Source organism: Vigna umbellata, chromosome 1 (genome assembly GCF_029865625.1).
Source record: "Vigna umbellata cultivar VRB3 chromosome 1, Vumbellata_1.0, whole genome shotgun sequence".
In the NCBI taxonomy this organism is placed as follows: domain Eukaryota; kingdom Viridiplantae; phylum Streptophyta; class Magnoliopsida; order Fabales; family Fabaceae; genus Vigna; species Vigna umbellata.
Window position 1 is genome coordinate 105,647,809 of NC_142165.1, and position 107,895 is coordinate 105,755,703.

Consider the following 107,895-nt stretch of genomic DNA (forward strand, 5'->3'; position numbering starts at 1 on the left):
AACTTTTTTTTTAACTTCCTCTCTACTCTTTTTTTTAGATTTCTAACCTCAATCTTTATTTTTGAAAATTTGCATGTGCCTCTTGCTCAAAATGAATCTATGTTATTCTTGATAATGGTGATATATTTAGATTTCTAATTGAGATATTAATTGTTTAATTAGGTTATCCTATGAGAGATAGAGCTCGAATGAACATTTGTGAAAAAATTGTACAATCTCAATATTAGGGATGACAAAAAAATCCGCACGGATAAAACCCGCGACGAATAGTTAATACCCGCGGGTTGTGGGTAGCAGGTATTTTAATACTCGCTTATAAAGGGGTCGGATGCGGGTATTATACTATTTCTACCGTGGATATCTATTACCCGCAAAAAATAAAAAAAATTATATTTTATTAAGTTAAATTTAATTAAAATTATTACTTAGTATTTTATAAGGTTAAATTTAATTAAAATTAAATTAAATTTAGATTATATTTTATATATTTTTTATAATTGTATTTAAATTTTATTTTATTAATTTATAAAAATAATTTTTTTTTAAATATTTGCAAGTATCCGCGAGTATCCACGGATATTCGCGGGTTTTTAAATATTCACATGTATATTTTAAGTGGATATCTGTGCGGGTAGCGGATCGGGTAGTGGGTGAATTTTTTTGTCGGGTCGGGTTGCGGGTAGGTAGGCACCGTGACTGACCCGACCTGTTGTCATCCCTAAGTTTAACCAATATAAGAAACATTAATATTATTTTTTGTATATTGGATTTATGTTGTTTAATTTAAAGTGTGTGGTAATCTCAGTATAATCATATGTAATTGTTGATTGAATTGATTCGTATAATTTGAATGAATTGTGATATGTGAATGTATGGTTAAATTGATAAATGAGTTATGAAATTGAGGTTGAACTTGTGGAGTGGTATCTTTTGCTTTTAATGAGTCATTTTGATCAAATTGGTACTAATGATTTGTATAGAGGAGAAAAACTCTCATTAAAGCTAAGGGTACCAATTGTTATACAAAATTTTAGTTATTGTTTATTTAGACTCTTTGGACGATCCAAATGAACGAGTGTTAAATTTAAGTTTGGCAAATAATTAGGGGAGGTTAGCTCATAGGACAAGCTAACTCTCTTTGAACAAAAGCCAAACTCAAGCTTAGAAGAAAGTCAAGGAATGATGGATCATTGGACGAGTTTACTCTCCTTAAATGAATTTATTTATAATTTTTTTAGCGCTCAACTTGATCAGCGAGCCATTTAATTGTTGAGGAGGTGTCTTTTTATAAATAACTTATTAAGTGAATAATTAAGTTCATTGAGTGAGTCTATCAATTATTATATTTGAATTTATCAATTATTTATTTGAATTATAGTTTGCCTCGTGAATAATATATTGAAAAATAATTATGTTACGGAAGTGTGATGGTTTTCTAGATAAGTAAATGAATTAACTCTGAAATGATTTGTTTAGTGATCTGTATGTGTTGTATAAAATTAGTACTTCTAAAAAAGAAATACAATGTTATTTAATATAATGTTATATATTGATTAGAAATCTTTATTGTGAAGTTATCTTAATTATATTGTACTCACATATTTCTAAGAAAGAAATGCAATGTTATCTAAAATATAAACTTGTGTCATACAATTAAAACTATACCTAATTAGATATAATAATACAACCTGAAATGCTTGTATTAACTAACTTTATGTATGAACATGAAAAATGAAAACATTATACTAATGAAAAGATGTTCTGCTGTGTTAAGGTAGATGCAAATTAAGGAGCAATATGACCTAAAGAAAGCATGTGAAGGTGATGCATGCATGATGGTACTTGGAAAAGCTTGTACATTGTTTTGTAATAGCATTATGAGTTTGAAAGATTGCATGGGACATTATTGTGTTGCACGGTTTTCACAGTACGATAGAGAAATGTGATGCAAACATGTGTTTGCATAGCTCCCACTTCGGTAGCACCGACGCTGCAAAGAATCTGAAAAAGGGTACTTAGCTGATTGCGACTACTGCATCTTGTTTTATGCAAGGACGACCCACATTCATAAGGCTACCCTGTTCAATTTTTTCAATACTATCATAATGCAACAAAGTCTTTTTCTCTTTAATCTTTCTTTATTTTTTATTTTCAGTAACAGATATTTTATCCTACCTTCCGTTATGTGATTGTTGTCTCCATTTAGGTATAGTTCATTTGTCAGATATATATATTCATGTGATAATAAGAATTACTTCAATTCAATTTCTTAATATTTATAATATTTTTTTTATTGTGTTCAACATAGGAAATTCATTCTGAGATAGACTTTCATTCCGTTAACAATTTTTAATGTATAATGAGTTTATTTTTTATTATCATTTAATATAGAAGAACACATCTCATCTTATTGTATGGATGTCAAAATATGAATCAACTCAGTTCATAAAGTTTATTTATTACAAGTTGAATTAAAAATAAATTAGTTTAATTTGATTAGTTTTTTACAAGATTAAAATAAACTATTTTTTTTTCTAATTCAATCCGATTATAGTCTATAATGATTTATATTGTCTCAATTTATAACTTAATATTTTTACTCATTGTATTAAAAATACATTATATATATAGGTGTTTTCTAATTTGTGTACTTTTTTTTTCAGTTGAATTTTCATTTTATAATTTTTGTTTTATCTAATTTTATCTAATTTTCACAAGCATAGTGACATCCTAAGGAATTGGTAATTGACCTGGAGGGTATTTTTAGACATGATATTCAACATTGATGAAAGGTTAGTGAAGATAATGAAATTGAAGAGATCTTGAATGAATCTTTGTCTGAAGACAAATATGTCAATGACTCAACTCTTTACACATGCAAATTGTTTAAGAGTGAGTGTTTCTGAAAGAGAAAGGGTTGAGAGGAATGAAGGAGGTGAGCAAGGGTTTGAGGGTTTCTTGTTTTCTTTTAGTTTTAAAAATGAAAATTATTTAAACACCCTTGACTTAAAATATATGAGAATATTTTTGTCACACATTATTAAAATGTACCAACTAACAAAAGAGCATACTATATATATATATATATAAAAGTAGAATTTACAAGCAAGATGACAACCTCATGTAAAGATTTTTAGTATGTAAAACTTTTTTCTTTTTTCACTTATATTTTCCTTTTGAATCTAAAATTATGACATATTTTATTTTAATTTTAAAAAACAACTTTTGAATGGTGTGATTTTAAAGTCATTTTTTATCAAAAAAAAATATTTCTTTTTTATTTCTGTATTCCACAATCTAAAAACTTTTTAAACTATATACAATCAAGACTACTTTCTTCTTTGAATCCAATGTATAAACAATAGTAACGAGACAAGAGCGCAACAGTAGCGCGAAAGGGTATAAAAAGACTTCAAGTGGGTGCACATAGGAATTATGGTGGTGCAGAAAGAAGTGACGAAAAATTGTATTGAAGATTCGGTCAATTCCTAAAATGGCTATCACTTCCTGCACCTAATCAATTTTCTTCCTGCATTCCATCAATCTTGCAAAATGTCAGTTATGTCCTTTTAACCTATTTCTACTTCAACCCTAATTTTTTTCATTGTAACTTCATTTACCTTGTGTAACTTGAGGGACATTGATTCGGAAGAGGACGTGGTGAGCGATGGTTTGTGCAACTGAAAAGTCTAATAGGCGACGAGTTCTTGCATCTTCATTGTATCTCTTTCTTCAAAGAGCAAGAACGCTCATTCAGCAGCTATAAAGTGTTAAAATGTACCCACCGATGGACAACCTTCTCCAACGACATTCCTATGTTGTTTCCTTTGCAGACACACATTTCAAATGAAAGTTTGAAAGACAAAACTGAAATTAATTAAAATGATGGGTGCAGGAAGAAAATGATAGGGTGCAGTGCAGGTTATTCCCCCTAAAATTTCATGGGCTTAAGTTTTAGAAAATAGACTTCTTAATTTGAGTACAGGTTCCGGAAATCCCTACTCCAAACAATATCTTATATTCTTTTTAAAATATAGTTTTTTAAAACAAATATGTATTGATAGCTTTTAATTTAATAGACATGTTTTTCGTTACATAGTGATATATTTTAAAAGATAGTTTTTCAAAATTTGAAGTACATATTATATAATGTCTAACTTTAAGTTTCATACTTTTTAATTTCGCAGTGTCCATACATAACACCAAGAATACCATTGCAAGGGATGCTGATATGATCTTGTTCCTAAACTTACCATATTTTGATGATTCGTTTTCGATTTAAAAAAATGATGCTAACAATTTTTTGGAATATTATAGAGACATAGGTATTCTTTTTTCAGAACTACTTCATCTTTACTCTAACCAATATCAACTTACCATTAATCAGTACAAGTTACTATATTATAATAGTAACTTATGTCTCTTATATAAGTGGTCCAAGGTTTGAATTTATGTGATATCCCTTTAAATATAAAATAAATATGTTGAAGGGGGTGTTTCACTTAAAGTTAACCTCCATTAGCCAAATCCATAAAAGTCATCAACAATAGCTTCATCAGCTTAATAAATTAACTTAATTAAAGTTAAGCTCCATTAAGGTTACTGTATGTTTCACTTTTTATTTTTAGAATTTTAAATAAAATTGATTAAAAATCACGTTTTGAATATGATATAAATTAATAACGAGAGATATGTGCACTGTTTATTCTTCTTGTAATGATTTCTGGGTTGGGTAGTTCATAAAATAGAGGAGCCTTCACATAGGGCCTAAGGGGTCTACTGAGTCTGAGAGTGTTATCAGAAGCACGTTAGAGAGAATCAGAATCTACCACTGTGTGATGTTTTGAAGTGAAAGAAAAAATGATAAGTAAAATAAGAAAGAAAAGAAAAAATAAAAGTTTTATTAGTTTCTTTTTCTTGCCAAAGCAAGTTCCATGTTATCATTGTTAAGCCTTTTCCAAAGCCCATTACAGTGAATGTTGAAATAAAATAAAAATATTGAAAAGAAAAGTAATGGGCAGAAATAAAAGTATTGAAAACATAGGAATTATTTGTGCGTAATATTTTATTAAAGAATCTGGAATTATAGAAAAGGTTATGAGGAAGAAGGAGAGAATGATTCCAAAACATTCTGTGGTTAGATGCGACAGGCAAAGTGGTATATAAAAATATGTAAATTGGATTCGTATCCAAAGAAAGAAGTATAATGGAGTATGGCTATAATCACATGATAAGACCGTTGTTTTTAAAATTCATTCCAATGCATATTAATTAATATGTGATAAGTCTTATTGATATATATAATTCAAAATAATCAATTATCATTACAAACTAACAATCATAAAAAGGTTTACAGGTTTTTCAAAAGATATATTTTTAAAAGTATATTCAATCTCTAAAAGTGTAGAAACACTTTTAATTAACTAGTACGTTTTAATTTTCAAGATCCTTATCTTATCAACACCTATTACGGCTCACATATTATAATACAATCATTACAGGTAAAAAACAAAAACAACTTCCCATCACAAACACCGAGTTGAGCTAATGTATTTAAAAGAGAAGTAAAGAAAAAAAAATAGTAAAATAAAAGGGATAGGTGAAGAATTTAAAATGTCAAAAGACGTATTTAAAGAAATAACTTATAAATAATCGATTTGAAATAGATCATACTATAAATATTTATAATAGATGTATTAACACAATCTTCTGAAATACTAATGTATTAAATAAATTCATGAAAAACGATCTGACCAATGTCTCCCAGTAAGCTAATAGGATTTAATTTAGTTTAAATGTTATAAAAAATTAAAATTGAAGCAAACTAAAATTATATTTGATTTTAAGTTTAATTCAAATTGAAGTAAACTAAATTTTAGTTTATGTGAGTTTTATTTATACGTGTATATTATCACATTCAATTTTAGTCTACTTTTCCTTTTTCTGACTATACTCTTCAAATCTCTCATCTTCCAACGATATAAATCATATCCACTATTTATTTTTTAGTTTTTTTATTATAATTTATTTATTTTTAAATACAAAGAGACACAAAATATGTCTTTTAGGATATTTTTACAATATATTTAAATAATACATCAAACGGATAAAATATTGAATAAATTTAAATATTAAAATATATTTATTTTAGATTGTTTGGTATTTTCACATATTAAAAACATATTAGACGATGTTTTAATTTTTTTTATCGATAAAAATAATACATTTAATATACGAACACTTGAGTGTTGAAAACCCAATACAACTATACATATTCATGCTATATGAAGTAAAAAATATTACATCTTTCCTCAATTCTAACCATTTGTAATGTTAGTGTTTCCAGCAATATACCTCCAGAAAAATCCCATCCCCACATCTCATTATACATGTATTCCAGAAAAGAAAAAGAAAATGACAGCAATTCAAATTAATATTGCTCACGTACTCCTCATATCACAACAATCAATTTATAGTTGAACATTTAGTTAAACTACTTCATCGGTGTTTTTGTTCTTCTCATGACTAAAATATCTTATCCATATTCTCCTCACGCCTTTAATCATTAAAGTGCTTACATAAAGTCACATATTTGCATTAAGATTCATTAGGTAAAAGTCTTTAAAGTTTTAAAGAAAATATTTTTAATTATAAAGAAATTGATTTATTATTTTTTGTTGTTGCTTGCTTTATCAGTGTGCTAATTTATGAAATACACGTCAGGTGTTTATCCAGAGCATGTTTTTCAACTTCAGTGAATGATTACGTTACGTATGTATGGTTGGTAACACGTGGCGTCAACGTGGATCTCCAACCATTTCTATTTATTATTTTCCTTTGTCTGAGGAGTCACGGTCCCTCACGAGGTTAATATGAACATTTTATGCACATTGTTTATTATTTATTTGGAATTTAGATAAGACCATGCTAATTTAGAATAAAAAAACAAACAGAAGATGACAACGTAGGAAAAGAGTAGGATCCACTTCCCATTCTTAAAATGTAGTATGTGCCTAACTCTGCAAAGCGTAGGACACCTCCATGTGTCGCAATTCAACCTTTTAAATGTCACGAGATTTGTTGTAACTTACAATATTGTTTTGCTGACATTACCTCAACCAAAGAACGAACTTGACAACTTGGTACGTGTTTGTTTTCGGTTCAAGTTCTCATAATAGTTCAAAAACACCTTCAACTCAATCCACCTTTCACATTGATTTGGCAAATACCAACACAGACATCCTGTCAGAAATCAAATCACTTCTCTTATTGTTGTTTGTTCCTCATCTTTTCTTCTATTTAACTCAGTTTCAATCATAATCCATTGCAAAAACGTGTTCAACTGCTGATATTGGGGTACGCTTTATTTATTTAGTTATTTATGAATATGATAAGGAAATTGATTGAAGCATGCGTTGCTTTTGAGTTATGTTGTGAATGGATGAAGAGTTGGGACCTTTGGGTGTGTTGAAACAGGTAAAAGGATCATGCTTGGGAACGGGGTTGTTGGGATATTGGCAGAATCTGTGAATAAATGGGAAAGAAGGGCACCTTTGACACCATCACACTGTGCTCGATTACTTCATGGCGGAACAGGTGTTTCTAGAATCATTGTGCAGCCTTCCACTAAGAGAATTCACCATGATGCTCTCTATGAAGAAGTTGGAGCTGAAATATCACAAGACCTGTCACAATGTGGTCTCATCCTTGGCATTAAGCAACCAAAGGTTCACATTTCTTTCATTTTTAAATTATTATTTTCCTGCTAGAGTCTGTTCAGTTGATACGAGACTTGTAATGATGTACGTGACTCTGTTGCAGCTGGAAATGATATTGCCAGATAGAGCTTATGCTTTCTTCTCCCATACCCATAAAGCACAGAAAGAGAACATGCCTTTGCTCGATAAGGTGGTTCAACTATTCAGTTTTTCTCTGTTGTTTTCTTCATTAAGTTTTACTCTTCTACATGCAACACAGATGAATTTCTGGCAGTGTAAAACTGCTACAACCGTAGGAACCAAGAGTGTAATTCAACCTATAGAATTTATCATGTTTGAAGCTTGGCTTCAATTTTTGTTGCGGTTTCTTGGCACTTCTAACTTGTTTTTGTTATTTTCCTCCACAACCTTAGATTCTAGCCGAGAGGGCATCGTTATTTGACTATGAGTTAATTGTTGGGGACAACGGGAAAAGGTTACTTGCATTTGGAAAATTTGCTGGTAGAGTTGGAATGATTGACTTCTTGCGTGGATTAGGACAGCGTAAGTTTCTAATTGTACCTGTTTTAGTTTATGGTGTCCATGTTGAATGGCATTGTCTAGAGTTTGATTTCAAACTGTACATCTTATCTGTTTTATTGTTGCAGGCTTTCTAAGTCTTGGATACTCAACACCTTTCTTGTCACTGGGATCATCTTACATGTACCCTTCCCTGGCTGCTGCTAAGGCTGCTGTGATTTCTGTTGGTGAAGAAATTGCTACACAGGGATTGCCATTGGGGATTTGTCCCCTGGTTTTTGTATTTACTGGTTCAGGAAATGGTATGGTGTTAGCAAAAATGATACATTATTTTTAATGTCCAATCCTTTCTGATATCCCATTTACGTTAGCATAATGAGTGTGGAAAAGTAAGGCTTATGCTAACTTTTGATTTCTTCATTTCTTGTAGTTTGTTCTGGTGCAAAAGAGATATTTAGGCTCCTTCCTCATACATTCGTAGATCCATCAAGACTAAGTGACCTCCACAGAACGGTAATTTTCTGTTCAATTCTTGTTGCATTACGATGCTAAGAGTGTTTTTAGCTTCAGCTTGTGTTAGTTGTACTACACTTGTGCTTGTCCTAGATTATCAACATAAAGAAGCCATTAGTATGTCTGTTTCATATCATAGCATAATGATGATTCAGAGTCTTATCACTCAATTATAGAACCCTTTTTTCCTGTAACTTTGACAGTTTTCATTACGGTACAAGATTAAGGTTCATCAAAATTTTAGATCATAAATAAGGTAAGTGCTTTGCTAAGTTGAGACAACATGGTTACAGGGTAACACATTAAGTTTCTCATAATCAGGATGCATAATGTGACACCTGGAGAAAATGTATTTTCAAGTTTCTATTATTTCTTTAGTCTTCAGTCACTATTGTGAAATTTCAAAAAAGTCAGGGTAGTGTAAAGAGATAAAGAATGCAAAACTTTGCTAGAAATTCATCACAGTAATGATAGTATAAAAATAAAACAAGTGTATACAAAACATCTATTACAGTTATAAATAAGTGAAATTACAATGAATTCAAGTTCTAATTTGATTAAAAAATGAATTGATAGAATCTTGAAATGTCAATAGCTGTTATTGTTGCTTTTGAGATGTCTAGCAAACGTCTTATACTTTGCTCTGAATATAATTTGTTTAACAGGACACAAATCAACCAAGGCACGCTTCAAAAAGAGCTTTCCAAGTTTATGGTTGTGTGGTGACTGCCCAAGACATGGTTGAACCCAAAGATCCCACGAAAGTGTTTGATAAAGTTAGTTGATCTTGATCTTGATTTTTCGGATCTCATAATCTATTTTCCTGCTAAAATAGGTCTTTCATAAGTAGCAAAATAATTGACATGTTATTTGAAATCTGAAACCTGTTCTGACTCACATTATTCATATGAAGGGTTATTTCAACATAAGCAATAAAATAAAATATGAAGGGTTACTTTGGCATGGTTTTTCAGATATGGAGAAGATGAATACTTCAAATCCATGATAACCTTCTTTAAATGATCTTAAAAACAACCATTTCCCATTTTATAGCATGGTAGCATGTGTGATTTGTAAGCCATTTCAGAAGGAATGTAAAAATTCAAAACCATCATGCTATTGCAGTGGGAAAGTAATTTTAAAAATTCCTCACTATTCTATAAAGCAATTGACCTTTGTTCAAGTTCAATGTACAATTGCTTTAGGTAAATCTGGTTTCATTGTAAATATATATTATTAATAAGGGAAGTTAAGGCCCATGTATTCATTTATTAGATTAATATATACGAAATGGTCCATAGTATGCATTAACATATGATGTTCAGCATATGCTATTCTTCTTTCTCTCTTTCTATTATTTTAATGTAACAATTTTTTTTATTATCTATAACTAATACACTAACATGATATGATAATTTCAGGCAGACTACTATGCACATCCTGAGCATTACAATCCCACTTTCCATGAAAAAGTAGCACCATATGCATCTGTTATTGGTAGGTCCCTTCGTACTTGTTTCCGAGTACTGATATTGGAGCAAATTATATGCTACAATTTAAATAAAATGATTTGAAGTCCTTAAGATTTCTAGTTCCTGGTATTTGAAATTTTCTTTCTCATATATCGGAAAGAAATGCTAAACAAAACCTCCTCTTAAAATGCTTTTCATTGTTGAGGATGTATGTAGATAAAGTGGATTTTCAACAAGTCTTGACTAAGCTCACCACTCACCACATATTTACAACTCCTTTTTCGATACCCTGGCTGAAATGTTTCTTGATACAATTAAATTTTACCTGGTATTTTGTGTTCTTCCATGAAGATATATCTAATTCACATGTTACGATATCATGAAGAATTTTAGTAGTTTTCAAGTTTCACCATATATTAGTAATTCTGATCTCATCAAATGTTTCTTTATAAACTGAATTTTTTTATTAATACTCACATTTACTTGTCTTAGTCAATTGCATGTATTGGGAGAAAAGATTTCCTCAATTGTTGAGCTATAAGCAGATGCAAGACTTAATGAGTCAGGGGTGCCCCCTTGTGGGAATAGCAGACATAACATGCGATATAGGAGGCTCACTTGAGTTTGTTAACCACACTACCTCAATTGATTCACCCTTTTTCAGGTATAAAATGTAACTAGTTTGGGAAATTAATTTACTTTTAGTCTCATTTACACCACTCTAACACGGAATTTATCCTAGAAAGAGAGTTATACTTTTGTTTCAGAGTTCATAATATTGGATTATTTCAAGCACTTTGCATTGATAACACATGTTAAGAAATGTATATGGCCCAAGTTGATATTATGAATAGCATAATCTACTCTTCATGGTCATATATTCTGCTTAAAACAAGCTAGGAATATATAAAAAAAAAAGACACACAAATATAAGATTATTTGTCAAAGTACCCTTTTCTGCTTCTGGTAATGCTTTGCTTGGAAGTTCAGACAAATGTGCATGCTGCTGTTCTTCTACCTCTGTTAATCATAAAAGCTTGGATTTTATTCACCATGAGGCCTTAGCAAAATGCTTCATTATGCACAACACAGTATATCCCTACTTATGTCACAAAAAAAGCATAAAATCTGTCTTTCTAGCTCCATATAAGAGAAAAAGGATAATCTCAATGAAGGATGAAATACCATATAGTATTTGATTGTGTGTTTTAGAAGCCATAAAAATTGTAGTAGATGCTATGCTAAAATATTATCTTGGCTTACATTATCATATAACTTTCAGTTCAACTGCATATATTTACATTACATAACAGTGTTTTTTTCCAAGTATGATGTAATAATCTGTAAAACATTTTTGTTAGGTATGATCCGATAACAAATTCCTACCATGATGATATGGACGGCGATGGCGTGATATGTTTAGCTGTTGACATTCTTCCAACAGAATTTGCAAAGGAGGTAGGTTCCTTTTTATTTGTTAATTACTATGCTTCTATTTTATAAGAGAATAGTATTTTGGAATGGAGAATGTATCAAATATGCAATTTTATTATGGCTAGGCCTCTCAACATTTTGGAAACATACTTTCCCAATTTGTCGTGAATTTGGCTCTGGCTACAGACATTACAAAGTTGCCTGCTCACTTAAAAAGAGCTTGCATTGCCCATAAAGGAGTTCTAACCTCCTTGTATGATTATATCCCACGCATGCGGCATTCTGATTCAGAGTACGTGTCTCCTCTATATTTCATTCTTTGTAATATCATTTTAGTCATTCACTTTGTTGAGTCACGTTCCAATTTTATAGTTTCTTGTTATTTTCCGACATTATAACAGGGACATTCTGTCCTTTTGGTTTGCAGGGAAGCATCAGAAAACTCAGAAAATTCCCTATCTAACAAAAGAAAGTACAATATTTCGGTGCGTTCTTCAGTTTCAAATATTTTATCCATTTTTTGAACCCTACATACTCAGCTTAGCTTGTGTACAACCGTGCATGTTTTTGCATTATCCTATTAGTTGTTAGTTAATCTTCTGATTGAAATTACTGAACATTGGCAGGTATCTCTGAGTGGTCACTTATTTGATCAGTTTCTGATAAACGAGGCCTTAGATATTATTGAAGCTGCAGGAGGCTCCTTCCACTTAGTCAACTGCCATGTGGGTCAGAGTGCTAAGGCTGTATCGTTCTCTGAACTTGAAGTAAGTAGTCCTGTATTTTGAACTGAAATGTTATGTCCCTTTGAAAATGTTGTTTCTCTTCATTTTGATGTATAATAGTATAAAACTAAATAATTCAATTTCTTTTCTCTAAGACTTGTTAAATATGGTTACAAACACTTTATTTGTAATGATGGAATGTCTTTCATTGTTCAAGTTAAGGTAATGATGATTTTCTCAACAGGAAGGGTATCGGATCCTAAGTAATTCACTATAAGAGAGGATAGTTTTCCCACTCATCATTCCTTGTTTCCCATTCTGGAGAACATTGTAGCTTGTCTTCTGTTAGATGTTTCAACCCCATTTTGAGAGGTGTCAATTCTTTTTAATGTCAAGTCTAGCTGTATGTCCTTGTGTGCAATGTTTTCTATCATTTTTTTTTTGTTGAAATTACATTTTAAACTATGAATTTTGTGCCAACCTAGTGAATTTACAACAATCAATGAAGTATTGACATTTTGGGTTCTGAACAGGTTGGTGCAGATGATAGGGCTGTTCTGGATCAAATCATTGATTCTTTAACTGCAATTGCTAAACGAACTGAAAATGATAGATTTTCAAATCAAGATTCCAGTAAAATTTCCCTTACGCTTGGTAAAGTAGAAGAGAATGGCACAGTGAAGGAGTTGGGTTCCAAAAGGAAGGCTGAGGTTTTAATTCTTGGTGCTGGTCGGGTTTGTCAACCAGCTGCTGTAATGCTATCCTCATTTGGAAGGCCATCATCGAGTGAATGGTATAAAACATTGTTGGAAGATGATTTTGAATGCCAAACTGAGGTAGAAGTCATTGTGGGATCTCTGTACCTGAAGGATGCAGAGCAGGTATTTTGATTGATATTTTGCTTTGACATAACTATTTCTTGATTTCTCCTAGATTTGACATTAGAATATCAATGCAGATAGTTGAGGGCATTCCAAATGTAACCGGAATCCAGCTTGATGTGATGGATCATGAGGGTTTGTGTAAATACATATCACAGGTGCGTTTGTCTCTTGCCAACTAAATTTTGCATATATCTTAATTAACCAATAAATTTAATTAAAATTTTGAATTTTCCACCTTGAAACATCATGCAACATGTGATCTGTATTCTGTGTACTTATGGCCTTGATAGCTTTAGCAGCCTTATCTTTAACATTTTGTTTTATTTTCTTTTTCTTCAGGTTGACGTTGTTATAAGTCTGCTGCCTCCTAGTTGTCACATTATCGTAGCAAATGCTTGCATTGAGGTGCTTCACATTATTTTATGTTGTCTTTAATATTGTATTGAAAGGATATGTATTCAGAAAAAATAAAATAAAATGACAAGATTTTGGACAAAGCATATCTAGGATAAATCATAGGTCAAGACTGCAACAATGTTGAAAGTAATAAATTTGTGATGAGGGTTGTAGTCAATTCTTGAATTAATACACAAATCAAGTTAAAGATCGGTCAACTGTGGGTAAAAGTAAAAGGGGTCATGAAAGTAATCTAGGAAATTACTGATCCTTTGTAAACAATGCTTTCTTTAATTCCTGATTCTCAAAAATAACCTCTATACAGATTTGTTTTTTGGTAAGAATTGTAGGTCAGTATTGGTTCTTAACTATTCTTTCTTTGTTCTGGATTTAATAAAGAATTTGTTCCTTAATGCAGCTGAGAAAACATCTTGTCACGGCTAGCTATGTTGATAGCTCCTTGTCAATGCTAGATGATAAGGCTAAAGAGGCTGGTATAACAATTCTTGGAGAGATGGGTTTGGACCCAGGGATTGGTAAGACTTATTCTGATAAATATTGATTGGTTCTGGGACTTTTGCAACATAACATACTTCATTATAATAGTGCATCTGGTTTTTCGTACTTGGTATAAAATCAGTTTTTGAGTTTAATAGACATCCACTATAAGTGTAAAAGTTTTACATTGTTGACTAATCAAAATATTATCAACATGACTCTCAAATCATTTTGAAAATCAACAAGATTATTATAGGACAGTTTGTGATTAGGGGAAACCCTTCAGACACACTTCTTTACTTCTTTTCATCGCAAAACATTGCTGAAACCAGCGTATGAAAATTCTAGAAGCTTCACCTATTTCCGACTAAAATGGGTATTTGTTTGATGACCCAGATCATATGATGGCAATGAAGATGATCAACCAAGCTCATGCACGGAAGGGTAAAGTAAAGTCTTTCACTTCTTATTGCGGTGGACTTCCATCACCTGAAGCTGCTAACAATCCATTAGCATATAAATTCAGGTACTTCTAGGAATGTCTTTTGTCAAACTCAAGAGTAAGCAGGCTGAATAGTGTATTTGTTATTGGAAATGGTATGGTTTGGGCCAAAATTACAGTACAAGACATAGGCAGCAGAGAGTTTCCCTCTAGTAGGAGTCTTCTCCTTTTTGCATCCAGCATTAGTAAAACTACCCAGTGAATGATCCCAAGAGATCACACAACAAAATATTTTGACATGGAATCAATGTTTGTATGAACTATCACATGAACGTTTTTTGGGATAAATGTCCGTATGGATGTTAGTATAAGTTTCCAAAGCTCTGCTTTTAAACTATGTTTGTAGTATTTCATCTTGCTACCCTTTAACTGTGGTAGGTCATGTCATTTTCATTATTCAGTAATATTTTTTATGACTGTATTTAGAAGAACTCATTGGTAATCCATTATTTCAGTTGGAATCCTGCAGGGGCCATCCGAGCTGGGCGCAATCCTGCCACCTACAAATGGGGTGGTGAAACTGTACATATTGATGGTAAGCTTTTAATCATTTGGATTATGTACGCATGCATGCATGCATGATTTTGAAGGTGACTTCATTTTTTCCACTCTTGGTTTCTGAACAGGGAACGATCTTTATGATTCAGCAACAAGACTATGGCTCCCAGAACTTCCTGCGTTTTCTTTGGAATGTCTCCCAAATCGTAATTCACTGCTTTATGGGGATTTATATGGAATAGCTTCTGAAGCATCAACCATTTTCCGTGGAACCCTCCGCTATGAAGGCACGATCTACAACTGTTTCTCTTACTTTTCAGGCTAATATTTCGCAGCAATCAATACCGTTGTGTGTTTGTGCATTTATGGTTTGTTAGATCTTTCTGAAACTTACTGGTAGTAACTTGGTATGCAGGATTTAGTCAGATCATGGGGACACTGTCTAGGATTGGATTATTTAACGATGAAGCTCATTCGTTGCTAACGGATGAACAGAGACCCACTTTCAGAGAATTCTTATTTGAACTTCTGAAAGTTGTTAGTTCAGATCTAGATGGACCATTAATAGGAGAGAATGACATCATAGAACGAATATTGACAAAAGGGCACTGCAAAGATTCAAGAACTGCAAAGAAGACAGCAAAGACAATCATGTATATACCCTTTACCCTCCTCTTGTACTTTCATTTGGAAAATTGTTGTCTTACCTCACTGTCTTTTTTCATAAAGATTCTTGGGACTTCTTGAGCAAACAGAAATCCCTGCTTTCTGCAAAAGTGCTTTTGATGTTGCTCGTTTCCGCATGGAGGAGAGGTTATCATACACTAGCTCAGAAAAGGTATGTTTCTGTTATAAACAAATGCTAGCAACACAATTTTTCTTTAATACACTTTTCTCTATTGATTGAAATTTATTAAAAATCACAAATGCTGGAACAACAAAAAAATGACTGCTTAATGTAATTTCTTCCAAAATCCAGCAAAACGTGGTATTCCATCCGCATATCACATTAAATACTGCTAAAGTAACTTATTTACGTAATAAAGCATACATTTAGTATCAGTACCTTAAACTTTTACTTGGTTTGTAAGCAGGACATGGTGCTTTTGCACCATGAAGTGGAAATAGAATACCCAGATAGCCAAAAGACAGAGAAACACAGAGCTACTTTACTTGAATTTGGGAAGACTGTTAATGGAAACGCCACAACTGCCATGGCTCTTACTGTTGGTATTCCAGCTGCTGTTGGAGCTCTGGTACTTTCCATCCCTTTCTATTCTTGTGCTGTATTCCAAGCAAAAGCTGTTAGTGAATTATATTTTCTTTTTTGCAGCTCTTATTGACAAACAAAATTCAGACAAGAGGAGTTTTGAGGCCAATAGAACCTGAAGTATACACTCCAGGTGAAACCTGATACCTTGGTTTTGTTGTTCATTTGTTGAATCTAGTTTTTCTGGCTTGCATAATCAGCATATTTGGCAGTCACATGGTCAAAGAATTGCAGAAACTTGCGTAATTTGAATTTTTAGGAAAGTTTCTTTGCATCAGATGAATATTCTGTCATTTATTATTGCGAAAATGATGCATATGTTGAAGAAGTTGTATACTGTGGACTTTGCAGCACTGGATATTATCGAAGCTTATGGCATAAAGTTGATTGAAGAGACGGAGTAATTTGCATCTCTAAAGAGGTATACATCAGTGTCTACCGTGCAATGTTGGATGCGAATAAGATATATATCAGTGTCAGAAATGCAGCAGATCGTAGCATCTCAGCTAAAAGCACTTCTACAGAAGCTGATACCAATTTCAATTGCAGCACTCGTTCTACCACTCCTCAAGTATGATTCCAGAATAAATATTAGTTGGTGTCAACCGAACTATATTATTAATATATAATTTAATTATGTTTTTAATTTCCAGAACTATATTATTATAAATATCTTTTAATCTTTTAATTTTTTTTTCTTTAACAAATTGTTGACATAAATGACGGGTGTCATGTGAGTAATTATTACGTGGAATTTAGCCACACAATTGTATTGTTAAAATATCATTTTATTCTATCAGTATCTAAATATAAAATTCAATTTTTTGGTTCCTAATATTTAAAATTATTTTTAGGCTCCAAATTTAAAACAATATAGTCTCCTCATTTTGAAAGTAGTTTATTCTAGTTGTCACAATGGATTTAAAAGCCTATTAACATATGTAACAGTGTATTTTCTGATAATCTTAAATTTCTAAAATTTAGATTAACGAGTAATGTTCTAAAATATATTTTGTAGTAGTTTTAAATCCACCAAATATAATGAAACAAAAAAGCTCTTGCAATTGATTTTTCTTTCATTATTTTAGTATATTTAAAAATCCAAATTGCTTAAATATTAAGATTAAGGTTATTTATATATACATTTTCTCTTATTTCATCAAGTAATGATGGCAGTGATTTTGAAGTTGCAACATCCACTTTCATCTTATTTCTCTATCTTTTGTTGTATTACATAATCATTTTTATCTTAATTTTTCAATTGAGTGTCGTTTTCTTCTATTTTCTTATTCTTAATCACACAAGTTAGGTAAGATTTATGTCGTGTTTTCTAGGGTTTAAGTCAAGTTATGGCTGAAGTGCATACACGATGTTTGATTTTGTTTGAACTTTTATGGTTCAAAGTTAACACAACTTATTTTAAAATATTATTCACTAATCTAAATTTTGAGATTTTAAGAATGACAAATTTATTTATAAAACTACTTAACACATTATTAGTATATTAACAAACTTTTAAATAAGATAAACTACGGAAAATTATAATATAAATTACTTATAAATTTCAGAGACCTTTAAAAAAAACAAGGTAAGGAATTAAAAATTCAGTTTTAAATTTAAAAGAATATTTATTTTCAAATTTAGGATATGTTTAAATATGTTTTAGCCAGAGTCTACATATACGTATTTGAAGATTATACAAAGGATATGTTTAAAGTTCAATCCGTGATTCTTATCCACAAGATAGATGTTTATAAAAAATTTTAAACCCTAAGTCCTAAATACATTTTGAACTTCTTAATTAAAATAACCCATAATATAATTTTATATCTTAAAATGTATCTAAAATACATTCTAGACTGAATAAAAAAAAATGTAATTCAGGATATATTTGAAGATTCTGAAATGTTTTCTTGAGTGTACTATCCAAAACCGAATTCTAAAACAAGAACGTTCTAGATTTTTTTCAAGACATAGAGCTCAATGAAAAAACAATTCGGGTGAAGGAATTTGACAAAGATGGAAGAGTTTCTATATTAATCTTTTATACGTTTAATCCACGAATAAACAGAGATAAAAGAGCAGTAAAACAAGTTCAAAAGGATCCAATGATTGAAACCCCTGAGGTTTTTCACTTGTATTTCATGTATAATCATTGTTCAACACCAGAGATCATACAATTTGATAGTTAAGATTAAATGTAGGATCGCATAACAAAAATTATCTAGATTTCCCTCCGACATTCAGAGGGTCTAAACAAATCTTAGCCAGGTTATACGTATGGTAAGTTCCACCAAAATGAACAACTTCCTATTCCAACATTCCTTCAAGTTGCTCAAAATGGAAAAATCCTATTACTACCTCTAGGTGGTCTTCTTGCAGCCACGTCTTCAAGAATATCTATTATATATATAACATGTTTCTAACAAATAGTCCGGAACTTAATGTAGAAAGGGTGATTTTGCAGAAATTCTTGTGACAGGATTTAAAGTCTAAGAGGCTATCAATGACATTAATTGTTGTTCGACTTCGTCCCAGTTCTTTACTTTGGTCACCAGAGGGTGTTCTTCCGTTGACTCGCTCTTGCACCAAGGATATGAATTTTCATAATCAAAAAGCAGGACTCTAATTCCAACATTAGCACACTCTATGGCATATCGAGGGTTATCATCGATAAGAACCTTGGCATTTAAGGACCTGTCAATGGCAATCTATATCACTAAACAGACATTTGAAATCACATATTTTTGCTTTAAGTGAGGAAAAGAGTTCGAATTCTCTTCAGTTTTTGCAGTTCTATCGTTTGGACATGAACTAGATTTAATGCTGAGAAAGAAAGTAGAAAAAAATCTAACAGAATTAAGGGACTTACCTACAAATTTCTGACTTTGGTCTTGACACACCATCAAGAGCAAAGTGATTACCAAAGTGAATCTCATGGAACAGTCCAGGAAAATTTTTCTCTATCCACTCGATTGTGTGATCCTTAATTGCATTCTGCCGTGAACTGATCATATGACAATAGCTGTAGTTAGTCAATGCTGCCAAGATTCCTTTACAGTTTGAAAAAATATTCAATATAAAAGCATACGTTACAACTGATAGGCTACAAAATCTTGATAACTTCTGAAGAGCCGTATGAGCACCTGGAAGAGGGTGGATCCCTGACTTGAAATATGGTGTCTTAAAAAATTCATGTACACGGATGTCAGCTGCAGAACAAAAAATTGTTTTCAACCACTCCATTAGTCATCGGGAAGGTTAAAAGAGGAGTTAAAAGAACTCCATTACATCAGAAACATGATACAAAATATTGAACAGCTTGCTTTAGCTTAGTTGTCAAAATATCTGAAATACTTTTTACTTCCAAAAAAAGTTGCAAGGTTGGTTGGTTGCCCTTAGCATGGTACCCCATGAAAATACATGGCGAAAACATTTGGCCTCACCATTAAAAACCAGTTTAAGTTGTTCAATGACTACACATTAGGATTTACAGGGAATGCAAACTCAAGAAAGATCACCTGGATTTCAAAACAAGAGATACTTCAATCATAATGTTTGATGAAAATCAAATGAGAATAAAATGGTTTACGTTCAAAATATTTTCAAAATAAATGGAATAGCAAAACCATTCACATAATGAGACGTGAAAATATGACAAATACACGGTTAGTTACCTTCATCACGAGAACAATTCCATATCTGCAACAGAAATGAAGGGTGCATATCAGACTCCACAAACAAACACAAATTTCCAGCATTTCAATGGGCTAAAGAGATTGCAAGAAGTGTATATAATTATTATCAATGATGCTCCATCTCATTATGAAAAGGGAGCCCCCTACCCATAATAAATTGACAAAATAAAGAAGAAACTAAAACAAATTGTGATTTTTTAAAGCCCCAAGCTTACAGACCTATCATTTTGATGTATCTGACATTACATTCCAAAGTATTAACAGCAAACAAAACCAATGCAACACAAATAAGCAAAATCTAAAAAATTGGCAGTCACTTCTAATGCTACATAATCATATAAAAGACTGATGAATGGGGGTATAAAGGAGCCTCTGAAAGAACACTCAAGTTGCTGTAACTTAATATTATTGATATTTAATTGTCCAAGAAAAAAAATGGTAAATTTCAATTACTTATCATCAAAATACATAATTACTGAAGCAGCCACTATTACCTTACAAAACTCGTACACATGATATTCAGAAACTGAATAATTTGATGAATATCGATCTGCAATGAACTTGTTGAGAGCTGACACGAAGTTTCCTAATACTGTTTATGAGGGGGGAAACATCAGAACACAAGTGGATAATCCAAGAATCAAAATACATATTAGTCAATCTACAGTGGATTCTATTTAAAAGAGAATATGTATAATTTTAGGCAAGCCATCGCACTGCAAACTGTTGCATATTAAAAGAGATCATCACACAGCCTAAAAAAGGGGGTCAATTTATCAATCAATGACAAAAGAATCTTCCTTCCTTATCTCCTATCATAGAATCTCTGGTCACTGCACAATTCAAATAATTTCAAACAAGTTAATGAGTTCTATTTAACAAATTGAGACAATAATTTCCTTATATTTTATTTTATCTCTATCGCATGCCGGAAAAGAATGCTCCAACCCGCATATTGACCATGTTAGATTCAAGCAAATACACATGTGATATGGGTGAAGCTTAGAACAATTCAAGATATAATCTGACCAGTTCATTCACCTGGAAAGAGGACTTTGACTTTTATTTCTTCAATTATATGTTAATGTTTGAAACAAATTAAAAAAAAAACACAGAGGAAATGACATCTAGTAAAGCAATACTCCTTGCATTTTTAAAGGATTGGAACATAGTCAAGATTCTGCACTAAGTCTACTTAATTCATAAGAATAAGTTAAATGACACAACATATAAAACTCTAAGTAGGAAACAGCATAATATAATAAAAAGAGTGCCACAAGCATGCGCACTCATATACATACCCTCATCAACATCAACGGCAACAACAAGTTTCTGGGACAATCGGTGATCATTGAAACAAGGAGGTTTAGCAGGACTTCCATTTATAGATCTATCATCAATCTTAACCAAAGTAGCATCAGATTCATCACTCTTAACAGAATTCCTTTTCTCCAAATCAGCCAACATCGGCTGGCGACGATTCGATGCAAAGCCACGGGACCTTGCCTTAGCCTTCACAAAGATCCTATCACCATTACCACTACAACTACCACTAGTATCAAAGCCACAACCTCTACGACCAAAACCAATGCTTCTTCTAACCCCAAAAACATTTGCATAAACAAGTTTATGGAGAAGTGGGAAAGACAAATAGCAACCACGATCAGAAGAAGAGAAAGAAGGGTACTGCGAAAAGGCCCTGCTCAAGTGGGAGCAAGGATCGAAACCTACTAAATAAGCCATGAGATTGTTATGGTGAGGGTGATGCCGAGCTTGCTGATACAAGAACCGCACAGGGCCTTCACAGTTCTTTAATCTAAACATAATAACACCAGAATCTTGCTATGATATTTTAGCATCACCATGAAAAGAAAAATAGAGAAAATATTAAACGGATAAATCTCAAAGGTAAAAAGAAAATATTCCCTCCAAAAAAGAATCGATCCCAGTACTTATTGAATTGAACACTGCGATCACCAAGAACCGATCTTTTCGCGGTCAGACTGCTTTGGAGTCAAAAGAGTATCCTCCAAACACAACCGACATAAACCCTAGAAACGGAAGTGTGAAACCTTAGGCAATCATTCCCAACTACCCAGAAAATGGCAATGTTCGATAACCATTTGATGCTTGAAAAGATCTAATCTTACAATGCCCCGGATCCAATAAACGAACACCCAGATGAAGAAACTTCGATGGGGCTAAATATGCACGAACGAAATGAAGAACCTTTGCATATGGGTGATTTTATTACTTCTGACCTCTCGGTGTTGTTTAAGAATCATTCAGGTTCAAAATTGTGGTTTTGTACGTTAGAATGAAGCATTGGACATGCAGAGACAGATAAAACATGCACGGAATCTAAGACTCTGCAATAGATTGATCTTTGGATGATAGAAAGGAAAATTTAAAGGGAAAGAGTTGAATAATGAAGGAAAGTTAATTGTGGTTAACACGGAAATTTGGGCATCATTTCCGATTCTTCTCTCGTCTCCTTCTTTTCGTACAACAAAATCGGGGTGCAGTAGCCATCATCACTCTTTATTTTCTACCAACTTTTTATTTAGATTTATTTATTTTTTTTAAAAAGTTTGTTTTGTTCACATTTTCTATGTTTTGTATTATTTGGTTGGGCTCTCTTTATTGTGGTGCAAGTTGTTTGGGCCACCCAAGTCGGTGGGGTCCACGATGCACCTACCAAATTACATTATTGTGTTCTGATGCCACTATGTTTTATTTCCTTAAATATTTTTTTCTCACTCACATATCTGTTTATTTTGTTTATGGCTATAAGAATTCTTCGTCTTCTTTCTTTTACTAAAAAAGAAAACTCCATTTTATTACACTTCTATTTCATTTGTATATTATAATTTCATCCTCTTTATAATTGTCGTGGATCTTCAAATATTTACAGGAAAAAATTAAAAAATTATTGAGAACAAAAATTAAAATATAAAAATATTTTTAAAATAAAAAAGAAAATGATACAATTAAACTTTAGAAACAAAAACATTCTTTTACCCAGAACTAAAACAGTAACTTTTATTTTTATCGAGAACGATAAAAAAAAATTCTAAATTGATAAGTGGAGTTATTTAAATCGCTTTTTTATTCAAATAATAAGTGAAAAATAGACACCATCTTTTGTGTGGATTTTGTTAAAGAGTATTTTTTCGGATTTCAAGTTATATCTGTTTCTTTCGTTTTAAATGTGGAGAAAATATGCTATCTATTTTGTACAAATATTTTCTAATCACAAATCAATATTTAATTATAGTAAATTTATTCAATTTATAATTTCTTAGTATTGTTAAAATAATTTAATTAAATTTTTTCTTTTAAAACTCGATCTATAACTTTTCTTATCTTAATATCTCAAAGTAAAGTATTTCCAATCAACATATATTTTACTTTTATTCAATTACTATTTGATATTCTGATTTAAAATTTATGTCAATATAACTTATTTTTAAAATATTAAATATTAAATAAATAAATTTATTTTAATAGTAAATATTTTATAATATTATATTTTTTATTATTAGTTTTTATAAAATTTAGTTAGTTGATATTGAAATAGTAAAAAAATAGTATTAAGTGAGAATGAGAAAAATTCTCTACAAATCAAATATAGGATGAAAACGAATATTTACTTCATAAATATGGAAATGGAAACTCATTGATACTCTATTAAATTGAGTATACACACACACAAAAAGTTAATTGAGAATAATTAATTTTAAAATTGGAACAGTTTAAAACTGAAATGGGAAGTTTGACCATCGTAACTGAGTGTTATGAATAAAACCAAAGGTTAAATAAAATTTTGATAGGTAAATTTGGTTCAGTTAACATGTTATTGTTGACTATATGCACTCAGTAACATGCATGCAAATATCACACAATTATATGCTCTACATATTTATTAAACATTAGATATTAAAACTAATGACAACAATTAGAAAAATGAAACAACTTTGGAGATTTCGAAATCTTAAGTATCGCAAAAAGCTATTATATAACACTGAATTCTGAACTTGTTTTACAGATTAAGTAAGTTGCAGAGTGGAAATATCCAGACTGAAAAAACTGCGATAGTAAGAGGTTGTTCGGGGAATAAAAATTGGTTCAACTTGAAGAACGAGATCAATTTTATTCATTCATTGATCATGTACGAGACTGAAAATCTACTCGAAAGTGATATAATACAGACACAGAAAGGAAAATAATTAAATGAATAAAGAAAAAAATTGGTGGCGTGAAGTGGTGAATCTCTGCAGAAGAGCAATAAAAAAACCTATACACGAAGCAGCAAGAACATGGTGAAAATGAAGCTTGACAGGAGCATGAGCATTGAGTTGAGTTTAATTTTTGGTGCATCGGAAGGAGTAGTGGACTTCTTTTCATGCTTCCCCAGATCGATCATGATCTTGAACTGACAAGAACTTTGAGGGGGTGAAGGGTTGATGTTAGTGATGACAGAGAGACCATTGAAATTGCATGAACCTTTGCGTTGATCCATGGTCTGATAGTACATGTTGAAAGCATACGAAGCATTGCCTCTTATGTCTAATCCACTGCAAGATCCTCCGGGAGAGAGAGGTGTGCAATCAGCATATGTGCATGCTTTGCTCATGCTTTCAGAAAAAGCAGTAGGGTCTTGAACATTTGCTTGAGTTGACATCACGCACCATTGTTTCGGCAAATACCTGACCCCTCTTGCAGCAACTAGCTGTTTTCCGCCACCAAGATTTAAGGGGTATTTGATGGAACCATCAAAGTTGAAGACACCCCAGTGCCTTTCAAAAGGGCCAGGCTCAATGCTCTTGGCATCCTCATCGATGAATCCAAACAAGTAGATATCAGGTGGGGTTGGTCTTTTGGGACTTCCTTGCCTTTTCACAATGCGATCGATTAGGCCTTGGTTGAACCTTTGAGCATTCTTTATGTTGGCATTGGCTGTTCCATCTGTTGGCCACCCAACCTCTCCAATTATGACAGGCATTTGGCCAAAACCATTCTTCTCAAGTGCTGTGATGAGTGTGTCATAGTTTGCATCAAACACATTGGTGTAAGTTATGGAGCCATCAACCACAGGGGCAGCTGAGCCATCAAAGAACGCAAACTCTTTTGGGAAGTGAGGATCAGCATCAAGGCTGAGGAATGGGTAGATGTTGAAGGTTAGAGGGCCACCATTTTGGCTCAGGAACTTTATTATGGAGATCATTTGGTCATGAATATCTGGCCTGAAGTTTCCCCCTGATGGAAGACCACTGTCACTTTGATACACATCTGCGTTTAAAGGGGTTGTCACCTTCACTTGCCTGCCTAATCCTGCTTTTATAAGGGCTGCTTGAATGTTCTGGATTGCTGGAAAAGTTGAATTCACAAACCGACCATTGTATGTTTTCAGAAATGCTTCATTTCCCACAGCAACGTACCTGGGAATAATTTTTCAAACACTTGTTAAACATGCAATTCATTTGCACCTTCTGCACAAACACAGTTTTCAAATAGGTAAAATGGGTTTCAGATACTTCAATTTTCACTCCGTTCGTTTTACTTTTTGCATTTTACTTCTAAATAATGAATTTGATCTTCATATTTTATGACTTTTGAAAACATAGCATTAACCTTAAAAAGTTTTTACCTGTGAAAAGTATAAGAGAAGAGAAAAAAGCATTGAAAGAAAGAGGTGGTGTAGTTGAATAACCTTATATCAACCCCATTTTTGGATATGTAGTTGGATACGTTTTGGTTAACCCATGCAATGGCAGCATCGACACTGGCAGCAAGGGTAGCTAAGAGGTCGTTTGGTATGCCAACCATTACTTGAATGCCAGAATTTCCAAGAGCCTTCAAAGCAGCAGGATCAGCCTCAAATAGCTTCACTTGCTTGAATCCATTGTCTCTCATAAGTTTCACAGTTATTTGAGGTGGAAGAGGATGTGTTAAACGCGTTCCCCAGTTGCAAGCAAAGCCATGAGCACCCATTACCAAACCTTGGCTTAGAATGCATAGTGCTAACAAAAAACACCTACTAAAATGTTTGAATCCCATGCTACCTGTGCTTTTCTGAATACCCTTTGTCCCAACACTCACCTATATGAAGATGATTATTCTGAGTAGAATGGAATATATTAAACAAAGTGGAGGGAAAATGATGTCCTTTTATTCAATAGAAAGTTACGTAAAGAATTGCATTTAGAGTAAACAAAGCACTGGATTCCTAAACTGCTTGTGTGACACCAAGCCAAAGCATAACCCTTTTCTTGTTTTTCTTGGAAGTGCGTAAGTGGCAGGAGAGGGACAACAATCTAGGAAAGAAAGGTAGAATCAGACTAAAAAGCAAAGTTTTTTTTTTCAATTCTAAAACATATTCCTACTGGGTTTTTGGATTGTCTATGAATCTTTATTGGTTTCCCTATCTTTGTGTTGTCTACTAATTTATTATTTATTAACATGCCTTTTTAATTTATACTATACGGTAGGGAATCAATTTTCTTTATACATATTGCTACAAGAAACTTTTAGAGCATATACAACGAGACATGTTACTAGCAAAACATCATGATTCCGTAAATAACATCGAAGAGAAACGGGATGATATGTTGGTTTCTTTTAAGGAAAGTATTTTTTTTAACAATTTTTTTTTAATAATTATTTTATAAAATAGTCTATCTGATAATTTGTGATTGATCCGTTTCAAATATACGAACTAATAAAATAGTAACACATAGTCTATTATAAAAAATTGTTAAAAAAGTTGTTGAAAACTATTTTAAAAAGTGATAACTAAAAAATTAACTTTTTTTTTTATATTTTGTTAACTGAATGGAGTTTTCTACACCAAGTTTTCCTTTTTTGCATGTTGCTCCTTCAACTCTCGTGTGTCCTGCTTACTTCTACTCACTAAAAAGCTAGCTTACAATATTTTTTCATAAAATAAAATATGTTTTAAAACTAACAAAGTATTTCGTTCCCAAATCACTTTTTTATTTCATTTTCTTTTTATTTTTCCCTCAAGCTAACAACTAACTTCTTATTTAAAAATTTATTAATTTTTGAAATTTATTTTCAAAATAAGTATTTTAAAAATTTAAAGGAAAAGGAAAAAATGACTTTCTCTTTTTTTTTTTGTATGTTTTCTTATTATCTCATTTCGTATCTCCTTTTAGTTGGAGAAGTTGGACTTAGATTGCGAGATTAAGCCAGCAGCAGTTAGGGGTTAAGAGGCAAGTGTCCTGTCTGTCTCAGTGCAGAAATTGTCATCCAAGTTCCAACATGTGGCTTTTACTTCCTGAACTTCCACAATTTCTTTGCACAATCTCACAAATTTTCAAAATAACATTTTACTTTTTCTAAAAGTGACTTTTAGATTATATATTTATAAAATTTTCAGGAACAAGCTTTCCAAAAATGTTCAGAATAAAATTTTTGGATCAGAATTTCTAAAATGTATTTTAGGATATGTCATACCCTTAAAAACCCACTAAAGCCCCAAGTAGTGGGATTCATGTGTCAAGGAGTGAGTGAGCGTTTCACTTAGTGAAAAACAGGTGGCTGCAGGAGAGTGACCGTTCGGTTTTGGGTAACGACAGTACTTAATGCCAAATTTCAAACGTCGTGCCACTTCTCTACATGTTTTCCTTCTTCTCCAAATTTCTGAAAACGTTTTCTCCTCCTTCTCTCTAAAATCTCCACCTTCTTTCTAAGAAAATCTCACATTTTCTTCTTCCGATCACATCTCAGGCATCGTTTGAACACTCCCGGCGTCAAGAGCTTTCATTTAAACCGATCGGTTTGTGGTTCTAAGCCGGCGAGTTTCTTTCTCTTTAGCACGTTCGTTTAGTCTCGCATGCAAACCTCTATTTCTAGTCGCCTGAGTGAATCGTATAATTCTGAGTGTTTCTGGTTTTCTGTTTTGTTCAATATTCCTAAAACGTGATTGTTGAACGTTAAGTCTTTGGTAGTGAGGAGCTCTATTCTGCATCGTTGAGCGTTCGTTTACGTATAGAGGTAAGGGAAGCTTATATAATTTGATTAAGATTCTTGTTTTGAACGTTGGTATGTTTGCATGATATGTTGTTTGATTATTTGATGAGTATGAAATATGTGTGTACTGCTTGTTTGATTGTGTGAATGAATGACTGATACATGTTGTGAACTGAGTTGAGATACTGTAGTATTCTGAGTAAAGGGGATGGTATGGTCGAGCGCCATTAGTGAGCGTTCAATTCTTCATGAAAGTGCATGGTCTTAACTGATTTCTCATGCTTTAGGGATATTGTCTAAGAGTCTTTCTGTAATACTATATAGGATTAGGTAAATTGTGACCGAGAGTTAGTATTAACCGTTCAGTTTCCCTTTGAGCGTCTGTCTAAACTAAATTCTTCTTCTGTAGAGAATTTAGTTGATGACGATCGGTTTTATAATATTAGATATATGTAATGAGTGTTCGGTTTAAGTGTAGTTCTCCTTTAGGTTTCCTAAACAGTTAGTTAACGTATTCTATACTACCTAAAGTCGTAGACGTTATAGTTATTTTTTATTGTGGCGCAATTATATATATATATATATATATATATATATATATATATATATATATATTCGTTTTGTGTAAGTTTATTAGTGTTCGGTCTTAGACCAAGCGTTCGACCTCAGTAGCGTTCGTTCCTGATAAATACTCGGTCTTGGACCAGCGCTCGTTCAATAGTGTACGGTTTCTACAGGGCTCGGTCTTAAACCAAGCACTAGGTCTCGTTTTCAGTAATCTAGTATTACCGTTTTTAGAATAAAAGTCTTCAGCCAAACTCGATAACGTTCGTTATTTCATAATTTCTCATCAATATTAGTATTGGGTGTCAAACAGTGTTGGTCTTTAAAAGGTTCGGCCTAGGCTTCGTGGCATCCGGTTTGAATTCTTAGGGGTCTGTTTATTGAAGTGGATAAGTAGCGCTCAGTCATGTTAGTTTCTAAGAAGTGTTATTCCAGTCGGACTTATGCTATGATGAGAGAGTGTGATCGTATTTCAGTTGAATGTATTAATGATGAAGTATAAGAGAAATTGAATTGTGATATGAATGAAATAGTTTGATTATGAACGAGTATTCGAGGGAGGAATATCTCAGAAAGTGGTTATTGATTTGTAAAGTATGAATGTGCGCAAAGCTTAACGGGCGTTTATCCTGATATTTCATGATTACTCATTCTCAAGTAGAGAGGAGTAAGTCATGTGTGGGAATGACAGGAGGTCCTAGTCCATAAGGTTAACTTGGACGGAACGGATTAACCTCGGGTGGCAGGTGTTGAGGGTATCCCAGTTACTACATCACCCGGGTGCACGAACGTCGTAGCTACACAAGATTCATACAATCCGGCAGTCAGAGTCAAGTGGTCGTTCTTTGCATGTCATGATATACGAATGATGATTTGGGTGTTGATTAAATCATGAACGTTGTATGTTGTTATTGAATTAATTAAATTACATAAGCTTACCTTGTTTATCATTGTTGTCTGTGTTGTGTGTTCGGTTGTTATCCTGTTGCAATGATCATTCGTGTAGATGTGAGCAGAAGGAGAAGAGCTGCTGGAAGAAGTATTGGAAGAGACGGAAGTGAAGGCCGAACCTTAGGAACGTTCGGTCTGATGTTGGCTTTATCTTTTGTAAGACCGTGCGGTAATAGTGTATTTTGGAAACCGTTCGGTTTAGTTGTAGCTCTCGTACGGTTTTAATTTCTCTGCTATTATGTAAGGTCGTTCGGCCATAATCGTATCTCGTTAAATGTAGAACTGATCTGTAATATTGTTATATGTGATTATTCTTGTATATGGTTTTATACTATATTTTTGGGATGTTACATGATAAGCTTTTTAAAATAAGATGTTTAGGGTTTATTTATTTTTCACTTATTCCTTAAATTTCCTTTATTTAAATTCCAATGCCACACGTTGAAATATCTTTCGAATTTTCATCAAAATATCTAATTACCAAACTTAAAAATTTACCATGTATCCCTAAATCATTGGAACCCTATTATTACTCATAAAATATCGAATTGAAGAAATTAAAAGAACAATTAAATATTTAAATAATATATTGAACCGTATAGACTAATCGTGCTTAATAAATCTGTTATGTCGAAGGCCAGACATGGGTTTGTTTTTCTTACGACGTGTCATCTGAGGCAGTTTCTTTATGCATCCCATCAAATTTTTTTGCACTTTATTATTTTGGACTTTATTTTCCGAGATTTATTAAATCAATTCCAGAAACATTTTTCTGGAAGACAGTCACCCCTCTTGTTCTGAAAAAACGTTTTCAAAATTGATTTAGTATATTTCAAAATATAAAATCCAAAATAGTGAGATACAGGGAAAATTATAATAGGGTGGAAGAAAAAATTGCGCTCATCTAAGTTGTTTTATTAAAGTTTACACTTGCAACTATAAATTAAGGGAGTCATTAAAAAGCAAAGATAAAATAAAGAAATAAATGGCAGTGAGAAATCGTATTGCTTGCGGTATTAACACAATACCAATTGCACCTTAACAATTACAGGAAAAAGACTTCAATATTTTTCATCACTGTCGCTACTTTCATTGTTGCCTCGCCGTTATACCCGTGCTGCAGAGAAAGAAAAGAGAAAATATAAAAAAGAAAAAAAACTCTCCAAAATGTTTTCTTTCAAAATGTATTTCATTTATTGTGAAGAGTTTCTTTCAGAACACACTTAATGTATTCTGAATTTTTTTTCTAGAGATATTGTATAAAAATTCTTTTCAAAAAGTATCACGCATTTAGGAAAGTTTGTTTCTGAGATTTTATTCCAAGATATATTCCATGCATTTCAAATATTTCATTTCAAAATTTTGATTATGAAAATCTAAATCTGGAAATCGTATTCCAAAAGCTCCAAAAAGACTTGTTTTGGAAAGCTTTCAAAACATGTAATCCGAAAGTAATTTTTATAGAGAATAAAATGAGAATTTTAGAAATTTAAGAGGATGAAAAAAAAAAACTGTGGGTGCAAGAAGTAAAAGCCGGATATATATTTTCATAAAATGAGCTTAGGTTCAGCACCCGTAGACTTTACTTCAACAATTAACAGCAGAACACGTCACTAAAAAGGCCATTTCTTTCAGTTTAGTCAGTACCTCCATAAGTTCTCATCGTGAAAGACACAAGGGTTTCACATGCTATTCATCTATTATCATACAACAAAAGACTCATACGAAACCTCACTCAGCTTTCACCTATTGTCCAAATACTGCACAAACAAATTGAGTTGAGTGCAAACGAATAGTGGGAGACGTCAGATGAAACCAAAATTACATTTCTATTGCCTTTCTACAAAACTGTTGGTACAAGCACAAAAATTTCCATAAGATAATACAAAAAAATGCTATCATATTTCTTTCCAAGCCATCTAAAACTGATATCGGGGTAATGCCCTGAGATTTATATGAGAACCCTAACAGCGTCATTATAAGATGGTTATGGTAAAAGAGGTTTCAATTGTGCTTGGAATAAATCACCAAGAGCTCCCCGAACATCCATCTGTTCAAAACAAAGGATTATCAGTTCAACACACAAGGTTTCCTTTCTTAAAAACACCCATCAGCTGTGCTCGGAATAAATAACGGTATTGGAGTATTTTTCTTGAAATGACCAACACGAAAAATGAGATGTCATGTAGAGTTTTCTTGCACGGAATGACCAAAATGTAGTGTAATTTTCTTTTCCTGGATAAGTAATGAAACAAAGAGCGATACCATGTATAGACCAAATATATCACTGTTATAACTTCATTAGATAAAATGGATAGATTCGTAATAAGTTTGCAATGCCATATGAAGATCAAATTATATGGATTTTATGTGCTAGGCTATAGAAACAAAATAATGACCAAAAGACATACACCTAAATGGAGCCAAACAATGATGTTTCCATCTCTAATTTTCAGACCAATTCTTGTGAGATTTAAAATATTTAATGAAATCCTATTAAACTATTCTATTTTCATTGACACAAGCATATATGCGAACACAACCAAGTAAGGACATACGAAACATACATATAGCAGCAGCTGAAGAATCACAAAAATAACTTTATGCATAAAAAATAATTATCAAAACAATCAATCAAAAAGCAGCCTTGAATAATTGTAGAAACAAGAAATTACCTGGTCACAGCAAACAAGTTTTGTTAGCAAAGGGTATAATTCCCTTAGATGTCTTCTAAAAATCATATTGTTCATAAAACTCATGCTTTGAAGCACCTACAAAGTAAATAAATAATTTATTAGCGCATAAATGAACACAACATAAGTTGCAATGAATATCATTCAACTATATTGATAAGCAAGCAGATAAAAACTCTAGCGGAGTACCCCTTTAATTGATTGTGTTATAGAAAAAAGAAACTAAAAAAAGGGAAATACAGACTGGGGTCAGGTATTCAAAAACATTTGAAAAACAATAAGTGCGGAAAAAAACTGAAAGAAATAAGAAGAAAACAAAGAACGCAGAACATCCAACCAGTCTTTTTATACAGGACATGGCAAATCCCTTAAAACAAGTATGGGTGGAGCATCTTTGATTATAAAGTAGCAAATTTTTTAAAGAAGAAATACTTGCCAATCAAGACAGACAGGTTGAGACTTGAGAGTTTTTACTTCTCATAATACGGAAAGAGGACCTGGGACTTTTTTATGATATTTGATACCAAAATCAATCTACAAAATACATCATTTTAACAAATACTATTTTTAGTTTAAAGGTTTGGTATATGCAGGTTATGCCATCCACAAGCAAGCTCCACATCATGGTAATTCGGCTATTCATAAACAATAGAAACTTAAAATTGGTGATGATATCTCGTTCACTCAGTATAAATTATAAAACCCAGACAGATATTTAATAACTTGAAATAAATTTTATTTACACCAAGGGCTGCAATATTTGCAATATGCACTAATCGAGAAGTATACGACTGGCAACACTATGACACTGAGTAGAAGGCAAGTCAACTTTCATATATTATCATGAAGAATAAACTTCAAACCTTAACAATGATGGGAGCACGCAGTTCTAAGACTCGATGAATATCCATGTTATTGGCTTCTCCTGTACTTGACTGGAGATCAGATGCCTCCCTGAGCACTTGTTCACAGAAAGAGACCAGCTTCTCCTCAGCTAACCTTTCAAACTTCTGTTCTGCATCAAGATCTAGAGCAATACTCGAGCCATTAACTTCTGCAGAGTCTGCATCTTGAAATCCATCAGAGTCTGCCTCTTTGGTTTCAAAGCAAGTAGTTGCCTTTTGTAAGATTTCGAGATATATGCCAGTACCAGCTAACTCCTGACGAAGAAGATTTATTGGAGGCCTATCCAAGAAAACTTTAGTGATGCTTGAAGTCCTCCATTCCAATGTCAACCAATTCCACCAGAACAAAAATAAGAAAATTAGATATTGAATTTTGCATTACCTTTCATCAGGAATTTGGTGCATACGAGTTCTAAGATTGGTGGATGAGTTATATGAAGCAGCAAACTCCAACACAGACAGCAAAATATCCATTATAGAAACCTTCTGCTGTGCTTTTAACTTAGCCCAATATTTCTTCTGCAAATAATTAGAAAAACATAGCTGTAAGAAGATACCATCTTATAATCAGACTCCTCATCAAGAAATTTTTGGCTAGAAGGTGATGGATTCCAAACTCAATCCACCACCAAGTCTTTAAACAGATGGATCTCAAATTACATTCTCAGTCTATTCCTCGTATATATACAGTGTGAAAGAGGTACTTCCTCAAACGGAATTTTTCCAAGACCTTAATGTGGGGAGAAAAACGAGGGAAAACCTTCTCCTTATCCTATATAGAATCTAAGCCATCAAATAACACAAATTTAAGGGAACCCCAAAAAATGAGATCTGAACAAAGAAAAGAAATAAACACACAGACCTGAATACCATCAATAGCACCAAGAAGTAATAACTGTGTAATGCACTTTCCCCTGACAGTTGCCATGAAAGGACTCTCCTCATTCTTGGTATCTGGCTCTACAGTATCAGAAACCTAAAACAGAGCGATATAAGAGATGTATTCACAGGATAATAAAGGTCAATTAACAGGGCACTAAAGAAACACTATACCTTAACTGGAGATGATGGTTGAGAAGCATCAGATATATGGCTTTTAGTTTTTGTAAGATTTCGAAGGAAGAGATTTTCCATATTTCCCATAATCCGTTGACCCAAGGTTTGACTCCGCTGGAAACCTCCCCCATCTCCAGTTTTGGGAGTTCTTCCTGATGGAGATGGAAGACCTACAATAATAAACAATTCCTTGATGGTGTCAACCAAATTGATTTGCTCTTCAGTATCAATTAATGCCCAATTCATTCTTCATTTTTCCAATTTAATGTAGCTTCTAAGGCCCCACCATGAGATTTGGGGATTTTGAATAAGATATTTCACTTTTTTTTAATAAGGTAACTTTGACAAATCTTTTGATAACCGATACCACTTCTCACTTTTGTGCCTGACATGAGCATGCTTTCACACACACTAAACTAAAAAGAAACGTTTTTTTCTTGAAAAAAAAAACTAACCTTCAGACTGATCTACATTGGTCTGTGATACAGAATCTTCAACTTCGTCAGCATTTGTATTTGAGGATGCCAACGAGGATAATTTCCCATTACTATTGACATTAAGTTGATGATCAGCCATTACCTCATTGTCAACAGACCTGATGGCACCACTGTCCCCTGGGTTGCCTTCAGAATCACTAATAAGGCTTCCAGGGTTTCTCATATTTTCAAAAGTTAATGCATTAAGCAGCTCTAAAGGTTGTGTAGCATATGAAGCATCTCTGGAAATCAATATTAAATAGATGTTTTATAGTTAATATTAACTAAAACGGAGGTTCAGAAAATAGAAAAAAAATTGCACCTTATGCTTTTAAGTAAAGTATCCCAGTCAGTGGCACTGAATTGGTGTCCCCCGACTTCAATGAGATGCGCCAGAGCAGCAAGAGATATCGAGACCACTGTTTGATCTGTTTTTTTAGCACAATCTAACAGCAGACCCAGTAGGGGAGGCAACATAAAACAAACCTCCTGGAAGCAAGATTCCTCATGAGTAATTCTTTTGATATTTAACAGAAATCATATAAATTCTAAACATGAATTTCATAAATATTTATAACATAACAAATGCGTCTAATCCAATAAACTAACAAAGTCAACATGGGCAATTTTCCAGCAAAACTATAACACCATGTTTGCTAACTTTTGTTGAGAAATTTTCACATGCATGCTTGTTTAAGTTACAAGAATAGACAACAATATTGTTTTAGTTCACTACCTTATAGAATGTGTTAAAAAGGTTGCATAGCAGCTGAAGCGAATGTATGCTTGTTTCACGAAACCAATCATCATCGGTGGAAGTAAAGCCCTCTTTTCCAGCATGTCTCACGTGATCAAAAATTGGAAATAGAACTCGATGAAAAATACTCTCCCAAAATGATGTAGAGAACTTGCTACCTCTTTCATTCAATAAATCAAACAAGACTTCGAGAGCACAACTTCTGACCTCTGGCCTTTGATCTGAGGTTAGATCAGACAAACCAGCCAGCATTGGGAACCAATAATGCTCAGTTACTTCCAAAGTCGATTCCAAATTAGCATTAATGGGCATTAAAGCACCTCCAGGAATAAGGCCCTTAAGCAAAAAAACAATTAAAACCACTTAAAGGAGGGATGTCAATGCAAGGAAAGAACAAACTATTGACAGTAAAAATGAATAAACAGTTTCCAAATCCTTAAACAATGTACATTTAATTACACATTACTAAAAATCATGAGCTAAGTTATAGCATGCTCCCTTTCTCATAGATTTCTGTTTGAACATTAGATATCAGTGCAATACGGATTGGACATTTGAAAAAATGATATTAAAACAGTTTAGCTTCCAACACTGTACATCTCTGTACTGAGATATCAAACCCTCATAAAAAAACAAGTAGATTGCAGACAACTCTAGTGGGCAAAAGTTACTGGACTTTGAAATGAAAAACTACCCGTTTTTATACTATTAATGTGTGTGTGCATACATTCTTTTTTGTGGTGTGAGAAGCCTTCAAATTCAGAAAAGCAATTTCCTAAAGATAACTCAGCATACCTCTGCAAGACGGTCCTCACAGATCCGCAGGAGTGCAATAGCCTTCAAACTAATGCGATGTGAACTTTTGTTGTTGGCAAATCTAATCAGACAATTCACGCAATCCATGAAACAGTCGCCCACTACTTGATCAAAGTGTTCTAAGATGACTGTAAAATTTCAACGTGTTAGATACACCATAATCGCAATTGTAGACTACAATGACACAAAGAATATCATTCCTACCCTGCTCAACATTTTCAAATGCACTCTCCACAATTGATTCTAATTCATCATCTGCAGAAGCTGTAAATATCATAAATACACTACGCCACCCAGACTTTATGCTCCCAACCTTAGATTTTATCATCTGAAATAGGCAACAGTTCCAGCTGAACTTCAGTTAATGTATCCAACGATATTAAGCTCAAATGTGAGAAGAATAAGAAATTAAGCCTACAACACCTGGACAATGCAGTCAACAATTAGCCTCCTTTTGGATTCACTTGGACTATTTCGCATAAGAACAACAAATGGTTTGAGAATATCATTTTGGAATGAAAACTTGGCTAATTCAGCACGCTCCAAATACTTTATACTAAGCTGTCTTAGAGAATCTATTGCATACATAGCAATTTTCTCATCATGATGACTCCCTGCTGATATGAAGTGATTTGCTAGAACAGTCCAGATTCTAGCCCAGACCTTAAAAACATAACATTTAGAGCTTAGAAATGAATTCATAGCAGCATCAAAAGACAATATTATACATGGGATAGAAGGACAGAATAGTTCAACAATTAAGGGAATAAAACCAAAGCTTGAGAAAAATGACACCTTAAAATAGTCAGTAATTATCAAAGCATGTATACACGTACAGATATGTGCATTATTTATATATGCATAAACTAAATTCAATTATTCAATTTCCTCAAGGAAACAATGCATTCAAACAAAAAATTAACAATAACAAAAAGTCTAATAACTCAAAAAATAAAGCGAGCATAAAAAAGTGCCGAAGGTAAGACATGAAACACTAAAATGAAAAATAAAAACTGTGCAACTGACGGTTGATAAAAGATATACCATACGTATGCGAGCCATATTGTAATAACTAATTTCAACAAGCTTCTGCAAGCTGAAGACACGAGCTGGAGTTTGTTTAAGCTCTTCAGCTGATACACCGCAGAGAGCAGTGAAGAATTCCACAACTGAATCACTAGGTAGTTTGACACTATTCATAAAAACTTGTTCAGCAGGTTTCCCAGCTAATTCTCTCAGAGATTGAACAACAGCATCCTTGGAGATTTGATTTGACCCATGCATAACAGTAGCAGAAATTGAAGGAGTTGATGTTATAAATTCAAGGCGAGAAACACATTCCAGAACTGCATTCCATGTGTCTTGAAGAGCATTCATATCTGAATCACACAGGATCAACAATGTGCGCAAAGCTTCCACGTTTTTACTACGCATTTCCTTGGGGGCATGCAAGAAAGTAAACCTGAGGTGTCAAAAAAGAAAATAAATGAACCTAGTCAACAGTACGAAACATCAAAGTTTCCAATCAGTATTCCCGTGCACAATACACCATCTTTCCCTTGCATGTCAAAATAAAGAAAAAAAAACAGGTAACTTTTAATAATCAAGGCAACACTTTTTTGGGGATGGAGGATGATGGTGGGATCATGGAATCTATACCTGACGAGAGATGTTAGAAATGCATATCGCATGGTATCCATCCCAAGAACAAACGTAATATGTATGCCAGCTCTAAATCCCTCCATCAACAAAACAACTCGAGGCTTGTTATCGCCTTCCTCCATAGTTACAGAAAATGTAGCAAGCAAAGGCCACCCAACAGCTTCAACCATGGGCCTTACAAGTTCAATCTGCTGGGCAGTGTAGAAAACTCCTCTTTTCACCCCTTTATTCCTGAATATAGCTTGTGTTTTCTTAATAATGGCCTCACTTTCAGACTTGGCGTCACCGGATGACTTTCCTTTAGGGAGTGCCAGATTAAGAATACTGACAAGCCGTCCTTCTTCACCATCTGGCTTCTGTCTGCTGCTTTTTCCAATTAAAGATGTGTCATCTTTCATTTTAATCTCCTCTTTGACAATAGAATCATAGATTTCTTCAAGTAGTTCTCTAGGAGCACATTCATCTGGATCATCCCTAGCATTCATGCGAACAAAATCTGACTTGGCCATCTTGGGCCACACCATGGGATTATGAGCATCAGTATTTAACATGATAACAGCATAAGCTAGCACATATGCAGTATCTGCATTTTTGAAAAGGCCTGGATTGTCTGCACAGTATCTGTATAGACAACATGCACAAAAGATATAAACTATTGGTGTACAGGTAAAAGGTGTCAAGCCAATGAAATATAAAGTATAAGACACAATATACATAAAACAGTCTTGATCTTGGACCAATCGGAATGAATCATTATAACATGAGAATCAACCAAGATTTGACATCTCGCAAAACACCGAGACTTCTTAACCTCAGTCCACATGAAGAGTAACAAATAGAACTATCAAAGTTTTCCTTTCTTCCCACTAGTTAGGTTCAAGGAAATCAATAACTGACAAGCACACTGGTTAAACAAATGACCTGTTAACAAAACTCTTAAAAAGCAAGAATGATGATGAATAAATATTGTGCACATATCATCTACAATATCCAGCACTCAAGGAGATTCCAACACAGATGCATAAATGGATACATCTAATTGTTCGATCACAGTTCTACAAATAGGAAACTGATTGCCACTCGGGAAAGGGGATATGGAGGGAATTTGCATGTACAAAAAACGCCATTACCTCTCTGCAAACTTTTCCATGATCCGATCTATCTTTTGAGCTTCCCCAGGAAGTCGAAATCCTTTAAGAAACTCCCTGATTGCAGTATCAAATTTCAATCCAGAAAATTTCATTGAATCTACATAGGCATGCATCACGGCAAGGGGGAACTCTTCATGTTGACCTAAATAGTCACCAATTGTAGCCTGAAAACAACGAATACTTACATATTCCAGAACAAATTTAGATGCAATGGTAAATAAAAAATAATAGTAAAGAGTCACAACCTTATCCAAACTGGGAGTATTTTTCAAAAATTGAGCAACTGAAGCAGGTGTGTTTTCCACCAACTTGTTTGAAATTAGATACTCCACCCCCTTCATTGGTTTTCTGTTGAACTAAAAGATTATTAAAACTGTAAGTCAGCCCCTAACCATAACTTGATCATTATGCAAAAGAAGGTTAAGACAAATTTCCCCTTCCCTGTTAAAATACTTAAAGAATGCATGATTACCTCAGCAATGGCAGCCTCCAACGTTGATTTATGAGCCTTAGCCTTCTCAAAATCACTAGTCACATCTTCCCTGACTCTTATTTCAGAAGAATCTTCAGCTGAGATCCCTTCTTGCTGATTAATCTTTAACTTTTCCAAATCCCTATGAGATTGCTCCCAATCGACCAGAGATTTAAGCACACTCACAAGACCCTGAGAAAGACAGAAAATGGGATCAATCGCCAACTTTTATAAAAAACGTCTATTCAACAAATTAATGATTTCTATAAGAAAACAACTAAACCTACTTGAAGTGACGAGCCTTTAATTGAAGCTGTCTGAGAAACAACAACTGAATTTGGATCAGCATTTAGAGTCCCTTGAGCTATTTTGGATAGAGTAGTAACCTACACATTGGTTTAGAAAATAAAATATTATTATATTTATCAAAGAGGAAATAACTGATTTACATGCTGTCTATAATGCCATGATTCAGTAAGATTATACCATTCGTTCAAACAAGTTTGGCGCCTCGAGATCACAATCATAATTCACAAAGATGTCAACAAGCATCTGTGGATCCTTACATACTTTCTCTAACATCCTGCAAACCATACTAAACAACATTACTAAGGAAAGGGAATGACAATGAACACAACAAAAGAGTTCATTGACGTAATACTTGTAATTTTTTAATTAACTAGGGTGAACATTATACCGGAGAACACTGAGTTTTTGGTTGACAGGAAATTCCAAACCATCCAGTGGTCTAAGAACAATCAACGGAAAGAAGATCCCTATTTCCCCCTGGAAACAAAATAGTGGAAAAATAAATGAGACATCAAAATATTATTCCCTGTGGAGAAGCTTCCACAAACTTGCAGAATAACATGCATACTTTGAGACTCTCCCTGAATCGCAATAACAGCACCAAGAATATTCCAGTTGCATACTGCCAAGAAAGAATATCGATATTAAAATTTACACAGATACCTTCACAAAGATAGATAATGTTGTGCAAAAAGACCTGAAATATGACAGGGGATTGTGAAACTGAAGCTCGTAACAGTGCATATGAAAGATATGCCTTCACTGAATCAATAAAATGGAAGTTCTTTGTAAATGAATGGCTGACTCCCTCCAACAAACCCTGAAAAATAACATAACAAACATGTGACTGAACAGTCAAAATAGTAGTTTCAGAGAAAGAAAAACTTGAATGGGTGGAAGAGCAAGGATGGAATATTTGCTCCTATCCTATCTACTTCCACATAATGCTACAGTCTAGCCTAAGAATGGGCAGAACTAAAAATTATATTAATCAGCAATAGGAAACTAGTTTTGTCATGTAATTGCTTATAAACAAAACATTTCTTGAACCAACAGTACAACAGCAGTAGCCGGTAGTTGTATAGTGAGTTTTTTTTATTTTTTCAGAGCTTTACAAAAGCTTGATCCGCTGAAAAATTGAGGCATATTTTGTATTCCTGGCCTTTTTTTCGTATTTTGTCCTTCATTTTGAATTTCCTCTAAAAGGAATCTTTTTGTGGCTACTTAGTGGGATTCATTCACATGGAAACTTTCTTATAATCTTTAATTCATGAAAAAATAAAGTAATTACTAAATATTCAATAATACAAGGTTACTTGCACATGCATGCAGTCACCGTTTCCAACCCCTGAAATTTCTATAACCAGAGTACAAGGCTGCACTCTCCTTTAACCACATATTTCTGGTTTTAACTTTAACGAATAATATAATTTACTGAAAGAATCCAAAAGAAAAATTATGTACGTATTTATCATGTGGGTGAAGAAATCAACTAGCAACAATGTTTGGTCGAATAATGTGATAAGTGGCTTTAGGGAAAAATCAAGACCAGCTGGTTAATGAACCAGATCAAGGCTCAGAAGGTGTATATAGTATATCTGAAGATATAAACGAGGGAAATGAAGAAGCTAGGACTCTTGCTAATTTGGCAAGTTAGTTCTGTACCTATGCTGGAACGGGTGTTAAAGTTATAGGAGACTATAATTACACTAGGGAAAGGAGGAGATAAATATTTATATGTAAATTAGTTAACACTGACTATTCATTAATACTAATTTATTTTCTTTTATAAAAGGTCTCGCTCTAACAAGGATTGAAGTGATAACAGTTCCAAGAAGTGGTTCAAACTAGTCCAATGCAATCCATGTAGAATTACGTTTCCCATAATCAATATCATATGCTAGCAAACCACTTCAATCTGTGATTGTCTTAGACTTAGTCACCAAGTTACACAATATACGAAAACTAGTATCTACAATTTCATTTAAGAGAAAGATGGGACATCTCAAAGAGTGATAAAGAAGAACAAGATGTAATCCTTCCCTAAGGCTCAGCATTAAATAATAAAAATCAACAGCAAAAAAAATTATTATAAAATTTATTTCCTTGTGTTGGAGTGCAATAGAAAAATGTTGGAGTAATTATTAGGTTTTGTTAGGCAATTATTTAGGTAGTTCACTCAACTTCTAACAATTAAATGCACAATTCTAGATCTTAACCAAGGGTAACGTCATTGAGTGAAACCAAGTCAGCCACATAAAATATAAGTACCAGGCACCAGCAGATCAGCCCATAATTAATAAAGCAAATAATTACTTCTGCACGACTACCAGTAACATAATATTCCAATGCATTATTATTCACCTATTAACTAACAAGTAATAGAAGCTGAAATCACCGTATGACCTGAAGAAGCTCAAGAGACAATATCCTTGTCTTGGTTGTAACTTCATCATTATCTTCCTTCATACCCATCTGCAAAATTTAAAGTGTGAACTATAGTTAATGTGCAGAAGAAGTAACCACCATGTTCTTGTTAAAATGAGACAACCAACCTTGCAAAGAGTGCGGAATACCAGCAAAGCATCACGTTGTACTATGCCCATGCTCTCCAAATCAATCCCACTTTACAGAAGATAAATACTTAAGCTCCTATTCAGAGTAAAACACAAATGCATATCCCAAAGAACAATATCATATTCATGTTTTATACCGTGTTATCTTTTTACCATCTTCCGTATGCACAGCCTTATCCAGTACTGCTTCTAAGCCCTATACAAGACATACAATATTGTCATAATAAGGGCGTGCTAGGGTTTCATACATAGCTACACAATTGATTTACCTTGATATCAGCACCCCCAGCAAGATTTTGAATTTCCTCAAGAGATGTTGGAGATGCATCCTTGGCTTGAGTAAGTGCATCACCTAAACTCATTTCTTTTTCGTTTGAGTCTCCAGTTGAAGATTCATCAGATTTTGGGTTCAAATTCTCTGCTGAAGCTGCCTTTGATATTGTTTGGCCCCCAGAAACAGATGGAGCTTCAACCTTGAAATTTTGATGGGCACTTAAAAGTCATTTACTACAAAAGACATAAGCCAAATATGCACTTAATGAGAATTTTAGAAGCCCCACCGGATCAGTTTCCATTCTTCTGAAAATGATGCTGATCATCTGTGTTAGCATTGCCTTTGATGTTGCTTGGTTTACAGGGCTCTTGCTACAATTCCAAAACAATGAATCTCAGTACTATAGATTAGCAATAACAAGCCTTGAAGACAAAGGAAATGATTAATACCTATTCAGAGCAATATTGTAGCATACTCTGATAACTCCCAGTAGAGGTTCGCCATGTACTGAATAATGTAAATAAGAATTCAAAATACAAAAAAAAAAATTAAACATATTTAAAACAAGGAAATTTATCAATGCAATAAACATTTTCTGGTAGCACAAGGTGGTTTTCTAATCACAGCACCAATATAAACGACCAATGTTAACATGGTGAAAGGACAATAAAAGCACAACAAATATATGCAAGACAGCAAAATTAATTTGTATACAAACATTGGTCTAAGCCTCAAATTGTACACATGTTTCAATAATGCATGAAAGAAAGCAAGTGTATTAGTATTTTGGTCCTTTCCATTAATGAAATTTCTATTTATCCCCTCCTTGACACAACAGTTTAGCATCTTTAGTCATGCCTAATTGGAACGCCCCAACTTCCAATATTAACTGAAAAAAGAAGTATAATAAAATGAAGAGAATCTAGTCAAACAAAAACCTAAACGCAAGCAGCAGAATGCTGAAGCTAGAATCATAAATGGGCATAAACAGACCTAGCTCATTAAACTATTCGAGCTCATTATTCAAACAAGTCAACCCATCAATAATTACCTGGGCAACTTGACATCGTAACAACTATTGTCAACATTCAATTGCAACTAAAACCCCAGTTTATAATACTAAAACGTATGGTAAAGGAAAGAAAAAGACCTCCAAAAGAGAGAAACTTTCCCCAAAGTGTCTTTCTCAACAAGAGAAACATTTTCTAAGGTAGAGACACCAATGGTCGAAAGTAAGTGAATCCTTGAAAATATACACCCAAGACAAAACAAAAAGTAGATTCAAATCCAAATTCTACACGAAAACCTGAATAACTTTCTCAGAAAAAAAAAAAGCATTATATAACAAATAATAGGGAGAAAATTAAATTGCTCAAACATTTTCGCTTGAATAAAATTGCAGCCAAACAAAAATAAGTCATTCAGATAGATTACATCCAAAACTAAGATCATGCTGAGCCTACTTGGGTACATTACCATTGTTTTCCAACAATATCTGCTATGGTCATAACATGTAAATTAATCTCCTTTAGCTAAAACCTTCTTCTAAGCTTTAAATAACATTAGGTTAATCATTTAAAGTACATGTAAGGATTTTTTTTGCCGTTTAACACACACGATAGAACTTTGAAGGTACCTTGCTCAGTATTACATTCTTTCCTATTACAGTAAACATACCTCTGAATTTTGTAGAAGCAACAGCAGTCAGAAGAACCTTCAGCACTTGGAGAATGGTACTGCATCACGATTCTTAAAAATGAATAGGTGTTACAGGAAGTATACATAGGGTAACCATAATATGCATAGTGATTTGCATACCTGTCAGGTGATGAATTGTCAACACAACTGCAAACCATGTTTAGAATGTCTGTAAACAATGGGACATTTTTACCACCCTCTAACCCAGGATCTCCCTCCAAATGGTCATACGCAATAAGTTTCTGTATAAAGAATAATTAGTCCGAGCAAGTAACCAATTTAGTATGAACAACCGCGATAACAACTGTCAATTAGTGCCAAGAAGGTATGTACATGAAGACAATCCAAAGCTGATTCAAGGATTTTCAAGCTCTTAGTCTCAAATGCAAGACGAAGTGGATTTAAAACAATTTCTGCATCATCTCCTTCAAGTGTATTCCCGGCACTAGCCAGAACAACATTAATGTTTCCAGTCTTAGGCCTGTCGTCTGAAGCATGCTCAGCCTTCTGTGACTGATCTGCCTCTGTCCTAGTTGCCACTCCATCATCAGTCTCGTTCGAACTAGTGAAAAACAACATAATTAAAATATTAAAACCAAAAGCTCGATCCCATTTCCGCCAAATAAGGACTATTACCCACTTTCCATAAACAGATTCATCAAACGTCCATGCACAATATTCCAAAACGCACCAATAGCATTCTATCTATCATCAATGTTTATTCCGAAACGTCTCACCTGCCAGATTCAACTGAGGGCGCAGCTTGATTGACCTCGCTCTGCTTTTTCTGGCTGGCCTCTTTCGTGATATCTATACAATTAAAGAGCAGACACCAAACATAACTAAATAATCAACGACATAGCCGTTTACCGGTATCATGGTAACTAGACGAACTAAATAATCAATGCGAGGAGTCGAACATTGGAACCGGATAATTATCTTATCTAAATGGAAAAGAAAAACAAAGAAAGAGGATTAAAGGCCTTATATAGCGAATAAAGAAGTGGAAACAGGGATCTAGGGTTGAAACCTGTGTAATTCTGGATAGCTTTCTGGAGTTCGGGAAACTTCTTGCCATAACACTCCTTGAGCATAGAATCGAATGCTCGAGTGACGAAACCCCCGGCTGCACCTCCGGCCATTTCCTCTCACTATAATTGCTCTGCGGCCAGGCGCGTTTCTCAACGGAGTCACGGATCCCAGACGGCGTGCAATTCGGAATCGGAATGCAGGCGAATCGAATTGAAGATCATCCGAAATCGGAAAGGAGATCGTTCAGTCTCGAGGAATGCAAGTTGTCCGGCGGCGATGGAATTGGAAACCGGAGAGGGAGAGGGAAGAGGAAATGGAGCTGCAAAGAGTATGGGGAAGAGACAGAGATCTGAGAAATGGAAAGCAAGAAAGGCGTAGATCTGTCTTAAATGTTTTGTGTCTGTTTTGGTCTCGCACTGCCAAAACAATACTATTCCAACCATGTTTCCCCAAGTTGAATTAGCTCAATTTCAGAAGACACGGGGGCAATTTTGCAATATTAATTTTGTTTTTCCCCCCTTTTCTTTTACTTTTTTTGGTCTAGTCTCATGCTTTGCTTTTTGGGCTAAAGTTGGATTAAGAGAAATTACAGGCAAGTGCTTTTCACACCATGGTTACTGTCTGCACCTCCATAGGTGAAAAGACAAAAAGGTCCTTATCTGTATCTACACATAACCTATTGTTATATCATCTCCTCTATCCTTCTTTTTCCCTCTACTGAATTGCTTAAACCATCGCAACCTCTTGTTGTTGCCACCGACGTCGATAATGTTTGCCACGTTGAATAGTCAAGTTCTTATATTAAATTGTTGTTGTGTATGTTGTATTTTAGACTTTTTTTTTTATCGATAAAATTTCAAGATTGTAGAGTTAGGACCATTACCAATTTTGTAATCTATAAAGTTTCATAGTTTATTTATACAGTGAGGGTGGAGCTTGCTGTCGATAGTGAAAAACAAAATAAAAGTGAAAAGGGATTAAAATTGAGGTTTTAAAAAATAAAAAGTAAAATTGATAAAAGTAAAAAATAAAAAGTAAAAAGGATAAATTTAGAATTTTAAAAAGGTTTAATGTCTCCGTAGGTTCCTATTTTAGTCATGAATTTCAAATAGGTCCTCTTCATTTTCGGCGTATCAATTGAGTCCTTTTTTTTGTAAAATTGAATCAATTACAGGCCTGCCGTTAATTTGGACAAACGGCCGTTACAGTATTGGTTACGTGGCATGGTTGAGTGCAGTTACTAATCAGACGTGGCATTTAAAATGATTTTTGTATTAAATAATTGGTATGCACAGATGTATATTCAGTTTTGGGTAAGGGCAAAGTAGGAAATTTGAAAAAAATTAAAGGCACAGATGTATCTGCAGAAGACTCCATCTTCTCTTCTGAACGAGAGAAATCCAGAGACACTTACCTCTGCCCACACAGCCACCGCAAAAAGGGGACGACCTCTACCGGTCTCGGCGTCGACGGTGACCTCAGGCGCCATCGGAACCACGACCGACCGCGGCGCCGCTGTCTTCTATTCTTCGAGCGCGAGGCTGACGCCGGCCACCCAGGACGTTGCCCATGCCGCCGCTCGTCACCAGGATCAAGACGGTCGCGACGCTTCTTCTTTCTCCGCACGCGGCTCAGATTTGCCAGTGCTACACGTGACCAACGCCAGCAACCGCCACCAGCGCTGCTTCGGATCCAGTCGCCACACCGCCGCTGCTTCAAATCGGGCCGCCTCTAGTGCCTCCGTGGTTCAATTCCGCTCGCGCCGGTGCAGCTGCAGTTCCCAACCACCGTCACTGACGCGTGACTCCTTTAGAGGTTCGAAATCCTGATTTGGCTTGGGCTCGATTTTGTTAATGATGGCTGAAGAAAGTAGTGGTAATTTTATTTCTCAGTCCAGCATTGAACTGGGTGAGGGAATGGAAGAAACTGTAGATGATGCAGGTGGGGAAAGTATGAATCTGGAGGAAGCAGTTGCAGAAGAAAGTGCCATGGTTTTGGAAAATTGAGATTGTGTAGAGTGGAAAGAATGAAGAGAGAAGACGAGGTTTGTGTGATGAGGGGTGGATACATCTGTGCCCTTAATTTTTTCAAATTTCCTGCTTTGCCCTTACCCAAAACTGAATATACATCTGTGCATACCAATTATTTAATACAAAAATCGTTTTAAATGCCACGTCTGATTAGTAACTGCACTCAACCATGCCACGTAACCAATACTGTAACGGCCTTTTGTCCAAATTAACGGCAGGTCTGTAATTGATTCAATTTTACAAAAAAAAGGACTCAATTGATACGCCGAAAATGAAGAGGACCTATTTGAAATCCATGACCAAAATAGGGACCTACGGAGACATTAAACCTTTTAAAAAAATTGGAAAAGTGTGAGGAGAAGATAGGATGATGGAAGGAGCATCACTCTTATATTTTAAAATATATGGTCCAAAATACTTTTAGTCAAAAAATACAATTTTGACTTTATTGAAATTTAAAATTGTAGTTTAAATTATTTAACTCGATAATTTTGTGGTTAGAGTAATCAGAAATACAAGTTATTTTGAAGTTTCAAATCACATTATCTTAAAGAAATAACTTTTTTCCTTTTAGATTGCATAATTTATTGGACTTCTAAATTGCATAATAGAAACCTTCTTAATTACTTACACAATCTAGAAATAATTCAAACTATAAACTTATAAATGTTTGAAACTAATAAGACCAAAAAAAATTAAAGCTCAAACAATTATCAACTTTCAAGCTTCACTTTAGATGAATAGTGTGTCAAAATCAATCTCTGAACACTTCATCCATGAAAAACATAAATCACAAACACCTAAAACAAACTTCATTATTATTTATGTTTTGTTTGTCTTCACAAGAATAAAAAACAAAGTGGGTGAGACGTTCATATCAATTAATTTGCAGGAAAAATGGTATTGGGATTCCTCTCATATGTGAGAAGAAAGAAGGGGAAAGCCAATTGGCAAATAAGTTTTTCACTTGTTTGTCCTCATTTTATTTCACTATGTGTGCGAAGATTCATTTATATTAATGTGCATCTAGAGATTCAGTTGTACATGCAAAGATTCCTAAGTATAATAGAGGTTTCTTTTTTACCAAAAGTAACAAAGCATTTAAATTATGCAGTAAATTCCCATAAATATGTCTTAGTCCAAACTTCTATAACTTTGCTCTTGCATTCATGGTTACATATGAGTATCGTTCATTGGTGGTACTGTGTTTAAAGAAAATTGTGAGTGAGTCATTCTTGTGTTGTAATATGAGAAATATGGTGCAAATCTTAGCTTGAAGACCAACATGCAAGCTCTCATACGTTGATTCTCCCGTACACGAGCTTTCATGTTGAAGTGTGCAAAATGGAGTTGAAAGTTAAGGCAAAAATAAAGTCCATTAACATGCAAAGTTGAGGGTAATTGATTTTGTGGTTGGTTTTGAAACATAATTTACTATGTACTTTTTTTCTTTTAAGCTCCATAATTGGTTACGAAAAAAATACTTAATTATTTTTAAAAAATATACATGACAAATTACAGGTAACTAAAACATTGGAATTTAAATTAATTTTTATAAATTTAATTTGAATAATACATAGATTTTATGATATAAATATTTTGAAATATTTACATGAAATTTGGAACAAATTTTTTAATTAGAAAATATTAGATATTATGCTTGGAAAATTGTATGTTTTCATTTAAATAAAATTATTATAGGTAAATTTACTTAAGAACAAAATATTAAATATTATAAGTGTGTATTTGGGAAAGACATTTAACATGGTAAATGAAAGAAAATTTTCATAGTTGGAGGAGAGAGAGACATGGATGAAGATATTGTAGGTGTGAACATTAATTTAATTACATGTTAAAAGTTATAATTGACAACACATAATTAAGAACCAAATTTGCAAATATTAGAAACTTTATAGGATCAATTTGTAATTTAAAGAAATTTTAGGAGGTGATGTATAATTATGAAAAAAAATGTAGTTAACAAAAAAATATTCAATTTTACTCTTGAAAGATGTAATAAGAAAGTCAAATATAAATAACAATTAATATTACTTTTAAATTATGTACAAAAAAATGCAAGGTGTTACACTTTCGGTGTCAAGTGAATAATGTCACAATTGTTTATTGTATATCAAATATGACATAGATTCTTCCTCCCTACAAGTTTTTTGACTGAGATAAATTATTTCCTAATAATATTCATAATACTTGATAAACACAACATATTTGATACAAAAAATATATCAAGGGATTGTATGCGTTGTTACTTTTTGTAATTGTTGTTGTAGTCTTTGAATATTTTTAATAATTATAATTTACAAATGAAAGAAAAATTAACTTCTAATTGAGCAAGTGAACATCATGATCCAATAAGTCTTAAAAAAAGTTGGTTCCATTAAAAAACAATGTCATTTCACAGTTGACTCTCGTGTGCCGAATGTTTGCCTAAACTCCCCACTTATTTGGTCTTTGCTCTCAGGTCTATTTCTGGACATTGAGTTTTAACCAGAATTATTCCTTGATCATGTACATCCATATATTTGTGATCATCAATGGTTGAACATCACTTCTATATCCAATAAGTTCGATAAGTGTTAAAAAAAGTTTGTTCAATTAAAAAACAAGGTCATTTTCACAATTGACCCCCGTATGCAGAAAGTTTGCCTGAACTCCCCACTTATTTGACCTTTGCTCCCAGGCCTGTTTCTGCACATTGAGTTTTAACCAGAATTCTTCCTTGACCATGTATATCCATATACTTGTGATCATCAATGACTGAACATCACTTCTATATCCAATAAATAATGGAACAGCGATAGAACAGTGCCGGAATCTGCTCTGTTCATCGATAAACGGTGGCGTGCTTCTGATAAAAGGTGGGAAGACATGCGATCAAAAGGGATTACTTCACAGGACTAATTTTTCGGGGGTTGAGCATGTTCCAATCGGTAGCGCAACGGCGGAATGTCCTCCGATAACCGTTGAACGGCGCAGCTTTGGCAAGTGACGGTGGAAACTCCATCAAGCTCTTCTCACTGGCGTGAGTGCTTCTCTCTCTAGGGTTTTCAATCTAAAATTCTGAATACGATTTTCAAATGCAAAAGTGAAACTCGTTGTTCAGATCCTCTGCATTCAATATCCACATTATTTATTATTTTTTATTCATTTTACACGTCGACCACCTAGAACATGACGGTGTAAAAAAATTTCAAATTCTAGGTGTGAAAGTATCATTACCCATTTTTTAATATGTTATGTTGTTTTTATGTTTATGAATATGAAATATTTTACACTGTGATAACTTTAACATGAATGTGTAATATTTTATTTGACATTATGCATTATTTTAATATATTTTTTACTTACTTTATTTAAATTATTGTTATTGGAACCATGAAATATCTACTGACTGATGTTCTCATGTGATTAAATATGTAGTTATGTCTTCGCCTTAATCAACTAAAAAACAAATAAATGTTAAATGAAAGGAAAAACTCTCCCACAAACGATGGAGTTCATGATTAAAATGTGCTACAAATTGAAGATGTCTTGAATCAAACATATTTTTTTAGCCGACCTTTTTTTACTACTTTCAGATAAATTTTATTTTTTTAAAAAAGAAATATTATATATATTGTTTTCTCTTATGAACAATTCACGAACTGACAAATGTTACGCACCGAATGTGTATCGATTATAAGTCTAATGTCCTATCATCGCTTTTATTTAACTAAATTTTATATATTCATCTAAATTAATAATTTAATCAAGTAAAGAATATTTTAAATAAATAAGCCGATAATAATATATCACCAAAAAGTGAACTAATAATAAGAACAATAATAAATACACGAAAGGAGCAATAAAACACCCCTAAGTCATTAATTGATGTAAATTCCAAATATTTATTTCGTAATATGTATTATTATTATAAATATGATGTCCTTTCAATAAACATTTTTGGTGCACCTAACTTTTATACAATTATATTATTAATATAATAAAATTGTAGTAACTTTTTCTGTTATAATAAGTATCGTGATAATTAATTTTGTTATTATATAATAAACGTAAACGTAAGCGAATGCATTATCCATAGTTGTATGCAGAATATGTTAATGTAATAAAGATAGTTGTTTGCATTCTTTATAGATGATACAAAATCACTACATGCAGATACAGACATATATTTGTATAAATATTGAGTGAGAAGTTGAAGATGACGTACTAAGGGAATATAAAATCGCGTTTAGGTATCTTAAGCTGAGACAAAAAGTTGAAGGCTCTGTGATAATTGGGATAAATTATCATTCAATTATTGATGTAAGATATGTATTAAAGCGTGGCTAAACTGGCCCCACGCTAATATTTATTTAAGGCACCATGGCTTAATTTGAAATAAACATAAAGTAACTAGATTATTTTTTTCACATAATAATATAGTTAATAACTCGATTTAAGGGATTAAGTTTAAGTTTCTTTATAAAAAAAAAAAGTCAATCTTCAAGTTCAGGTCAAAGTTTTATTTTCAATCCGTTTTTGTTATCGTTAGATAGAACTGGAGTGCTATTTGCTGATGTCAAAGTCAGTGTTTATCTCATAGTGCTAGCAATAAATATGCAATATCAATATAACCAACTAAATGAATAACAAACATATATTTATAGATTATGGAATAAGTTTTTCATTAGTATTAATCTAATTATGATCCAAAGAGTGATGATTTAACTTAGGATTAATGAATTATTCTTAACGTTAATTTTGTTTTTAGTCTCACATATTTATTGACTTGTTGGGTACAAACAAAGTTCCACATTGAATAAAATAAGAAATGGATATGTGTTTATATACACATAAGATACCTTCATTGGTAAGAGGCTTTTTAGAGTGGTACCAAAAGCAAATCTGTGAGGGTTTGACTCCAAAGCGGACAATATCTTACCATTAATATAAATAGTAAAAGTTTGAGAATTAACTTTTGTCTTTTTCAGATAAATTTGTTTGAATTGTCTGAGTAACTAAAATGTTGTTTAAAGGAGTAATTTGTTTTTATAGATGTTTATGAGGTTTAGAAGCAAGTTCAACTACAGCAATTAAGAAAAGTTATTTGCAATTTAAACTTGTATTACTGCCATAAATAATTATTTGTGTATGGTCTTAACATTTGAATGTTTAGTCAAATTATAAAGTTTTGTTTTAAAAAAGTATTGTGTTAACACGTCATAAGACGGTTTTGAATAAGTTGTTTACTCAACCTGTTTTTGATGGAATGACTTTTGAAGCCATAGATTAAATATGATTAAGTGCTTCTCTGATCGTTTTGCTTTTGTTATTATCCCAACTTAATGTAATCTTCGTCATCATTTTGTTTGCGCCCAAAAGAGGGGAAAAACAACATTTGTCAATCTCCATAGAGGTTGAAGTTTCGTGTTTTTAAATGTCACCAGCCACTGACATTTTCAACTAAGAAAGCAAAATGTCACCATGATATAACCAAAGATCGTGATTAATTTAACACTAGTAATTTCATATCTTGTACCATTTCCTTTGTCTATGCTTACTTGTAATTAGAAATTAGAATATGACATCCCTATGAATTTTTCACTGACTTGTTCTTTTCTTCTGTCACTAATATCCATTATTCTATACCTGGTCAATAAATGAAGTAATGAATTTATTCTCCCTTATAATAATAATAATATTTTGACATTAATAACATTTATTTAAGCCACATAGTATACGAGTAAAATATTCATAAACTTTTGTACTCAGTAAAAAGAATTGAAAATGATAAAAATTAATATTAAATAACCGTAAAAAAAAATGGAAGTGTCAAAATATTATTATTCTTTAATTATTTAAAAAACTCAAGAAGTTTCAAGTTTTTAAATTTTACTAAACTCACACATAAAAATAATAATTAAATATATTTTTAATCCTATGAAATTAAAGTTTGTTTAGCTGTGATATATTTTAATTTCTAAATTAAAAAAAACAATGAATATCAAACTCTATCGAAATTTAAAATAAAGATAGTTCTAATTTCAGATTAAATTTTAAGAAAATATTTAACCTAAAAGGATGAGAAAATGAGAGTGATTGCAGAGCAAATAGACATTTTTACAAGAACAATGATACTTTGACAACATTTTTTTGATAACATTTTACCATTATCTACGTATCATTATGTGATCCAAAATTATTCCATAAACCAATCCCAGAATGAGATGATCAGTGTTAAAATATTGTAAAAAAATCTTCTCAAAGTATGTTATCCTTTTCATTTCCCTGTAATCATTTATCTAATCTACGTAAGCTTCTGATATACGAGCTGCTTCTACACTTCACCTTCGCATCAACAAATTCTAATGGAAGAAACATGAAAAGCAGAAAGTTATGATTTTTAAAAACTCCCATAAAGCGCACTCAGAAGATTTCCCTTCTTGCGTTCAATTTTCATTTTCACTTTTTGAGACTTACACTGGAAGCTGATTTATTTAACAAGTTCCATGCCTCAAACTAGTTCAACCATCATTTAGTTCGAATTCCAACTGCTTTATCTAACCATCGACGTGAACCGGTCACTAAACAGATAAACCAATTGAATTACCCTATTCAACCCGATTTGAATGACAAAAATTTCCACTCTGACACAGCTTAAATCGAGATCGAATTAAACCTACGATAACAAAACAAGAAACCACTGTTCCTTTTACAATAATCAGACAACAATAAGAATTAAAGAATCGAGGAGGGAAAGAAATATCAGCGAAATGTGAAAAAATATATGAATATATACACACAGAAACCTGAAGGCAGTGGGTGTCCTAGTTATTTTGTTGCAGCAACATTTACACGAGGATAGAGTACAGAGGATGATTTGAGGTAAGATGAAGATAACAAATAATGAATATTTGGCTAAGCTATTTTTGTGCAGAATCTAGAAACAAAAACCAAAACAACTAAGTAACTAGCAAGGTAGCAAATCATCGCCGAAGAGATAGAGAAGTCTCTCAACAGCCCAACTAGGCTGAGGAGGAGGCTGACAAGCGGCAGAGTAGTGGTGGCAGCAAGAACTCAGCAAAGGGGCTCTGCAGAGTGGACACGTGGGGTTGTGATTCTCGTGCTCGTGCTCCAGCCATCTGTCTATGCACTCTCTGTGGAACACGTGGTAACAGTTCATGAGCTCCCGAACCTCGTCCTCCATCTCCAGCTGGCTGAGGCAAACCGCACACGTGTCCTCGGTCTGTGGCAACCTCTCCTTAATGTCTCCGAAGGTGGTGAGCAAAAGGGTGGTGTCCCTCTCCCTTGTGGTCTGAGGACAGGATTCAGGTGGGGTGTCTTCAGACGTTGTGGTTGTGTCGTTGATGAGTCTGAAGAGGAAGCAGAAGAGCCATCTGAGAACTGCAATGATGAGAGCGGCCTCGTATATGGCCTGGCCTATTGTGAAGCCGGAGAGAGGGTCTTCGATGTAGAATCCCATTGGAAGCAGCTATGGTGGAAGAAAGTGTATGTGGGAGAGAGAAGAAAGGGAAAAGGGGGAAGTTGTAATGGGTTCTATGGCTTTTTTATAAAGCCGAGAAGGGAGTGGTGGTGTAGTGGAGGCTACTACTATGCCTTTTTTTTTTCTGCTTTCTCTTTGGCTTTCCTTTTACTTTCACTCGCTTCTACGTTCTTTCTTCCCATGTTTTTTTTCTAATTATCTTTTTTTTTATTGTTTAGTTAAAGGTTATCCACCGTCCCTTTTGTGATTAGGAATAAAGGGTCACCGACGAGTCTTTAAGACTCTCCCTCGTGTCATCAGCAGCCAGTGTGAGGATCGATTAAGCCATGCTTTTTTAGTAATCAAAGAATGAGATGGTTATTCACAGCTAATACAGTTGCGACATCTGGCATAAAAATGGATTTTCAGATTCTCTATAAATTAGTTTTGATGTCTTTTTGTCTCTCTATTTTAGATATAACACTTCTGCATGGCATCTCAGAGAATTACAATCAACTCACTTATAAAATAACATGGGTTTTTCTACCAGGGTGTAAAGAAATTTACATCGCAATCTAATTATAAATCTTTTTTATAATAAATTGGTAAGAATTTTTTTAAAAATTATTATCTTAATTCTATATACTTACATACGCGTGAAAACAGGGAGTGACGGGGTAATGGGAGAAAAAAAAGCACAGTTTCAAATACTTATTTTAATGTAGCAAATCAACGCGCTTTCAAGTTGAAAATTGAGTGAAGTATATATATAGTTTAATTTTGATTGACCATGTTAACTTCAGAAAAACAATTGCTTAATACACTTTTCGCTGCCATCAATTTCGGGCATAATTGGATTCAGTTGTTAAAATAATGGGATTTGTTAGGTGAAAGATAAAGGGAACAATAGTCAGGTTGCTTTTTCACATGATCATGAAACGTCATAGTGGTCCCATTGCATGTGTAGATTCCTAACATCCTACTCAGATCCAACCCATGCACAGTTCATTACCCCCATTTGATTAAGAAGTACGATGAACATGACAAACGGGAAAGGGTGTTCTTAGTGGAGGAGCGAAAGTGCCTCGTATACGCCACAAAACAGTCAACTATGACTCATTGCTTGCAACAGAAGAGAGAGGAAATTACATGGGCATGAAATGGGATTTTCATACCACATCATACCTAGAAACCTTTCAATTTTTAGAGTTCCCCATTTATGACTGCATGCGGTTGAAGAAAGTAAGAAAGCTCGGCTTAACAACACATAGATGCACGCTAAAAGAATGCTCTGATGTCATTAACCAAAGAAATTTACAAACTGGGAACTGCCTGATTTGCGTCACTGATAAAGTGTCTTATATAGGTAGGCATACTTAGATTGCCAATTCACAAAGATGAATTGAACTCCATCTCTGTCAAAGTTATCCATAAGCAGATTTCTTTTTGTTCTGGCAAAAGAGAACTTTTAGACGGTGATAATATTTGAAGCTCTCTTTGGGGAGCACTGCATAAAAGACAACTAATAAAAGTAATAAATTGTTCGAATGCTTTAGTCCCTTGCGCCACCTTCTTCTATCTTTTTACGCATTTTGTATTGCAGTGTAGCTGGTGCACAATCTAAAGGTGTTTCTCCTGAACAAGAAACAGTTGGTTAGGATTTTCATACAGCAATTTTGCTGCATATTTTATATTTTTAAGATATTTCTTACAAAGAACAACAGCAAAAACAATATAATAAATGGCTGAATTCTACAAAGGAAAAAGATCAATTGCCTTGTGCATTTTTGTACTCCAGGCTTGCCCCCGAATCCATGAGAGTGAAAACTATATCAGTTTGATTGAAGACTGCAGCCTACAGAGAATATTAAAATTGGTGAACACCATATGATCAAGAAAATAGAACTATGCTCATGCATGTGCACAATCATGAGCAAACATTGGCAAAAGAGAGAGAAAGGTACCAAATGTAATAAAGACAGTCCTTGCTTGTCCTTGTAATTTGCATCCACACCCTGCGCATTTCAGAATCCATGAATACTACTTCCAAAAATATAACCTATAAAGGTAAGTGTCTATTTAGAAAGTGACAAACCTCGTTAAGAAGTTTCTTGACAGCACCAATATCACCATTTTTTATTGCCTCTCTTAAACCCTGAAAGCGTCACAGTTAATTCAAGATATGATTTTAATCTCCCAATATCGTTTAGCACAATACAGAGAAGTAATTGTTTACATTTAAACAGAAAAACATTTACCTCTCCACTAACTCCATAATCACTTTGAGGTCTGTCTGAGGTGCCATTCATAGCACTGTAAATTTGCATCATAAACTATCAAATGATGACACAATAATAAAACATTCAAGTGAAAAATTAATTCATGAACTATGATGCATGGATATGATGCTTATCCAACACGACAATATGTTTATTTTGAAAATAACAAAATGCGACTAGACAATATGTTTATTTTGAAAACAACAAAATGCAATACATGACCGATACATATTTAAAAATGTACTGAAGTTCCTAAAACATAATAAATATATAACTACAATACAATTGTGCGAATCCAAATTAAGATTTTATTTCTTATGCATTGTCAAAGTAAAAAAATTATAAATATTAATATCATCAAACAATTAGGGATTCATAGATTGAGTTGACAAGTATAAGTAAAACATCTTAAATAATTGGATACGAATACGTGAGAACTCATGAATTCGAGGTGAACAGCTTATGAGCTTAACTTAGGTATAACGAGACTCGTGATTGTTTCGTAAATGTATGGTATCTCAAAGAAATGTCAGGATACCAAAAAAGCCAAATTTTCCAGATGAATGTACTTCATCAATTCATTCTCTCATATTCACAAGGAAAACAAGAATAAATAGCAAACAGCCATTATGGTGTCTATGGCTGGATTATAATTCCCGTCTAGAATATTCCAACGTAGATCCACTCCTTAATTTTCCAGAAATTGCTTGCTTTTTCAGCTTGAGTTTCAGATGACAGGTAAGGTTATCATCTCAGCCAAGGAATGCTTAATATACGAGAATACTGTTAGAATCTTGTAAATATAGTAATGGTGGATATTAAGATGAATTAGATTGATTCTATATTTATGTTAATTAATAGTATAAAATAGGGTAATTGAATTTTTTTTCCCCAATAATTCAATAGCTCCATTATGGTCTAGACACAGAAAATTCATCATAAGCTGTCTTGTTTCTCATTTTATCTACATGAAATCCAGAGCCTAACCAGAGGATGATTCCAAGATGTCCTGATAAACCTACCGTTCATCAGAATCTCTTTTTTTTTTCCATCAATGTTTTGCCATTCTATTCTTGCCACCACTACTAGTCTTTTCTGACAAGCAGCAAACCATTGACACTGTCTCCTTAAGAGCAGTCTATTCCCATCAATTTGATAGCCATAGGAGGTTGCATGCACCCAGACACACCGCCTCTATCCATGTGTGTTTCTTCTCCCACATGCTGCCAAATCCAACAAATTTGACAACACATCAAGTGTCTATTCCTAACACCATCAACTGGGATTTGTTTGCCTATCTTTCCACCATCTACATATGGTATCGGTTTGGTGTTTGGACATCTCCTTGCCACTGTTTTGTCCTGTTTTGGCCATTATTTGCCAGTTTCTCTCTTATTGCAGACCAATGCCAACCTCTGGCACTATGAAGTTTAACACTCGGTTTTTTACCAGCCATTTCAATGCACTTCTCATCCAAGCTATTGGATGGTAAGAACTACTCCTTATGCACTTCTCAGGTTGAACTTTGGCTTATTGTAAGTGAGACACATCTCACTAAAAAGAAAGACAATTTTTCCATAGTAGATCATGTATGGAAGAAGGTTGAACTTAGTTGTGTTGTACCATCCAAGCCACCATTCACCCATGTCTTCACATGTATTTCACACTCACAAACCTGCAAAGCAATTCAAACACGTGCCAAACAACCTTTTACAAACACTTCTCAAGGACTATTAGATTTGTGAAGTTCTCATGACCATCCATATGGTTACCAGATTAAGGATTCTGATTCGATTTATTTAGGTAAGGTCTTTGTTGTTACTCTTGTAGCATAGCTTCAAAATCATCAAAAGTTATTCCTGCCTTTGACCTTATATGGTTTACCCACAAAGTATTATAATGCTTGAGCTCAAATCTTGGTAGCCCCATATAAGCTATAATGGGCAGTATTGGCGACTCTCTTTCGTGTTGCTACTAAAGCCTCCTCTGAGTCTTAGCCCCTTCCTGTTTCACTTGACTCTTCTGATTTAGTCGCTGGCAACAATATACCCTTACAACACAATAAAGGACGTCCTTGATGGGAACATTGTCAAAGGTTGGCACATAATTGATAAGCATTGGACACTGTGTGGTCAATCTCCTTTCACTTCCTGGGTTATTTAGAGTTCTAGCCCTCCTTCTTTAGCTTCCACTTCTTTGTTGCCTTTGAACTAGTATCATCACCTTCCTATGATGACTTCCTGAAATGTTATGAAGATCGTTAGGGTGGCTTCATTGCTACTGTTGCACTCACACTCTTTGGGCTTTTGGGTCCTTGATTCTAGGCCACCGATCATATCACCAATAATAAATTCATTTTTTTCTTGTCTTTCTACCTTTGGTTAATAACCTTTTGTCACCATGGTAAATGGTTCTCAAACACAGTCCCAAAAAGAGGTCACCATTGCTCTACGAAAAAGTATACATTCTACTTATAGTCCTACTCCATCTTATCCTTTTTTGAGTTATCATCACATTTCTACTTTCTACTATTTTTTGTCTTCCTTGTCCTCTGCTACTACTCCTAAAAATACAACTGAAGTCTTTGTCCATCCAAGACAAAAATAAGCTATAATAAACGAGATGTGTGCATTGCAGAGAGCAATGGGACATCAAACCATGTTCCTCTACCACCAAGGAAGTCAATGATTGGTTGTCAATAGGCATATGTAATCAAGGTTGATCAAACGTAATAATGACCAACTCTTCCAGATATCTCATTTGCAAGTGTAGTAAGTCAATTCCTCAATTCTCCACATAAGGAACATTGGAACACAGTTACTCACATTGATCAAAAAATTATAGGAGCTCTAGGAAAGAATATTTTGTTCAAAGACAAAGGACACACTTGACTTGTCAGGTATATTGATACAAACTAGGAAGGCTCCCCCATTGATAGAAGGTCCATTTCTAGGTTTTGTACATTTGTCAAAGAGGTCATTGTCTATTGAAAAAGCAAGAAGCACAATGTTGTAAGCATGTCCAATGTGGAGGCGAGTATGAGCTATGACTATAGCCAATCATGATCACATGGCTCAAACAATTGCTTTAGGAACTAAAGTTTAGGAAAGTTACACAATGATCGTTAGCAAAATCTTGAAGCTTAGAAGTTTTGATGATGTCTCAAAGTCAAGTCTTAAGAAGACCTTCATGAAGACTTGTTTGTGTTAAAGCTTTTGTAATTTAGTAGTTTTATGTACAGGGTGTTATTTATCCTTGATTCCATGTATTATATGCTTTAAAATTCGTTTTGGAGTCAGAAAAACTCTGCAATAATCGATTAGCACTAAAGATAATCGATTATCACAGAGGTTTTTAAAAGTTGCTAAAAACTCATTTTTTGTCTCTGGAATAATCGATTACCAGCTTATGATAATCGATTATAGTTGACAATGGATTTTTGGAGGTATCCTTGATTGAAATCTTTATATATTGATTTAAGACGTTCATTCTAATATACAAAATCTTATCTTATTGCTTGTGTGTTGTGATATGTGTATTCTAGGATTTGTGTAACCTTTGTGTTGTGGCTTTGAGAACTTGGTGTTGGCATAAAGCAAGAACTTTCACTGGGTTTGTGATTGAGTGTTGTTGTTGTTCCTGAGTGAAGCCTGTCATCCTTTGTGAAGATTCAAAGGAAGTGGTCATCCTTCATGAAGCATTCGGAGGAGGTGGTCATCCCTTGTGACCTTCCAGGGAAGTGAGTTTCATCTCTTGTGGCCTTCCAGGGAAGTGAGTTTCATCTTTTGTGGTAACACGAGAGGTGTTCTAAACCTTAAACTTGTTTTTTTCTTTGTGATTGTAACAATTTGTTAGTTTTGTGGTAATGGAATGTTAATCTTCATTTGGATTAACAATTGGACATAGGATCCTTGTGATTTGAACCATTATAAAATTCTTTGTGCAATTTTCTCTCTTTCTTACACTCTTTATAATTGTTTTAATTTATCGCTAAGGAAATTGAATTATAAGAAAAAATTATTAAAGACACGATTTACGATAAGAAACCAATTCATCCCTCTTGATTTGTTGTTCACGCTAACCATTCTGTTGCAATGCTCTAACAATGGTTACTTATATGATAACCAAGTCAACATTCATATTGCCTCAATCTAGTACTCCATGAAAGGATGAAGCATAACGAAGTTGATCATCACTTCATCAGAGAAAATCATGTCCAGGGATATAACTATTAGATCTGCCAACTCCTATGATCAACTAGCAAATATATTCACTAAGTCACCAAAGGGATCTTTGGATTAGCTACATATGAAACAAGCTCGGTGTGCATGACCAACGTACTCAAGCTAGAGGAGAGTGTTAGAATCTAGTAAATATAGTAACAACGGTTATTAGGATTAATTAGATTAATTTGATATTCATATTATCTTAAAATAGGGTAATTGAATATTTTGTAATTATGTTTTCTCTATTACAAATCAATAGTGTTCTTGTGGCCTAAACATGCAGAATTCATCCCATGCTCTCTTTTTTCTCTCTCTATTTCTCTCACACCAAATATAATTTCAGGTCAACTGGAAATTCAATTTCACTTCAGCAAAAACATATATGAATTAATCAGTCCTGACCTAAATTTGCTAGTTGAACTGGAGCTTCTATTTTTCGGAGCAGTTTCTGTTTTCTTAGGTTTAGGATTTGATGGAGCTGCAATAACTGGGCTCGGTTTCCTCTGCATAGAGGATAGACAGAAAAATTGTGAGTCTGCGAATTGCACAAACAAAAACGAAAATATGCATATGACATTAAAAATTATTACCTGTTGGGAGGGTGCATCAGAGGAGGAAGGGGAGGGAGCTTCACAAATGCAAAGTGGCATTCCACACTTACACTCTTTTACAAGATTACTCGCTGCAGTTGGTGTGGATTTTGAATCAGCATTTGCATTAATATCTAATTTAGAAATTGTATCCGTCACACTGTTAGCTCCGCCCAAAGAACCCCGTGGCACATCCTTTCCAGACCTGTGCCACAGAGAATATGTAATGCATAAATAATTCCTAAATAATACTGGTCTTGTGTAGAAATTCCTAAATAATACTGGTCTTGTGTAGAAAGTAACGATATTTCTACAAAAAAGGAAAAATAAAATACTTGTAGAGGAAGGCTAAATTGACAAATACAAAGATTATAAACAAATGGAAGTAAAAAGTTTACAAAGTTAAAAAAGGGACAAGAGGACGTTTTCCTTGTCATTGGCCCTTTAGAGTAAAAATATATAAAAAAAAGAAAAGGATAATGCTCAAAACTAAGATATGCATTATGCTGTCCCAGAGGTTGGGGGATGTGTACTTCCAATCCGAAATTGTGAGTGAAATAAGAGTTTGAAAGTTTATCATGAGATATCTTTTCATGCTAAATAATTTATATTATTAGTTCACATAACTTCTGTAAGATTAGGCCCTCGGTCTCTCTATTTCGTAATGGTCTTTGAAAAACTCAACCTCCACCCCTCACAAAATATACTTCAAGTTACTCCCCTTACATGTAACAACAAACATATATAAAAGTTATATCCCAACCCCTCACAACCATAGACCATAAATCCTAAACTCTCTCTCTCTCTCTCTCTCTCTCTCTTCCCTTTTTTTTCTTTTCTAAGGAGAAACTCTACTCATCCTAACACTTTGTAATCCCCTTCTCATCTTCAAGAATTTATCCTTTTATAAGAAAAAGCATACACAGCTTTTGCAATTACATTTTGCCATATCGATTAGAACAGAAATACTTTATCTAGAAAAAAAGAAAAGAAAACAAAATACTATTTCAAAACTGCTTGAACATTGGAGCCTTTATAAACAAAATAAAGAGATCCGGTGTATTTAGGGGCCTAGAAAAAACCTTCAATAGTTAAGTCTTACATTTATGCTTAAATAGATCACAAGTTCGACTAAACAAGGTGGAAAATAAATTAAATTTACAGGTACTCAAATGGTGCTTTTAAAATTTCATGTACCCAAATGATTATTGAAAAACAATAAAAAACACATGATATGAAGTTATGAGAAAGTAATTTACCCTGAGTTGTTGAAACAATCAGCACATACTCGGACATTAGAGTAAATGCCAAATTGTGGTAAAGCCTACAAAGAAATATATGGTTAAATGTAGCTCATCAAGGATAACACTGGCATTAATATCCAAAACCAAAGGCAAAATAGCATACCATTTGATTTGATGAATGTTCACTGCATAATGTTCTCCCACAGGATCGACAGTGATGCTGCATATATACATTATACAGAAGTATACAGTATAGTCACTTTCCAATACTGGAAATTTTCCAGTGAACTGAATTTCGCGTGAAATAGCAGAATTTGGACTTAGTTTATATACACATAAATATGGAATATCTTACAGAGACATCCAATAAATTTTCACTATTCTATTCTCACCACATTATCTTACTCATTGATACAACATGAGCATAAGATAAATTCTTATTAAGTGTATCTCTAAAACAGTAAAAATATATATAAATTAAACTTCATTTCTACCCAACTGCATGCCAAACCAAAAGAAAGGTCGACGCATATGTTGATTAACCAACTCCTACGCACGATGATCAATACGACGTTTAATATAAAAGCATTTAATAAAAAGTTATCATTCTTGATCTTACATTATTAAATAATAAACTTCGTTCTAATTCCTTAAATAAAAAAACTAACCGACCCAACCGATTCAAACACCGACTATTTTACATGTATGATGATCCCAAAATCGCTAAACAAACAGCAAAGTGTTCATAAGTTTATGATACATCCAAAGAGGGGGCGTAACATGAAAGAATTAAAAAACAGAAGTTCTGATCGAAATTGGAAACAAAGGTGAGGAAGACGAGAGATGTACCCTTCTTCTGAAGGTGTTGAAACCGCAATTGCAGACAACGCATCGCGCTGCTTCTTGGAATTGAGGAGCTTCAGCAGTTGACATGATCTTCTCTTTCCGCTTCCAAATTTCAGTCTCTGTGTGTGCTGATCAAATCACAGAGTCACGAGAATCAATTCATTTCTCAAAATGGAGGATCAGGAATAACGACATTAATTTTTGTTGGGTGGAAGAGTGTTTCTGGTTTTTCTTGGACCTATTTGTTTCCCGATAAAAAATGCAAGTGGGCCTATGCCCGAAAATTCTATACACCGCACTATAGGCCCGAAAAATGTATAGCCACTTTATTTTTAATTTTAAGAGGAAAACAAAAATAATCTATATCTTAAGAGACATACCATTTGTTAATTTCTTTTTATCACCATTTTAATTAAACAATTTTAATTTTTAATAAATAAAAAATAATTTATTTAATTATTTAATAACAAAATAATTAATAAAAATGTAAATAACTTCCTTCTAAAAATCTATTTGCTTACTAAATTGATTGATTCCTTCTTACTCAATCAATTTTACAGATTTTAAATTTTATATTAATTATACTTTTGGTACTAACAAAAACTATAATAATATTTCACTTAAATAAAATATATAAAATTAGATTCTTTAATTTATTCAACAATATTTAATCATCTAAGAAGTATTATAACATACGTTTCATTAAATTAACTTATTAATTTGCTAATCAAGGTTGACATCAAGCAATACTCCTTAACCATGATATCATATAATACTTTTTACTTTAAAACCATTGGAAATTAATATGTTATTTCCTTCGATCTTTACATTTATAAGATAACTCTAGAATATAGTATAATTGTCAAATTCTAATAAGTTAACATACAATAAATCATTTAAGAAAATTCTTTCTTCTTTCATTCATAATACTATAACCAATTTCTTTATTTTTATAGTGTTCATACTCATTATCAATAATTGATGAATTGTTTTTTCGTTAACCACTAATTCTACGAGAATTTAATCATATCCAACAATCGTTCAACCAACATTACAAAGCGTTAGATATTTATTATCAAAGTATAATAAATAACTTGTTAATTACGTGATAATATCAAGTTTAAGAAAAATTATATTCTTCTTCAAAAGAATTTTCCATTATCAATTTAAAAGTGATATTAATCATTAAAAATTCTCTTTCAAATAAGTTCAATGATCAAATAAAATCTTTTACTCTTTATTTGATAAAAACCACTATTGATCTATCATATTAATGATATTTTATTTTCAATATTCCTGTAATCATAATCAATATAAATTAAAATTATATATCGGGTTTTAGTAGACAAAACCCGGGGTATTTTAATAATTTTCACTCTCAAAACTAAAAAAAAAGAAACCTCAAATCCTTACTCACCTCTCTCTCATCTCTCTCATCTCTCTCGATCCGTCATCCTTACTGTGGCCCTAATTCAAAAAATCATAAACATTTGTCGTTAAACAATCTGCCTTTGTAAAGAGTTGAGTCATTGACATATTCACCTTTAGGCAAAGGTTCATTCAAAATCTCTTCAATTTCACCATCTTTATTAACCTCTCTAATTTTATCATATGGATACGTTGAATCATTATCTCTAAAAACAATCCTCCAGGCCAATTACCAATTCCTTCGGATGTCATTATGCTTGTGAAAATTAGATAAAATTATATACGACAAAAATTATAAAATGAAAATTCATTATGAAATCATTTTTTTTAAGAAATTGTTTAACAAGGAGTGTTTCTGATTTTTTCCAGGCCAATTACCAATTCCTTTGATGGCATTATGCTTGTGAAAATTAGATAAAATTATATAAGACAAAAATTATAAAATGAAAACTCATTATAAAATAATTTTTTTTGTAAGAAATTGTTTAACAACGAGTATTTTTTATTTTTTTTCCAAGTCAATTACTAATTCTTTTATGCTTGTGAAAATTGGATAAAATTAGATAAGACAAATTATTATAAAATGAAAAACTCATTATAAAATTATTTTTTTGTAAGATTGTTTAACCGCCAATGTTTCTGATTTTTTTTCAGTTGGGACTACGATATGATGACAGAGAAAATGTTGGAGTGAGAGAGATGAAAGAGAAATGACTGAGAGGAATGAGAGAGGTGGGTAAGGGTTTGAAGTTTTTTTTAGTTTTGTGAATGAAAATTATTAAAATATTCTTAACCTTAAAACTTAAAACTTAAAATCCATGATATATAAGGGTATTTTTGTTTACTAAAACTCAGTACACATTAATAAAATGTACCAACTGAAAAACATATGTATACACGTTAACAAACCCATATATATATATATATATATATATATATATATATATATATATATATATATATATATATATATATATATATAATATAAATAACATAATAAACATAATTTTATTATTTCCAAACCGGATAAATTTGATATATAACATATTTCAAATCTAATATTTTTTTTTTCACGGGATGAATTGTGCCTCGCTTAGAATTGCTGAGTACGGAGTGCATGCTCCCGAAAGGACAGTGGTTGCACTGCAAAATTCAATGTATGTGTACTATATTCAACTTTTTACACAAAACTTCACAAGCTGTTATACGAACGCAGAACTAAAAATAATGTGTTCAATATGAACAAGTTTTCTATTTTTTTATAACAATTATACATAAAAGGTTGCACTATTTTTTACATTAATTTCTTTTCCCTAACGTATGGAATTATTTTGCTGTTATTTAATTACTATGATCACGACAAAGTAAGAGAAAAAAGAAAAATAAGAAGCAACACAATGGTTGGATGGCGAACTTGAGTGTTACAATGAATAACATTATAGACATATGGTAATCAACCTAATGAAGTTACTAGTTAATAAATTTAATGTCTAGAAAAAACGTGATTCACACAAATAATAATACTCTTTGATTCATTGAGTTATTTTTCATTCAACCTTGACCATCTTTAAATAAGTGTAAATAGAATTTTAAGCTAAATAAAAACTAACAATAGAATATCAACTAACTTAAAATAAAATCTACTTAGTTTAATTTGCTTTTAATACCACTTCAAAAGACCTCTTATCAATAGAGTATTTTATATATATATAAACTCATGTTAATTTCTTATTTTATTGGATGTGAGACTTTGTTTATAGGTTTAATAGCCAACTTTGTCCCTAGTTTGGTTGGCAAATCTAAATTTAGTCCCTCTTTATAAAAATGTTTGAAATTGGTCCTTACTTTTAAATTTTTGAGTCAAAATAGTCCCTTCCGTTAAGTATAATCAAACGGAGTTAATGGGTTAATGATGTGGCACTACTTGTTGATTACGTGTCAAAAAATGTGCTTACGTGTTGGTTAATTAGGAAATAAATTAGGGAAGAAAGGATTTTATTCAAAAAGGATTTTTTAATTGGGGAAGAAAGGATTTTATTCAGAAATTGGGTTTTGGGTTTTTTAATTGAGCAGCCATCTTCTCCCCACTCGCAGCGTCACATCTCTTTTCTGCCGGCCAAGAGCATCATCGACGACGCCACCTACGCTGGACGCAGCAGGTCGAAACCTTCATCCCCGCTTTTCGCGCGCGAGAGGAGTCTCGTCTATTCCTGCAACGCCAACGACATGAACCAGGATCGCCACCGCCGCGATTCTCCGCCTCGATCCGCTGCATCTCCTCCGGCTGGCTGAGACCCGTGCCGGTTGCAGCAACCAACCACTCACGCTGACGCCGCCACCAAGAGCACCACCATACTACCCGTCGGACTGTCGCCGACGACGCCGCGGTTCAAAACGGAGAAGGAACCAATCTTTTGGGCGAGGGAACTCGCCGCAACAACCTCGGCACCAGTAACGCGAATGAACTCACCAATCATCTAATAAGGATCGGTTATGGTTATCGTTGGACAGCGGATTTCTTCACTAAAGGGTGCGGATTAGGGTTTGCGTACTAAAAAGAAATTGGGGAAATTGTGAATGAAATCCTAGGTTAAAATTTGATGAAGATGATGGGAGTAGATTCTGCCTCATTTTTTATTGGATTAAGAAAATGAAGCAAATTGAATTTGATTTTTGGGGAGTGTGATATTTATTGGCTAGTCTTCTCCACTTAATGTTTTTCTTCTCTGGATATTGCTTTGCTTTCTGGGTGCAGGTTAAAGAGATGTTGGTGAATGAAGGTACGTAAAGATGGAGAGTGTGATGGTTGGTGACAGCATAATTTTATTTCCTTAATTAAAAAATCATTTCTGAATAAAATCCTTTCTTCCCTAATTTATTTCCTAATTAACCAACACGTAAGCACATTTTTTGACATGTAATCAATAAGTAGTGCCACATCATTAACCCATTAACTCCGTTTAGTTATACTTAACGGAAGGGACTATTTTGACTCAAAAATTTAAAAGTAAGGACCAATTTCAAACATTTTTATAAAGAGGGACTAAATTGAGATTTGCCAACCAAACTAGGGACAAAGTTGGCTATTAAACCTTGTTTATACTATCATGGTTTCAAAATTTAAAAAGTGATCCAACAAAAGATAAAACCAAACGCATTCTATTTCTCCCTCGAGTCAAGTCTAACATAAATGGTAGTAATTAAAAATTTCGAGTAAACTAAATAAGTACAACGTGTTCCACGCTAATATTTTGAAAAGAGATTCACTCCCTCGAAACAATAAACATAAACGTCTTCATAAAATTTCAAGGAAAAAATAAAAATAAACATTAATTTGCATTGGTTCGGGTGCAACGAACACAGCATAGGTAATACATTTTCACACGCTTTCATCAAACTACAATAATGTATGAAGTAAATTGTCAACACCAAATTAATATCACATTAGCTGCTGTCAACTTCACTTCATTAAAATTTGTTTAATATTTTTCATAAATGTATAACAAACTAACTAATGACTTTATATTATATATTTTTAACACTTAAATTTTAATTTAAATTAAAATTTATAGATAATTTAAATTTTTATATACTTTTATTTTCATACTTTAAAATTCGTAATTAATTTGAGTCTTTTTACATATTAAATAATGTTTCTAACTTACATTTTAGTTATTTATATTTTATATATGTTTTAACTCAAATATCATTGTAAAGATATTTAACTCGTAAAAAACTACTATCATTAAATTATTAAAATTATTTTTATTAATTTTTAAAATTTATAAACTAAAATGGTATCAAAACATAGAGATATAAATGAATTTTATATTTATATTCAAATTTAAAATTTTTGCATGTTTAACCCTTATTTATTTTACTATATTCATATATGTTTGATATGAAAAGGATAAATAATTTGCTTTAATGTCAACTTTGTTAAAATAATATTATTAGATATAATTATTACATCTGAGATGAATATACTAAAAGAAGTCTTTAATTTTATTAAAATAATGTAAATAAGATCAATTATAAATGTATCGTATGATTGTTTGGTTACTAGTTGACTTGTCAATCAATTTTATCATATTAAAAGTAGTTTTTGGAAATCGAATAGTCATTAATAAAAGTTTATTGATTGATAATTTTTCTAATAATAATTAGACTTACATATTAACTGAATTTATCAGTATCAATTCTTGGACTGTGATCAGGTAAATATTAATTAAAAGTTCATTAAAAATTTATAAATTGTCAAGATAGATAATTTGTATTTATTAAACTGTGAAGAATTAATCCTAATTATCAAATAATTATTTACCAACTTAAACATTCAAGTATTTTTTGTAGGTGGTGACTTAAACATCAAAATAACTATTGTAAAGGGTTTGAAAATTGTTTGGAATTTATATACAATAGAGTTGACTTGGATCCCAATTATGAAACAATAGGATTTAAAATATTATTCCATCTAAAACTTCAGGTTTCATAACAGTTTTATCTTTAAAAAATGTTTAAAAAAATAAAAAAAATTGAACGTCGTTTTCTACTATTTTTATTATTTGACTGAAACGGAAGTTACAACCGAAGTACAAAAAGTGGAAGTGTGTGAGAGATGGAAAAGAACATTGTTTGGTAATTTTTGGAATTGGAAAGGTGACAGTCGTAGAGACCACCAATAAGGCTTTAAACAGTATCAGGAGGATTTGGTTAGCGTGTTAAACATTGAAGATTATGGAAAATCAATTGTTAATCATTAGTTTTTCTCATAAAATTAGATCTAAGAAATACCATAGCACCCGCGCGTTGAATTTAGAACAGAGCATCAATTGAATAAAACAAATTTATAAAAATAATATAGATACGATCACAGATCAAGTGGCGCACTTGAAAAATAAATTAATATTGAAAATATTGAACGATAATAAAATTCTCTTAAATAACTGGTTTTGTAAATTTAAATATATCCATTAATTTATACATATTACATAATGTATAAATTTACTGATAATTCGAATAATAAACAACATTCTTTTTACAACATATTTCTTCACCTTTTATGATATATTCTTTTCTACAAATTTTGTTAACATATTTTAAGACAACATTGTGAGCACATTAATCTTGATATTCTACATATTTTGACATCTCAACATGACACGCGGGCTATAAAAGTCTTACACTGGCATAGTTAATAGTTACTCAAAAACAAAATTAAACATCTTTGAACTCGATTTATCATTCTTTCACTGTATAATTAAATACATAGAACCTAATTTATGTCAAAAAAATCAGAACCATTACAATATAATTTAAAACGAAAAAAAATATTGCCAAGTTAAAACAAAACAACAAAATAGTGACTAAATTTCCCACCTAACAATTCTATAAAAAACACAAAAATTAAAATATTGATATTTTTTCCTATATAACTCTAATTATGGTTATTTTAAAACCTAATCCTATGTTTTCATATTTAAATATTGGTTTAAACCATCATTTGGTCCTCGTATTTGTGGGTCAATCTCAAGTGGGTCATTGTTTTTTTTCGGTCTCAATCGGGTCCATAAACTTGTTAAAATGAGCCAATTAAGCCATCTCTGTTAAGTTTTCATTAACGCCGTTTGCAAATGCTGAAGTGTAATTTTTTTAGATCTCGTGGCATGCTGAGGTGTATTAAACTTTTTTGAATGACTTATTTGTACAATCAAGCACGGGACTCCTCCTCGCCCACCGCCCACCACGCCGCGCAATCTGGAGTCGCCACCAAGACAATGTTGTGGCTGTCGTATGACCGAGCATTATCACCGGAGCATTGTCAGGGGTCGCTGCTCCTCACCTCCACTAGCACCACCACCAACAACCACCACTCACAAATTCAATTACACCTAACAGTTTCAAGCTCACAAATGGGAACACAAAATCCCAATTCAACTCCAACTTTCAAAAATGTGATAAAAAATCTGCATAGAAAATCCAATGAACCATCCCAGAAATCCCAATTTCAAGACCGCAATACACTAATAGGAAATCCCAAGAGAACCCAATAAAAAATCAGAGAAAGATGGAGAGGAAATGAAGCTTGCCCCTGTGCCATTGTTAAAAACAGATTGGAACCCTGGTAAGATAAGAAATCAAGAAAATTGAAAAAGAATGGGAAACAATCATAACAGTAAAATGGTGCTCTCCTACTACCCACTTCACTATAGTCACAACAGTGCTCCCACTACAGAAGCAATCCACATAGAGTTCATTTTATCCTCTGTGGAGGAATCCTTCTCAAATTCTACACTATCAGATTTTACATTCCCTTTGAAGCAAATTTTACTGTGCGGACCATGCCCATTAAAAACACCACAAAATATCATATCTTCAAACATGAAATTCTGCACATATACAAATCCAAAACATGATCAGAGAGCATTCATCGCCGGTGGGGCAGATGAATGCGAAGATCTTCCCTGAGGGGTAGATGTTCCCGGTGGGGAGAACATTCATCGCCGACGAAGTAGCAGTCTGGCCGGAGTATATCAGCAGCGTCGGCGCGGATCCAGAGTCGGATCTCGTATGGCCTAGTTTGAAACCACACACCTCTTTCCCTCAACTCATCCATCTCCGCTGTGCAAACCAGAACCTTGAGAAAGGAAAATGCTCAAAAGGAAAGATGAAGACGGTGAAGAATGATGAAGACTTTGAAAAAACATATCCCTAATGCAAATTCAGGAAAAAAATCCCTAATTTCCTGCCACATCAAAAACTATTTTTTTAAATATAAATATCCACGTAATTTAATCCTTATAATTGAGCTAATAATATGTGCACCACGTCATCAGAGTTAGACGGCGTTACTGATAAATTAACGGAGAGGGCTTAATTGGCTCATTTTAACAAGTTTATGGACCTGATTGAGACAAAAAAAAAACACGATGACCCACTTGAGATTGACACACAAATACGAGGACCAAATGAGGATTTAAACCTTAAATATTCTATTTTCAGATCCAATTTTTTTAAATTACGTATTCTAAATATAGAATAAAATATATAATTTATAATTTATAATTTATAATTTATAATTTATAATTTATAGTTTATAGTTTATTACAACGAATAATTAATATTTGAAACATATTAATTTATCTTATTATTTCAAGATAAATGAATAATATTTTTTCTTTCATTCTTTTATAAATGTAGCATGATATCAAATGAAAGATACCTTCTATACCTTTTGCTATTATCTTCTTCTTTGATATCGACTCACACGATATTAGAATGATATTATGATCTTCTTTCTTTTTTGCACTTTTCCTACAACAATGTCATTTTTTGTTTCTATTTCATCTTCTTCTTTCTTTTGGGTTTCTTTGCAGTATTTAACACATGATTATTATATTTATCAGAATGAAAATCCCTCTTCCATTCTAGTTTATAGACTCTTAGAAGGTCCTAATTATCATGGTTGGACTCGTGCAATGACGATGTATTATAGATAAAGAATAAGTTTTGGTTTCGTAGATGGACTTATCTATTTATTTGCTTATGATCACTCAATGGTTCCTGTGTGAAAGCATTTCAATAATTTGATTTTATTTTATATCAATTACTATGTTTCTTCTAAAATTGTCACAAATATCATTTGAATTGATATTGCTATTATTGCTTGGAAAGATTTTCAAGGTGAATTTTCTTAATATTTGGGTCTTTTATCTTGTTTTTCTAAGATTTTCAATATTATAATTTAATAAGATTCTACACTTTTATTTTTATTTTTTAAACTTCTTGATTTCTTAAATTTATTTCATTTCTCGAGTTTGTTGATTCTCAAGATTCTTAGAATTTTCAAAATTCTCAAAGTTTTTAAATTTTTAAAATTCTCAAAGTTTTTAAATTTTTAAAATTCTCAAAGTACTACCTTCCAAAACTTCATTTGATATTTTTACTATAAATTTTTGTTAGGTTTTTATTATAAAGTTTATTCCTATTCTAACGGTAGCTCAATTTGTTAATTTACACATTAAAATTTTACATCATACTCATTTTTTCTTTATGTTATACAAGCTAAACATCAAAGACATACATGCCTCAATTTGTGGGAAGAATTAGATATAAATAATTAATATCTTTTTGTTATTAGGGTACCGCATGTTAGTTTGTTATACAATCTATTAATTTGTTATTTTTATTTTTATTTTTTATTATATACAGTATAACTATAACATATAAATAATAATATTTTTTCCATTTTTTATTACTGTAACAAACTTTGTAAACATTATAAGAAAGGTGGTAGACACTTAATCTCATAAGTAAAATAAAATAAATACAAGTGAGGTCAATAAAAGTTTTAATAAAAAGTAAAACACTATTATAAAAGAAGAATACTCAACTCTAGAACAAATTTATTATCTTAAATGAAGTGTGGGCAATGAGTACTAAAAGACAAAAAGAAAACGATGAAAGAATCTTAAGCACTCCTATGTTGTTTTGTTTTTTTCTTTTTGGTGAAAACCGAGCACACAAAATAAAGGGTGATGCTTTTATGTTTATGAATAAGTGTGGGCACATAAGATAAATCATCCGTATGTAAAAAAGTGATATTTTTTTTCCTATGGTTCCAAATAGATGACCATAAATGGGGAAGGACAATTTGACCTAGCCAATAATTATTCATTCATATGTTTTTCTTTTTGAAAAAGTATCAGAGCTAATAACATCTTTGACAAATTTTTGAAACATGATATCATTTTAGTGTTACAACAATTTATACCCAAATTACAAAAAAAAAAAAAACTAATAGCATTAAAATTATTATTAATAAATAAATATTTAAAAAATAATGTCTAAATATTGATTTCTACATTATCGAAACATTTAGTTTATATTTTGGGATATTTAAATCCCTACTCAAAATAATTTAATTATAATTGTTTAAGAAAAATTAGTTAATATTAATATATAAATAAATTAAGTAAATTTATTCCAAAAAATAAAAAAAATCAATGTAATTAATTGTTAATTGATTAAGAATCCGCTTGTATACATTACAGTAAATATTAGTATGAGAGTAAATCATAATTATTAGAAGTATTAGTAAATAATAACATTTAATTTAAAGATCAAATTTCAGTTAATATAACAAATTTATAATTAATATAAAATATTTAAGAATAATTATGATTAAAATATTTTTAGAAGGTTTATATAGTATTTTAAAATATATAAATATTAATTAAATTAAAAACTTTAAATAACGATGATGATTTTAGCTGGAGATACCATTGATGTTTGTAGACTCACACTTTTAAATATACTAATTATATTATTAGTTTGACTATTTAAAGTAAATAATTATATCTGAAAAATGTTATAATATATACAAATGGATTATCTTTTAAGATACATTTATTTTCTAATTTTATCTTTTAAATATTTTTTAAAATTAAAACAACTATTCATTAATTTTATTCTTTAAAAAACTGTTTCTTTAAATTCAATCATCATTTTCAATTTAATTGTATTTTTAAGTTTAAATATTTTTTAATTATAAAATTATCCTCAAAATAAATAAAAATTATAAAAATTATTTACAATCAATTTTGTAATGATAATGGTTTTATTGTTTTTTTTATTAAAATATAATAATAATAATTATTATTATTATTATTGTGTGATATCACTGGTAATAAATAATGAAAGAATGGTAAATGAATATAATTTAATATATAAAAGTAGATAACTTTAGGTTTAACCACTGTATCTGACAATAAAGTTTTTCACACAACACAACAAATTTAACTAGTATTAATAATTTATTTTACGCGTAAAAGATGATAATAAATATCATAATTTAAATTAAAAAAATTAATGTATTTTATTTTTAATTGACTAAATAAATTTTATGTAGATATACAATTTTATAAATTTTGTTTAAATAAGAATAGTATATAATCATATGCATCTAACTTCGTTGTTTAAGTTTAACTTGAAAGATAACTAGAACAGAAAAGTGAAGAAAGTCTAAAATTTGTAAGTATCACAAATAAATAAATAAAGCAAAAGAAAAAGAATTTTACAGTTTTAACTTTTTGGGCAAAACTAAAATCATTTGTGGGAAATTATAAGCAAGAAATATTTATTTTAATAAATTAGGTATTATTAATATTTATAATTTTTAATTATTAATAATAAAATAGTAAATAAACAACTTTTAATTATATTAATATAAAAATTACTCTCTTACATCAATCAAATAATCTACAAATTTTTCACATATTTTCTTTTGTTTTAAAAAAATAATCATGATATAAAAAGTAAATTATATAAAAAAATTATATTTTCTAAATTACTTTTAATTATATTAATATAAAAAATTATTCTCTTACATCAATCAAATAATCTACAAATTTTTCACCTATTTTCTTTTGTTTTAAAAAAAAATTCATGATATCAAAAGTAAAATATTTTTGTATATATTCAAGATTAATACAGAAAACTAAACCTACATTAAAATGAATCAGTTTAAACAGTTTCCATTAAAAAGGATTTTAATCAGTGTTCTGAGATATTCAAAGGCAAAAGTTAATATTTGAGATTTAAAGTTACCCTGTGAATGTGTCTGCAAGCAACAGACATGTGTGTATGTATTTGGTATGTATTTGATTTAACATTGAATTCTATCCATATAATGGACTGGAAGTTAAATGAAGCATAAAAAACACGTGCTTGTTATAAAAAAGGGCATGAGAAAATGGCGCAGTTGGGGGCAGTGTGGGACCACCACATCAAATGGAATCAATTAGAGCCTCTTCTTCCTCTTGTAATGTTTTCAAGAACAACAATTAAGCATCATCCTTTGAAAATCCACCCCACTTGCTCCTGAACCATTCATTACAACACATCACAAGTTGTTTTTTTCAACCATGGCTGGTGTGAACACCCTGCCAGAAGAAAGGTGGAACCTTTTTCCTTCTTCTGCTATGGAGATTGCTCTTGACAGTGTTGATGGAAGGGGTGAGAACATGGAGGTCCACAACACCATAACTGATGATGCCTCTGTGCATTTCTCTGCTACCAGGTGTGTCACTCTCTTTACTGTAGAACATGTTTGTTCCTCTATTTCTATGTATAGTATTATATTCCTGCACACGGATTTATGTTTTCTTTATTTGATACTTCATTTCTTGTGTTCCCTTTTTTGCCCCCTTCTCCATGTGCAATCAATCACCCCACTGGGGGACACCTTGTTTGGTTCATGATTTCAAATTTCTGGGGATTCTGAACTCTGTGTGAGTGAGATCAAGACCCATCTATTATGGGGAGTTAGATCATGAAAAGAAGATTTTGGACTAATTTGGATGAACCTTTTCATATGTATTTATCTAAGAAAATAATAGTTAAAATGAATATTTTTTTATAAATTAAAATTAATTTATGTGTCTCACACCTTGGAGAATTTAGAAAAAAATACTTTTCAAAAAGCTTGAAATATATGCATAGTTGATTTGAACATTCTATAAAAAGTTCATGTATTTTTTCTTCTTATTTTCTTTCTGTACAAGTATTTACTACTTGTTGAAAGGTTGATCTGAACAAAGTATCTGATTAGGACAGGAGTTATAGATTAGACTTGTTTAAGCTTACATTCTAATTGATGGTTAGGAGTATGTCTATTCTGAACCTAAAAAACATCAGCTTCTGAGATGGAAATCGGTCCAAAAAAGAAGCAGATTTTGGGGATATACTATAGTGTGTTTGTTGGTTTTTAGTCATTACCTCAGGTTTTCTTTGTTTATTTTAAAGAAAAGCTTCTGTGCATTTGTTCACCTAGATAAAGGGTACACCCTCAGGGGATAAGCCTATCTCAGAGGGAAGAAAATGCAAAACTTTTCTGAGTTTTGAACCTTTGAGTTTACACTTCTTATTTAATCAAGTATTGAATGCAGAGTTTAGAAAATATACTAAAGCTACGAAGTCTAAAGCATGCATGATTGTTGAGAAAACGGTGCTGCATAGTACAATACAATCTCTATCAATGTGAAAGTTTTGGATAATTTTTATGGTATGTGGTTTCACCCCTTCCCTCTTAGGCCAGTGGCAGTGCCATCATCTGGACCGATCAAAGTGATTCCAAATCCAACCAAGTTCACCATCCTCTATAAGGGGAATATGTGTGTTTATGAAGGAATTCCCGCAGAAAAGGTAATTCCTTGTGAAAGATGATGAAATGGCTGTTATGATTTTGGTACAACTCACATTTATTCATTAACAGGTGCGTGAAATAATGTTGATTGCTTCTGTCTCTGCTAAGTCTGCTGAAATGAAGAGAGGGGTCCCTTGGACTTCACTCATTTCAAAAAGTCCTTCTTCTCTACTGGGAAACTCTACTGATTCAGCAAAGAAGAGTTCCATTCAAAGGCTGCAAGATGGTAGCTCTCTTGTTATTACTCTACTAGATTTAGATGATTGATCGATCATCAAAAAAATTTCTTGTATGGAATTAATTCTGTGTTCACTTTTCATATGTTAATCCACTAATATTATAAGTCTTTTCTGGCCTTTGTTTGATGCCCCTCTTCAGAATTTCCTCTTGCACGCAGACAATCACTTCAAAGGTTTCTTGAGAAGCGAAGAAACAGGTACTAACAATGTATCATGTTAGTGCTGTCTCTAATCAGTTCAAAACTTTATTGAAACTTAGAATCATGTTATTCAGGAATCATACCAACATAGTTATATGATTTGGAATGTCTGTGTGAGACAGTGTTAGCATTTTTGATGATATTACATATGCTGTTTCTGGTATTGACTTTGTTTCTGTTTCCTGAATAAAGGTTGGCTAACAAAGCACCTTACGCCTCAAGTAAAAACATGGCTGACAACATAGAGAACAACTTCTTCTCTGAAATGTCACATTTTGGTTCTTTGAACTATCAGAAGAGGAATTTCAGCTCAGTGTTGTCGCCTCTTTAAGGCAACATGTGTTGGTTCTGCTCTATGGAAGTAGAAACTAATATAACTATGTTACTTTCTCGAGACCATATTCTGTGCTTGATTACCGAATTTTAATCTATCAAGTATGACTTGAAAAGTTGGATCAGTTTGGTTATAATGCCTAGCTAGAAAATGTTCATTATGCGAAGAAAACCTGCATTTTAAATGTCACTGGTGGACCTTATAATGTGTGTAGACAATTGTTATCGGTTATGTTGTAACATCATTTATTGCTTCCTTCGTATTTTTTTGCCGTTCTACCATATACAATTTTATTTTATCTTTTCAGTATAGACCAAGAAAACAAAACAAAACAAACTGTCGGTTTTCGTGTGGATTTTCATCAATAGATGTATAATTTTAGTGTTTAAATGGTTATTCAAAAAGAAAGAAAGAAAAAACATGTTTCAACAAAATAATTACAGCACTTATTTATCGATAAAGCATTCATAGCATCTTCTTGCCCTGGACAAGTTTCATGTTTGAGTTTTAACCTCTGTGATTGTTTTTTTTTTTTTTTATAATTTGAAGACTATTATATACCCTTTTCAATGACATTCAAAATATTTGTCATGGATAATTTTAAGGATAGATACGCTTTTCAAGATATGGGTTTATTTAGTTTTCTGTTTTAAAAAATAAAACTAATATTGTTGTACGATATACATGTATTATAATTCACATGTTGAATTATTATATTTAAAATTAATTTTATTAATGAGTTAATTTTTTCTATTTTGTTATATTTAAAGTTTTTTTTTTCAAAACAAGTAAAATCATCTCTTGACCTGTCATAAGTTTCGCGTTGAACTTAAAAAGTATAGTGCATTTAGAATATAAATTTATTAGTTAACCCGTCAATCTAAGTCAGATCACTTGTTCTGATATTTTTTTTTCTATATACATAATTTTACCCGTTAACTTATTTATATAATAATAAATTAAAATATAAATTATACTAGTTAAAATTAAATTGAGCCAAAATAAAAATTGTAATAAATCCACCGATAGTAAATTGAAAATATCCATAGTAAATATACAAAACAGCGTAATGGATCCAGCGATAAAAGTTGGAAGACTTAGGTGAATACAATATAATGAAAAACGGAGAAGATAATTTTCAGAATTTATGACTCACCCAACTAATTTAATTGTTTTGAGAAAATGATTTCGTAACCCAATTTCTTGGACTTATTAAGCTTTTAGAAAAGTAAATAAAAAATAAAAATTGAGGTGTCCTGTTTGACAATAAATTGTTTAATTGCATAATATAGTTGATGGTCCCATAATGAAGCAGCATTGATACCTAGTCAATAATCTCATCCCTTTTTCCACAAACTATTGTGTCTTCTCAAGTTTGGAAAGGCTTATCATGCACATGCTTTTCGCCTCAAAATATCTAACATTCTCTCACTTCGCTGGACACGTGGATTCAATTGCTTACGTTTTTCACTAAGGAATTTCCTGTTTTCATTATTTCAAATAAGATAAGTGGCACCACACTTCTTAACATTTATCATTAGGAATTCAAATGAGATTATTAACGACGGTTCGGATGGGGTCGGGTATAGATAGTGTCTATTCGCAATCTGATCAGACAAAAAAAATTCATCCGCTATTCATACGGATACCCGTTTAAAAATTATTTATGAGTATTTTAAAACCTGTGGATACCCGTGGATATTCGCAGATACGCGTAAATATTTAAAAAAATATATTTTAATAAATTATTAAAATAAAATTTAAATAGAATTACAAAAAATATATAAAATATAATATAAATTAAATTAAATATAAATTTAAATTCAATTTTAATTAAATTTAATCTTGTAAAATATAAATTAATATTAATTTTGATTAAATTTAACTTAATAAAATATAAATTAAATTTTTATTTTTATTTTTTGCGGGTAGCAGGTATCCACGGATAGTATAATACCCGCACCCAGTCCGTTTATAAGCGAGTATTAAAATATCCGCTATCCGCGAGTTGCGGGTAGTAAATATCCGCGGGTATCAACTATCCGTCGCGGATTTTATCCGCACGGATATCCACGGGCGCAGATTTTTTTGTCATCCACTACTTCAAAATATTAAATAATACATACAAAAACTTATAAGTTTTTTTTTTAAGTTTGGATTGAAAGTATAATCACTCTTTCTTATATGAATTTGATTCAAATTTTATTATTATTGAACCTTTCGTAAATTTGATTTCAAAATAAAATCCATTATTGGTATTGACTTTGTACGCTCGTATTCTTTAGCCCAATTCTTTTTAAAATAATGATTACGTCTATTTATTATAAAAAAAAAGGTTAGATTATGTTTGTTCGAAAAGCCCCTTTTAGTAAAAAAAGGAAGTTCTAACCATAAACAAGCTCGTTGGACATGTCAAGCCGAATCATTTAACTAGAGTTACCTATAACATTTTTGCATTTTCACACACCACATTACACTCTTTCGAATCCTATCACCATGGGATCATAAGTCTATTATGATCTTAGCTACATCACTTAACAGTATCTAAAAAACAACATATTTAATACTGAAAACAATTTATTCACAAAAACATAGATAGTCAAACGTATGAGCATTTTGTACTTCATACAAAAAATCATATGCAGTCATAAATGTTTCTCAAATTAAGAAGCATGCACAATAATAGACCTTATCAAACCTTATAAAAAATCGGTTGAAAAGAAGTTAAAGATAAATATGTAATATTTAAAAAAAAAAGAACAAATAGTCGTGCACGATATTGGACAAAAAAAATTGAAACTCATCAAATAATATAAAAAGGAATGAACAGAATAAACCCTATATAAGTTATGTGATCAATGTTTGAATCATTCTTTTCCCTTCCTAAAATTCAGATGCAAATCCTAACCGACTGTTCCTTATAGAAGTATCATCCTTTGAATGTGCAACGCCAACAGCTACAATGCAATACAAATGCGAAGGATGGACCCAAGCAATTGAACAATCTATTACTTTTATTAGAATACTTTTTATGCAGTGCCCCAATGAGAGCTTCAAATATTACCACAGTCTAAGAGTTCGCAGATGTTGTTACACCAACTTATAGAGATAAGCATAGCATCTTATTGTAATAAATTATTGCTCTCGGATGCCTTTTATTTCTCTTAATACAACACAAAGGGCAAGAATCCAAGATTATAAACCTGTACAGAGTTCACATATACAGGAATAAAGAACCATGGCCCAAGAGTATTTTGGAAGGAATACACAATTCAAAAGACAGTATATCAATTTACAATTCCATGGTACAATTACAGCCCACAATAGGAATAGCAATTCGGGAGCACTCAGAGAATGATGGCAACATTGTTCCTGTAGATCAAGAACCAAAATTGGACGGAAAATAAAAATGAGAAATAGATAAATGGCATAACTTTTGAATAATTTCAGAGTACAAAATGTGACATTTTCTTTCCTCCCCTCTCCCCTTTTCTTATTTTTCTGAGGAGGGGGGATATCTTTTCGTATTATTTCCTTTCAAGGATGGTATTTCAGTTCTAGGACTTACATTTTGGGATGAAGGTACTGTTCCACTGTGAGTGGTTTTGGACCACCGAACCAATCAATTAGAAATATATTTTCAATATCTAATTTGAAGATTTGAAAGTTGTGATCCTTCGGCCAGCCTGCCAACAACATGAAAAACATAGTTCAGAATCATTTTTTATCAACCATGGTGTATATATATAACAAGGAGAAAGGGGGGCATTCAAATTTAGTAACCAGTCACATAAAAACAGAAAGAATGAATGCTGCTAATTCCTTGATTTTACCTTTCATCTCTGGATGCTTGGAGAACAAGGCTTTTCTAGCAAATTCGGCTTCCTTGGAATTTTGATCAATCAATTTCAGCTGAAACACAAAGAAAGAGTAATTATCAACTTCCTAAGGCCTACTAGTGATTAGAGAAAACTTGAGAGTAGTTTCTTTAAGATCGTTCAAGTTACGTAGATATTGGTACAAACATCTATGGCAATGAATAAATTGTATAAACTACGTTACAAATACAATGAGTATAGAGATAAATGTATTTTTCATAATCTTCTAACTTAAGCATTAAAAGAAGGCAGTGTTTGAAACAAATAAAGTAAGACTACATTTAACTTCACAAACCAAACCATTTTAACGAAACTTAAGTGTTTTACGTTGACTGATTTGTATGCTGGTGATGCGTATTGAGAACAAATTCATGTACAATAAGTACCGATACTGGATATGTACACCCAGTGTGGATACACTAACCATCTAGGAGTACCCATATATCATAGATTAAAATGGATAGTTTTAACAAAAACATTCTTATCACCCAAAGAATGCTTTTGACTTTTTGTAAGAATTCGCGATCCTGGGGTTTGAAATACTCAAGTGTTGGAGAGTTGGAAATGCTTCCAACACCAACACCAACACTCTAGTAATCATATGGCGAGTCAAACACTGCTCACTAGGTGCCCAACAAAAAAAATAAGATTGGTGTTGAACATGGAAAATAGCAAAAGTTTAGAGAAATTAAAAGAAAAATCCAGAGGAAAAACATCAAGTTCACACATCCAAATTATCATATTGGATATAATTCAATTCCTCACACACCTTTCCAGTTAGAGAAATTTTTGAGCAAGTAGGGTTCATTGGATCTTTCTTGAGACAGGTCCCAAGAGGGTATTCACTGACTGTGAATGAAGCTTTATCATTTTGCAGTGCATTTCTTGCTGTTGGGTCCAGACTTGTCAAGTAAAAGTAAGGGATTCCGGTGCCTGCACCGGGGAGTCCATCACTATACGACACTACATTTCTGCACATACATAACATAACTTTTCAGCATTCAAAATTAACAAATTCCAGTACATAATGTAGAAGGCACCAGAAACTCTCAGCAGAAATTTTTAGCAGAGTAAATAAACGAATAAGAAGGATGGACAATAAACGCTTACCCAAAGGGAGCACCACCTAAATCAGATGAGATAGTGCTGAAAAAAAAAGGGGGAAAAGGAAACTGTTTGAATTTCATAAGCAGATAAATAAGTGAAAGCGAAGTGGTAAAAAAATCCAATAACTTAAACATGCAAGTTCAGAATTGGAATGGAAGAGATGAAGAGAGAAAGAGAGTACTTCAGGACTCCCCAGAAATTGAGAGAGACGAGCCAACGAGCAGTGGCAGCGGCATCATTTGGGTCGGGTTTTGACGGGATCGACAGTAATCGGCCTTTGGATTGAGAGACCCACATCGACAACCACATCAAACATACCAAACCCTTCATTCCCATCAAATTCAATTTGAAACACAACATGTTGTGTTTTTCCCTGAATCCTTGCCAGTTGCTATTTATCGTTCAAATTGTCTCTTGGAGCATCTGGAGACAGACTATGTATACAATGAAAGGATAAAGAATCCTTTGAATAAAATAAAGACATATATTTATTTTTTTATTAGATATAATTAATAATTTATTTATTCAATTCAATATTTTTTAAAGGAAGGACACATTCAAATTTTTTACCTTCATTGATTATTAGGTTAAATAACATAAAAATATTTACAACATTCGTCATTGACATGCATTGACAACAAATTTCATATGCAATTTAAACTTAAACAATAAGGAGTTAATATATATTAGATAAAGCTTATCATGATAACAAAAAGTCAATTAATCTAATTTTTATTGAGACATAATTATATGGTTATATAATTTTGTTAATATGTATTAAAAAATAATCTTAATTAGAACATAAAACATAAATAAAAGTGAAAAGAGAGGATTAAAATGGAAAAAATAATATAAAAATTATGATTAATATTTTTTTAATTAAAAAGTGCTTTCTTAGATAATAAACATATGAAAAATAATTTTTAATAATTGCTAAGATGCGTCAAGCATTACACATTAGAAAAACCGATTAATTATCATCCACATATTTATTAATCATTAATTTCTATAGAAACATTAATTAATCATTAACTATTATCCATGCATTAATTAATGAGTGGGGATATACTCACTTTCAATTTTAACTTTTCATGTTGTTTTACATTAACAACCACCATTAATAGCTGTATTTTATACTATTATATAGATTATTGTCCTATTTTCCAATTTTGTATTAGGTATCCGTTTTAATTTTTTTAATTTAAATGTATTTTTATTTGATCTGTTTTTAAATTTAATTATTTTTAAAAGTAAAATAAGTTTTTATAAGGAAAAAATTACCTAGAAAATAAATAAAAATTATCTACAATAAAATTGTAAAAATCATTTATATTTATTTTTATAATTATAATAATAATAATTTTATTATTTTCATCATAAAAAAAGTAAACATATATTTGTTATACACGTGTGTTTCGATTAGTATTTCGAAAAATAATAACAATATTTTTAGTTAGATATATCTTTAATTATTACAGTTATTTTTCTTCTTTATTAATATATTAAAAACAAAGTTAAAGGTAGAGAAAAGTAAAATAGTTGAAATTGTGCATAAGATTTTTCTCTTTATTATCTTTTAACAAACTGTTTTGCTTTGTGGGATTGAAGTTGAGTTTATTTGCATAAACTGTTTTTTAATTTTCAGCTTTGTGATTTTTAAATTTTCGTTCGGTCCATCCATGTGTCGTCTACAAAAAATACTTTGACATTCAAGTCTGTGTTTGTTTGAATAGTTTGACAATAAATATCTAGAAAAAAAGTATTCAACTACTTAAATATCAAACTTGTATTTATAGATTTTCGTGATAGACTTCTAATTAAGGCTGGTCCAATTATGACCCATATATTATTAACTTGGTTTAAGTTTAATCTAGTTACTCCTAATAGCTGATATTGGTTGTGGTCTAATTGACTAATCGTTTCGTTATTAAATAGTCAACCATTCGATTCATGACTAACCGGGTGGTCATTCAGTACATAAACCAGTATGAGACAATTATAATATTAAAATATTATAAATTTTAGACATAATTACGTGTAAATATAAATATGAAATATATATATAAAACAAGTAAGCATGCATTATATATTACTTGAATAATTATATATTACTTGAATAGGTTATAACTTGATATTATTTTCCATTTTAATATTTAGTTACTTTTTATAAATATATTTTTTCTCTTGCTTAATATCTATGAGTGTTGGATAACAAATTATTTTTTATTTAATTTTTCTTTTGATATAGAATAAAATAAAAATGATTTGTTTAGATAGATATTGAGAATAGTGATAGTATTGTATGGAGGGTTGAATAATTCGTTATTTTTATTTAGTTTTTCTTTTAGTAAAAAAAGTGAGAAATAATTTGTTTAAAAAAATGAAAATGGTGATTGTAAAATATTGCATTTAATCATACAAGCAATAAATTATTTAATGTGAGAAAAGCACACATTTAAGGATAATTTCCAACAATTTAATGTGCATACCCACTTAAATGATTTTCTTTATTTTTATTATTATTATTCACATGTATTAAGATTATTATTTTAACAATTATTATATAATGATGAGGAGAAAGATTGAAAATAACATGTGTGTATTGGATAGAATTAATGTTCATTTATAATTTATTAATCATAACTCTTAATTAATTATTATGCATCTGTTAATCATATATTAACACACATAATAATGCGCTTGCCACGTCAAGAAATCATTAATATTGATTCATCACAAGAGTTGCATTCATTTATTAATACAATTTAGAGATAAAAATAATTCAAAAAGCTTGAGATATAGACAAAATATAATTTCACATTGAATAAAAATATACTTAACTTTTTAAAATTAAAAGAAAATATATATTTCTTTATTAATATTAGATGATTTTCACTTTACTAGCAAAGATATTATACACATTATATATATTTTACATATACAATATAAAAATATAAATTGAAAAAAAAATATAGTCAATAACATAGAATAAAAGTAAAAGTGTAAGTATTTAAAATTTTAATTTATTATTTTTGTAATTTCATACGTTTCTTAAATTAATTGTAACTATTTTTCATGAACTATTTTTACACAAAATGACTATAAATTGAAAATTTAACATTAGTTATATTTGGATAGAAGATAAAAAGAATATAAATAATATTTTCAATAAAAATATTATTCTATTAATTTTTTAGTATAATTTAATTTAATTTAATTTTAATATTTGTATTTTATAATAATTTTTACTGTACCGAAAATAAAGATTTAAAAAATACAGAATCATTACCCTCGTAAGTTTTTATGTCAAATATGTATTTATAATTGTATGAAAAACTATTATAGATCCAATATTTTGATTTTTTTTATAACATGTTTTCACTTTTGATGCGATAATTACATTTATTCATTTTTAGAACTTCTCAATCAAATTATATCAAAATTTAAAATAAAGATAAAATCTAATCATGTGTTCAGACTAAAAATATATTTAACATTTTAAAAAATCATCAATTTTATTTAAAAGACACCTAATTGGAGATATTCTCTTTCGGGTCAAGTTTTCTAGATGACGAAAAAGTTAAGAATCTAACCCCAAGTCAATTTAGTTTGACCACTAATGTATACGAAGGAAATATGTTCAAAAATAATAACTCATTACGACAAGATAATAAATAAATAAAAAATACTAGTAGCAAAAGGAAGACATTTCACGTGCCCCCTCTATTTTTTAGTAGCAAAAATACTAGTATTTGATAATAACATTTAATTAAGGTTGCAAGCATGCAATGCTATAAATAAACCACAAAGTTAAATAAAAGAAAGAACAATGTTCAGATCTTGGGTTTTCCCCTTTTCTAATTGTATTTTTCTTTCAGTGCATTATGCAGTAACTAGTGAAAAAGTTAAGAACGAGTATAACTAAATACGCATAGGTTCAAATAGAACTGGGACAGAACTGTGCACACGATAAAAGTACAGACGAAAATAACAAGTATGGCCGTAAACCGAGGCCAAACATCCTTGTTTAACAACAAAGGTTTACTACATTGATGAACAACACTGAGAACTCACCTTCGTTATTTGTGTTGTATTGTATCTAGTGGGCACTACGCATAATTCCATGCAAGTAACCACCAGTCATTATAAGCGACACAAGTGACACAACCCCTGCTGGAAAAACCTTCCCTGATTTCTTGAAACGTGAACCCATCACCCCTAGAAGTGCAGCAGATATCCCTACATGTGGGGAGTAAAGTAAACGAAATCCAACATGAGAGCAGAAGATGAGCTCAAGCTTTACTCTAATATCAAAGTGCATGCCGTAAATATGTAGAAGTAATATAAAAGTAATGTAAACTAAACAAATAAGCTCAACTCAGGAAACCAATAATCGCACGTCTACTTCAAAATTAATATTTCAAAAATAGATTCTTACCGGTAAAAACTTTGAACCAGGTAATAAAATTGTCGGGCTTATCAAACATTATTTAGGTGACCACAGATCCTTCTGTGCAAACCACATTATTTGACTATAATTATATAAAAGTACATCATATAGCCTCTTCCATAGCCAGTTGGGCAAAACTTTAAACAGTATTTCGTTTTGGTAGGTTGTATAAAATCTTATAGGCTTGAATAAGATATTTATTTAGTATTAAATTCTTAAAAGAAACTTCAGAATTCTGGGATAACCTGCCGATAGAGTTTTTACAGTTCACATTAGTTAGTCTCAAATTGAATTTTGACATATCTTATCAAATTAATAAACACAAATTATGTGTGTTAATGATTTGCAAGATTTATTTATATAACTTTGATGAGAATGGTGGTTGTACTTAGGTATATGATGAACTTTGATTGATGTTGGAACGAGTGAGTGTTCAGATGTACCTGAGTGTGTAGTTGATGAGCATAAGAGTGAAAGATAGGTCTACTTGTTGTACTTAGTAAAGCCTGAGACTATCGATCGTCTGATACGAGATAACGACTCCCTTTGGCCTTGTGTGCGAAAAGGGATGCTCGGGTATTGAACCTTCTTTGTATGAGGGTGATGGTGTTTGACTTGTCCTTGTGTGGCAGGAAACATGTTCCTTAGCCAGGTAGGCAGAACTACTCGAGCAGACCTGTAGGAGAGGCTACAGGAGACCTGTGAGGAGGCTACAGGTTTGAGATAAGGTAGAGGAGTGTGACTAATTCTTTTCACTATGAAGTTATGGTATTGTGGAGGCTCATGGTGTTATTGATGATGAAGGATTCATGATGAGATTATTTCTAATGGAGGTACATGTGATGATGATTCGTAGTGACGATGTGTTTGGAGACGATGTTGATAAGGATGACGTTGATAGTATAGTCATGATATAGTTAATGAGGATGATGATGAAGATCATGGTGTAGAAATGATTTTGTTAGTAGGATAGCGTTGTAGATGATTCATTTGTAATTAACTTGTGTTTGCTTCCTATGTACATATTTTACTGTTTTTGGTTGTGTTATGGTAGCTTACCCATATTTGTTTGTGTTTGTGGTTATGTGTGTCTTGCAATGATCGTATAAACGGGAACAAATGTTGCAGATGCTCCAGATGCATGATAGAGACATGAGAGTGGTGTTATTTAAAGTTTTTGTACCATAAGGGTTAGAGACAATGTAATTGGGTTTATTTTATTTCGTTTTTATTTTACTAATTTCGGTATTATATAAGTGGATTTCCGCAATAGTATTATGGTTTTAAAAATTTTAAATTTTACACGTAATTGAAACATCCCAAAAATCAAAATGTTACAAATGCATCTTATCTTTTTATGATGATATAACACTTTCCTAAGGTAGGCTTTAAGCAATGAGTAAGTAAAAAATGTGGAGAAAATAGTCACTTACCAAGGCCCACAGATGATGCAAAAACAGGCCTTCCAGGTAGCTCAGTATATACATAATATAGCAGTGATGCAGACAAACCCCCAGCCAAAAGCGACTTCTGACTGCCACTCTTGAGAAAACCCATTACACCACCCACTGCCAAAAACCATAAAAAAACATCGTTGTATATACGTACGTCATCGGGTAAGGGAAAAACATAACGCAGATAATGCAAAATCATGGCATGGCCGAATCCGTTGGACATTATACTGTGAACAACTTCAATACATGACAGACTCGAAAAAACAGTTTTAAAGCAGAAGTAGTATAGGACCATATAACTAGGAAGCATAGATATAGGACCAAATCATAGTAGTAAAAGAAGAGCCATTGTTTCAGACACACGCAAGCGTCCCACTCGACATTGCTAATAATTTTGGAGAGTGTTTCCTAACCCTGCAATTTGGGAAGAAATTGCAGCTAAAGATGACTCTCAAATAGCAGCTTAATTAGCATCTGAAATTGCAGTGAATCGAACACCTTGTCCTAGAAAACTTTCATCCGTCAAGCACATTCCAAAATGCTTTTGGATGAATTGAAAAGTAATAAGTTAACTAAGTCAGCTCCCTCAGATAATTAAACAAAACAAACAAATAATACAATAGCAATATCATTCTCTAGGGTTCAGCAACAGTTATCTCATTTTAGTTATTAAGTGAGTGAAAGAGAAATACCGAGAGAGAGAGAGAGAGAGAAGTACCTCCGACGAGTGCAGCATAAGCTAGAGTGAATTTCTGGGACATTAACAAAGCCATTTTCTTCTTGTCACTGCTCGATCCTTCCTCGCCCTTGCTGTTATCACCTCCTTCTCCTCCTCCTCCTCCTCCGCCGCCACCAGAGCCGTTACCGTTTCCGTTAGCGTCGGAACCGCCACCGGTATGATCGAAATCGGGTTGAGTCAGGTCAAGCGAAGTGGCCTTGGAGTCGGAAGTGACGGCGGCGTAGAGGTGGGGATTGTAACGCGTGAAGTAACGGAAAGCAGGGGAATGAGATTGAGAGCGAAAGAATATGGAGATGTTGGGAGTGAGAGTGTGAGATCTTGTGAAAGAGAATGAGGGAAGAGTTGAACCTGTAACACCCAACCCACCTACACCTACACTCTCTGCCATTGACCTTCTCCTTCCTTTCAATTTTGATTTCGTTTCGGTTTTTGATTTCGCCCCATTCCACAACCTTCCGCTCTCCCCCGGCCCATGCTAATCCACCTTCGCAAAGCCCAAGCCCAAAGCCCATCCCACGCCCTTCATATGTTAAAAAAATTAATTAATAACTAACTGATTTGTTTTAATTCATAGATTTTATTATAGTAAAATGTTATGTATGCATTCAACGCAATAAAAGGGTGAAAATATACCCACAAGTTCAATGGTATAATTTTCATATAAAAAATCAACTATATCATAACCGATTATTTCAAGTTCGGAATAATGGGAATCAAATTTTTGTCTGAACTCTTTCCTTAATCCAAGAGACCAATATCTTTTGAAAAATCATGTACCCACAATTACGTGCCATAGGCTAAATAAAAGTCAATTAAAAAAATAATATTTACACAATGATCTCATCACAAATTACCATATTCAAAAGGATATCTGTATTTTCTTTTGCATAATTTACACCTCCTTTGTTGTCCTGAAAGGCTCATTAGATCGAATTTCATTTAAGTTATCAATAGTTTTGAAACCCAACTTATCACTTTCAATTCATTCTTACCTTACTTAATGTTTCTTTCCATACCATTATCTTTTAATAATGAAGTTGAACCCCATTACCTACCTACCACAAACTCAGTTTCATGATTTATAATTTCACGTTTTTCCCTTTTGCTTTTGCCTCCCTTGTGCTTGGATATATAGTTAAAACATATAATTTAACTTTTTAATTTCTTTAAATACCATTTAATAAACAAATATTATTCATTTTATTTAATTTCACTTTCTCATACCTGTAAGTATATTTTTAATATTAATTTATATTTTGTATGTGTGTGAGAAAAAAAATCACGTAAAGTTATGGATAGTGCAAAGACTTTAAGTTAACTGTTGGAAATTTTTTACATATAAAATTTATTTAAATTGTATTTAATTTATTATTATTATTATCCTACTACATGTCTAGAAATATTGTATGATTCTCTCTCCTGCTTAATAGTCCAAAACGATACTGCTAGTTTTGTTATAGTAAAACATCCAAAACATCATTAAACGTTCTTGTGAAATCGATCATGAGCATCTAACTCATTTGTAACATATAACAAGTTCACAAGTATAACTTTAATACTGCATCATTGACTTTAATACTGCATTATTGACTCCCTGGTGAATCTGACATATCTGCGGAATCAAATTCCTCCATCACCAATGGATGAACGTCAGTTGAGGGATTGTATTGCTGAATTACCATAACTGACGTAACAGTGGAAAAATCTGAAGAAGCAACAAAGCTTCCAACAGGTCCAAGCTCTGGACAGTCACTTTTGCTAACCAAAGGAGCCACTGGTGGCATTCTACCAACCAATATGAGGTTGCATCTATGCATTTCCTTCAATGCTATCTCAATATCTCCTTTGCTTTCCACTAGCTTTTGCTCATACTTCATTGTCTCTTGGGTGTTGTTGTTGCATGCACTTAAAAACTCACTCCACAATTGATCATCTTTATCATCATAATCATTGACATCAACCACATCCGTTGTTTTCCTATATTTCTTTGATGACACCTCAACCGATTTAGCACCGAAGGCCAATGATGTCCCTGGTGGAGTTACAAACTTAAGCACGGTGAGAAAAATACCCGGGTGCTCGGCCATTCTCATTCCATAACAAAGAGCTTCACGATCATCACGCCCTCCAAAGAAGGGTACCACTATCTTATAAGACACATCACTGGCTTGGACTTGGCTCGTCCCTCCAAGACCTCGATCAACAAAAATTCCCACCGAGCAAGGAGCATGACATAGCACAAGTTGATTCATCTCTTGGAATGAATGTCCCAGTGACTCCATCGATCCATCAACACGTTGGTGTTTGTGGAATGGAAGGATGATCATGGCTGCACGCTTTCTGTGAGCAGTAGTACAAATATCCTCATGGATGCTATTGAGACCAGAAATGACTGTCATGGGGCGGACACTGACACTGCTCAGTTTCTCATATGCCTGAAAAGCTATGATCATTTGATCTTTGCCGTCCCGCTTCTTGTTACAAAAGGGCATGCCATTTTTGTGTGCCTTGTGAACCATTGTGATTGCCGAAGATCGCTCCGAAAGCTCCATCAAATGCATTGCATAGATACAAAGCTTTCCTTTCCTTCCTGTTCCACGGGAACACTCTATTAGATTGATCAGCGATGGAATGTTACGGGTGCTGTGGAAGCAAGCTAGCATTCGAAGCTCAGTGTCGGGATCTCGTTGAATTGTTTTGTGCTTGTAAGGTGCTCCTCTGCGAGCTGGTTTATATACAGCCATCACTATTGGGGTGGAGATGAAGGTGGTAAACAATGCCATGACAACACAAATGGCAAATGCTTGGTCATTCAGCACCTGCATTGTATAAGAATAATTCATAAAAAATATAAGAACAAATAACAAATTCTTTTATAAGAAAGAACAATTAACAGACTTGTAATAAGAAATAGGGTGGTAGCATGGATAACTTCCACATAGATCTTTGACCATCAACTTTGATCTTAAATACTAAGATAAATTATTATTGTTTAGAATAAAAATAACAATATATTTCTCACATAAATACCTTAAGGTCCCTCCCAATGTTGAGAACAATGAGTTCTACCAAGCCCTTTGTGTTCATGAGAAATCCAAGAGCCAGGGCTTCTCTGGCAGGCACCTTATACAGTAATGAAACAACAGTAGTGCCAATAATCTTCCCAAAGCAAGCGTTGAATATAACAAGCATTAGCATTGCCCAAGAAAGACCTCCCTTAATTGTTGCTACATCAGTTTTCAACCCACTGGACACAAAATATAATGGCATGAAAAGGCCAGAAACCAAGTCTTCTATCCTTTCGGTCAACACCCCAGAAAAGGAACCTTCTTTGGGCATAACAGTACCAACCACAAAAGCCCCAAAGAGGGAATGAATTCCAATAGTATCAGTGACAAAACTACAAGCCAAAACCAGAGTCAACGTGATGCATATGTAGACCTCCTTCACTGGCTCACCCTCCAGAGAACGGTTAGCCATAGCCACAAGCAACGGCCTAATGGCAAAGACAACAAAGATGACAAAAGCAGCACCACAGAGCAATACCCAGAGAGGAACAAAGGGAGATGCTTCAGAACCAGAAAGGGCTATGGCAAGAGCAAGAAGAATCCAAGCTGCAACATCATTGACAGCAGCAGCAGACATTGCAATGCGACCAACATCAGTTGTTAGGAGTTTAAGCTCAGCCAGGATCCTCGCAAGGACAGGGAAGGCGGTGATCGAGAGAGCAACACCCATAAAGACTAGAAAAGGAAATAGCTCAGCACCTTTGGATACAGTGGCTCGAAGAGCAATGGAAGTGCCAATGCCAAGAACAAAAGGCACAGTGATCCCACAGAGGGCAATGCCTAAGGCCTTGTGACCAGTACGTCGAATTGCACGCATGTCAAGCTCAAGTCCCACGAGAAACAAAAAAAACAAAAGACCTATGTTGGCCAGTGTGTCAAGAACTGTGATGCTTTTCTCTGGAAAAACCGCATTCAGAAACTTCTCGTTTCGCCCAATTGCAGATGGCCCGAGTAGTATTCCTCCCTACAATTTTAACAACATTACTACTTATATTGGCATACTCAACATCTTTATCCACTTTCTACGAAAAAGAAAATCCCTTTCCTTATAAATCACAAGTTCTTTTTTTATATATATAGAATATAGTCGTTTTAACGGACTTACACATGATACAAACTCAAGATCATTAGTTAAACTTTAACAAGATTGACCCAAGTGTTGGGTAATTTGTTAGCTCTATTAAATATATATTTTCTTTCTATATCTCTGTTCCTTGTGGGAAAGACATATGCAAAGTGAACATTTTTCAATAAAATAACACCAACCGAATCCAGCAGTTAAAATAATAATAATAAAAAAGAAATCCTGGGCATGCCCATGTGCCTAAATACATTATCACCGGAAGAGGAACCCCTTTTATAACAACGAGACACACTTGCTTTTGATAAAAAAAGGTAGCAATAAATTAACTGGATGGTGGGGTAAGAAAAACTTACTATGATTTCAGCAATGACTCTGGGTTGCCTGAGGGGTCTGAAGAGGAATGCAAGAAATCTAGTAAAAGCAACGACCAAACATATTTGGAGGATTAACAGAGGAAGCGCATAATCCAGAGGGTTTTCATGTTGGAACCCTCCGTTGGACGTGGCCTTCATGGGTGCAGGGCATGATATGTTGTTACCAGTTCCCATCGTGCTTTTGTCTCAAACTATACCAGCACCAAGAATCCTTAAACTATGTCGGTTTTCACAAGAACAACAAACTCACAAGAACAAATACTTGTGTTGTGCTATGTTCTTCATGAATCTTCACAATCATCTTGGAGTTGAGCTCTCTATATATAGAGAGCGTGGTTAAACAGTGTGTAACTCTATGCAACCAATGACAAGTAAATAGGTGCACTTGTTTGTGGTAGGACCAGTTGAAACCAGGATGGTTTACTCTCTTATAGATAACATCTTTCATAAACCATAAATTTAATTTCAAACTGTAATCATTTGTTAAATTGCTTTTTTAAAATTAATAACATATAAAATATTCTCCATAATTATATATTTGCAATAAATTAAATTTTTGAAACTATAATGAATTATGAATTTTATATCAAAATAAATAAAACTAAAAATTTTATGGTTATACACGTTGGAACTAAAAAAGTTTGTTTATATTTATATTCTCTTATTATATATATATATATATATATATATATATATATATATATATATATATATATGGGTCGGTGAAGAATATTTTAAATAGATTTTTGTATATTTTAACAATTCTAGATATTTTAGAATTGGAGTGTTACAGTAAATCTATAAATAGAAAGTTATGGGTGAAGTCGGTTTATGGCATGTGTTACAGTAAAGATCTAACCTCATCTTAGCGTCTATCTTAGCGTCTATCTAAAACATTCGTCCTTACTTCTATATAAACCATAAAACTTCTCTTAAATTAAAAAATATAGAATTAAAATATTTACTTGTATATATAAAAATACATTTTTTTTCATTTATTAAATTAATGTTAAATGTTATTATATATGTTATATGTAACAACCCGTTATAGCATCATATACACCGATAAGAGGACAGTTACATAATTATATTAAAAGTCGTATGTATAATATATAGTTAATAACATAACGTAGAGTCCTGTAAATATAAAAATATCAAATTGTATTTAAAAAACAATAATAATAGACTGAGATATTATACTACTAGCTATATCTATATTGATTATTTATATGAACAAATTTCCTTTAATCAGCCTCACACTTAAAATATCAAACAAATAACAATACCACACATAAAATAAAATAAGTTAAAATTATTTAAAACTTATAAGTTTTAAACAAAAAGTAATATAATAATAATTTAGAAAATATTCACATAATCTTTTTAATTCATAAAATCTACATATAAAATACAAAGCCTCTAATATTGTATACAAATTTACTTAGTGATATATTAAGATTATGTATTTGTTATTATTCAATTACTCATATCTCTTAATAGTTATAACATGTTTGAATTTTTCTTGATTCATAAAATATAACATAATAAATTCTATATCTCACGAATTCAACCACCATCAACATTTTAGATATAAATCTTCATCGACTCTAAAATAAAAACTGAAATTACCAATAGATACAATTTATTAAAAATGATCAAATTCTATTGATAATTAACAATTTTCAATGACCTAACGACCAATAATCTCTAACTAGTTTTATTATTGGTAACCATTTTAAAAGTAATATTTTTGTTTGAATAATCACAAAGATAAAATCAATTATTTGAAATAATTGATGAACTCATAACACATTTTAATTTAAAAAAAAATCTTCTAATGCATAACTATTATATATGGTACGGAATAATTTACAAATTTTTAATTTTATCAAAATACATGTGCTTAAATTTTGACAATTTCTTTGCATTATTAATGATTAATTTTTTATGTCGCAAGTGTGACCGTGTTCTTTTTCTTTTTTCAAGATCTGCTTTTTTTTAGATATATAAGTTTTAAATGAATTGAAAATAAATAAAACAAATTATTCGTTATTTAATTAGAAACTTTATTTGAAAGTTTTGATTATTTTTAAAATTTTTACTTTTTAATAAATAATTTATTTTAACAATAAATTACACCCTTAAAAATTCTAATAATGAAATATTAAAATAGACTGAACATATTCATGTAAATTTTTACCTACCTTTATTAATCTAAAATTTTAACATTTTTTTCACTGTCAACTCTTCCTTAAAGCATACAAAAATACTTTTTGGAAACTTTTCTTGATTTTTTTATGCAATAAACTAATATTATTATTGTTACACAAAATATTATTGTTAAAAAGTGAATTTTAAATCTAATTCAATTTTATAAAACTATTTTGTAAAATGATGTTTGCTTCCATTGACATAATATAAATTAGTCTTATTATTAGTCGACACGAGACTTTGAACATATATCTCTTACGTCAAAACATATACATCTTGAACGTGAAATTAGACATTAATAAATTGTTTGATAGGAGTTTAATAGTAGATAAAACAATAAATCCAACAAACAACAAATTTTGATAAAATGAACCCTGACTCATATTTTTATATATTAAGAATTAAATTTTAAGTCTAACTCACCCTTACAAAATTGGCTTGTAATACGAGATTTGTACTCATTTATAAATTATTTTTATCATTAATTGATGCGTTTAAGTCTAACTTATTTCTACAAAATCAACTCGTAATATAAAATTTACACTCATTTATAAATTAATCATATCATAATGCGAAACTTCAAACCATAATTAAGATACAAAATTAAAAAATATATTTGTTTTAAAACTTATAATATATACAAACATAAACTAGATTCATTTTAAAGTTGCAGAAAATAATTACATGATGAAATTTAAAATACCATTATAACGTTGTCATGTTAAGTCTATAACCGAATTTTTTAAGTTTAAAAATAAAATCTTTTGAGACAAATTATTTTTATTACACTATATAAATTGTCTCTTCAATATAATATAGAAATACGCCAAAATGCAATTTTGATCCTTTATCTAGTAGATTTATTTAATGGCATAGGTTCTCGAGGGAAACGAGTTTATTGTTTTGGAACAACTTCCTGCACATGGAGTTTTACATTGTCTTGATTTGTAGTGTCTTGAAAATAGTTAGGAAAATATTTATTCTCAAAGAAAAATTTCTTAATTATATATCTTTCTTTGCAAAATCCACATTCTTAAAGAATTGAACATTTACTAATTTTAAAACTGACTTAGTTATGGACCATAAAAGTGTACCCGTCAAGCTCCAAAAAAGAAACAACTATCGTTTTCATATTCATTTGATTTTTTAGTTGTTGTTTCTTTTGGATGCAGTTGCAATTTCCTTATCTTTTTTTGTTCCCCGCCCTTAAAAGAACTAATACGTTATAGACAATTCAATTAAAGTGCATTTAATTTTAAAACAATACAATACTACTCTTGATGTTGTCTTTATCCACATTTTTTGAAATTAGGTTCGTCAAGATGTGTCTATCTCAAACTTTTCATTCTTATCAAATCTCTTTCAACTTAAGAAAGAAACTTCTTAGCTATATTTATTTGATTATCAAACTCATGTGACTTCACTTCTCCCACAGTTCCATTGAGAGTGGTCTTTCGTTAACACAAAATCAATATCCATTATTATTCCAGAACTATCAAGACATTGTATTTTCAAAATTAAAATTTTAAACCATTTAAAATATTAATAGTGTGACATCCCAATTATACAGAGAAACATATATAATAAAGACGTCATCATGCATAATATAGGAAAGCACTCAAGAATAATTAGGATTACAGTCGTCCTCAAAATAATTTTAGAATTTAAACTTTAACAAAAGAGGTCTAAACTGTAAACTTAAAGAGGAAAAATATTTCAAAATATCATCAAATGACTAAGAAACCCTGCGAAGCCTAAACTGCAGCATTGTCATCTTCTTCCAAAGTTGTCTCCAAAGAAACCTCCTCGCCATCTGCTCTCATCCAAGTAGATGATCATCGCAAAAGGAATCATACACAAACAACACAAACAAGCAATGGTGAGCTAGGTATAAGAAGCATGTTATACAGTCACACACAGCATGCATAGTTCACTCTAAACATGGTAAATGACATTACAAGACTTGTTGCATTATAAACGGACTCGTCCAGACTTGAATGATTGTCGAGCTATGGCGGGTTATGCACTCATGGTGGCCTCTACTGCTTTGCAAAGCTATTGTCAATGGGTTCCACCCTACCACACTCACGAGGTTAGTCCGTTCCGCGCCCTAGAGCATACTAGAAGCCTCCAAGACTAGGACCTCCTGCTACTACTCACCACATGATTCAATCCTCTCTACTTGAAAATGATTGATCATTGTAGTTTCAGGAAAACCCCCAAGACTAAACTGTCATGCAATCATTCTACACACTACTAGGGCACCACCATGTATCCTCTCCTTGAGAATCATGGAATTACGTCCATGAACCATACTTGTTACACTTACGCCAATTACAACTTTGTTTTATACATACTTCCAAACTATAATTCACACACAATACAACATACCCTCAATCATGTTGCAAAATCAAGCCACCCAAATCAGTTATATAGACATACATACACCCTGGCAGTCAAACAACATCAAACAGCTCAAACAGATGAGGAAAAATGTGAAACTCACTGAACCAGGTCGCACAGCGCACCAGGGTGCAAGGCAAGACAACAAAAATTCGCACAGCGCACCACCCTTGGTGCGCTGAGCAAATTTTCTTGACGGGGGAGCCTTTCAGCTAAAATTCGCATAGTGCACAGGGTGCGCTATGCGACTTTGCATAATCTGTAGAACGAAATTCTACAAATTTCAAGCACTCAACACCCTAGAACTCGTTTTATGCCTCTTTCTTAACTTCTAATGATCTTAGGTCGTAGTATAAGCCTAATTAAACTTGTCTATTTGATTATAAACATTATCAACATGCTTCTAAAGTGATCAACACCCAACTTTTAACTTAAAACTCTGATTTCATTAACCCAAGAACCCAATTTCAATTCTACCATTTTGAACATGACTTTACTCAATTTTATGACCCTAACCAGTTCTAATTGACTTATCCAAGCTAACCAAACTACCCAATTTCACTCAAGACCACCTATGCTCACCTAACTTCCCCTCACAGTAACCTAAAACAGTACCTGTGCACCTACTTACTATCCATATTAAAGATATTACGGAATTCTTACTCCAAACCTCTCCAATAAAATTAAGTATAGCCAACAAACTCATCCAAGTCAAATAATAATCAGCACATCATGGTTACATAAATTTCACATTTTCAACAAATGCAACTCAACATGCTCACCACCAAAAATATAGTATAACAATAAGACAATTCACAATTTATCAAACATGCACATCATACAGCTCCTAAAAAATATATAACTAGCTCCCCTTACCTGGGTTTCTCCAAGCACAACTAATTGAAATTGCCCTAACAGTACCATTCACAGCACGAGAACTCAACCTGACCCTACAAACCACCAAAGTGGTGATAGCAACAACTCTTAGAGCTTGATTTGACAGAAAATATGAAGACGAAACCCCACTAGCAACATGCAACCAGTAACGTTGCATGCCCTAGGCTCCAGAAACAGCGAAGGAAAGAGGAAAATCACTTATCGGTCCAAACGAAAATATGATCGGGTCAAAAGGAAACCTTTGGTGTGGTGAATGCCTGAGCACCTTCAAATCCAAGATTGAATGGTTCAGTTAATGAAAATTTTTAGAGAGAAGGCAGAGAGAGTTTAGGGCAAAAGAGTTTTAGAGAGAGCTCAAACAACTGAATCAGACTTCTGAGAAGTCTTTCCTAAGACTAAGTTGTCTTTTGGTTTGATGGGTCTGACTGCCTCACATAAGGTCCAATGACTCTTTTATTTTCTTATAGGCCCTCACAAATAGAATTGATATTAACATTAATATTGGCAGGATCATTATTCACAACTAAACATAAAATTATAAAACACTAAAATATAATTAGATAAATAAGTATTAAGCTATCGATAATAGATTAATACTTTATCATTTGATAAAATTTTATATAGTAATATCTTGTCACAGTGATAACATGCTAACAATTACACAAAACATACTAATTATTAGATAACACCTTTGGTGTAAATGCAATATTAATCATTCTTTAAGCTGATGAATATGCATATATATATATATATATATATATATATATATATATATATATATATATATATATATATATATATATATATATATATATATATATATATATCAAACTCATAATCTTTTCATATTTTAAAATAAATTAATTTAAAAAATAGATTACTTTAGTGACATATTTATTCAATTGATTACTCGCAAAATATATAAATAAAATAAAATAAAATAAAAACATGACCATGATTGAGCAATTAATTGAAGAAATACCAAAAAAAATAATATAAAGTTTTCAATTTTTAACTGAAAACATATATTTCAATTTAAGAGATATTCACATATTCAATTATTAAGATATTTAAATATCAATTACTCACCTCAAAATATATTTAAAAACAAAGTAAAATCATCTAATTACCATGATTTTATTTTGTAATTATTATATTCAGAAAATACACATGATTTCATTTTAACTAAAACGCATGATAAATATATAAAACATTATAATGAAGAATATTTATGATCAATCATGATAATGTCTCTGATATCAATTATTATAATTAAACTCAAACTTAATTCTTTTATGAAAAAAATATCATCTATATAAACCTAAATTTATCATTTCCAAAAGTGGAGAGAACCCTTTTGTAATTTATCTGTTTCTAAGTAATGATTGGATTTTAGAATGAGATATATGGACAGATACTTTAATCATTTGACTGTGGTTTATACAATTTGGTTAGTTTTAATTAACGGTCATTATTACTTAACTAGTTGCAAAATTGTCGCTTATGTAATTATGGTGAGATGGTTTAAAATTTCACTAATACATCTCAACCTACTGATAACTCATGGGTTGGGTTAAAGAAGATGGTTCTAGATTATTTCAACTTTTGATTAACCTAAACCTATCCGCTAACGATAATTTTATATAATCTTAGTTTCTGAATTGTGCTGAGTAACCCTAAAGTTTATTGGTTGTCAACATTGGATAATACAAATAAAAAAGCATGATAAAAACTTCTTATTATAAATAAAACATTATTATGCAATATTTTCAAAAAAAACAATGATTTATGAACACACCGAGACACTTATATGATTTACCAACAAATTAAATATATGTTATTTTTGTGACTATTGCATTAATATATCTTTTAATGGTTAAATTTAAAATTATATGTTAATGACATATCATAATTTCTTAATTTGAAAAAATAAAATGTTAAATGTATTATTAAAGTTTTATGAAAACAAAGAGTATACATTAATTTAAACATAAATAAAGAAATTTATTTAATGTGATTGAAAATTTTCTCTTCTGAAAATAGTAACACAGAGCTAGTCCAAAACAAGAGAGGAAAAACAGAAATCAGTGAAAATTTGTATGAAAAAAAATAATGAAGTGACTGAAAAAGGAGAGAAAAAGTAACAAGAGAATCACACGAAAAGACATTAATAGTTTGCTTGTAAGACCCATAAAAAATATTTACCTATTTTATTACTAGTAGTAATAAATAAAAAATATTTACCTTAATAGTAACAATTTTATTACTAGTAGTAATAAATTTCTTTGTGAATGGAAAATATAATTAATAATTATGTAAAAATAAAATGTGGAAAGCTAAAAAAGAAATTTTGGTACCTTAAATGTTAAAAAATTGTGGTGATTTCAAGAACATGAGTTCAAACTCTTTTCTACCTTTTTGTTTTTTAAAAAAAATTAAAATAGTGATAGTGGATAGACACTCCACGTTTGAAGTCATTATTGAGGGATCACATATGTCAAGTCAAGTGGTGATTAAAATATTAATATAATAAAATAATATTAAAGTAATAAATAATATTAAAAAAATTTAAATAGTAAAATTTTTGGACTATAAATAGCCATGAGAGGGGAGGTTATTCTGCACAAAGAGATGAAGAATTAAGTGAAAAATCTTGAGAAATAGAGAAGAAAGAGTTAGGAAGAAATTTTTAGTTGCAAGAAGAGTAGAGGTTCTGGAGGGTTTTCGGGAAAACAAATTTTGAGCAAGAGATTAAGTCTGGAATAGAGGTAGGGGAGCTAACCTTTCTAAGCTTTTATTTAGTATTGTTTTATTACATGTCTTGAAATTCTGTGTGAATACTGTTAATGAAAAACATATGTGCTTGGTGTATATCTATCTATATTTAATTTCTGTGTTAATATTATATGTTGTTGTTTTGAATCTGTAAATAAGAAATTTGTTAAAAACTAGTTGAGGAACACCTCTCTTTCCTGGAAGTCTACTCGATAGAGGAATCTTAAAAACCGGAGTTGGTACATCCGTGATCATAGAGCAGTCCTGGTCAAATCCAATAAGTTGTGACTAGTCATATGTACTGGCGTTTATGGTGAGTTTGATTCGTCAAACATTTTATTCTTCTCCGGTGACCATTTATGGTGATATTTTAGTATTGTTAATTTATTTTGTGATATATTCATTTTGTATGATTTATGTGATGATTGTATTTTATTATATTGGATTTGAATTTATGCATCTGAACATGATATGAGTATTATGGGGAGATTTTGTAATGGTATAATATGAGTTGAAGAATATGATCATGGTATGAGTCTCGTGGAGATATTCTGTAATGATATGGTATTTGTGTATATGTTGATGTTGAGGGTCCTCTTGTTGGAGGTTATCCTGATACTCTAATAATCATTCAGTCTCAAGTAGAGAAGGATGAATTATGTGGTGAGAGGGGTATGAGGTCCTGGTCTATGTGCCGGTTTTGGACATAGTGTTGAGGACTAACCTTGTGGATGGTATGGAGTATTTTGAAGTGTATTTGTAAGAAGAAGTAGAAGTCATCACAAGTGCATAACCTCCCGTGACCGCTCATCAACGGATCATTCGAATGAGTGTCTATTGGGTATTGTGGGATGAGTGTCTATTGGGTATTGTGGAATGAGTGTCTATTGAGTATTGTAGGATGAGTGTTTATGGGGTACTGTGAGATGAGTGTCTATTAGGAATTGTGGTATGATGGGATGAGTATCTATAGTGCGATTGTTGTATGATGGTATGAGGGTGTCTGACATAATTATTATTATATGATGTTTTTTGAGTGTATCAAAGTAATTATGCATGTTTTATAAATGATTTGTTGCATGTTAGCTCACCCTACTTGTTTGTGTATGTGTGATGATAGTATAATTCGTTATACGGGAGCAGATGAAGGAATGTCGTCTGATTCAGTGCCAATAAAGAAAGAGATAAAAGAATAAATTAGAAGAATTCAAGTTATATTTATGAGTTTGTAGTTGAAATATGAGTTTAAAACATATATATATATATATATATATATATATATATATATATATATATATTAACTATGAATTATCAAGTTTGAGATTATGAGATGGTACCTTAAATGTAATGCTACAATATATCAATTATGAATTATCATGTGAGATTATGGAATGTTACATTGCTCACATGAAATAAGTAGAAAATGAGTTAACATGTTGTTTATTTACTTTGAAGAGGCAACAAAAGAGAGATATAATTTATTTACTTTGCATATGAGAAAAAAAAGTAAGGGAGAAATTACTAGATGGAAAATTAAAAAAAAGAAATAAATATAAATATATATTGAATTAAATATATTTTTAGATTTTGAATATTTTTATAAAATTATATTTCTTTAATATTTGTTTAAATATTTTGATTTGTAAATTTTAAAAAATAAAAAAAAATAATTTAATTTAATTTAATTATGTTTATTCTATAAACAAAAAATAAACAAATTTTAATCTCACTTCAAAATTTAAAGATTAAAATTAATCTATAAAATTTTAAGATTAATAATATATTTAATTTTTAAATTTAAAGATTAAAAATATATTTAATCTATATATTTTGAAGACATAATATAAGAAAAATTAAAACACAAAAGAATTTTTTTTTGTTAAAAGAGAAAATTTCAAAATTATCATATAAAAGTATTTTTTTATTTTATTTTATGAAATAACATATTTGTACAGTACTCGGGAGCACTAATAATAAGTGGTAAAGTTATTGGAAGCTTTGAGAGCCACAAACTTAGCGTGATTTTCAGTCATAAAGTTTAAATTGGAAAATGAAAGGGGAGACTAGATTTTTCTTTTTAAAATATGTTTAGTTTGGACTGATTTTAAACACTTATTTAGGAAATAGTTCCAAATAAAGAGTATGAACAAATTTGTTTGGTAGCCTAAAGTGGTAGATCTATTAACATAATTAGGTAAAAATATATATTAATATAAATGTTTCATAAAATAAATTGACATTGATCAACAAATCCGTCTACATCAATATAATTATAATCTTTATCTAGAAAATATAATATAAACCAATTTAAACTATTTTCTTATATTATATTTAGATAAAAAAAATTATAATTATCAAGATATTCAAATACAGAAATTTAAATTTATTTTATTTTAAAATATTTTTATAAAATTATTCAAATTTTGTGAATTTATTTTTATTTAAATAAAATATTTCAATAATCATCATATTTAAAAAATATCCAAGCATCAAATAATTCTTAAAAATCCAAAAATGTCAACATTGATATTATCTTATAGTTGATTCTGAATTATGTTATTTTACAATCAAAATTCATCTAGAGTTTTTCTTTTAATATTTACAATTTGTTTTTCATGTTAACTGAAGTTAATTTTATATTATTTAGGCCTATACAGATCAAAGTTACTTTTAAGAGATTGAGAAAAAAATTACTGACTTTTTTTTATTAATGTTGATCAACAAATTTCCTAAATTCATATTTTTTTAAAAATTCTTTATCCAAACATACTATAAAGAAGTATCAGCCTAGCTGTTTTTAATAAGTTCCAATGTGTCAAATAATGATGTTTTAAAAAGTATATTTGAAAAAGGAAAAAAAAAGGTTTTAAAATACAGTCATTAAAATGGAAAAAACAGTTATAAAAGTCTTGTGACCAATTATATAATTTTATATTAATAATACACATTTATGAAATTGTATTTATAACATCCAATGAATGTGTGTAGAGAATATAATTCACACGATTTTATGACGCTTACATCAAGAGGTTCATCAAAGTGGGACACTCCCAACTCTTTAGTGGATTTCAATTGGTAGTGTGATTTGGACATATATGGTGTGCATATTTTTATTTCAAAAACAGAGGTTTAATTACATATTTTAATCTTAAATTTTTAGTTTTTTAAATTTTATCGTTTAAAATTATATATTATTAATTAAATATTAAATTATTAGTTGGAATTTAATTAGTAAAATATGTATTAAATTTCAAATTATATATGATTAGAAGATCTTAAAGATTTACATTAAGAAATATGATTTAAAGTGAATAGATAATGAAAAGAATCTAGAAACAAAAATTTATAACTCATTCATCTGAATCTAAATAAACTGACTTTTTTTTATGTGATATGATTCGTATGTATTGAAAGCTATATGAGAACTGAATCCACGGACAACACTATGAAGAGATCAAAATGATGATGATTGTCGACAACCATACACATTGCACGGGTCATACAAACCAAGACCACAATTTACAGTAATTAAAAGTTACCACGATATAACAACGTCAAATAGATAGTGCTAGAATTTAAATTTGGTAACATCACCAACACATCATCACACATTTAGTAGCTTAAGAGGGATTTCAGACATAAATGATTAAGATCTCTAGATAGATTTCATAAGAGTTTAAAAGTAATACACAATCTTTCGTGTTATAATTCTTTATAACAATAATTGTTTTTTTTATAATATTGGGTTAAATATTTAATATTAACACTTTTTTTATAATACTCACCTAACACTTGACATTTTTTCTTTATAATAGGATATATATATATATATATATATATATATATATATATATATATGTTATTTTTATGTAAAGGGTTGAATTAGATGACTGTGAATAGTGTGCAAGTGTTTATTTATTTTGACACAGAAGTTGAGTACCATGAATAAAAAGTAACACATGGGACCTCGGAAAGTTATGTTCACTCACAAATAAAAACACTCTTTTTCATTTCCAAAACAAACTAATTTCAAATATTGGACAGTGAGCCTTTATCTAAAATCAATGAAAAAGAAAAGGAAAAAGAATTGAATTTAAAAAAAAACTTGATTTTTTTATTTAAAAATGTTTTTTATTTCAATAAAAAAGAAATATATCCTTATTTATTCAATGTTTTCTAAATATTTTTTTTCACATGTTGTTTTTATTCTTTAAATAACAACTTCTATAAATTAAAATTATAAATACTAAAGAATGACATAATAATTTAAAAATACTGAAATTTAATTATTTTAATATTATAAAATTTTAATATAAATAGTTTTCATATCAAAGAATTTATTATTTTAAAAACACATAACTTTCATAAATAATTTTTTATAATTTTTTGAAAGATTTTCCTTTTATTTTTCTGATTTTCTCTATTCTTGTAAGTAGTTTTTCAATTTGAACAAATCAGATTTTTGTTCTTATAATTTGAGTTCTAGTTATTTTCTTGGTCTCCTTGCGTTATCTGTTGCATTGCATAGTCTTATTTCACTTGCATAAGCTTTTTTAGTCATCGTCATGATATATCCTGATTGTTATTATGATGTTTCTATATGTATATAGAACATTCTACAAATTGGGAGGAGTTTCATTGGTTAAGATCTTGTTAGTTGTTGGTCAATTATGGGAAACTAATTGCATTGTTTTAATGTGATAGATATCTTGAAATATGTAATTGCATACTTGAATGATATAATGAAATTGATTTGTTGATTTTGGTCTATTGGATGTTTGTATTGTTGAATTGTCTTGGTTGAGTTGTCTTGATTAAGAACCTAAGATCTATTGGT

General features: G+C 31.7%; 10 protein-coding genes across 10 annotated transcripts; 2 read left to right on the plus strand and 8 right to left on the minus strand.

The window, feature by feature from the left end:
* The first annotated feature begins 7,048 nt into the window (after nt 1-7,048).
* On the plus strand, nt 7,049-17,117 carry LOC124838538 (lysine-ketoglutarate reductase/saccharopine dehydrogenase bifunctional enzyme). The gene is made up of 25 exons (XM_047314166.2): nt 7,049-7,356; nt 7,477-7,727; nt 7,822-7,908; nt 8,132-8,261; nt 8,366-8,539; nt 8,668-8,750; nt 9,416-9,526; nt 10,172-10,247; nt 10,715-10,886; nt 11,584-11,680; nt 11,782-11,948; nt 12,084-12,141; nt 12,283-12,423; nt 12,915-13,262; nt 13,340-13,420; nt 13,605-13,670; nt 14,080-14,197; nt 14,556-14,685; nt 15,117-15,196; nt 15,288-15,446; nt 15,575-15,812; nt 15,889-15,997; nt 16,254-16,415; nt 16,493-16,562; nt 16,781-17,117. Exons 2-25 carry the CDS (start codon nt 7,488-7,490, stop codon nt 16,831-16,833), a joined length of 3,150 nt encoding a protein of 1,049 aa, XP_047170122.1. The 5' UTR covers nt 7,049-7,356; nt 7,477-7,487; the 3' UTR covers nt 16,834-17,117.
* Nucleotides 17,118-18,538: 1,421 nt separating this feature from the next.
* On the minus strand, nt 18,539-22,658 carry LOC124838550 (uncharacterized). Its single transcript, XM_047314177.2, has 6 exons — nt 21,429-22,658; nt 20,622-20,719; nt 20,107-20,131; nt 19,521-19,641; nt 19,302-19,436; nt 18,539-19,126 (listed from the first exon to the last, which is right to left on the minus strand). Exons 1-6 carry the CDS (start codon nt 21,949-21,951, stop codon nt 18,922-18,924), a joined length of 1,107 nt encoding a protein of 368 aa, XP_047170133.1. The 5' UTR covers nt 21,952-22,658; the 3' UTR covers nt 18,539-18,921.
* A 1,602-nt stretch (nt 22,659-24,260) lies between these two features.
* Nucleotides 24,261-26,214, minus strand: LOC124838529 (O-Glycosyl hydrolases family 17 protein). The gene is made up of 2 exons (XM_047314157.2): nt 25,841-26,214; nt 24,261-25,568 (listed from the first exon to the last, which is right to left on the minus strand). The coding sequence occupies exons 1-2, from the start codon at nt 26,185-26,187 to the stop codon at nt 24,425-24,427; spliced, it is 1,491 nt and encodes a 496-aa protein (XP_047170113.1). The 5' UTR covers nt 26,188-26,214; the 3' UTR covers nt 24,261-24,424.
* A 5,233-nt stretch (nt 26,215-31,447) lies between these two features.
* Nucleotides 31,448-45,942, minus strand: ATMIN7 (HOPM interactor 7). Its single transcript, XM_047314176.2, has 33 exons — nt 45,513-45,942; nt 45,220-45,292; nt 44,816-45,044; nt 44,603-44,724; nt 44,462-44,520; nt 43,234-43,291; nt 43,071-43,155; nt 42,780-42,983; nt 42,648-42,706; nt 42,490-42,559; nt 42,341-42,409; nt 40,632-40,754; nt 40,503-40,556; nt 40,323-40,411; nt 40,112-40,208; nt 39,913-40,011; nt 39,626-39,817; nt 39,399-39,509; nt 39,133-39,317; nt 38,000-38,623; nt 37,385-37,802; nt 36,764-37,003; nt 36,545-36,668; nt 36,320-36,468; nt 35,504-35,860; nt 35,090-35,256; nt 34,747-35,009; nt 34,289-34,461; nt 34,098-34,211; nt 33,618-33,754; nt 33,194-33,515; nt 32,313-32,408; nt 31,448-31,687 (listed from the first exon to the last, which is right to left on the minus strand). Exons 1-33 carry the CDS (start codon nt 45,622-45,624, stop codon nt 31,625-31,627), a joined length of 5,337 nt encoding a protein of 1,778 aa, XP_047170132.1. The 5' UTR covers nt 45,625-45,942; the 3' UTR covers nt 31,448-31,624.
* An 8,367-nt stretch (nt 45,943-54,309) lies between these two features.
* Nucleotides 54,310-55,161, minus strand: LOC124838535 (RING/U-box superfamily protein). Its single transcript, XM_047314163.2, has one exon. It carries the CDS (start codon nt 55,025-55,027, stop codon nt 54,515-54,517), a length of 513 nt encoding a protein of 170 aa, XP_047170119.1. The 5' UTR covers nt 55,028-55,161; the 3' UTR covers nt 54,310-54,514.
* Nucleotides 55,162-56,299: 1,138 nt separating this feature from the next.
* Nucleotides 56,300-64,439, minus strand: LOC124838546 (Ankyrin repeat family protein). Its single transcript, XM_047314174.2, has 10 exons — nt 64,216-64,439; nt 63,530-63,586; nt 63,382-63,446; nt 62,123-62,327; nt 61,935-62,035; nt 57,286-57,340; nt 57,123-57,182; nt 56,992-57,042; nt 56,804-56,882; nt 56,300-56,662 (listed from the first exon to the last, which is right to left on the minus strand). Exons 1-10 carry the CDS (start codon nt 64,297-64,299, stop codon nt 56,580-56,582), a joined length of 840 nt encoding a protein of 279 aa, XP_047170130.1. The 5' UTR covers nt 64,300-64,439; the 3' UTR covers nt 56,300-56,579.
* A 12,029-nt stretch (nt 64,440-76,468) lies between these two features.
* On the plus strand, nt 76,469-78,880 carry LOC124838532 (protein TIFY 3-like). The gene is made up of 5 exons (XM_047314159.2): nt 76,469-76,720; nt 77,733-77,844; nt 77,915-78,071; nt 78,224-78,281; nt 78,477-78,880. Exons 1-5 carry the CDS (start codon nt 76,566-76,568, stop codon nt 78,613-78,615), a joined length of 621 nt encoding a protein of 206 aa, XP_047170115.1. The 5' UTR covers nt 76,469-76,565; the 3' UTR covers nt 78,616-78,880.
* A 2,838-nt stretch (nt 78,881-81,718) lies between these two features.
* Nucleotides 81,719-84,047, minus strand: LOC124838571 (Pyridoxamine 5'-phosphate oxidase family protein). Its single transcript, XM_088115861.1, has 6 exons — nt 83,785-84,047; nt 83,607-83,642; nt 83,266-83,467; nt 82,452-82,530; nt 82,187-82,304; nt 81,719-81,990 (listed from the first exon to the last, which is right to left on the minus strand). The coding sequence occupies exons 1-6, from the start codon at nt 83,961-83,963 to the stop codon at nt 81,966-81,968; spliced, it is 639 nt and encodes a 212-aa protein (XP_087971987.1). The 5' UTR covers nt 83,964-84,047; the 3' UTR covers nt 81,719-81,965.
* A 3,474-nt stretch (nt 84,048-87,521) lies between these two features.
* LOC124838559 (Transmembrane proteins 14C) lies at nt 87,522-90,664 on the minus strand. The gene is made up of 3 exons (XM_047314187.2): nt 90,226-90,664; nt 89,487-89,621; nt 87,522-87,842 (listed from the first exon to the last, which is right to left on the minus strand). Exons 1-3 carry the CDS (start codon nt 90,632-90,634, stop codon nt 87,703-87,705), a joined length of 684 nt encoding a protein of 227 aa, XP_047170143.1. The 5' UTR covers nt 90,635-90,664; the 3' UTR covers nt 87,522-87,702.
* Nucleotides 90,665-91,706: 1,042 nt separating this feature from the next.
* On the minus strand, nt 91,707-95,049 carry LOC124838568 (cation/H(+) antiporter 19-like). The gene is made up of 3 exons (XM_047314201.2): nt 94,752-95,049; nt 93,277-94,278; nt 91,707-93,065 (listed from the first exon to the last, which is right to left on the minus strand). Exons 1-3 carry the CDS (start codon nt 94,944-94,946, stop codon nt 91,830-91,832), a joined length of 2,433 nt encoding a protein of 810 aa, XP_047170157.1. The 5' UTR covers nt 94,947-95,049; the 3' UTR covers nt 91,707-91,829.
* Nucleotides 95,050-107,895: the final 12,846 nt, after the last annotated feature.

Coding starts and splice junctions, on each gene's coding strand:
- LOC124838571 (XM_088115861.1), bottom strand. CDS start 83,963: ATGTTGTGTTTCAAATTGAATTTGATGGGAATGAAGGGTTTGGTATGT. Junction 83,468..83,606: donor TTAGGTGGTGCTCCCTTTGG/GTAAGCGTTTAT, acceptor ATGTATGTGCAG/AAATGTAGTGTCGTATAGTG. Junction 81,991..82,186: donor CAGTACCTTCATCCCAAAAT/GTAAGTCCTAGA, acceptor CTTGATCTACAG/GAACAATGTTGCCATCATTC.
- LOC124838535 (XM_047314163.2), bottom strand. CDS start 55,027: ATGGGATTCTACATCGAAGACCCTCTCTCCGGCTTCACAATAGGCCAG.
- LOC124838559 (XM_047314187.2), bottom strand. CDS start 90,634: ATGGCAGAGAGTGTAGGTGTAGGTGGGTTGGGTGTTACAGGTTCAACT. Junction 89,622..90,225: donor TTATGCTGCACTCGTCGGAG/GTACTTCTCTCT, acceptor GGTTTTTGGCAG/TGGGTGGTGTAATGGGTTTT. Junction 87,843..89,486: donor TGCATCATCTGTGGGCCTTG/GTAAGTGACTAT, acceptor CCCCACATGTAG/GGATATCTGCTGCACTTCTA.
- LOC124838550 (XM_047314177.2), bottom strand. CDS start 21,951: ATGTTTAGATTAAAGAACTGTGAAGGCCCTGTGCGGTTCTTGTATCAG. Junction 20,720..21,428: donor TGCCGTTGATGTTGATGAGG/GTATGTATATGA, acceptor CCTCATAAACAG/TATTAGGAAACTTCGTGTCA. Junction 19,642..20,106: donor GAATTGTTCTCGTGATGAAG/GTAACTAACCGT, acceptor TTTGTTCTGCAG/CTGACATCCGTGTACATGAA.
- LOC124838568 (XM_047314201.2), bottom strand. CDS start 94,946: ATGGGAACTGGTAACAACATATCATGCCCTGCACCCATGAAGGCCACG. Junction 94,279..94,751: donor GAGTCATTGCTGAAATCATA/GTAAGTTTTTCT, acceptor TTAAAATTGTAG/GGAGGAATACTACTCGGGCC. Junction 93,066..93,276: donor ACATTGGGAGGGACCTTAAG/GTATTTATGTGA, acceptor TATACAATGCAG/GTGCTGAATGACCAAGCATT.
- LOC124838529 (XM_047314157.2), bottom strand. CDS start 26,187: ATGGGATTCAAACATTTTAGTAGGTGTTTTTTGTTAGCACTATGCATT. Junction 25,569..25,840: donor AAAAATGGGGTTGATATAAG/GTTATTCAACTA, acceptor AATTATTCCCAG/GTACGTTGCTGTGGGAAATG.
- ATMIN7 (XM_047314176.2), bottom strand. CDS start 45,624: ATGGCCGGAGGTGCAGCCGGGGGTTTCGTCACTCGAGCATTCGATTCT. Junction 40,557..40,631: donor AATCCCCTGTCATATTTCAG/GTCTTTTTGCAC, acceptor CTTTCTTGGCAG/TATGCAACTGGAATATTCTT. Junction 40,209..40,322: donor CAAAAACTCAGTGTTCTCCG/GTATAATGTTCA, acceptor TATGGTTTGCAG/GATGTTAGAGAAAGTATGTA.
- LOC124838546 (XM_047314174.2), bottom strand. CDS start 64,299: ATGTCAACTGCTGAAGCTCCTCAATTCCAAGAAGCAGCGCGATGCGTT. Junction 63,587..64,215: donor TCAACACCTTCAGAAGAAGG/GTACATCTCTCG, acceptor GTATATATGCAG/CATCACTGTCGATCCTGTGG. Junction 56,663..56,803: donor GGAGTACAAAAATGCACAAG/GCAATTGATCTT, acceptor TTTCTTGTTCAG/GAGAAACACCTTTAGATTGT.
- LOC124838532 (XM_047314159.2), top strand. CDS start 76,566: ATGGCTGGTGTGAACACCCTGCCAGAAGAAAGGTGGAACCTTTTTCCT. Junction 76,721..77,732: donor GTGCATTTCTCTGCTACCAG/GTGTGTCACTCT, acceptor CTTCCCTCTTAG/GCCAGTGGCAGTGCCATCAT. Junction 77,845..77,914: donor AAGGAATTCCCGCAGAAAAG/GTAATTCCTTGT, acceptor ATTCATTAACAG/GTGCGTGAAATAATGTTGAT.
- LOC124838538 (XM_047314166.2), top strand. CDS start 7,488: ATGCTTGGGAACGGGGTTGTTGGGATATTGGCAGAATCTGTGAATAAA. Junction 12,424..12,914: donor TATCGTTCTCTGAACTTGAA/GTAAGTAGTCCT, acceptor GGTTCTGAACAG/GTTGGTGCAGATGATAGGGC. Junction 16,416..16,492: donor CAGCTGCTGTTGGAGCTCTG/GTACTTTCCATC, acceptor TCTTTTTTGCAG/CTCTTATTGACAAACAAAAT.